Below are 141,326 nucleotides of genomic sequence, written 5' to 3' on the forward strand. Positions count from 1 at the left end.
CATTGGACAGGGACAGCTAGGCTTCATCAGGCCAGGTGGACATTGGACAGGGACAACTAGGCCTCATCAGGCCAGGTGGACATTGGACAGGGACAGCTAGGCCTCATCAGGCCAGGTGGACATTGGACAGGGACAGCTAGGCTTCATCAGGCCAGGTTGTCCTGAGACATGATCCTAGGGCTCAAGTCCTACTGGAGTGGGTGAGTGAGGGAGATGGGAGTGAGTCAGATTGAATGCCAGAGGCCCCGGAGAATTAAAGGGACCATGCACATTATATTTGTATCTTAGATCCTACAGAACACCAGATAGATTTGGAGGAATTAAACCAGAGTGGACAGACTGACCCTAGTCCCTTGGCACAGAGAATACTGCAGCATAGATGCTGAGGACTGTAGATCACCAAAGGGACATCAACAGACCACTAATGAACTAGCCTGCACTAGTCGTTAACAGACCCTTAATTCTCATCCTCATTATGTCGGACTTTGGCGTGGGACAGAATACAAGCTGTTACAGGTTATGGGTGTCAGGAGAAGGGGAGGCCCTCTTCACTGTTGAGTGTCAACATAATTTCAAAAGAAACACAGTTAGGGTTTGGCTGAGCAATCCCAGAGCTGGAGTCAGAACACAGGGGCCTGGAGCCTAGTGGCTGGAGAGTGCTGAGTTTGCTGCTGGCTGCCCCTCTGTTGTGCATTAGCACGTTAGCATTTTATCGGGCATGGCTTCAGGGGTCTAAGTATCACCCAACTGATAACTTACCCTCTCCAAACCTGGCAGAAGCAAACCCTACAGATGAGAGAACAGAAAAAAGCAGCCACTACAGAGTTCTGACTGCAAAACTTTGCTTTTCTTCATTGATTGATACTGTACTCAATTGACTGTCATACATCAAAACCCAGGTCTGATGAGAAATAGCTGGTGGGACATGAGCAGATCAAAACACTACTACATGGGGCCTAGTATAGCTTTATGGGTAATTATTACCAAAAAAACTGATATCTTTCAAAGTCTAATAGTTCTGAGATATTCAATACATATTTCAATTCTTTATTTAGCTGAATCTGCTTAGTAGCAAGCAAACAAATCAAGAAAATAGATAAAAACTATTTGGAGGAAATTACAACAGCCTAAGTCATTATGCTAACCAATTCCTTAAGGACATTACATTTACTTAAAGGGGGACAGACATGGCTTTTGTCCCTAGACCAAGGCCTTATCAAGTTTGATAATATTACATTAATTATGATTTGTTGTTGTCTGTAACTAATATCTTTCTATTAATTGTGAATTGTGCAGACTGAGGTGGATAGATATTGTTTTTTCATCAGAACAAATATCATTTTAAGTTTATTTTCCTTTCCAGAGAATGCACTCCCAACGCAACAGTTCTAATGTCCATAAAATCTAATTGGAACAGATCAAAATGGTTGTGGCATTGGTTAATTGTTGATGAGAGAGATGAAGAAGAGGATGGCAACCAGTCAATTCCACTGACCTTAATGAAATGCACTTCCCACAGCATGGTTTATTCATTCATCACACACGACAGCACACCATTAAAGATATTCAGCAGACAACCTCAAAAAGTCTTCAGAGATTCCAATATTTCTAAGTCAACATTTGCACAGAATCTCCCTGAAGTGGACAATTGTCTGCAACCAGCCACTTTCATTATTTTGAACTCTCTCACAAAATGTTTTACTCAGTTCTCAATGCAGATGAAGAAAAGCTTGACACTGCCCATCATAAAGCTATCCATGCACACCCTTTGAGGTTGCCACAGATTGTGTGCAAGGGACTGACATCATTACAGCCAGCTTTTTAATTCAATGTATCAGGAGACTGACTGAAACTCTTACCACTTTCTTTATCAGGTTCAATAGAAAGCTTGTCAAAAACCTGAACTGAGCAGCTGAAAGGTGTTTTATGAATAGAAAAAACATACTAGATTTTTTCTTGGATCTTAAAAATCCACAGCTATTCACATATATACAGTGGATATAAAAAGTCTACACAGCCCTGTCGAAATGCCAGGTTTTTGTGATGTAAAAGAATGAGATAAAGATAAATCATGTCAGAACATTTTCCACTTTTAATGTGACCTATAATGTGAACAATTCAATTGAAAAACAAACTGATATCTTTGAGGGGGAAAAATGAAAAATAAAAACCTTACAATAACCTGGTTGCATAAGTGTGCACACCCTCTTATAACTGTGGATGTGGCTATGTTCAGAATTAACCAATCACGTTCAAAGTAATGTTAAATAGAAGTCATTACACACCTGCCATCATTTAAAGTGACTGTGATTAATCACAAGTTCAGCTGTTCTAGTAGGATTTTCCTGAATATTTCTTAGTTGCATCTCATGCAGCCATGGTCCGCCTGGAGCTTTCAAAGCATCGGAGTGATCTCATTGTTGGACTGCAGGAATTTGTGGCAAGTACTGGCTGTGTGCTAAATGTGACAAAAATCTCCCGTATTCTTCATATGAATGGGATATGGGGTAGGGTGGCAAGACGGAAGTCATTTCTTACAAAGAAAAACATCCAAGCCCAGCTGAAATTTTGAAAAACAAACATCCAAATCCCCCAAAAGCACATGGGAAAATGTGTTATAGTCTGATGAAACCAAGGTTTAACCTTTTGGCCATAATTCCAAAAGGTATGTTTGGCACAAAAACAACACTGCACATCACCCACAGAACACCATACCCACAGTGAAGCATGGTGGTGGCAGCATCATGCTTTGGGGCTGTTTTTCTTCAGCTGGAACTGGGGCTTTAGTCAAGGTGGAGGGAATTATGAACAGTTCCAAATACCAGGCAATTTTGGCACAAAACATTCAGGCATCCATTAGAAAGCTGAAGATGAAGTTCACCTTTCAGCACGACAATGACCCAAAGCACACATCCAAATCCACAAAAGCATGGCTTCGCCAGAAGAAGATTAACGTTTTAGAATGGCCCAGCCAGAGCCCAGACCTGAATGCAACTGAACATCTGTGGGGTGATCTGAAGAGGGCTGTGCACAGGAGATGTCATCGCAATCTGACAGATTTGGAGCGCTTTTGCAAAGAAGAGTGGACAAATATTGCCACTTCAAGATGTGCCATGCTAATAGACGCTTACCCAAAAAGACTGAGTGCTGTAATAAAATCAAAAGGTGCTTCAACAAAGTACTAGTTTAAGGGTGTGCACACTTATGCAACCAGGTTATTGTTTTTTGTTTTTTTCTCAAAGATTTCAGTTTGTTTTTCAATTGAATTGTTCACGTTATAGGTTACATTAAAGGTGGAAACAGTTCTGACATGATTCATCTTTGTCTCGTTCTTTTAAATCACAAGAACCTGGCATTTTAACAGGGGTGTGTAGACTTTTTATATCCACTGTATACCAAGACTTGGTACATCCCACATTCTTTACCAAAAACATGTGTGTTTTCCTTCATTACTCCTAACTTGCATATATTCTTACTACAATTCTAAACAACTACACTTCTCTGTTCCTGACATTCATCCACTTACCACTGAGTCATTTGTGTCAGCTTGTAATAATGATTATGTGTGTTCATACAGTAGATATGTTCTATATTTTGCAGATGACCCATTTGTGTAATTTGTTTCCCCACACTTTTATTAACAACCTACTTGTTTACATTTTGTTTTGCAAGAGATGTATTCTCTTTCATCATAAACTATTACGGCTGATAGAGAGGTTGGCTATCTGACTGTGGTAGGTCTCTTATAATATAATTTCAGCTTGATTTTTAGAGAAAACATACATTCACTCAAATTATGGCTTAATGATTCATAATGTTTCATTCGAAATAAAAGATAAAATTTCTGTCTAATTTTATAACACTATTAAAAAAAAAAAATCCAAACAGTATATTCAAATACATTACTATTTTTAAAAGACTTGCCCTATCAAATAAAAGTAATCTACATTTTTGTTATGTCTTGAAAATAAAGTGCGGTGTTTGAACCCAGGTCCTCTGGCTGGGCCCAATCACGAACATACAGAAAAGGGCCCGCCCTAATCTTACCCCGAATTCAGACCGCAGACAGCATAGACAATATCTGCATTAGCCTCACAGCGTAGCGTAGCGTAGCGTAGCGTAGCGGGGAGCACAACGGGCCATGGTGCAAAAATTACAATACGGTATATACGCATGTACTGTAACGCTGATCCTAGCGTAGTTTAACCTCACAGCCGACAGCTGAGTGTGATAACCACATAGAACACCACAATAAAATCAAACGAAAATACATATTTATGAGAGAGGCCAAGGCCCTGATAGCTACACCGATGCTCACACACACAATACATACTGTACATAATGAATTGTCTCAGTCACTGTACAAAACAGACACCCCTCCCCTGGTCAACTAGGTATTGGTGGCCTAGACCGAGTTTAATATTATCCCCTGTAGGTCTGACCTTTCTGTAACTGGGAGGACGAGCAAGAGAATATGTTTGGCGAGATAGAAACACTGTTAATGTAAATATTTGAATATTTCTAGGCTTCTGTGCATTGGCATTATCATTATTTGTCCAAACATAACACCTATAAACCATTTTCACAGGAAAAATAACTCAGTCATTAGTTATAAAAGTAACAGGCATTTATTTCAAGAATCATTTCTTTATAGCCATGATTGTCAATATAAAAGTCTACATGTAATTGTTGTGGAAAGATATGCATAACATACATGCATGTTTATATATAAAAACTTTACTTATAGTAAAAAGAAAAACTACATCTGGGTGGGTGGATGGATGATGGATAGGATCACAGAAGCTTACTGTTGTAATTCAACACAATGTAATTGAATAATAAGGATAGAGATACCCAACCAATTTCATTCAGTACCCAACCAACCCATTCAGTACCATATTTACACCTCAAAGAACTGATTTAGCTCACAATCCCAACATTATCCAGGGAATCAAACTCCTAGTCATCCACTAATTTACGAGGACACAACGCTACAATATTTGCCTGATTTCCCTAGCCTCGTCCCAGACCTGATTGTGTGAGGGGTTGACCCGTCAGCACAAACAGATATGAGACCAGGCATGGGTTCCCCACCCAGGATTTACACTCCGGAAACAAGCTCAGGGCCTACCGGCTCATCCAGGCCCAGGCTTTACTAGAAGTTATGTGGCCGTGTCTTCATCTCCACACTCTTAAAGGAGTAGCGCTCTCCGCTGCGGCTGTCCGTCAGGATGTACCAGGTACCCCAGTAAATGCCGTTAGTCAGCCCGCTGTAGCGTCCACGGTAGTAATGTCCATTTAGGTTGGCTGCTAGACAAGCGTCAAACCACCAGCCCGCACCGTAGTACTGCGCACAGTTCCCCGAGTTGTAGCGGTCGTGGTCCCGGTCATTGGTGCTGAAGGCTCGGCCGTCATGGTTGTAGCGTTTACTGTAGCTTAGGGCGTTGCCCGCGTCGCCAGAGTACTCGCGTGCCGTCAGACGGTACCTGGGGTGGAGTTATATCATTAACGCCACGAGGAGTGAGTGGTGATGTTGTTGTAGCTTTGCTTTTGGTATGACTGATCTCCATTACCTCTGCGCCTCTGCTGCCACTCTGAAGGTGTTGTAGGTGGCCTGGCGTGTCTGTTGGTGCCAGTCCTCCAGTTGGATACGCAGCTGGTGTTGACCACTGTTGGTGATGGCATGCAGCGCTGCGTTCCCCAGCCAGTGTTCACCCTGTGGAGAACCAAAACCCTCACGGTACTCCTGCCACGTCCGGTTGAAGTCCACCGAGCCATCTCGCCGACGCTGGAACACAGTCCACCCCCCACCTGCCGTCTCCATGTCACACTCCGCCTGAGTGGTGACGGAGGAAAGTTAAACATCTCTGTCTCCATGTCACACTCCCTCTGGGTGGTGACGGAGGAAAGTTAAACATCTCTGTCTCCATGTCACACTCCCTCTGGGTGGTGACGGAGGAAAGTTAAACATCTCTGTCTCCATGTCACACTCCCTCTGGGTGGTGACGGAGGAAAGTTAAACATCTCTGTCTCCATGTCACACTCCCTCTGGGTGGTGATGGAGGAAAGTTAAACATCTCTTGGAAATTAATTATTTACAGAATAATGACATTTGTCTGACCATTTACAGAATAAGGATGTTTGTCTGACTGTTTACAGAATAATAATGTTTGTCTGACAATTTACTGAGTAATGATGTTTGTCTGACTATTTACAGAATAATGAGGTTTGTCTGACTATTTACAGAATAATTACATTTGTCTGGCCATTGCCAGCAGTAAGGAGGATAAAAGGATGCGACAACTCTTTTCATGGCTTTCTTTGTCTGTTCCACCGCACATACCACATGGTACATTCAGGTTGTGTTTGTGTGTGTGTGTGTTAGGAGGTACATACTGTTCAGGTCTGCGGGTTGTGTGTGTGTGTGTGTGTTAGGAGGTACCTACTGTTCAGGTCTGCGGGTTGTGTGTGTGTGTGTTAGGAGGTACATACTGTTCAGGTCTGCGGGTTGTGTGTGTGTGTGTTAGGAGGTACATACTGTTCAGGTCTGCAGGTTGTGTGTGTGTGTGTGTGTGTGTGTGTGTGAGTTAGGAGGTACATACTGTTCAGGTCTGCGGGTTGTGTGTGTGTGTGTTAGGAGGTACATACTGTTCAGGTCTGCGGGTTGTGTGTGTGTGTGTTAGGAGGTACATACTGTTCAGGTCTGCGGGTTGTGTGTGTGTGTGTTAGGAGGTACCTACTGTTCAGGTCTGCGGGTTGTGTGTGTGTGTGTTAGGAGGTACCTACTGTTCAGGTCTGCGGGTTGTGTGTGTGTGTGTTAGGAGGTACATACTGTTCAGGTCTGCGGGTTGTGTGTGTGTGTGTTAGGAGGTACATACTGTTCAGGTCTGCAGGTTGTGTGTGTGTGTGTGTGTGTGTGTGTGTGTTAGGAGGTACCTACTGTTCAGGTCTGCTGGTTGTGTGTGTGTGTGTGTGTGTGTGTGTTAGGAGGTACCTACTGTTCAGGTCTGCTGGTTGTGTGTGTGTGTGTGTGTGTGTGTGTGTGTGAGTTAGGAGGTACCTCCAGTTCTGGTCTATGTGGGTCAGGCTGGATGGTGTAGATTCCATTCTCTTTGATCCCCAGACGATAGATCTCAGCACAGTCCTGAGGGTGCAGCCTCCCCGAGGGGGCCACTGCAACACACACACACACACTTTTACATCTGTATGTTCTCTACGCACAAGCACAATGTACACACTACTCTCACCTGTTGGGGGGTGTTGTGTGATGCTTCTCAATAGCAGTAGCAGGTCTTTTTCTCTCTCTCTCCCAACCGCTGCCCCCTCTAAACACAATACAAAGAAGAACTGTTGTGACTGAGGACCCACCGATCTGCTGTCGTAGTTATGGGAGACTTCTAGAAAGAGTTGTTCACCAGGTTAACATGTAAGATAACAGTGAGTTATTTATCTGCCCACTCATCCCACACAAGGCCTTGCATTCCTGTGCACTCAACTCTGACTGACACAGAGCAGGCCTCACTAGGGCTTGTTGTGTGTGTGTGGGTGTCTGTGTGTGGGTGTCTGTGTGTGGGTGTCTGTGTGTGTGTGTGTGTGTCTGTGTGTGTGTGTGTGTGTGTGTAAGAAAGAGGAGAGAAACTCATTGTATAGTGATAGATGAAGAGAATGAACAGGAGGATGCCCTGTAACAGAGCCAATGAAGTAAGGTTTAAAGGTAATGCCACCCAATCATGAAGTCTGCAAATAATTTAAATACTTAGCTTCCATATTTTCTATCCCAAAAATCAGTATATAGTTGCTCAGGGAATGATAACATTTTTTATTCCCTAATTGCTAAATCTCAGTTTCAGGCGCAATCAATTGTACTATAAAATAATCAAATGCGTGTGTATTTTTTGTATCTGTTGGTTCTATGTTCTCCTGCTCCTCATCATTGACTTTGCTAATAATGTGGGACATAAACGTAGTGTTTGTTCCTCACCCAGTCGCCTGGCCATGGCCCTGAGGGTCGGTCTGTGACAGCGGAGGTCACACTCTGTCATCACAGCAGCCATCAGAGCCAGAATGGCCCCCAGTGTATCCCCTCCATGGCCTTCCTGGGTCCCCGGCTCCCGGAGGGAACGCATACAGTGCTGCAACTGGGCCAGACGTTCCGACACGTCCCCGGCCTTCGGAGACAACAAACCGTGTTACAGTCAGGACGTGTGCACGCAGGCCAATGCTGACAGCCTTATTAGAAACACATATCGGCGTTCATATCACACGTGTGTGCGCGGCAGTCACATCTCTGTCACCCACACACAAACACACAATAACGTATCCTCATTTCCAGCCATCAAACACAAACCAACATTAGGGCATGCAAAGACTCAGTCACTCAGTCACACTTCTAGCCCTTGGAACCATGTCAGAACACCTGCCATAGCATGAGCTCAGCAGAGACATATGATGAGGAGGACTATTATAAACCAACGCCAAATTCTCCTCCCACTTTTAACATTATCCCTGGAAAGCATCTGTCAGGTGGTGTCTGGAGGAGAGTGCACGTAGTCCCCAGAATAGGGTGCACGTAGTCCCCAGAATAGGGACCTGTTTTCCTCTCTCCACTTACAATACCCTAGAGTAGGGACCTGTGGCCCCCTCTCCACTTACCATACCCTAGAGTAGGGACCTGTGGCCCCCTCTCAAAATATATAGCACTGACACTAATGTTAAGACACCAGAGACTATATATAACATGGCACTACGCTAGAGAGTTGATCTCGATTTAGTTTCAATAGGCTGTGACGTTATGTCCATAGTCACTGTTTCAGTTGCCTAAACTCTAGACAAACCAGACAAACCACGAGGCACGTGGCATGCAGACCCGGACATTTTGGACAGAATCTAACCACCCCTACAGAACAAACATTGTCCAGGCCTTCCTCTCTGTCACTCAGCTCAGAATGATCATTGTTTTGTGTGTACAATACCTGAGTCAGTCATATCAATACCTCACTCATTCTTCTGGGAAAAGCACAGGAAATGACCTCCGATTGACCTGGTTATGTCACTCACCTCCGGCTGGACCTGTCTGATTTTTTGTCTGTGTTCCACTTTCAGTGGGGGGTCAGAGGCAGCCAGGGGCGCGACCGCCACCCTGCAACCGAACGTCCCAGGGCGCCCCTCACACCACCCTAACCCTGTCCCGGTCCTCGTAGGTGGAGCGGCCACCAGACTGTCCTTGCAGGGACGCTGGGTGCATGCCGGGGGTGCGTCTGGTGGGGTCAACACAGCTCCCAGACACAGGGACAGCAGTGGGAGCATGCCGAGAGAGCAGAGTAGAATCATGGGAAGACTTCTAAAATAACATGAAAAGCCAGCAGAATTCAGGGACGAATCCAATCTGTCAGTCACCTCAGTTTTTTGTTGTTACTCCAAACACTGGGTTTAACCTATAAAGGTATTCCGTCTTGCCAGCCTCTTGGGTTTGAGCGTCAAAATGTCTTTAATGTCTCTCGTCCTCTTTTTTTTCTTTTTTCTTTTCCTTGATGGGTCTGCTTCAGTCCAATGGTCTCTGCTCCACTTCACAACCTTCTTCTATTTCTGTGAGCACTTCTTTGGATTTTTCTGTGTCTTTTAAATCTAATGATCCTCTAGTCCCAATCTCTGTACCTGTCTTTTTCTATCTGTGTTTTTATCGCTATACCACTTTCATCCTCACCACTTCCCTGTCACTCTCCCTCTCTCTCTCTCTCTCTCTCTCTCCCTCTCTCCCTCTCTCTCTCCCTCTCACTCCCTCTCTCTCTCTCTCTCTCTCTCTTTCTCTCTCACTCTCTATCACTGAGGTTCCTTTGGCTCAGATTCCTAGATAACTGTGCCTCTCTTTGCTGTCTGACACGCACTAATACACCCACCCCCTGATTCACAAACACACACACTGACGAACACACACCCAAACACACAGCCACACACAATCTATTCATCTCTTTGACCATCCTCTCTCTCTCTCTCTCTCTTTCTCTCTCTCTCTTCTATCCTCTCATACTCTCTTTTCATCATGTCTTTTACACAATATTTATGGACCCATAAAAGAGGGAAGTCTTAGAGGAGCTTGTTCTAGGGTCCCATCTTTATCTCGAATTAACAGACCAGCTAAGGTCTTCCCTCCTCATGTATCTCCCTCACACAGAAATGTTCAAGCACAGGTTCATCCACTACCTCACCTACTACTTTTATCTCCTACTTTTCTCTTTCTTCTTTCTCTCCTTTTCTCCTCTCCTCCCTCTTCTCATCTCCCTCTGTCTTTCATTTTGTCCTATCCCTTTCTCTTTCCTTTTCTCTCTTTCTTTCTCCATTGTCTCCTTATCTTTATTGGTCTTCGTCTCACTCTCTCTCTGACAGTCAGTGCCTGCCTGTAACTCAGGTCAGCATGTTTATTTGTCACTATTTTTTTCTCCAAGAGGCCATGTTTTTTTTAAGTCTATCGATCATTCACCCTGTCAGTTTGTTTATTGGAGGATGTGTTTCCCAACTTAGTTTCTACCAGGTCATAAAGACTAAACATTCAATGAAGGAGAACAGTCTGGAATTCCTCCATGAATTCTATCGCCCATGCTCACTCATTAGGGATCTGCCAAATGCACACCACACTAACAGAATACACACCCACAGACTGCCTACAGACAAGGGGCAAAGACATTTCCAGTGATCTGACCCCCAATCTTCTTTGGCCTTTCCCCTTTCACTGTCAGACTGTTGGCATAGTTCAGCCACGTCCTCCCAGTATGTGTTCATTTGGTCAGGACTGGTGAACAGTCAATCACTCCTGTCCCAATGTACCTTCTTGGAATGCATGCCATGCATGGAGGACTGAATGGCTTCTTGGTAAGATATGATAGGACAGGACAGCACTTCAATGAGGATATAATATAGAGCTGGGCAGCAGCAAAAAAATTAATAATGGGAGTTTTATTAAAAATCAATGATATATTATTTTGCTGTTGAGATTTAATATACCACTGAATCTAACAAGATGAGATGAAATGATGAATCTAACAAAGCAACTTGGTACAGAGACAACAGGGCAGCTCTTCAACACTGGTGATGATGATCCTCCTGATAAGATATTAATGATAAGTAGATCTCTTCACTCAACAGGCCTTAAAGAAATTCTGTAAAGGATTTTATTTTTGGTCTGCACAAGGATGTAAACTCATCATGAGCAATAGTCAGTAGTCAGAGCCTCTAGCAGAAATGAAGGAAGACTGCCCTCTAGTGGTGATCTTATTCCCATTCACAAGTACAGAATTGGAATAATAATCCGTAACACCACTAAACTGCATATTTTTGTTTAACAGATTTTGGGACTACAACTGTGGGGTATGTTTGAAGCCAGTCTGGTTTGGATAACATAATACATTTTTCCAATATTTCATTACGAATTGAGAGTCACTCTATGCATGTATGCTTTAATGCAATTTTCAATACGTTATACACAATATAAAGCTGTTGTCACAATATCAGCTGGATTTATTCAGGACTGTATAAATCCATGATGTATGCCATGCTCCCTGCAGATTTTACACAACATAGAGATGCATAACACAGTGGGGTTAGGATAAGACCAAACTCGACAAGGTGATAGCATTAGGTCATACATTTAGACCTGGCATACCTGCCATCTGGAATCCCATAATGTTCTTTGTGTGGTTTTGTCAGGCTTCAGAACTGGCCACGGGTGCATCTGAGCATCTCTAAATGTCCTGAATGTCGGCTGTTTTTATTGATTTGGCTAAAGTCTTTATCATTATATCCTCATCAATAGTCTCATATGACTGTCTAGCCTGGTTTGAAAACGATTTTACTAACTGAACATAGTGAAATCTGAGTACCTGACCCATTAAGATCCTCAACCTGAATGTGAGTTAGAACATTTTGGCACCTACAAATATCTTGGTATATGACTTGACCATTCAATCTAATTTATTATCCATATATTGCAAAATTGGTTTATTGTTCCACAATGAATCATCCTTCACTCACACTCCCCTGTGACCATCCTAATACCTGCAAATCCTCAACTATGGCAACCTGGTTGATAGATAGGCACCTTACTCCTTTAAAAAGATATGAATCAACTTAAATAAAAAATATCATACAATTGTTTTGTATTACATCATGGTATGATTGTGCATTGATGAGTTACACTGTTTTAGCAAATCATTTTAGATTGTTCACACATTATCCGCCTTTAAGTGATGGTGGAGGGCACTGTTTGTGCATGATCACGTTACAGCAATATCACCGTGACGCAAGAGGAGTTGTTTTGGAAGAAGCCATAGAGACTTCTGTTCTGCCAGCGATAATAAGTAACACCAGGCAAAGATCTCCCTTCAAAACAAAAGTCCTACAATTATGTCAGTTAAAATAATTAGGAAAATAAATGTGTTGTAAGAAAGCATTGGGACTGTTTTGTTTGAATATAGTTTTGTGAAGGAAGTTGCAGAGCTGTTGGCTCTTCTGTAACCTAACATTTTCTTGATATTTTTTGGTCCTAAATGATGTGGTATAGTGAATTGGTCAATTATACACTTTTAAATTATTTTTGTGACTTTACCCGAAGTTAAAATACATTAAAGATGTAAGTTAAGATACATTATTACTATATATTGTATTTAATTTGATTACAACATTAACACTAGTGAAACAGCATAATGTATAATGTTAGTAATAATAATTATAATAATAAATTTTAGAAAACATGTTAAAATCCTGTTGTACTGTCCCAATGTTTTCATTCATATTTTTTCAATATTTAAGATACATTTATTTTGTTTATACAAATACATGGCCCATAATAGACCACTCTGATTAAACTGAATACTAGTGCAACTGTGGTAATATCTTTACCTTATTTGTATTTATACTTTACTTAGAGAGGGGATATCTTATGGAGGCAGAAGTCTCATTTTCAAGTGAACCATGCAATACAGGCACCAGGTGAGAAAAATGTATCGCTTCCCTAGTTCAACCAATTTAAAAGTTATAAGTAGTTGAATGTACATAAGAGTCAAAAGTGGAACTTTTTGGACAACATGGCCCCTGTTATGTCTGCTCAGTTACCAAACATTTCTTTCCATATTAGAAACGTCATACCAATAGTCAAGAATGGTGGTGGTGTGATGTTTTGAGGATTTTCTGCTGTCCCAGGACTAGTACAACTTGCCATCATTGAAGGGTCCATTTATTTTGCTTTGTACCAGAGAATTCTAGAGGGAATTTCATGCCATCCATCTGTGAGCTGAGGCTGAAGCAAACTGAATAAGCAAGACTACTTCTGAATGGTTGAAGAAAAAGAAAGATGTTGTTTATTTTCCCATCAGATGACATGCACATTCTTTTAGGCCTACTATGTTTCATTACAGACTAGGTTATAGTTTGAATCGTACCACGCACCAACATGGCAATGTTTATTATAAAAACGTTCCATTCTTTATTTTGAGTTGACTAGCCGCCAGCTTTCCACAGTAAGCTACACTTGGTTGCATTGCCATGGAGTAATTTGTTTTGCATGGACAGTTTTGCACCGGGCCAGCAGGGTTTGTTTAGTATTTTTTTTTGGCCTAGGGTCCCACCAGGGTCAACAAAGCATACAAAACAAATTCCACAAGTACTTTAATACAGGCTATACATATTACTAGAGCTTATATTTTATATTTCTATTTCAAATATGGCATATTTGTGGCAGCAATTTAGATAATGCATTTATCAACTGTTGCTAGCTAGCTTGCTCAATTCATAACAGGGAGAAGGAAGAAAAGCCTGTGTGCTTTATACCTGTATTTCAATCGCATTACCAAACAGCAAACTCGGGTTAATTACACCAAATGTCCCAAGAAATGTACCTAAAAGTAATACAAAGTATTCAGGACTGGACTTTTATTCTGAATGATTTGCCAGTTTTAGGGCAAGGAAATAGTTATTCATGCTTGCTTCACAACGATGTGAAAGAAGGAAGGGAAAATTAGTCGCGAAAAGAATCCAGGGCAGAAGACACAAACCAACAAAATCGGAACTGAAACTATAGCTAGATATTTATTTACATTAGTGTGAATATTAAGAAAATACTATTCTGATAACTAAATATAAGAGAGAGATACGCATCACACAAGCTAAAGCCGCCAACTTGATACATGAACATTTTAGCTAGCCAGCCCGGTGTTGTGCATTAGTACAGGCATTATTAGCTAGTAGCTGGCTAACATTACCAATTTTGACTGTTCTTCAAATCCAGCCAGTAGAGGCTGTTCTGAGACAATACAGCAGGTTGAAAACAGCGGGTTGGTGTGTTGGAAGTTGAAGGTAAGTTCTACCTAGCTAATGACTGCGCTGTAAAACGTAATTGCATACGCAAAGCTTTTGTTCATGTGTAATGTTAACGAACGACGGGGGGATGCGAGAAATGGTTGACTGTCAGTGGTGCGGCCTCTTGCAGTCAGACGAATTGAGTAATACAGGTCCGGACCGTGTACAAAATCTAACCGTGGGCCTCCTGTCCTGGCAGACCCAACGCAGTGAGCATTGTGACAGTATGACATTTAATTTCTAAGCTTCCATGTTTTTGAAGATCGTAATATTTAGTGGAACATGTTTATTATTCGTTTTTTTACTATTGTTTTTTTTTATATATATATAAACTGATCGAAGCATTTTGTCTTCCTTCGCGCAATTTTTGTTAGATATGGTGTCCAAGTAAGTCCTGTAAAACAAACATATTTTCGGTACTCAGCTTGGGGAAATACTTCACCCATGTGATCTGACTTCTAGAATGCAGTGTCATGGGTTGCAGATTAGGCGAGGACTGGTTGTTCACTAATCCTACAGTAGGGTTCTCATACATCCCGTATAATGAATTATGCTTCCCTATATTGAGACAACTAGGCATTTTTATTGAACATGTATGGTTCCCGTGACTTTGCTCAGTGCATGACACATGCCAGGGTTGTGGGTTCGATTCCCACGTGGGGCAGTCCAAAAAATAGAGTACACTCACAAATGAAACTCGCTTTGGTGTTTGCTGAAATTACTAAAATAGCAATACAAAAGTGTATGGGCACAGTACAGTGCATTCCGGATGTTCATTTTGTCAGTATATTGTAAAGATAATACTCTGTGCCCATTCCCCTAGTTTGAGCATTCCCCTGGTCAGAGTGTCAGTGGATCACACTCACAGCATCTCAAGCTGTGGGATTTATGTTAGGAGAGACCCAGGTGCTGCTGTCAACTCAGTAGCTTAGAGGGTGTTAACTGTTTGACATGTTTGGAAATAAGTAAATTTAATCTGGGTTATGGACAACCCATTGGGACCGTGTTTACATTTTGACTGAGCGTGCCACTGTATATGTGAACGTTGGTACGAAGTGTTATTTGCCTTTGTTGAGTACTGTTTTAAACATAGTTATTTTAACGTTATGATAGGATAGGGACTATGTGAGGACGCCAGATGTAGTAATGGTGTACCGGCTAGCTAGAAAGCTACTTCCTGTGTCATAGGTGACTACTTCTCTTACCGTAAACTAACGTTAACATAACCGTGAGAACACAATGTTCAACAAATAGGGGTCTGTGGCCTAGTTAGATAGCTTTAGACATCCCTCATTCTTTGCCTTGCTAACATGTGACCTCAACCCAATTGGATACCCTGACCAATCGGAAAGACAGTGTTCAGAGTCCAGCAGTACAGACAGAGAAACAGAAATGGGACGGAGGATTTGCGTCCTCCTTATTTGCATGATGTTCTGTTACCCATGTCTCGTTCTGCCATTAGGAGAATAATGCTCATTATATGAATCATTAATCACCCCCGTCAGATGATTGTAGGAATGTATTCTTTACACTATGGAGAGCCTTTATAAACACTGGAACTTGACTACTTGACCTCTAGCCTCTCTGTGGGTTTGAGGTAAAAGCTCAGTAGTCTTCTCTGTAGTCATGTGACCGTGGGGTTGACATGCCCAGTGGTCCATCCTAAAGGGCTCTTCTCCATGCTCTGGAGGCAACACGTTGTTCCTGTTTGAATGTTTCGAAAGGAAAATCCTTCCTTCTTTCCTTGGTAAATAAAGGTAATATGTGTTGGATAGACAATGAGTTCTTCAAAAGAAGAAAGCAAGGGATTATCTAGGTGTCCACTACCTAGAGATGGGACAGTAAACTAAAAGTGATCAACACAATGCAGATATTTTTCATCACTATAAGTATCTCATACTACAAACATTAACAGTTTTTTTTTTTCTCCAGGTATTTTATGTATTCTTGTACAGGAAAGTGATGATAGTTAAAGGAGACAGTTTTGGTTGAAAGAGCAGAAGGTTGGATTCAACCGGAGATTCTGTTAGTCCAGTTTCTGCTAAAGTAGAAAGTGGTAGTTTAAATTATTTTTAAAATACTTATTCTATTGCTTATGATTCAAGTAATTTATAAAAATGTTTAAAAAATAATAATTATCGTCCGTGCCTGTTATACTAATGGATAGCAGGGTTCTTGTGCCAAGATGAGAACCAGTGTGTTTGGTCAACCGATATCTATGCAGTAAATTAGACTGTGTGTAAATATAGTCCCCATTGATCATGGACATATCGATGTTGAATTCATCAGTAAAACGAGCAGACAGACAATGCTAATTGACTTTGCAGACATGAAGGGCCACTGACCCAGTTTCTGGGCTTTGACCCCAAACAGCCACACCCAACTGCAAACAGAGAAGGTGACCAAAGGGGTCGAAAGGTGATAGGAGGAGAAAGTAGCTGCAGGGTGGTAGTACAGTACACTAGCTAATGTAGGGTTTGTGTATTCAATGACTATGTATTATATTGACTAGCAATTTAATACCAAATGAAATGTCTTCCCGCTCAGCAGTAGTATTCACAACAAATGATGCAACTTCCCGCTCATATTCCATATTTATGGAGGCAGTACTTGCATTTAACATTATTTACACTGAAAGATCTCCATACCAAACATGGATAGCGAGAGGAAGAGGCTTGTTGCGTTTGCCCTGCTGCTTCACCATAGAGGATTGTGCCGGCAGCACCGTTCCTTTTGGGCTCACCCTATCCTCCAGTCCCGAGCCACCCATGGGGACTACCACAGGCTTGTACAGGAGCTCCGCCTTGACGACGCCTGGTTCCAGGGTTATTTTCATCTTACCAAGGCCGAGTTTGACCAAGCACTGGCTTGAGTGGGACCTTGGATTGTGAGGCAGGACACCCTGTTCTGTCAAGTAATTGGTCCAGTTGAATGTCTCGCCATTTGCGCTGGATATCCGGACACTGCAGTTCTGGATTTTTCCTCCATGTTGGTTGTTGAATAGTGAGGTAGGCTGTGGTAGGAACTTTTCACAGTGACACCGTGGAGAGAAGAACACCCCCTTTCTGATTGGCTATCGTCCAAAGCACACTAGTAAAATTTGTCTCAAATTTGCATATTATAGAGGAGAGCTCTATTTCCCTACAGCTCTCATGCCAGGTCCGTGCTGCCCGGGACCCCACACTGCCTCGTGCACACGTCACGTGACTCCATTGAATGTTCATTGGAGGCAACATTTTGGTAGCCGAGTTGTTTTTAAAACGCCTAGGGGACACGTGAGAAAGCCCTACAGGTGGGAACCCCACATCCCGTGGTCATGGTTTTCTGTATAGCAGTGCTTTGGTTGTCCCGCGCGTGTCTCCCTTAGACTCACAAGTGGTTGGCACACCCATTACATCATTGGTGCTGCCCCTCAGCTCAGCACTCCCATGCCCCCTCCCTCTGTGCGTATGTGCCCCGTGGTAGGTGTGTAGATTTTGGGCCCCACACTACTTGAGTTTCTGTGAAGATCCGGTCTGAAATAAGTGAATGCAGGTGTAGATGGGTATTTTATAGCATGGCAGATGGGGCTTCTGGCTGCTACACATTTATGGAGCCTTATCCTTATTATCAACTTTATTAAGGTTACATTCATATCCCAAGGGTATTACATGCAGTATGCATTTGGAAATACCCACAGGATGGTACTGTCAAGACTGTTGAAAGTATTGAATAATTTTAAAATGTTATTTTTAAAGCAACCAGCTACAAAAAAATGCTAATTATTATATAAAGAGTATTGGGATAAGATGTTACTCTGAATATAGAATACTTCCCAAAATAGTTCATGTTATGTAGTAGATTTCCTTAATGTCAAAGTGAAAAAAAATCTACAAATTGCTAAATTTTGTACAAATATAAAACAGAAAATAACTAATAAGTATTCACTCCCTTTGCTCTGTCACACCTGAATGAGCTGTGGTGCTATTAATTGTTTTAGAATTTATGTAATTAGTTGAATGGATCCATCTGTGTGCAATCAAGTCTCTGGGAGGTCCCGCAGTTGGTTATTACAATTTCTAGTAAAAACTACATTATAAAGACAAAGGAACATTTCAAGCTTTCCAGAATAAGGTTCTTCAAAAGCACCCACCAGGGATGGAGTATAAGAACATTTCCAAGACATTGAATATCCCCCAGAGCACAGTAAAGTAGTAATGGGAGAAACTTAAGCTTTTAAAAATTTTGAGCCAGTAGAAACAATTGCATCGAAAAATAATTCACTGTTTCGAAATGTTCAAAACACTGCACACTGGCGACATCTACTGGTGAAATTTGTAATGCAAGCGGGAGACACCCAGAAAAGAAAAGAAAAACACGTAGTAGTGTAGTGGGTGGCATAAGCAGCCGGTAAAAAATTATGTTGTATTTGTGCACTTTCATAAATAAGGGGACATTTATAGTCCATTGTTAATAAATGGTGAGAATATGACACAACTGTTAATCTGTTCAGAACAAGCCATCATCAAAAAGGAGTATTCCCACGAGAAGGACGCTAGTCAGGGAGACCTGCCAGAGGCCTATGGGAACTCTAAAGGAGTTACAGTCTTCCTTGGCTGAACTGGGAGACACTGTGCACACTGGAACAACAACCCAGTGCTTTACCAGAGTGGCTTTTATGGGAAAATGCCAAAAGGAAAACTCACTTCAAGTCTTGGCTTCAGTTTCCCAGAAGGCATGTGGGAGACTAAGACAGAGTGGAAGAAGATACTATGGTCTGATGAGACAAATAGAGCTTTTTGTCCTTAACACCAAACACTGTTTGGCTCTGTCTAACCCAGCACCTCATCCTGAGAACACCCTCCCCTACTGTTAAGAATGGTGGTTTTAGCACCATGCTATGCAGATGCTTTTCTATGTCAGGGCCTGGAAAGCTTGTGAAGGTAGAGGACAAAATGTATGCAGCAAAGTACAGAAATATTGGAAGAAAACCTGCCGAAGACTGCAAGAGACTTGGGATTTGGTAGAAGATTCATTTTGCAGCAGGACAGTGACCCAAAGCATACAGCCAAAGCCACACTGGACTGGCTTCAAATCCAACGTGACTGAGCTTGAGCAATTTTGGAAAGTTTTTAGATCTGTCATGTACCAACGGTTTACGTGAGATACCAAGCAGCATTCTACTAGGTGACTTGGACCAATCCTGTTGGTTTTGGTGTCTGTGGGCCATAGACTTGCTGGTCATTTTCAAATTTGCTTTGTTTAGACTAACCGATATCTTGATGGAAATAGGCAAGAAAATGTTGTTTTCTATTATAAACACATGCTGGATTTGAGGTTGTCCCTCTCAAGTCATCCATTGTTTCAGGACAATATTGTTGTTTTTTCTATTGCCCATTGTCCCAGTCAGTGCCTGATAAGATTGTGCTGTGTCCATTCCCATGACTGCATCAGGTATGATGGCTTTCTAATAGATTTCTCCTATATGACTCAGTTCAGAGTGTGCACTCAAGTTGGAATTTATGTACAAATCCAATTCCAAAAAAGTCGGGACACTGTACAGTTGTGATTAAAAACAGAATGCAATGATGTGGAAGTTTCAAATTTCAATATTTTATTCAGAATACAACATAAATGACATATTAAATGTTTAAACTGAGAAAATATATCACTTTAAGGGAAAAATAAGCTGATTTTAAATTTCATGGCATCAACACATCTCAAAAAAGTTGGGACAAGGCCATGTTTACCACTGTGTGGCATCCCCTCTTCTTTTTATAACAGACTGCAAACGTCTGGGGACTGAGGAGACAAGTTGCTCAAGTTTATGAATAGGAATGTTGTCCCATTCTTGTCTAATACAGGCTTCTAGTTGCTCAACTGTCTTAGGTCTTCTTTGTCACATCTTCCTCTTTATGATGCGCCAAATGTTTTCTATGGGTGAAAGATCTGGACTGCAGGCTGGCCATTTCAGTACCCGGATCCTTCTTCTATGCAGCCATGACATTGTAATTGATGCAGTATGTGGTCTGGCATTGTCATGTTGGAAAATGCCAGGTCTTCCCTGAAAGAGACGACGTCTGGATGGATATGTTGTTCTAGAACTTGGATATAGCAGTCAGCATTGATGTTGCCTTTCCAGATGTGTAGGCTGCCCATGCCACACGCACTCATGCAACCCCATACCATCAGAGATGCAGGCATCTGAACTGAGCGCTGATAACAACTTTGGTTGTCCTTGTCCTCTTTAGTCCGGATGACATGGCGTCCCAGTTTTCCAAAATGAACTTCAAATTTTGATTTGTCTGACCACAGAACACTTTTCCACTTTGCCACAGTCCATTTTAAATGATCCTTGGCCCAGAGAAAACGCCTGCGCTTCTGGATCCTGTTTAGATACGGCTTCTTTTTTGACCTATAGAGTTTTAGCCGGCACCGGCAAATGGCACGGTGGATTGTGTTCACCGACAATGTTTTCTGGAAGTATTCCTGAGCCCATGTTGTGATTTCCATTACAGTATCGTTCCTGTATGTGATGCAGTGCTGTCTGAGGGCCCGAAGATCACAGGCATCCAGTATGGTTTTCCGGCCTTGACCCTGAATCTTTGGATGATATTATGCATTGTAGATGATAACTTCAAACTCTTTGCCATTCTTCTCTGAGAAACTCCTTTCTGATATTGCTCCACTATTTTTCCCCGCAGCATTGGGGGATTTGGTGATCCTCTGCCCATCTTGACTTCTGAGAGACACTGCCACTCTGAGAGGCTCTTTTTATACCCAATCATGTTGCCAATTGACATAATAAGTTTTAAATTGGTCCTCCAGCTGTTCCTTATCTTTACATTTAACTTTTCCTGCCTCTTATTGCTACCTGTCCCAACTTTTTTGGAATGTATAGCTCTCATGAAATCCAAAATGAGCCAATATTTGGCATGACATTACAAAATGTCTCACTTTCAACATTCGATATATAATCTATGTTCTATTGTGAATTAAATATAAGTATATGAGATTTGTAAACTATTCCATTCCTTTTTTACTCACAATTTGTACAGTGTCCCAACTTTTTTGGAATCTGGTTTGTAATTGAAATTGAAGGGATATCTTAATCAATTCTTAAAATTGGGGTTTGGAAACGGCCATCCTGGAAGTGATTTTTTTGCTTGGATCGTTCTCTTGTCTTTGAAAGGAAAAAAGATCTAGTCATCAGGCTCATTGTGTGTGTGTGTGTGTGTGTGTGTGTGTGTGTGTGTGTGTGTGTGTGTGTGTGTGTTTGTGTGTTTGTGTGTAAAAGAATGAATGATGTCTTCCTCGTGACTCAGCCAGCAGCTTAGAGAACATATGACTGTTATGAATTGAGCTCCAGTTTGACTGGTCCAGCAGAACTGCACTAACTATACAATGAGTACTAAATCACACACATTATAGGACTTTATTGACAATCATTGTAAAAGGTGATAACAATGATGTGACAGACAATAGTTTTGACTTTTGAACTTGAAGTGTCTCCCAGTACAAAGCCGATTCAGAGTAATTCCCCTATTTGTCTTTGCTGTGTCATTTCTTAATGTTATACACAATGTTAATGTTATTTTATTACATGAAGAGAGGAATGTATTCCATTAAACGGGGGGTGGTAAAACATTTGTTCATTGTTTTGGGGGGCAAGAAATATAAATGATCCTACAATAAATCCTGTCAAATAATTTTTTCCCATTATTTAAGATGGCTTAGTTAAGAAGACCTGGCCAAAGGCGTGTATACAAACGGGTGACAAATTAAAGGAACAACCAATAAACAGTGTCTCCGTAAGGTGTTGGGTCACCACAAGCTGCCAGAACAGCTTCAGTGCACCTTGGCATAGATTCTGTGAGTCACTGTAACTCTACTGAAGGAATGGAACACCATTCATCTAAAAGATATTCCCTCATTTGATGATGGTGGTGGAGAGCGCTGTCGTGTCGGGCCAGTATCTCCCATTGGTGTTCAGTTGAGTTGAGATCTGGTGACTGTGAAGGTCATAGCATATGATTCCCATCATTTCCATCCTCATGAAACCATTTGGGCGAACCCTTGTGGATGGGATCATTGTCATTCTGGAAGAGGCCCAATTATAGACCCTTTTCAAAGTCACTTAGATCCTTTTCTCTTTCCATCTTGAGGAAAAGGTCCAGAAGACATTGGCCTGGTCAGAGTTTGTATGCACGCTACAGAGCATGATAGGATATTCATTGCTTAAATGTGCCATCTATTTCAGCGGTATGGAAGCATCCGTGTTCCTCCACTCATTTATTCAGGTTTTTCCTTTTATTTGCCACCTGTCTGTGTATTGCAAGAGGACATTTCTCCCCAAATTATTATGTACCTTCCATCATCCCTGACTAGCTTTTGTTTTGGTGATGCTTAGCTGGCCTCTATCCATTATCATTTCCACCAGTGTTTGGTTGAAGTTAGTTAGTGGAGAAATGATAAAGTAAAAGTCCTAGGCCTACTAATACAATGGTTTAATGTGAATGGAGTAGACAATGAGTGCACACTGGAACGTTTTGTATGTGTGGTTTCTCCTCAGACACCACAGAATGACGTCCAGGAAGAAAGTGCTCCTGAAAGTGATCATCCTTGGGGATTCCGGGTAAGTCACAGTGTATTTGTGTTGTCTTCCTGTTTGACCACGGTGTCTTTGTTGGTTGTCCTCACACATCTGTTTGTCTTCAGTTGATTTATGGCAGTGGGCTTTTCATTTCACTTTCCATCTTCTCTTTCACTGTGTAATCTAGATAAGCCATGAGTGTGCAGACATTATCTGTCTATCTATCAATAAATCATCTACATTAGTATCATTTCAACCCATTTGATTTTGTCGGACCGCTTAAGCAGAGCCAGCCAAGAACAGCGAATGTCTCGTAGTGGTTAGAGACGTGGATTTCCATGCGGGGGTCCAGTGTTCAAGCCACGCCTCTGACAGAACAGAGCATACATTAGGATTTGTTCAGGATAGACAAAAACCTTGCTGGCTTCAAGCTTCAGTAGCTCTGTTTCATAATAAGCCTAAAATAAAACTGTTTGCGGTGGATCGGTGCATACTTTTTGGGGTGATATATCACAGCCCCTTATGCAGTAAAAGAGGATGGGTTTCCACGATTCTCTCGCCTTTTCAAATGACGAAAATGTAAGTTATCGTCACCTATATTGCTAGTTACTGTGTTAATGTCATTCACGAATGAAAGAAAAAAACGAACGTTGTTGTGCCATGAAAGAAAATAGCTTTGGCAGTGTAAAGTTCAACTGTAGTCTCGCTAGCAATTGCTCTATTCTTATGATTATTCCAAATCTGTTTAAATATCAGGCTGTGAATTGGTGTGCCAGACTCCAGGTAGAATACAAGTCTGCATAAATAGCAGGCTGTGAATTGGTGTGCCAGACTCCAGGTAGAATACAAATCTGCATAAATAGCAGGCTGTGAATTGGTGTGCCAGACTCCAGGTAGAATACAAATCTGCATAAATAGCAGGCTGTGAATTGGTGTGCCAGACTCCAGGTAGAATACAAGTCTGCATAAATAGCAGGCTGTGAATTGGTGTGCCAGACTCCAGGTAGAATACAAGTCTGTATAAATATCAGACTGTGAATTGGTGTGCCAGACTCCAGGTAGAATACAAGTCTGCATAAATAAGCCTGTGCCTTAGTTCCCTTGACCATCACAGGCCTGCAGAGCAGTGTTCTTCCTCTAATATACAGCTCCGGAAAAAATGAAGAGAACACTGCGCCTTTTTCTTTCCTTTCCAAAAAAGTTGAAAAGGAAAGTTTTGAGTGAGGAACAGAAGCGTTCCAATTTTAATTTAACCCTTCTGTTTCTCACTTAAAACCATCCTTTTCAACTTTTTTGGAAAGGAAAGAAAAAGGTGCAGTGGTCTCTTCATTTCTTCCGGAGCTTTATTTAATCATATACATTGTCTTCTTTATTCATCACACTGTACTGTGTATGCTTGTATACCTACGTTTGTATAATTGAAGCGGCCAAATGCACAGCTGTGCCTGTCAAAGGTTGTCCCACATTCAAAGGTGAGATCTTACCCGTCTTTTGCCAACCAGCCTTCTTCACTGCACATTCCAGCCCTGTATAAGGGACTGTAGGAGGAGGTACTGTCTGCACAATTAAACATGTTGCACAAGCAATCAGCAAACACCATGATTTCCCTTGAATCCTTAATGATTCCACTTCCACAATGTTGTGTCGATTGATTTGTTCCTCCCGGTCTTGACCTCCAGTGACCTCCCCGGACCACAACGCCACGGCCAGCGCCCTTGTTATATATAAACATACCTAAGATCATCTATACTTACACACCCTGATGTCATTCATACACACCCACATTCATATGTACATACATGCATATCTGCATACTCTCACACACACAACCCTCACCTATAACTGAGCATCCTGTTACCCAACCCAAAAGCGACCTGGAGTCCCATATCCACATTTACATAGAGTGAATGCTTACCCAAAAGTGACCCCCAACACCCAACTTAACTCCCTTTTGACTCCATCTCTCTAAATTCCAGAGATATAACCATCTTTCCAGTACACTACAATTTTTTCATCTCACCTTACAATATATCTCTCTGTCTTGCTATGATGCTTTACTCAATATTGGAACCTTTCCAGTGGTACAATCTCTTCTGATGTAGCCTTACAGATTAACGTTTTACACAAGAGAATAACCATATTTTCCATTGATTGACCGTCAAATCACCAGTCAATATTGTCTATATGTTCATCTCAGTAGAGATACCGTGACCCAACAACCAATTCTGGTTGTTGGGTCACGGAAAGTACCAGATCAGATGGTGTTCTAATTTTATACACTTGTGACAGTCTGCACAGAGCAGTCTGTTCAATTCCCCATGTACTGAGCCTTTTATTTCTAAGGTAATCTTTTACTTATCTGTCTCCCCTTCAATTCCTCAGAGTTGGGAAGACCTCCCTGATGAATCAGTATGTGAACAGGAAGTTTAGTAACCAGTACAAAGCCACCATCGGCGCTGACTTCCTGACCAAGGAGGTGATGGTGGATGATCGGCTCGTCACAATGCAGGTACAGCAACATTGCCTTATTGCATTATTTGATCAACAAGCGATGGTAAAGTACTACTGATTTCAACTTCAAGTTGCAACCAAACATGTCTGATTACATGGCACTGTGAGTGTGATTAGATCTTAGATCAGAGGAAAAACTTTAACCCACTGGCCTTCTGTCACCGTTTCTCTGCTTTCTTTCCTGCCACCATCCTCACGGTCAGATCTGGGACACAGCGGGCCAGGAGAGGTTCCAGTCTCTGGGCGTGGCCTTCTATCGTGGGGCTGACTGCTGTGTGCTGGTGTTTGACGTGACCGCCCCAAACACCTTCAAGACCCTAGACAGCTGGAGGGACGAGTTCCTCATCCAGGCCAGCCCCCGAGACCCCGAGAACTTCCCCTTTGTGGTGCTAGGCAACAAGATTGACCTTGAGAACAGACAGGTGGGTGACTGAGATGATAATAGGTGTTACCCCTAATGATGCTGGAACCAGCTGTACTTGGTTAAAGGTCATTTTACCAGTTCTATTACTACAATCGCTGGCCCTAATGCTACTGTTGCTATGTGATCACCGATGGAGTTGTAGTGAGGGGTGTGAGAGAGGTTCGAAAGGTTTACCACGTAGAAGGTTACCTGGGGACAGATAGGGATGCCAAGTCTGGTTGCTTAAACTCATGTGTGTGTAATTATCAGTAGCCCTACGATCTTGAGTATGAAGATGAACAAGGAATGCTGTCGTAATCTGTATTGAAGTAATAACATTTATTCCAATACATTATTACAGTTACAATACAAGACTTTGGGTAAATAGCAAGCTACAACACAATGTGTTGGGAGGTCTCTTAATCGATGACAAACTCCTAAATATGACTACAACACAACATGTTGGGAAGTCGTTATACCGATGGCACACTCAAAATATTTTGGAGACATGACTATTTATCCTAAAATCAGACATCTAAAACACTCCATCAAATAGTAATTAGCATTACTTCACCATGGCAAACACAATGAACACAAAGGACTGGAACTGTCCCACTTAATCAATACAAAATTATCGAATGGAAGAGGGGTTGCTGCCAGTTGTTGTCAGACATGCAACAAGGACAAACATTTTTAATGTTCTTGTAGAGTTTGATCCATAACCCGTGCAGTACAATAAAGCATATCAGACTATTCTGCCCTTCATGGGGAAATCCAAACACTACAGATAAATGTCCACAATATCATACATTTAGTTACATTCCTGTTTGCTCAGAGTTTCACACCTCTCCAGGTGAGCTCAGGAGGGTGGGGCTGATGGCCCACACCTGGTGTTCCAGATCTTTGGAGAAGCAAATGTTACCCAGGACACTGATTAACATCACCAAGGGTCTGTTGGAGACTTGGTGGAGCCAGACGCTCCTCTTCGTCTATTACACTTCCACTCTTCCTCAACCGACATTTCTTATTACACTACAGAGTTTCCAACCACAGGATTCAATGTTTCCCACTAGCCAGGTATTATCTAATTTCAATTTCAATTTATTAATGGATAGCCTCTTGAGATGCAGCATCTCATTTTCAAGAGGGTCCAAGTACCAGAACATAGATCCACAGCACTAAAAAACAACAAAAAAAATTTAAAAAAACAACAACAACTAATATACACCTTACATCACTACCTTAGGCCTCAAAGCTTTGACATGTTATGACAGTTTCAAAAAAGTACAAGCAATTCATTGAACAATGAGTGGCACATAAAAAGGACAAAGATTGGATTCACGAGAGGTAAATCAATTATCCAGTTATATACCTATGTACATATATACATATCAACATACACTTACATATACATATATACACACACACACACACACACACACACACACACACACACACATACGTATATACATACATAATAGAAAGTCAGGCTTTAATAACATGCACACACCTTAGTTAGATATTGGAATATAGATAACTTGAATCTATGAAAAGAAGAGAGAGACCTCAAGGAAAGAGGAAGGTTATTCCAATCACTGGTTGCTTTATAATGAAAGGATTTACGACCAATGACTGAAAAGATTCCTGGTACAGTAAAGGCAAGAGCTTGCATATCTCTAAGAAGATACAGCGAACTACTTGGAACCAAAAGTTCTCTCAGGTAAGGAGGACAATCAAAGTAGGCACACTTAAAAACAAAAAGAAACCAATGAAAGTCTCTTCTTGCATTCAACTGAAGCCAATTCAATGATGCATACATTACACAGTGATGTGTTTTAAAAGGACACCTCAAAACAAATCTACATAGAGAATTAAAAACAACATTAAGCGGCTTAAGAGCAGCATCATTGGTGTTCATATAAATAATATCAGCGTAATCCATAATCGGCAAAATCAACTGAGAAATTAATCTTTTCCTGACTTTCAATGTAAAACAATTGACAGATCTATAAAGTGTACTGAGACACCCGTATATTCTCTTTATGATATAGTCAATGTGAGGTTTAAAAGTAAGCTCAGAATCCAACAACAGCCCAAGGTATTTAAATTTTGTAGAATTCATCATAGAAGACCCATTAGCAAAATACAGTTGTAAATTAAGAGCACATGGTCTTCTGTGCCTCGTCCCAAACAGCATACAACACGATTTTTCAGTATTCAGCAGTAGGTTGTTTCTGTGAAGCCATTTTTGAATCATATTAAAGTCAACTTGTAACCTATTCTGGATCTGGTGAATATCGGGGTCAGCAGTGTAAATCACTGTATCATCAGCATAGAGATGTATCTTACTCATGGTGCAAATGTGTGATAAATCGTTAATAAAGATCGAAAACAAAAGTGGTCCTAGAGTGGAACCTTGAGGAACACCCTTATCAACCAGTAAGTAATCAGACAGTGAACCTTTAAACGAAACACACTGCCGTCTGTTATGAAGGTAGGAGTTGAACCAAAATAAAGCACTTTGATTCAAACCAATTCCATAAAGCTTATCAAGGAGAATGTAGTGATCCACCATGTCAAAGGCCTTGGTAAAATCAATAAAAATAGCACCAGTTAACTGTCCCTTGTCACAGGCAGAGAAAGTATCATTGGTGAACTTTAATAAAGCTGTAGTGGTTGAAAAATTAGGCCTAAAGCCAGATTGAAATGGTGATAAGATATTATTCTGAGTAATGAATTTCGATAATTGATTAAAAATAATATTCTCAAATATTTTGGCAGTGGAACAGATAATTGAGAGAGGACGATAATTATTCATAATAGAAGCATCACCAGTTTTCAATAAAGGAATAACTTTCGCGCATTTCCATGTAGCAGGGACAGTAAACGTGTTTAAAGACAGATTAAAAAGATCAGCAAGTGGAAATATCAGTATAGTAGCTGCAAGTTTAATATACCTAGCCTCAAGCCCATCCGGACCAGCACTACTATATTCCTTCAGATCAGCTATAGCATTAAACACGTCAATGGGCACTAATGTCTCACTATAATCAGAATCTTCTCCTACATCTCATGTGTTGTTTGTGAATGTCTTCCGTCCATACCCAGGTGACAACCAAGCGTGCTCAGGCATGGTGCCAGAGTAAGAACAACATCCCCTACTTTGAGACCAGTGCAAAGGAGGCCATCAACGTAGAGCAGGCTTTCCAGACTATTGCACGCAATGCCCTCAAGCAGGTGGGTGAAGCCAGGGTGGTCATGGCAGCTTAACTCAGTATTGGTTTTCATCTATATTTAATCTATCATTTTTTCCTTTCCTAAACTATGAATTGTCACTTTATTTCCGATATCTGTAGAATGCTTTTTTTGGTCTTCCTTCCTTTAGAGTCCTTGGATAACCTTACCACTGATCTATCGGTAGTGGGGTTTTAGACACAAATATTTGTCAGCAACTTTAATGGTTTGCTGGTGGAGGCCAATGATGTGTTTACTGTGTCCTTGTAAGGACAATGTCTTTGAATATGTTTATTTAAAAATGTTCTTCCAAATATTTCTCAATATTACCGTAGAAAAAGTTGATGTCACTGTACTTTACTGAAAATATGAAATGTTAATGTGCCATTAGTAATTTGTCAGGGGTTTGAATAATTTTTAAGACCTATATCACTTGCAAAAGAAAAAAGTTTATGCGATCACGAAAAACTGTAAGAACTACAAAAACACATTGGTCCTTTCTGTCTTTTCATTCTCTCTTGTTATCAGGAGACCGAGGTGGAGCTGTATAATGAATTCCCGGAACCCATCAAGCTGGACAGGAACGACAGAGCCAAACCTTCAGCAGAGGCCTGCAGCTGCTGAGGAGCAACATGGACTATCTTCTGTCTGGCTTTCTGGAACAACCCCTTTCTCTCTAGAAACCTGCTTCCCCCTAGGGAAAGGACTGCCCCTCTGGTCTCTGCACCCATGTCACATCCCTTCCCCACCAGAGTTTCCAGTTCCATATGTGTACTGAACATAAGGGGTGTATAGATTTGCACAGGCACCTCTGACACACATCCCACACACATCTTAATGAAGCCAATGCCCAAAGATCATGTGAGAGAAGAATTGATACACCCCAGTAGGCCCCATTTTCCCTGGAGTGAATCCACAACCTGGCCCACCCTTTCTGTCTGTCATGTCCCCTTTGCCTCTCACATTGGGGGGACCAGATGGAGCGCCATGTCCTAAATGTGCAGTGGGGAACTGTAGAAGTGATGGCTGATGCTTCTTGACAAGATAATGTGATGTTATCATTTTGTCATTATCCTGAGACATCTTATCCTCTGTACTTCCTGTTCTTCAGAAGTGTTTTGTTTTGACTTGAAGTTCTATATTGCCTACATAACTGTTGTCAAATAATCAGCTGTGCTAGAAGTTTTTGTTGTTGTTCATATTGGCAGTAGATGTAATGTCTTATGCCAATATGAAACTTATAATTGTTGTTTTTGCACTTTGTTTTACATATGTTTTTTGGCCTTTAATTGTAATAAATTCTGATTTGGGCAACGTCAGCTAGACCGACAAGCCACAAACAACTAAACTGCTCCCACCATCATTTTCTACTACTTCCGGGGAATTATGTCGACACTATAAAATCAAAAGACCGAAGGCTGATAATGTCCTCTCTGTAGGAAGTGGTTGAGCAGCCTCATGTTATAGGGGAAATGTTCATAAGTAGACATTTACATTACATTTTAGTCATTGAACAGATGCTCTTATCCAGGACGACTTAAAATGCAATCATCATAACTAGGTGAAGAGCTGACCACACAAAACCAATGAACATAGATCCTTACATATTATTTGCTACTTAATACTACTACAATTACTGCTACTGATGTATTCCTTTCATTTGTCAACCATCTTGTGTCAACACTGCCATCTCTGTCCCTATTTACATAGGTCTACCGTCTCTCTCCTGTTAACTCAGGTTGGCAGGAATTTAAAGTGCATTGTGTACTAACATTGTGTGGAGATATAATAGCAGGGACAGAAAAGCTGAGCTGGATGTTGTATCAATCACAAAGAACCCGTTCAAGGATTTGCCCTGGTATTAAGCCTACTCTTCTTTATTAATCAGAGCTTTGCCAATGAAGTTGTTGAAAGTGAGTATTCGGATTTCAGAAGTAATGATAATAAAAAGTTTATTGAGTAAGCATTGTTTATTGTGGTATTGTACTTATTGACGTATTTTTAAGTGTGAGTGCATTCCATAGGTGTTGAGCATTGTGCCATGGTGTTACATGGAGCTGGGGTTTTCAACCTGGGATCCCCAGGGTCCCTGGACATTTTAGAGAAGGGAGAATATTTTTTTTCTTTCTTTTTTATCTTAACTAGTGGTTTTGTTGCAGGTCTTTCCTACAGAATGTGATTTGGTTATATGATAATTATTTCTCTGTCCATGTGATAATCATGTTTTTCTTATCTGGTCATTTATGATCAGGCTGAGTGATGCAGCTGCTTTCATTTGGTTCTCACTGTTGTCATTTTCTATGTACTCTCACTGCCCCAAAAAGAGGTGGGGGAGATTAGCATTGAAGTTGGACTAAGTTAACCATAGCATCAATCAAATTTCCAGTAATTCATATGTTGTTCATTCATATCTAGCCAGGTTACAAGGGCTGTTTCTAGCTAAAATCAGTAGACAATTTGTATGTGGAGCTTTAATTATCTTGCGAAAGCCCCATTGGAGGGAAACCTAGTGCACTCTCCAAGATAGCAAACATTTTGACTGAAATTCAGCTTTCAGCATCACATAATCACAATGCCAAAACTACAGTGGAGTGGCTAAGAAATTACAGATAAAATGTCCACATACATGGCCCAGTCAGAACCACAACCTAAATCCAATTAAACATGTGCAGTGTAACTTGAAGACTGCTGTCTATGTTCCCTATTAAACTTGACAGAGCTTGAAAGGTTTTACAAAGATAGCTGTCACATATTGCCAAAACATTGCCGGCCAACCAAGAGCTACACCCTCGGTCAGAGTTGGTGAGTAACGGATTACAAGTATTACAAAAAAAACAGTAACTGTAATCCGTTACATTACTAACAAATATTGTAATCGGATTTCAGATATCAAACCAGGACCTTCAGCATGCACTGGGACGGTTTGCAGCCGAGTGTGAAGCGGTGGGGATGAGAATCAGTACCTCCAAATCTGAGGCCATGGTCCTCAGTCGGAAAAGGGTTGCTTGCCCACTTCAGGTTGGTGGAGAGTGCCTGCCTCAAGTGGAGGAGTTTAAGTATCTAGGGGTCTTGTTCACGAGTGAGGGAAGGATGGAACGGGAGATTGACAGACGGAGCGGTGATGCTTCTGCAGTAATGCGGTCGATGTATCGGTCTGTCGTGGTGAAGAAAGAGCTGAGCCACAAGGCAAAGCTCTCAAATTACCCGGTCTATCTACGTTCCTACTCTCACCTATGCTCATGACCGAAAGGACAAGATCCCGGATACAGGCGGCCGAAATGAGCTTTCTCCACCGGGTGGCTGGGCGATCCCTTAGAGATAGGGTGAAAAGCTTGGTCACCCGGGAGGAGCTCAAAGTAGAGCCGCTGCTCCTCCACATTGAGAGGGGTCAGCTGAGGTGGCTTGGGCATCTGTTTTGGATGCCTCTGGAACGCCTTCCTGGGAAGGTGTTCCGGGCCCGACCCACCGGGAGGAGACCCCAGGGAAGACCTAGGACACGCTGGAGGGACTATGTCTCCCGGCTGGCCTGGGAACGCCTCGGTGTCCCCCCGGAAGAGCTGGAGGAAGTGTCTAAGGAGAGGGAAGTCTGGGCATCTCTGCTTAGACTGCTGCCCCCGCGACCCGGCCCCTGATAAGCAGAAGAAAATGATGATGGATTTCAGATACCTTTAAAAATATTATTACTTTCGGATTACTTCAATTGAAAAAGAAGAGGTTCGCGAAATAATTGACACGTTGTATGTTTTCAGTTTATTATTTAATGTTATAAAAAAAACGTTATTTGAACCAAAATATTAATTGCGCGCCAAATATGTGTGTGTAATCACCATGCGCACAAAGGTGGACGCGCATTACCAGTTTACTGACCGTGACGGAGCAAGGGCTAGTTTACATTTCTCCGGTTTTGGTTAGTTGGATGGCTGGTAAAAACAGAGTATATCTTCGATAATATTAGTCGAGTCATATAAATTGTTATTTAGTTATCTACTCGACGCATAATTCTCAGAACAATGATAGGCAATATGCCTATCTGTTGTTATATATTTTTCAAGTTTTAAGGTTTATTTCTCAAATGCATCGAACAACACAGCCAGGACGAGTTGCACCGAATAACTTTTACAGGAATTGTTTAATAGATTAGGCAATTATTTGTTAGATAGCTGTAATGGCGCTGCCTTCAAGATCAAACATTATATGGAATTTTCCACGACATTTGAGGAGAAAAGGTGTGTTGGGAAGCACTCTGCCAAAGGGTAATTTGACGCGGCCACATCAACTCCGTCCATACAGGTGTGATTCTGCTTGCTTTGCATCTATGAAAATTGTGTTCATTGGTTATTATTGGCTGCTGACGTCATTTACTTTAAACTAAGAGGGCAGATTTATAATCACAGTTTATTTCTTTCATTTGCGTTTTGAAAGTCCAAAACTGGTGGCCATAATAATCACAGGTTATACGTTCGCGTGGGTAAATCTTATTTATAAGCGGGTGTTCATTCGCGTACGGGTGTTTCTGCAACATTTTGACAATGTTGTGGAGCAAATCGTCGAACTACTGCAGATTAAGTTTATGCGCGAAAAGCAACGGATATCTTATTTTTTATATACAAAAATGTCAATACCCTTTTCGAGTAATTGCCATTTATTTTTCAACATTATTTTGAAGCAATTAAAAACATGAATATAACACAAATAACATTAAGCATAATTAGATGTTGGGTTATGTTCTGATTCTGGAAGATCGAGGTTTATTAGATTAATTGGAATGACTGAATATCTGACAGACATTTAGCCTGTAATGCAGAGATGTAGCCCAATCACATTGAAGTAAAAAGCAATGGTTTAGAAACCCATTTCCAAAGGCACAACGCATAAGGTAAAATGCAAATTCCGTTTTGGCCAGCTGTAAACTAACATTGATTAAACCCGGTGTCCAGTTGGTTATAGGCATTTCCAATGCCTCTTAATATGTAATATAAGTAATCTAAAAGTAATTAAAAGTAATCTAATGGCGTTACTGAAAAAGTTACGTTACTAATTACAAATGTGGACAGGTAACTTGTAACTGATTACATTTAAAACCTACCCAACCCTGTCCCCGGCCAACCGAGAGGAGCAAAGTCACCACACCCAATAGCTACGCCTTAATGCGACTGGAGATGTAGAACTCTTGCGTGGGTCTGGTTATTATATATTAGCAGGGGATGGTGGGCAGTGCCTGACCAGCGCACCTATGGATGCGAATGGGGGGCGGGAGGAGACAGTGTAGTTGGCAGAAGCCCGTGCATTGTGAGTTATCTGACCCGTGTACCATGCTGTGTGTGTATTGGGTATTTTGCTGTATATACAGCAGTAGCCTGTGGTATGCTTTGCTGTTTTAAGGGCGAATAGCCTGGGTGTTTGCTGTGTGAGCCTGTAACAACGTGGTTGTGGGGTTGTTCACGATTGTGGCTGAAACCGAGTGCCCCGGGAGTTATTCAAAAAAGGGTTACCGTACAATATGTTGGCCTTTTAGAATCCAATAATTTGAATGTATTCAGTGATTAACTTTTTTAGTGTGCTAAACTGTACATTCTGTCAGCGTTTCCTGGGGATCAATCTGAAACCGGGTGTAAGTGATCCTAAGTGGAAAAACCCTAATTTAAAATTGACTGGAATCACTTTCACAACGTTACAAATATAAAGTGATGTACAGTTTCTCTAGGCACAAAGTTATTTTCTGAACCCACTGAAATCGTAACGAGGACTGTAACGGATCGGTCTGTTTGTTCGTTTACGTGTCACTGGTGACTTCTCCAGCCTTACTATGCATTAATTTTTGACAAACTTGGGGAGTCGTGTCCGTGTCTCCCAACCCTTTTTAGTTACTGTATCATCAACAGAATTTTGCTCTGCTCGGATAACCCCTGAAGTAGCCTTCCCCTCATGTTAATTTCACTAGAATGCTATTAGTGTTTAAGTACCCCCTGTGGAGATGCCAATTAGTAACCCTGGTTGGGAACCACTATTTTAGGCTAATGGTTCATTTCTGTTCGGCATTTTCAAAAATACGTTTATTGGCACAAGCATAACGTCCATTAACCCGCGTGCTTGTACATTTTGGGGTTGTTTGCTTGCACATGTTATTCGATTATGTTTGTTAGGAATAGGAATTACAAAACCTAAATTGCGTGGATTAATAGCATCCGGATTGCGCGTGGTGATGGTGTAGACCTCGATTTGTGAATAGGCTGCCACGCGAGGGCGTTTGCTGTGTTAGTTTAGATTATTGAAACGTTTGGTATTGCAGTGGTATTTCATTTATCATTGATAGCCGTGATCAATTTATATTTGGCATACTCTACACTGTTAGTTTACAAGTCGTATTTTGTCAAATAATAAAACACTGTTAAGTACTTTGATCCTGAAGTGGGTGCCCCCCTCCTTTTTGGTGCTTCGAGTGTGGGGTGGCCTCTAATCATTAACGGTTTTCTTGGATATTTCGACATAGACCGATGTAACCACAAAAAGGCGAATAATGCGTAACTATGGCTTCAAAAAAGTCGCTAATTCGAAAACGCTGTCATACCAATTTACGATAAAATCGCCCGCAAACAAAAGTCAGAAAGCACATCTTCTAACACGCCGTTTCCGCTTTCTGTGTTGTTGTTCCCAATCACGTCCGCTTATTGGTTATATAGGGTTGCCCACATACTACACACCCCCAGACTTGATGATAATCACAGCTCCAAAACTTCACACTGGCTTCATTTTGATGTCCTAACACTATGGTGAAAAGCGAAGTAGAGACGACTGCTACGTTGGCAAATAGGTCTAGTCCAGCCAAAAAGAAGAAAAACAAGAAGAAGAAGAATAAGCCTGGCAAGTACAGTGTGCTTGTAATAGACGCCGTCAAAACATTGAATGAGAGAAACGGCTCGTCCTTGGTAAAAATCTACAATGAAGCCAAGAAGGCGAGCTGGTTCGACGAGCAGAACGGGCGTACCTACCTTCGGTATTCCATCCGAGCACTGGTGCTTAACAACACGTTGATCCAAGTAAAGGGTATGGGAGCGAACGGTTCGTTCAAGCTCAATAAAGATAAGTTTACGAAAGGGACACAGAAAAAGACTCTGTCCACGCCAGGCAAAATCACTAAGAAAACTGTTAAATCACCGACTAAGAAGAAGCCAACCGTAGCAAAGCCTAAGGCGAAGAGTAGCCCTTTAAAGGCTCCTGCAAAGAAGACAGCTACGAAGAAGACCACGTCTAAACCGAAGAATCTGGGTGCCAAGAAGGTGAGCACTGCACCGAAGAGCAAGACGCCGAGGACACAGAGGACCACCAAGACACAGAGGAAGAAGTAGCTCGCTATTGTATAATTTTGGAGATGTTTAAAAAAAACTTTTAGTTTATTATAGGTTTAGTTTAATTGTGTAATCAACGGCTTATAGGCCACACATTTGTTTAGCAGAATGACAGGGGTGTATTCATTTCGCCAAACAATCGTTCATTCATCCAAACAAAGCAACATTTTTGAAAGATTCCTAATTGACAAATTCAGTTAGTTAATTCCCATCACATTTCTTTGACAAAACGTGCAACTAAAATGAATACACCCCGGGCAAAATGTCATCGCTACTTTGCCTGAAAGATTCCCTGCTTCAAATTTACGAACGTTTTTCGCCCTACTAATTTTCCCGTAATAGTTAATGCAGATTGTATCCTTTCATTCTTTTAATTTGCTGACTACATTGCATATTTGTCATTCAAATGAACTGATCTGATGGTTTAAAATCACATATTCAATACAGTCTCACACAGACTAACTCATCTCATTATATAATACTCACCATCCATTGCATATAAAAGTCAACTACATGGATTTGATGTATTCTTCTGTATCAGTAGCAGTACCTTTATACCAGGGAAAGCTCTGGGTATGTGCCAAATAAAGGCATGTTTTATTCTGTAAATTACTTTTTCACAATGTTTGCATTGTATGGCTCAAACATTACCATGTTTATTGGAAGCAGGGAAAATGAGTTTCCCATTAGTAATTACTAGTTTGAGGGTGGTTTGGATATATTATTTCCCATCACATTTGGTAAATTCATTGCCTGAACATGTTTCCATGGCTATATTATGGACACTCAGTCACCTGAGAACATTTTCTCTACAGGCCAAAATGTTTAATAACTGTATGTTTAAATGTACTTTACTGCTTGTCCATTCCTGTTTGAGTGGATATTTTTTCTCGGGTATACACCCTACTTATAAGTTTATTCAACATTTTGCATTTGTTGATGTTGTATTTTGAGCCGTATGTACAAAATAAAATATTCTACATTAAATCCTTAACTTTTTCTGGGTTTTACTCTAAAATGACAGGAATGCTTTGTTGATTAGATTAAGATGGTTGTTCTATTACCAAGTGGGACATTAATGGCATAATACAAGACATTCTCACATACTGCAATGACCTGGGAGCAATTTAGGATTAACTGCTTTGTTTAGGGACAAAACAATACATTTTCAATCTCGTTGGCTAAGGAATTTGCACCAAACATTAAATCAGTTTAGGAGAGAAAGAAGATAATCATCGCAAACCGCACCCCAAGCTGCTTATTTACTTTTAAAATACTATTGGTCGTAAATATTTTAGTAAGCTGTCACAGCTCCAATAAGGAAGTAAACGTAGGTGAAAACATTTATTTTCCTACATGTTGAGGTTGCGAAAAAAAAGCACGTAAAGTCAACCAAAAGCACCCACTGAGACTCAGGAACCTGATTTCCCCCCTATATGCAATATAGTGGAGAGATCCTTTTACCTTATAAGGAAGTAAACACGAGCCAGACACGTTTAAAATAATGAGACACATTTACCACCAGTCATTTTGAAAGTTTCGAAATTGACTATAGTACTGTTCTTACATATAAAGTGAAAGCACCAAAAATAATTCCACATTTGCTTTTGTAATATGTTGTTATTTTTAGGGTATCATCAACGGCTTCTCATCTTTTTAAATTGAAAAAACTATGCCATAATAATGAAAACCCTCAATAGAACGATAAAACAAAACCAAAAATGCAATGTGGTATTCAATGTTCCATTGAATATATATGCTAGAACAGTATTAATTCAATTAATGCGAGCTCCCCTACAAAGTTTTGTATATGGCATGTTCCAGTGAGCGCAGAGGGTCACGGAAGAGAGCCATGGCAAGTGTACTACTTCCGTCATCTCAGCCCCTGCGGATACAGAGAAATGGTAAGAGGTTATTATAGTTTTCATTATGAAAATAAAGTCACTTCGACATTATTTCAAGAGAAATCATATGATGAGCAGTTTGTTGAACCTGCCATTATTGGTGATTTTCTAGAAGCTTGCGTTAACGGTTGTCATTATCGCTAAATATGGTTTGGTACCTTGCTAGCTAGTTCAGCAAGCTAACGTGAAATAGCATCCCCACCCAAAATGGGAAATCATTTTTGTTTTTTTAACCTGGTGTACACTGTTAGTTCGCTAGTTTGGGCACCAGTGCCAAATAATGCAAACTAAACTATCCTTTCGAATACATATAGCTAGAGTTATAACACGTATAGGTATAAACATATCGAGTAACTGTTAGCTATCTACAGTAAATGTCTGTCTTGGATTGTGGAGCAGTGAACTCACATTTCTACTTAGACGTAATTTAACCAGGCAAGCTGGTAAATACAAAATGGATAACATGAAGGATGTGTAATATTAACTAGTCCAGAAGTAATCTAGCAGGAAAATGAATTGCAAAGTTTCCGAATAATTTCTTAGATGCGTTTATCAATATTAATAATTTTTGAGAGTTGCACATTTCATTGAGAGTTGCACATTTCATTATATAATCATCAATAAAACATTTTAAGCATTGAAATCCTTGTACCTACATCTTGAGTAATATTCCCATTTACACCAGCATACAAGTTTATGCTTTACAGCATTTGTAGAGGAGGACCTTACCTTATAGGGGATGTAGTGCAGGTCCTAATTCGGGCATTTTGGGGCTATTTGCTTGAGCCATCAAACTCCTGCAACTTATCCAGAAAGCCACAGCCAATTAGTGTTCAACCTTCCCAAGTTCTCCCTTAACACCCTGCTCTACAACACCACTGGATTCCAGTTGAAGCTTGCAGCCAGTGGTTGCCTAGACAGCAACAAAGAGGACTGATCCTCCCTCCAATATTCAGACTATAAATTTTCACCAGATCTCTTCATTCGGCAACCAGATCTTTACCAGATCTCTTCATGCAAGACAACAGCAGAATAACCCTGGGGTGCTTTATTTATATACAAACATGTTTTGCTATCAAATAAAACAATGTTAAATTAGGCAGCCAGTCTGCCAAGCTTTTGACACATCGACTTAGTTCTTAAATTACACTGAACTGCTGTTGTTTAAGTAGCTAGTGTGAATCATAGAAGTAGGATGTTGAACTAACCTGGATTTAGCAATACTATTTCAGTTTTCATTTCAAAACAGATTTACATGGTGTGCAGCCAGAGAAAGTGTTAGTTAAAGGCAGTGCTAACTGGCATCTTGCATTTGTTTTTCTGCTTTTCAGTAGTGCACCACACAAGGTTTCTATAGGTTGACCACTGAACTAAAATTGAATATTTAAATATAAAGAAAAGTATACTCAGAGAAACAATGGTATGATAAACAGGGAGATTAATAGTGCAATTGTTATGACCCCCATAAACGTTTTCAGTGTGTAAAGTAAGAATAATTGAAGAGTCCAAGGCTTTAAATTAGGTATACTGGTTTTCAGACAATGTCTCTAACATATTGAGGGTCTTCTGTCAATTGTTATTTTGACTTCACTCTAATATTTATATTATTTTGTGTTTGCGTTTCCCTAGTTTTGAACTTTTTGGTAGTTTGAGGCCTATTTGGACTGTCTCTGACTTGTTTTGGTGAGTTTCTGTAATGGTGAAAGGAGTTTAGCCATTAGAAACCCGAGCATCGTATCAGCACTGCTGTTGTGTGTATTGTCAGCACTGCCATGACCCATTACTATGGATGATACGGTATCTAGCTGCAGGCCCAGGCCTGCATCACTCAGCACATTTGCTGTTTGCCGGTGAACATAGGTGGTTATGAATGTAGGGGAATGGCCGTTTTCTCTCATATTTGTGGTTTGGGGTGAGGTGGTTTGGGGTGAGATGGTATTTGGTGGGTGGAGCCACTTCATTGCAGTGGCTGGAGGCAAAAACTGGTAGGGATATTTGGGTAAGTTATTTGGAGATATTCCCTGTTTGTTGTCATAGTGGTTTTCTTTCTCCCCCAGACAGCGACTCTCCGCCCGTACCTGAACGCTGTGCGTGCCACCCTGCAGGCCGCCCTCTGTCTGGAGAACTTCTCCTCCCAGGTGGTGGAGCGCCACAACAAGCCAGAGGTGGAGGTCCGGTGAGTCTCTCTGTCTTAAGGTTGCAAACGGAGGCTTTAGATTCTGCAAAATCTGTGTGCCATGAATCTACTGAAGGTTTGGTGACGTAAGGATTGTGTGTCATTCATCACAAAGCCATTAGTAGAGTTTTGGGGTTTTTCTGATTCATACATGTGGATAATTATCTCTGGCACATGGAAAATAAATAATCCAAGAAGATGATACTGTAAATATCGTGTTGGTGTTGTAAGAAAAGTCTTATTATTTGACCATATATTAAGTGAAAACCATTGGTGTTTAGTGCACACTGATGTCTTTGCCCTTAATTAAGGTTTTTCTGTATTTAGCAATACAGGGGAAAAAAACCTATACAGTGATTGGCCTTTCATTAGTTTGTAGCTCCATTCATTATGTCCCTATGTTAGACCCAAACAAATGACTGTAACACCGGCTGTGAAAGTCACAGCATGTAGATGATTCTGTGAGCTATTTATAAATATGTCATGACTTCTCATGAATTAAACATTTAGTCTCTGAGGTATAATGTCGGTATGTCTTTGTTATAAATTCCAGATGAGACTTGGAGAACTCTACTTAACATTTAAACTGGCAGGTGGATTAAAATAGATTTTTTAACCAGTGAAAATATGTATTCCCAATTTCACCATGAAACATGATATGGTGTGTATTCTTTTTTTGGAATGTTTTTATTTAATTTTTTTAAGTAATCTGGTATTTCACTACGTTCACTTGACCTGTCCTTTAACTTAAATATCACAGATGTGACAATTTTACATTTCTTTTCTGTGGCACGATCACTTCCCTTTGTCTCTTGTTAACTAGAATCTAACTAGTGTAATCTGATATCATTTCTAGGTGCTATAAATTGCTACTTGCATTTTGGCATACTTTACTTTTAGATTTGAATGTAGAGAGCCCTGCACTGTGACATGAACATTCTAACCACCAATGCCAAAATCAACCTATTTCGGTGTTAATATTAGGCTACATATTAACCAACAAGAATTATAATTCTTAACCTGGCTTGGGCAGCATGAACCTCTATCAGAAGGATATTTGTATCCATAGTTCTCCTCATTGTTGCTTGCCAAGTTTAATTGCTCAATCCTTGCACTACCAAAGTCACATGCTATTCTTATCTGACTTGAGGTTTCCTGATTATGGGGGGAATTGGATGTCACTGCAGTACAAACTGTACTTTTACATACAAAAGTATACAAACTATTCAAAAGTATATAAATAACTATTCTGGTAACTTGTTGCCTAGGTATGTCCTGCATGTCCAGGGTGCATATATACATACATACAGCTCTGGAAATAATTGAGACCACTTGTTCTCCCCACTGTATATATTGCAGCGTGTGTTTAAACCTGACCTACTGTTCTTTCTCCCAAAGTCTCTCTCAATTTTTCACCACTTTCCTGCTCTATAAAGCGTAAAACCGGTCACTTGGGTAAATGCCACTGTGGGTCAGCATGTGGTTTTGAAAACTCTTTACTCCTCAGGAGCAGTAAAGAGTTGCTGCTGCAGCCGGTCATCATCAGTCGTAATGACAAGGAGAAGGTTCTGATCGAGGGCTCCATCAACTCCGTCCGAGTCAGCATCGCCGTCAAGCAGGTCATTGACACTACCTTTTGTGTATACTTTATGACACGTTCTGTCTCGGTACAACGGAAGGATTTGGGTGACTAAGTGGTTTATTTAAGCAGGAATGTCCGAGGGGTGCGTGGCCAGTATACCACAGCTAACAGCTGTTCTTTGGTGCCATATATACATAGACCACAAACCCCCAAGATGTTTTATTGCTCTTATAAACCGGTTACCAACCCAATTAAAGCAGTAAAAAGGAATGTTAGAGTTGCAATGTGCCCAGTCTGACTGCTGCGTAATTGGTCCCTGTAGGCAGATGAGATTGAGAAGATCCTGTGCCATAAGTTCATGCGCTTCATGATGATGAGAGCAGAGAACTTCTTCATCCTGAGACGGAAACCAGTGGAGGTGAGACAGAAGAGGGGCCAGTGGTACAACCAACATTAAGTGTTTTGTCAGTTTCTCACACTCCATTCTGAACAAATCTCAACATAGACACTATACTGAAAGTAGTGGCGGCACTAAGACCATAACGGTGTGAGCTCTAACTCCTGACTCTCTTTTCTCCACAGGGCTATGACATCAGTTTCCTCATCACCAACTTCCACACAGAGCAGATGTACAAGCACAAGCTGGTGGACTTTGTCATCCACTTCATGGAGGAGATTGACAAGGAGATCAGCGAGATGAAGCTGTCTGTCAACGCCAGGGCCCGTATTGTTGCAGAGGAGTTCCTCAAAAATGTGAGTATATTGGTCTCTGTCTGTGTTCACCGCCTAGTAAGAATTTAATTGACATTCATGTTCTTTACGCACGCAGTTCTAAGAAAATTCCCAACCATTCCTTATGCTGATCACGTCCGTCACCATGGTTTCTTGGAGGGTGTGCATTACAGGACTGAGAGGAGGGGCTGAAGTGTGACCAGGCAATCGCAATGGAAAACAGTAAAGACACATCAGACTAGTGGGGTGTGGCCCTTCATCAATGAGGTATCCCTGTGCTCAGAAATATTGATGTTTGTACATAGTGAATATTCACAGCCTCGTTTCATTTCTGCCTTCAGAACAAAGTGTTAAATCAGGGCGGGTCCTTAAAATGAAACCCTAATCAATATTGATGAGCACAGGGAAACTAATAGATTTCTGATAACTTAAACGGTTTGTTTTTATATAAATATTATATGCACATTTCTTTTTTGCTAAGTTTTTGTTACGACATACCTTTGACCCTGAGGAAAATAATTGGTGCACATGTACACAGAGCAGACCCTATCATTGATGGAAATGATTGTGATAAGTGCTAGCAGTAATAATAAATCCCTTTATCCTTTGTTTGTATGGTGTTATTCTACTATACTACTAGGTTACACCATGTATTTCTTTGACCTATAGAAGATACTTCATAATCAGAAAGATTACATTATTGCATCTAATCAAACTATTTACATAGTACAAAAAGTGGGCACATTTGTGGACTTTATTGGAAACTTGTCAGTACATTGCATCAAACACTGATCTGATTTTCTCAATGGGTTGTGTTATAGCAGGGTTCCCAAACTTTTTTGCTAACTGTACCATATACTGAATTAATTAATCCAGACTATTTAAATTCTGTAGTTTCTGGATATATCCCACAGTCAGTTTGCATAGGAAAGGTTTACATCTAAGTTGATCTGGCCTTATACAGAAAATACTAATTTGGTGAAGTGTTTGATGGTCACAGTATTTACATGATACTTAAATCTTTTAAAACAACACTAAGACAAAAAGAGACCAAACATAAGATTTATTCTATCTGGACGATGTTGCTATTTACAGTGACACGAAAGACAAGTTAAAACAACACATTGTAAAATGTAACTATATAACAATTTAATGACATTCACAGCTTTGAAAGTTGATTATAGTGCTCATTAACAGACTACCTGTACACAGGCTTTAGAACTTAGTTTGTGTCATACCATAGATGCCAATGCTAGATCCTATTACTGAACTAGAGCAGCTCTATCCATAACTTAGACTTTGAACAACAGAACCAAATACCTTCCAGGTGTGTGTGTGTATATATATATATATATATCCAGGTAAATGGGAAATATGGTATCAGTTCAGATTTAAACAATAGACAAAACAAGATATTGGATGGACACAAGAAATACCATTTTGTATTGGGTTTCTAACCTGTCTACACAGGCAGACCGATTCTGATCTTTGGCAAAATAGGTAATTGGATTGGTAAAAAACAAACAGATTAGTGGATAGTAAGTTCAGTATTGGGCTACCTGTAAGCCATACTGTTAGACGATTTCAGAAATGCTCAACTCTACAATTGGATTAAAAGCCTTACTGTACTATATTTAAAACAGGTTTCACATCAGATGTTCCCTACCTTGTTCATTTACACTTGCACACACCCAACACCCCAATTGTGGGGCAAATCGCCAGTGAACTGGATTCCAGTTGTCTACATTATCAATGATCTAAAGTGTCATGTGAGTAAACCAATGATATATACACACATACATTATAACAATCTATGTCCAACAAACAATCCATGTGAAAAGGAATTTGGGTTGATTGTGGATAGAGTAGAGGAAGTGCTGTCATTTGTCTTAGGCACTGTCATCACTGGTGAGCGGGGACTGTTAACAAGGCTTCCTCTGGCATCCGTGATGGGTCTACGTTCTGCACAATGGACAGGAAGTGGGGACAGTCAACACTAGGACGTTTAACTGAACTGTCAGGATACTTATGTCTGGGATACTTACATCAGGCTTGTCCCTGTGGGTGTTCACAGCTTCCACATTCAAACAGACAGACTCTACTTTACAACCTACAGGGAGAGAGGAGAGCAAGAGAAATGTTCTTAGACCACTAGAGGGCAGCCGAAGTACAGACTATGTAAGCAATTTTTTCTTCAATTCACCCAATGTCTTGATATGTAATTAGTAGTTGCAGGAATTCCCATTTGGCCCAGGAGAGTTTAAGATCAGGACATGTCCTCTTGAGAAATACCTGCTGAGTTGTTCTGCTACTTTCCCCACTGCTTATTCAACCAAGCAGTCAATATCACAGCCACACGTCCCACTTGCATTATAGCATGCTACTGAAACCTCTATGCTGTGTAACTAATACACTTGTGATGTAGTTGTACTCACCATAAGCCACAGGAGTAAGCTTCAGTACTGTGTGCAAAGGGCACTTCAGGTAAGGCAACTCTTCTGAAAAACAAAACAGAATAATGTTGTCAAAGTAAATTGACCTGAGTTGCATTCGAGCTAAAGCACCACACACTCTCCTATATATTGATGAACTGTATGAATATATGGGGGGTATGTGGAGATAAATACAGTACCTGCGCTCTTATCCAGAAAGTAAGCAAGCAGGCATCTCATGACAGCCTGGTGACAGATGACCAGGACATTTTCCTGCCTCTCCAGCTCCATGATGACTGGCTCCAACCGCTGCACCAGGTCCTCATAGGACTGAAGGCACAACCAGAGGTTTGCTAACATCTCTCACACATGCACGCATGCGCACTGCGATGCCTGAGTGTTTCTGCTGCCATGAACTCACCTCTCCTTTTGGGTAGCGGTAGCGATATTTATCCTGGTCTCTCAGTGCAAACTCCAGAGGGAAGTGTCCCTGGATTTCCTCATACATCATTTCCTCACACACACCCTGAGAGAGGGAGAACAAATGAAATAAGGACCCCAAAAAATAGGAACATCCAAAATGTTTCTACGCACACAGAAAAACAAGCAGCTTTGTTTAACAGTGGTTTGGGAGACAATGTTTTAGGCCAAAATACAAACAGACATTTGCATGCACAAACCCATACATACAGCATCTATCTCGTTGAGAGCCTTCCACTGCTCGTAAGGTACAGCAATGGCCTCAGCTGTCTGGATAGTTCTCTTCATCTGGCTGGTCCACACCTTTAGATCTGTAATGTTCTGTCCCTGGATGAACTTCCCCAGACACTTCGCAAACTAACCAAGTGGCAGGAAGGAAAACAAATGTAATTATGTCAATCATAATTGTACATCAATTATGATCAGACAGACAGACAGACAGACAGACAGACCTCCTTGCCCCTGCTTGACAGGCCGGAGTCCCCCCCGATGCGTCCCTTGACATTGAGGTCACTCTCTCCATGGCGACAGAGGTAGATGGCGCGTGGTGTGATGTGGATGTTCATCAGGTAGTAGACAATACGGCTCTGGATGTGGTCCAGGACCCGGTTCACCAGGTACCTCCTGCCTACGTCCATGATCTTGATGTAGGACAGGTCCCTGGGTAGCAGCAGGATGAGTGACCATCATCAGCTAGCAGTAAAACTGGATACCCAACTTCAAATAATTTACATCAACTTTGAAATAATGTACATTCTCTATACCGTAAATTATTTTGACCTTTTTTAAGCCGGTTCTGAACTGACTAGATTAAGCTTTACAACACAGTTTGCACTCTGAAAGACTGGTGGCGGCTAGTGCTGTCTATCACCATTTTGGAGTTTCCAGTTTTGCGAAAAAAGCACTACGGAATAAATAATGAAAAGTTTAACCACAAACACATTCACATGCATTTGTTCGGTATCCTAACACAGCATATTCTGAAACAGTCTCTTAGTCTGTGTGTTGTACGTGTGTGTACCTGTCTAGAATCTCATCCAGTGGCTGGTAAGAATTCTCATAGCACTTGATCCTCTTCATGAAGTCCTCCATGGCCTCCTCTGTGTTACAGTCTATGTAGTCAGGACTACCCAGCTTCACTTGCTGCAAGGACAGAATATGGACAGGAAAAGGAAATAAAGACAGAACTGTGGTTTTATAGAACAGTGGCACATGCACAATTCCGGAGTGCAGAGCTGTGACTCACCACTATGTTTTCTGCAATAACGTCAGGGTCTTCACACACAGATTCCACAAAGAACACCTGGGATGTTCAAAATGAACACTCAACATTGTAGTACAACAGAGAGGTGAGTCTTTATGTTGAGAGCTTTACTTCTTTCTTTTCAATCAAAAAAATTGTCCTGAAAGCTAAAATGAGGCTTCAAATATATATATTTTTTGCTATCAAATATTTTGTAAGAGCACAAAAAAAACGTAAAAACATTTTAAAAGAAAACTGCACTTTAGGTTCGCTATGAACCACACTTCATTTTGACTAGATTGCCCCCCTTTTGCTTGCAGTTCTTTTTTTGGTTGCTTTGAAACTTTTTTAAATTGAAACACTAGTTCTTTCTTTGCACTTTTGACCCCATGGTTGTGGGTGGGCTTTAGTGGGAGGTGTGGATGATGCTTCATCACTGGTCAGCCATTTTTGTGTTCGGCTACAACCAATACTGTTCAGCCTTTCTTTCCAACACAAAGGAAGTCATAGCAGACAGCTACAGTATGAAGGACTGTGTGATGATGGCATCCCAGGTAAGCAGCGCTGGGTGTTCTTTCAACAACTTCTAGATAGCTAGTAGCTAGCTCCAACGATTTAGTGTCGGTTCATAACATTCTACTATATTACGTACATACAGTTGAATGATAAATTATTTTTTCTTTTTTTTCTCAAGCTAACCAAAAGCATTAAGCTACAAACGCCTGTTCGTGCCTGTTCTCAGCTGAACTCATCTAACATTCAACTAATAAGCAGGCAATGTTCAATTTGTTTTTAAGTCAATATATAATCATATTTCATGACAGTGTAACAGTTAAAAATTGTATACAGAAAAATATTACTTTATTTCCATCAGCTAATGATACATAGGCCTACTTTAAAAACACACACTTGCACTCATTGTTACTATATAAATAAGTCTTCTAAGGAATGTATGTTATATAGAATAACATAATGAACCGAAACTGATTCATAGGAGCTTAATTACAAGCTATGTAGAAATTGGACGGAAGAAAGCTGTGCTGCTTACCTGAGATGCTCGTAGGTACAAGTTCATAGGTAGTTGTACACTATGACTTCCTTTGCATCAGAAGGAAAGGCAGAAGTGTATTGGTTGTAGTCAAACTGACAGAAAAAATGGCTGACCAATGGAGGAGCATCATCCACACCTCCCACTAAAGACCGCCCACAGCTGTGGGGTCAAAAGCACAAATGAAGGACTAATGTTTCAAACAAAAAAATAAAGTTTCAAAAGCAAAGGGAGTAGTCTTGTCAAAATGGAGGGTGATTGATATCAAAATTACAATTTGTTTTTTGTTCTCCAAATATTTTTTGGGAATAAAATGCATACAGTTTTGCGCTCTATTACAAAATATTTGATTGCTAACATTTAAATTTTTTATTTTGATGCCTAGTTTTTGCTTTCAGAAAAAGTATTTTTGATTGAAATGAAAAGTTTTGCTCTTGACAAAAAGTCAAATATACCACCATAAAAAACACCTTGGAAAACTGATAAAATGTATCAACGTTATACTTGTTCATATTCATTCTATGAAAAAATATATGGGTTCCATACCTTAAAGCCGTTCTGATCTGCAAACCTGGTGATGGTCCCTCTCCTCTCCCTGGTGGTGTTAGTGGCGTCAAACACCTGGGCCAATGAAGGACAAACTCCAGTCAGCCACAACATCCTCTTTACATTCAGGTTAATGAGTCCCAGGAGAACCAGGAAAAACATGAATTGTGATTCTAGCCCAAACAAGTTTAGGAGACGCAAGATGAATAGTGGCAAAAGCATACACACGCCACTACTTACACATTTAGCATAGCAAATCAAATTAATTACATTCATTAAACGGAGTACATACAGTATGTTCAGTAAATCGAAGTGTCATAAGGTAATATGCATAGTGTGACTATTCATTCACATCCTAATTGCCACACTGATCGTGAGCCACTCCAGGTCCCTGTGGGTTGGAATTTGATCTACTCACCGCCACCTGACCTCCCTCCACACTCAGGTACTGGCGCACATCATTCAGCGCTGTCAGGGCACATTGCCTATGGGTGGTGGACACAAAAACACAATCATAACAGGAAACTGACACTGTAGGTACAGACCTATAAGGATGTGTACCCGGTGACCTTGGCCTGTCATGACAGATAGGAGTATCGAATGAGTGTGAGGCCTAAGTTGACCTGAGCAGCTCATTCCAACAGCCCTTTTCCAGCCTCACCTCCTGATTTTCAGCCCCTCTTCATTGCTTGGATTAAAAAACTCAAAGGACTTGTAGATCTTCACACACTCTCTCCGGTACTGACCCACGTTGAACTCTAAATACAGATATTCTATAAGTCATCAAAAGTAGGTGTACTGGGTAAAGTTGTATTTCCTGTGAGAGAAGGCTTGAGCTGGTACCTTTGGTTGGCACGCCGATCCAGTTGAGGTAGCGGGTCAGCTTCTTAGAGATGTAGGTCTTACCCCTGGCTGGTAGGCCCACTGTCACAATGAGGGTGGGACAGTTGGTCATACATACTGAGACGAGACAGAGAGGGAGAGGGAAGGGGGGGGTTTACTGACTGTCCCTATTGTACACACAAACGCTGTGAATGTCAGAGCATGGTAAAGTCTGTTTTTGTATCAGTACTGCCCTTTAAGATTCAACTAAACATTCAAAAATGATTCAAAATAACCCGGAAATTAGCCTTGACTGTTATAACCCACAATGGGAGCAATTCAACGGTTGGCTCATGCAATACATTACTCAAACAGTTCTGTGAAGAATTATGTTTAGTGTAAAAATGTCACTATAGTCCAAAAGGATAATCCATTTTCTTATGGCCCCATCCCTGAAGTAATATCACCCAACGTACAAGTCACAGTTCAATTCCAGTTGGTAAAAGGGATAGGATCTCTCTTCCCACATAGTGTCTTTTTCACATATTTATTGCACTGCCAGGAGTTCTAAACTTTGCACTAAACACACTTGACTCAGTTAAGCCTATCATAAACATTATCCTATCAATATTTAACTTGCTAAATTGATTGTTTCAGACTGTTGAAAGGGATTGCCATTGAGCAAAATGACCTAGCATAATTTCACATGATGTTTAGTGGCTAAACAAGCATGATGCTCTCAAGCAAATAGTCTAGATCCGCTAGATATTAATATTTGCCAAAAGAAAGCCAATGCAAACATCAAGTGAAAATAAAGGACTGAGTACCTGAGTTTTTATTTTAACCCAAATCAGAATACTAATATTTTACTACACAGCACATCTGTGATCAGAGTTTTTAGATCTACTTTTGAAACAACAATAAAAAGTTAAACCTTCCCCCAGAGGTGATGCAGATTGTTAAGGACCGGTTCTCTTATGATGAGGGAGGTAACTTCTGTGCAAAAAAGGTAAAAAATAAAAAAGAGGCAGAGAAAATAACAAAATGATCATTTGTAAATAGATATAATCTACTCATTATAAAGCACCTGTCTACCTTTAAATGTTGCGGGCCATATCATGCATATAAAATAATATTATGAAATGAGTGGTGAGTACATACTAACACAGTACACATGGATACAGTTGATGTATCGTAGACAGGGCCCCCCCGTTTGGCAAGAATAGGTAGCCGCTAATGGCGGCACTTGAATTTGAGGTGGCATTTTGACAACTGGCTGCCTCCCTCCAGTGTGACAGTTGGCTGCCACCCTCCGCTGCCCCTGATTGGCTGCATTTATTTTGTCTTGCTTAGGGCAGAAAGTCCAGGGCTGGACCTGGATGTGGACATTTATAAATGTAAGTAAAAACAAAGATCAATGGTGCTGAACCGATGAGTGGAGAGTAGTGCAGCTATTTTTTAAATGTTGCTATGCTTTAGGCAAATCTACAATATTGTAATAAAGTGACACGTGAGTTAACTCAATAATTATTTTTTTAAAGATTTATTGTTGGTGTTGTTTGTATGTATTAATGTATTGCTGTTCTGTATTGGACATGCCAACCATCTTCCTGACATCTCGGTCCTTCGTCAAGTTCTTAACATTTGATCCTGATTGTGTAAATCTGTCTAGGATAGAGAACATTTTTATAGATTGTGGCGGGATTGACAACCAAATTATATCAGACAACTAGAGATAAACCTAGACCCAAGTGAAAGATTCAACTCAAGATCAAAAGGTGACACAGCATAAGACACTGACCAACTGTTCCAACTACCACTGGCCTAGTTTGATAAAGTAATACAGAGGCCCTCTTAAAAAAAAAGGGAAAGTAGGATTACAGTATTCCAAACTCTGGCTATCCCATAATTGGAGGACTGAATTAGTGAAATGACACAAAGCATAGCATGGTTCTTTGTTCTCCATTCTATTTTCTTTTTCATTACTGTATCAAACAAGCCAAACAATTAGGAAAACTAGGGCAGGAGACAAGTCAACCCTAAAATACTACAGATCCCAAACAGCGGCTGACTGAATAGTTATTGACTCAGCAAAAAGTAGATAGAGGTCCATAGTAGGGATGCACCAATCAGAAAATCCTTGGCTGATACCCATAACCAATATTCATATACCACATTCGGCCAATGCTGATACCAGTGCTATTTGTCATTTCTGGACTGGTGTACCCTGGCATAAATTAAACTAAATGTTGCTCCTCATGAAGCTTATTTCAACAAATGGAAATTCAAATCGTACTAAAATTATCTTTCTACATCAGATTACTATATTCGATTTCTAAATCAGACTATACATTTAAATAACAAAAGGCTCTCCAAAATAAGTTTGATAACAAATGGAAAATGTTATATGATAGTATATTATAAATACACCTTCCCTTTCTGTAAATTGTACATAAAATGTGCGTATACCTGCCACCACTCGCTAGTTCAATAGAATCTTACGGTCCTTAAGACATTTGACGTTGTTGCTAGTAGTTGCCGTTTAAACTCAAACTAATATTGAAAACCACAACTTGTGCGAACAAACCCATGAAAAAACCAAGGTGGCTTATTATATTTTGGGGTGCCAAAGTGTCTTTCACTGGAAATGATCCTTTTACTGATCCACTATGGTACCGCACATGCTGTTTTGTCGTGTGCTCTCGCTCTTTCACCAATTGAAGACCACGCACACTCTGAAGATGTTGTCATGGCTGGGCTGCATAGTGTGCTGGATTCATTGGCTGGCTCTGAACATGAGGACAGTGTGTTATGTGTTTCTCAAGTTGCACATGAAGATAACAGCACCAGGAGCTCTATAACCTTAAGAACAGTGTTGTAACTCAATAAAGGATCCACACTGCTCAAAAAAATTAAGGGAACACTTAAAATCACACATTGGGTAATTCGAACACATCAAAATCTTTACTGTACATTGTGTAATTCGTTGAGAACAAAATGATGAAACACAGGTCAATGAAAACCAAAATCCGGTCCTGCTGCAGGGTTGATGCCCTTTTCGGCCCTGTCTAGCTCTCCTCATGTAACAACCTGTCTCCTGGTTACTCCACCATGCTATAGAGACTGTACTGGGAGAGTACTCACCCATCCAGTGCACCTGATGTCACTTTCATTTGCACCAAAACAGGTGACATTGACTCACAATCGCTTATGCTTCCTAACTGGACATATTGATTTCCCTGAAGTGTAACGGACTTGGTGTTACACTGTGATGATTACTTGTTCCCTTAATTCATTGGAGTAGTGCACATACCAACAAAATGCTGTTTGTGTCTAACAAAAAGTTAATGTCACGATTTTTTTTCTTTTCTTGCTGTGACGCCAACGGTTTTGCAATGCCACTGAACGCAGCGGAAATCGTTCTGAAATATCTGGCCAATTTCAAGCAATCATCCGACAATGTTGCATTGCCACACACACTTATGGCCTTTAACGATAAAATATGAGCCATTACTCATTTTGGGTAGGTTGTATGAACTGTTGTACAATCACTTTTATGCGCAAGTTAACCATGACATTCAAAGTCTGAAAACTACTACTCACATACCGTATGACTTAGCACACAATTGTCGGGGAGCCTTGAGTCAACAGCGCCACTTTCACATCCAGTGGCCAGAAATCGCGAACTGCATCTTTAAGAAAATTATCGTCATTAATTGGGCAGGGCTGATGGGGACCCCAACCCATTGCAGAGTATGTTATTGTTGGAGTAAATCGTTATGTTTTCACACCAAAGGTTGGTTTTGTACATTCAACAAGTTTGCGGTCAGTTATTATGTAGCGCAACAATAACCATGGCTTTTGTTCATACGTTTACCAGTCCCTTCTGAATGCCGCTGAAGCAAAACGCATTTAGACGACAGAAAACAAGCGATATAATTTCACCATATCATTAATTGAAATGATCTTGTTGGCATGGTTGCGTTGCTCGATAGTGCGGTCATCGTTTTCATCCTCGATACCATTTCGACATAGAAAATTAATAATTGAAACAGTTGCATTAATACCAATTTAATATTGCCATACAACGAAAAACTCGTCTCAAAGTGGAATCTTCGACTACATCGAAATGATGCAACGTTGCACCCTTGTAGAAAATGTTGAGTGCGCAGAACCATGTAAATCTGCTCAACGCCGCAGTGTCAAAGCACTTGCCAGTGGCGCGTACAGAATTCCATCAGGTAAAGGATATTTAAATTTACATAAATTAGGCTCCGCTGTGTTAGTCCATGTCTATCTAATAATCCTCCATTGCGCCCACTGTGCGCTTTTGGCACAAGCCGGTCCTCGCAACTTACCCCTTCTTTGTGAAATGTGCTGGTCAGGCAACCCATTTTTACATGGCATCCAAATTTTCTTCAGCGGATTCTGAGTAAGTACGCGTGGTGATGTTGCCATTATAACGTCTTCGTTGGAAGTCATCCTTGTAGTAACAGCATGTCCCGTTAATAAAGTCTACTTGACCGCTGCTCGAAGTACGAGATGCGAGGGAATGGATGTCATATCTGCTGAGGAACATCAAACGTTATCATTACCGTAATGTCACTAAGGTCAGCGCATCAATAGTATGAAATGGGACCTCACAGCGTTTCGAGTGAGCAGCATTGATTTGAACACTCTTAGGCCAGAATTTGTAAACATTCTATTTGTTCCGTGTCAGATTTCATTTGTTGAATATTAATCTTATATGCCATGTCTACTCATTGTCATGCCAAACATGTTTTTCTTTACAAGGGCAGCACTGGAGGGGAAAAGAGCACACTGGTCTGGTAATAGGATGGTACATTTAGTAATTTAACCTAATCTAATCAGGCAAGTCGCTTAAGACTTATTTACAATGAGAGACTAAAACGTTAAAAAAAAAAAAAGTTGTATATGTCCCCCCAAACAATATTCAGAGGGTAGGGCTCGGAAATAATCCCTTACAAAACAGGCTTAAATACGTTATAATGATCAAAGTGTATAATATAAAATCTTAACACTCGCAGAGTTTGATAAAATACTACACGTTTGTTTTAACATGCTTTAAACTGGGTTCTTTTTTTCAGCGATCCGATCCAGGTAATAACAATATGGACAGCGCATGCTACAATGTAACAATGCAAGTGGTCATGTACCGTAATAGAGTAGAACAGTGCTCACACAAAAGTGCATACGGCAGCATATTATGCAAAAATGACTGGCGTACTTTACAAGGGAAGCGGAAAGATAACTCCCGAGTTGTAGAGAAAAACAAGTCCACCACCGTTCACATGCAACGCACATGGGCAGAGAATGTTGATGTAAATTTAACCAATCCCTGGTGGCAAGGCGAAATGTATCGTCCAATGGTAAGGCCGACACAGAAGTCGGAGGGTGTGTTTAGTGCATGGGATGTAACGATAAACACAGTGGTCGAAGAGTGGAGAGTGCGTGTGAGTACAATTCATATATGTTGAGTAATTCGAACTAACTGCTCAGTACTGTTTTTCAACACAGCTCCTTTATAGTAGTAACCGGTCAGCTTATTCCATTCGTCGTTGTAAATATGGGTGATTATGCGTCTCCCTACAGTCATTTGAGGCAACGATTATTAAATTACAATAATAATACGCTTATTGTACCACAACATTTGCTTGGGCTTCTTAATTGTAGCTAATGGACTCGAACTGCTTTTAAACAGTTGTTTTTTAATGGGCGAGTCATAAAAGTTCTAGCAGAAGCGATTGTCGGTAAACTGTAATGCGAATGCGAGCAGCATATTGAAACGTGTAGCTGCATTTTGAATGCAGAGGAATCATCGCTCCATGTTGTGGCATCTTTTCCGGAAAACTACAGACTTAATAAGAACACTAGGAGGGGCTGTCGACCCACGAATTCCCCCATAGCATCACTGAAACATGAGTGATTCCCTACTGGCCCAGGTTTTGTATGGAATAAATTGGGTTAATACAATAAAAAAACAAACAAATGAGACCTAAATGATGCCTTGCTCATGAATAATAATTTATTCGAAAATGTATTTATTCTACAGACCTATATCAAATCTAGCCTTTATAGGTAAAATCATGGAAAATGTGTTTTTCAAACAAATAGGCACATTCTTAAACTCAAATGGTTACTTTGACAGGATTTCGGACCCACCATAGCACTGAAACTGCCTATATTAAAGTTTTAAACAACATTCGTCTAAACACTGATTCTGGTATAATGTAAATCCTAGTATTATTGGACCTTAGTGTAGCATTTGACCACGATACTGCTAGACTGGAAAACTGGGCTGCTCTTAATGACACAGTCCTAAATTTGTTAAATTCTTATTTACAAGACTGGGAATGCTGTCTCCATAAGCAACTATGTATGAGAGAGAAAACACATGACATGGAGTTCCACAAGGCTCTCTCCTGGGGTCTCTTATTCAATATTTGTATGTTATTGTTAGCCCAAATCAGGCAAAGCAACAAACATAATTATGCAGATGACACCCACATTTATATAGCTCTCATCTAGTGACTATGGTCCTATAGACTCACCCCGCCAGTGCCTTGAAACTCAAATAATTGAGTTTTATCAAAATAAAGATAAAACTCAAATAATTGTCTTACTATATGAGGTCCAGAGCCTGCTGGTTTTCGGTTCTACCTCATCAATAACTGCGCATCCAAAATCAGTCCCTAATTAGGGGGTGGGGTAATGGGAAAAAGGAGTGGAACTGGCTTCCAGGTCCAGATTACAAATCTGCAGTTCTAGATGCAATTTGTATATATAAGTCGGAATTAACCAAAAGAAAGACTTCCAGGGAAAAATCTTTTACTTCACAAGGCTGTCAACATCCAGCCCCTACTTCCATTAAGCTGGTTTGCAAAGACAAACCATCCCAGTAAAAGGCCATTGTTGCTCAACTAATAAATTGTTGATTTGTTGGCCATTTTAAAAGGAAAAGGACTGAGGTCTTTATTTCAGATCCAATCTCATTCCTTAACACCCTGTCTGGTTTTTGGTGTTACCAACTAGAGTGCTCTGTGCAAATTTCCACAGTTCTCAGTAACGACTGACATTTCAATTATTTATTTATTAAAACATACATTTACATTAATCATTCTCATCAATTAATTAGGTATTGGCAAAAGCCACATGCCAAAAAACAATAGGCTACGCATTGTCTACTCCCTCCCAATAAATTATCCAGCTGGCATATTTTTCCATGTTCTATCCAAATCACAGGAAATCACCATGGCAATATTGAATTTGTATGAAGAACAAAAATGTGCTCAATCTAACTCTGAGCTCCTACCCTTCTATTGTGTTCCTTTGCCCACCTGCTACAGCTCGGTCCTAAGACAACATAGTCCTTAGTCAGACAATAATGTGTAAAACAAAAGCATTAGAGTGGCCATGAGGGAGAACATTTATCCAGTCATCCAACCTTTTTGTGGATAACATGAATATCACAAATATTCCCTTTTGTCAAGGTGCAGCCTGTGAGGCGCTGAATAAAGTCAACAAGACAATTACTCCAGGAACAAGTGGATGAGATGATAACTGAGTACTTTAATGGGCATGGATGCAAACAATCCAACAGTAAGCCCATACGCTTTGGCTGTAACATTTTAAGTCTTGCATCCTCATCTAGAGCAGCCACAATCAACTTGTTAAAACTTGACCAATTAAAGTACTTGGCTTGGTAGAGGAAAATTTCTCCTGCAGTAAGCCCCCTCTCCTGGATGTACGTTTTGTCAGGAAAACCTATGCACCATATGAAGTCATGCCAAAAAGCTATAGACACACACACACACACACACACACACACACACACACACACACACACACACACACACACACACACACACACACACACACACACACACACACACACACACACACACACACACACACACACACACACACACACACACACACACACACACACACACACACACACAGTTTGGGGTCACTTAGAAATGTCTTTGTTTTCAAATAAAAAAGATCCATTAAAATAAAAGTTAATCAGAAATACAATGTAGACACTGTTAATGTTGTAAATGAGTATCATAGCTGGAAATGGCAGATTTTTCTAAATAGACGTACAGAAGCTTATTATCAGTCCTGTGTTCCAATGGCACGTTGTGTTTGCCAATCCAAGCGTATCATTTTAGAAGGCTAATTGATCATTGGAAAATCCTTTTGCAATCATGTTAGCATAGCTGAAAACTGCTGTGCTGATTAAAGAAATAATAAAACTCTCCTTCTTTAGACGAGTTGAGTACCTGGATCATCTGCAATTGTTGTGTGCGATTACAGGCTCAAAATGTCCATGAACAAACTTTCCTTTGAAACTTGTTCAATCTATTCCTATTCTGAGATATGAGGGCTATTCCATGCAAGAAATTTCCAAGAAACTGAAGATCTCATTTAACACTGTGTACTACTCCTTTCAAAGAACAGAGCAAATGGTCTCTAACCAGAATGCTAGGCCCCGGTGCACAACTGAGCAAGAGGACAAATACATTAGTGTCTAGTTTGAGAAACAGACACCTCACAGGTCCTCAACTGGCATTCATTAAATAGTACCCACAAAACACCAGTTTCATTGGCAATAGTGACTCTGGGATGCTGGCCTTCTAGGCAGAGTTGCCAAGAGAAAGCCATACCTCAGCTTAAGATGGGCAGAAGAACACAGACACTGGACAAAGGAAGATTGGAAAAGTGATTAATCACAAAGAACATTTGAGACAAAGTCCAAATGAAAAGATGCTGGAGGAGGATTCTTTAACGAAAGCATAGTTTGAAGAACATAATTATTTCAATTAAAAATCATTATTTCTAATCTTGTCAATTACTATATTTCCTATAAATTTTTCTATATTTCCTATTCAAACTCATTTTATGAGTAGATTGATGGATCTCAAAAATATTTTATACATAACTTGGCTGAGTTCTCTAAAAGATTCGAGAGTCATCAATCCAATGTAAGGCAAATAATGTACAAATGGAGAGCATTTAACATGTCAGCAATTCAGCCTAAAGTGGACGCCCATCCAAAATATCCCAAAGACTCACAAGAAAATAGAAACAATAATAATAAAAAAAGAGACCTGTGACTATTGTGACCCCTTGTGGCTTGTGCTTGTTAGCTGGATATCAGCATATACTTCCTGGTTGATGTGCATCAGAAGACATGTCTAACTCTTTCACTCTCTTGACCTTCACAAAATATGTTTAGTTCTAGTCAAAAGATAGGTCACACTTAGTCATTCAAGGGTATTTCTTTATTTTTACTGTTTTCCACATTGTAGAATCTATTAAATAAATGTGGAATAATTTAGTAACCAAAAATGTGTTGAACAAATCACAGTGCTCCTTTAGAATCTTTAAAGAAGCCAACCTTGGCCTTGATGACAGCTATGCACACTCTTCATTGTATCATCAGACTTTATGACCTAGTCATCTGGAATGCTTTCCCAACAGTCTTGAAGGAGTTCCCACATCCCAGAGTTGGTTGCTTTTCCTTCACTTTGCAGTCCAACCTATTTCCAACCATCACAAATGAGTTGAGGTCAGCTGATTGTGGAGGTCAGGTCATCTGATGCAGCACCATCAGTCTCATTCTTGGTCATATAGCCCTTACACAGCCTGGATGTGTGTTTTGGTTCATTGATCTGTTGAAAAACAAATGATACTACCACATAGCACAAACCAGATGGGATAGCTATCACTGCAGAATGTTGTGGTACACGTTGGTTGAGTTTGCCTTGAAGTAAATCACAGACAGTGTCACCAGCAAAGCACTCCCACACCATCACACCTCCTCCACCTTGCTTCATGGTGGGAATCACACATGCAGAGGTCATCCATTCACCCACTCTGCATCTCACAAAGACAGTAGTTAGAACAAAAAAAAACTCCAAGTTGGACTCATCAGACCTAAGGACCGATAGCCAATGGTCTAATGCCGATTTCTCATTTTTCTTGGTTCAAGCAAGTCTTTTCTTATTGGTGTCCTTCACTAGTGGTCCCTTTGCAGAAATTCAACTGAAAAGGCACGCAATCTCCTCTGAACAGGTGATGTTGAGATGTGTCCCTTACTTGAACTCTGTGAAGCATTTATTTGGGCTGCAATCTGAGGTGCAGTTAATTGCTGATTCCTGAGGCTGGTAACTCTAATGAACATAACCTCTGCGACAGAGGTGACTCTAGATCTATTTGTCCTTTGGCTGTCCTAAGGAAAGCCAGTTTCATCAAAGTGCTTGATGTTTTTTGCGACTGCACTTGAAGAAACTTTCTTGACCTTTTCTGGATTGGCTGACTTCATGTGTTAAAATATTGATGGCCTGTCATTTTTCTTTGGTTATTTCAGCTTGTCTTGCAATAATATGGACTGCTACAGTACAGACATAAGGGCTTTCTGTGCACCAACCCTACCTTGACACAACACAATGATTGGCTCAAACGCATGAAGGACAGAAATTGCACAAATTTCCTTTTAACAAGGAACACCTATCAATTGAAATGCATTCCAGGTGACTAACACATGAAGCTGATTGAGAGAATGCAGTGTGTGCAAAGCTTTCGTCAAGGAAACATGTGGCAACCCAAACAATCTACAATATGAAATGTATTTTGATCTTTTTACACTTTTTTTGGTACTACTTGAATCCATATGTAGAGGATTACGTTACTTTTGGGAATCAGGAGGGAAATACTAATATTAACAATGTGTGATGATCAAGGAGTGTACTTATTAAGGAGCTGAGTGGCCATCATTCACACAGAAATGCACCCAACCGAGAGTAATCAGCCAAAGCCCAGATATTCCAGCAACCCCAGAAAAAAGTATTTCATGCTCCTTGTGAAATATCAATAAAAAGACTTATTTGGCTCCTCACAACAACCACCACCACCCGCCTTATCAACTGTCCTTAAAATATGCAGTCCATGATGTTTGGGCACCATTTGTAAAAGCAGTACTTTTTGCCAAATTTCTTTCTCATGGTGGAGTCATTCACAGGGACCTAAACTGAGGCTAGAGAAGCCTGCAAGTCCTTCAATGTTGTTCTATGGTTCATTGAAATTTTGTGGATGATTATCCACCAGGGGTGTCAAACTGGTTCCACGGTGGGCAGAGTGTCTGCAGATATTTGTTTTTTCCTATAAACTGGTTCGTACATTTTACATATTAAGCAGACAGTGTGACATAGCAACATTCCCATTTGAGCTAACTGCTATGTTCAGGGACAAAATGAAACCGTTTGCCTTGCTGGCTAGGGATTCAACCTGGCAGCCATTTTGTAACTGGTTAGGTTCCACAACCAATAGGCCAACTGCTGCCTCCTGATAACAATCTTAGTATAATAATTGGATTTGTTTGGCTAATTCTGAAGTATGGGTGGAATTGCTTTAACCTGGGAAGAGTTACTTAAACATCAGCCTATTTGGCAGCATTGCCTTTCAGGCACATTTTAGAGCACTTTATTACTTTCTGCCATTTTTCTTTCTCAGACTCCCTCTATATATGGCTATAACCTACAAATAGATCTGACCAAATTCAATGTGGAAAACATGAAACAACACAGACATTTTGACATAGGGCAAATACCATTTCATTGCATTGCATTGTATATCTTAATGTTTATTAGCCTCTTAGCTTTCAATTCAAACCAATTTGATGAGGGTCTATGAACTTCCTATATTGGTTGTCATGGGTCTTTTTGCATGAAAATAGCCATAGGCTATTTAAGGAGCCAATGCATGCTTTGCTGGATGGAAAAGAGAAGGCTGTGCCCAATGACAAACACAAGAACATGGATTCATGAACAAGCGGTTTAACACGTACGCAGGCATACACACTACACAGTAGCGTACACTGATAAATCCATCCCTGGAGCCTTTAATGGGATTCTGAGAGGGTGGGGTTGAACTTTCACACAGATCGAGAGAAATCAGTGAGGCAACATACAGGAAGGCAGAGAGAGGAAGCTAGAGTAAGAGACAACGGAGAGTGAGACGATATCATAGAGAGAGATGATAACGTAGACCGAGAGAGGGTAGCGTTAAGGGAGGCAGGCAGCATAGAAGGGAGGCAGGCAGCATAGAAGGGAGGCAGGCAGCATAGAAGGGAGGCAGGCAGCATAGAAGGGAGGCAGGCAGCATAGAAGGGAGGCAGGCAGCATAGAAGGGAGGCAGGCAGCATAGAGGGGAGGCAGGCAGCATAGAGGGGAGGCAGGCAGCATAGAGGGGAGGCAGGCAGCATAGAGGGGAGGCAGGCAGCATAGAGGGGAGGCAGGCAGCATAGAATGGAGGCAGGCAGCATAGAATGGAGGCAGGCAGCATAGAATGGAGGCAGGCAGCATAGAGGGAGGCAGGCAGCATAGAGGGAGGGAGGCAGCATAGAGGGAGGGAGGCAGGCAGGCAGCATAGAGGGAGGGAGGCAGGCAGGCAGCATAGAGGGAGGGAGGCAGGCAGGCAGCATAGAGGGAGGGAGGCAGGCAGGCAGCATAGAGGGAGGGAGGCAGGCAGCCTAGAGAGACAGAGAGGCAGCCTAGAGAGACAGAGAGGCAGCCTAGAGAGACAGAGAGGCAGCCTAGAGAAAGATAGAGACAGCAGAGAGAGAAAATTGTGTAGAGGGAAGCAGCCTAGAGGGAGGCAGAAGGAGGGGTCTTGCATAATTGTGCATTGTTGAAATGACTGAGTCATGAGATAAAATATGGAGATAAGCATTACATTGTCAAATGAGTATGCCTCTTTTGTAACTGGTGGAAACTATTCAGCATTGTTTGTGCACCCCCAGCCAAGCCTACGAAGTCAGTTTGAAATAGAAAGGTAGGCTATATTGAGGGTCAAGTTCATGTTGCACCATTGAGACATTCAAGTATCAGCCATGAAATGTCACCACTGAAATGACTGCATCTCACAAAAGGACAATGGTTTGTGTTGACACGTGGTTAAATATGATAACAATACCAGCATTCCATGATTGTGACACGTATTAAAACAACAGTACACCAACATGACATCTTCAATAACTGACACATGATATTCCATAAGCCCCATTTCTGCAGTCCAGTAGCCAGATAGATGCCCATTCAAAAACTCAGTTAATTCAGGACACTGATTGAGGAAAAACAAACCTAACATGCAACACGTGAATATGATATGCAATTTAGATTTTTTTTCTAAGAAATACGTTCTCAAATTGCATTATTACTGCATAACATTAGCATGAATATAAATATTTATCCAACAGCATAAGAGCAGTTAACACTGACTTAACAGTAAAAACGTTTAGCAGGCAGCTATCCACCAATCAATGTCAACGGACAGTTAAAATTCCACACTAGTCGAAAGTATTTGGAAAAGCTAAACTTGTTATCAATTTAATGAATTAATGCAAAGAAAAAACGGACCCACTGCCTTAAAAAGACGTATTGGACATCGCTTTATACTTATTTCAAGAAGCAATTTGGCTCGGTTGTTGAAGACGTAGTCTACGTGACAAGCTTGTTTACTTCCTCCGCCGTGCGCGCTAGCTAGCCAACGCACTGAAGGGTACTGCACAAACCTTGTTCTAACTCCCATATCGCATCCAGCATGAAATGACAAGCGCAACGACAAAATCAGCAATTATACACCTACCTGCCCTATCTCGTGGGCAGCAAGAACCCCTCATTGTCCAGGTTTAAATGACTGTCTCGTTTCCAGCGTGGTTCTGCGACGGCAATGAAACGGCAACTTGATGGCAATGACGTTTTGGAGAGGCTCGCGAGTCCTGTCCAACAGGGTGGAGAGAATTTCAGCAGGGCGCGCACACGCAGCAGCAGATGCTTTTACAGCGGTGGTTAAGGAGTTTTGAACATACGCACAAGGTTATCGGAGTGAGACACCAACTAAATTGTTTTTCTGACTGCCCGTTAAAAATATACTGGTGGTCCTGTTTTTGAGTTCAGATTAATTAAAATATAACAAACTATGTGGTAAATACATTAGGGGTCGCCGCAAAAGTTTAGCGTCATGTGGCAATGCCTGTTCGGTATTATTTTATCATCCCTCTTTACACTGTTCTTCATAAATATGTCGTACATTGTCCCCAATACGACCAATACGATATGTATTATCTTAGAGTTTAGTAATGCTACTTGTTTCCAGTATCTTTTCTGCACCTTCTAGTGGATTAAGGTTTTCAATTAAATAGCACGGTATTAATTTAGAAAGGAGGAGGATATTTGAAACAGTGATCCATTTTCAATCTACTCAAAAAAGCTTGCTTTCACTCTGCATAACCAGTGTTTTTTGGGGGGTGTGTTTGGGTATGCCTCTCTTAGTAGCCTTAAATAAAATTATGATTTTGTTGAAGTGTTGAAAGCTTTGAAATAATAGTTTCAGTTCTCCTTTTATATTGGTTTTATTTCCAGATAAAATATCTATACACTTTTAAAAATGATTGTCCTGGAGTTGGTTTAACTATGAATAAATATGTAAATTGTGATATAACCAATTAACTTACCAGGTTATATTTCCCATATTCTGCATTCTCTATGGTTTCAGAATACAATCTTTGTTTTGTAAATTAATAATTGCAAGGTGGTTAAACTTTTCTGGGATGCGTACACAAAGCACATCATCTTTGCTGTCTGTCTATTTGACATATATACCACACAGGAAATTAAAGTTTGTTCTTTATTAGCCACAAAAACATGCCGAAATTGTAAGGTTGATATTCACATTTGTCAACCGTGCATTGCTACAGTTATTGCTATTTATTGTCGTAATCATCAATCATTTGTTAGGGTGGAAAGAGGATTTTATTTTACAAAGAGCTTAATTGGGCATTGCAATCTTAAACCATACATTTTTAATTGCCTAGTCATTTCATGACATCATTCAAAAGTAGACACCAAATTCAGAACTGCCTCAGAATTACAAAGTGTATAAGCAGGGTGATGTTTTTGTCCTCAGGTGGAACCAGTCAGACACAGCCCACTTCAAAAAGGTTTGATCTGTGATTTGTTGATGTTGTTTCCTACGAAGGAGAAGACAGACGTAATGAGGTGAAGAACAGGACTAACCTGACACAACCCAACCCTAATCTGAGCTGACATCACAGACTGTTGAGGAGATGACTGGTGGAGAGATACAGTACTTTTATGAGGTGGGACGGCAGTGGCTCATCTGAAATTTTCCCCTCAGGACAGTCAGGCCCAGGTCTGTATTTATAGCAGAGGGCGAGCACACCTATTGCACAGGTGTACACACCATCAAAACACACCAACATAGATTAATTACATTGGAAATTGTAAACTATTCTAAAATCTTTCCAGTGCAACTTACTGTGCCCTTAAGTGTTAGGACAGTAAAGTCAACATGCCATTTGTGCTCTAGATTCAAGGCATATGAAGTTAAAAGGGTGAATATGAGGCAAAAGTACAGCATGTCATCTTTTACTAAGAAAGAATAACAGCACTGTAAGAGATCTAACCCCCCCATTCTATTTGAGCATAAGTATTGGGACATTTGGCTCACAGGTGTTTCTAATTGATCAGGTGTCTCCTGTTGCATTGATTGTTCACACATGAAAGAGCTGGGAATGTGTAGTCTCAGTTCTGTCCTTTGCTTTTGCCTTTGCAGTCAGCGTGTTGTGTCAATAAGCATAATCTAACATGAATACAAGGAAGGTGTCTATGAAGGACAAGCAAGTGGTTTGGATGCTAGAAGATAGGAGGAACACAGTTAGAACCATATTACAAAAGTTGGGCATAGCCAAATCAACAGTTTGGAAATAAATGAATGTCTGGTGGCTTCAGCAATTGGCAATGACCAGGTTGGCCAAAAAAAACAACAGCAGTTGATAACAGACAAATTACCAAAGCTGTGAAAAACAACCCTAAAATAAATATTAGTGAAATCCTCAACCACCTCCAGAATGCTGGGGAGAAAGTGTCCCAATCTACTGTTTGGCGGCAGAATTACAAAGGCTGCACTGCAAGATGCAAACCTCTGATCTGTGCCACAAACAGAAAGGCCAGATTTGAAATCTGCCAGTACAGTTTTGGAACAGAGTTTTATAGACAAAAGAGACACCATTATCAAAGAGACAGGAAGGCAAAATGTGGAGAAAAATAGGAACTGCAGATGACACAAAGTATACTGTACCACCTCATCTACAGTGAATATAAAAAGTCTTCACACCCCTGTTAAAATGCCAGATTCTTGTGATGGAAAAGAACGAGACAAATATAAATCATGTCAGAACTTTTTCCAACTTTAATGTGACTTATAATGGGAAAAATTCAATTGAAAATAAAATAAATCATATAAATCTCACAATAACCTGTGTGCACACCCTTAAACTAATACTTTGTTGAAGCACCTTTTGATTTTATTACAGCACTCAGTCTTTTTGGGTAGGAGTCTATTAGCATGGCACATTTTGACGTGGCAATATTTGCCCACTCTTCTTTGCAAAAGCACTCCAAATCCGTCAAATTGCGAGGACATCTCCTGTACACAGCCCTCTTCAGATTACCCCTTAGATGTTCAATTGGATTCAGGTCTGGGCTCTGGCTGGGCCATCCCAAAACGTTAATCTTTTTCTGGTAAAGCCATGCTTTTGTGGATTTGGATGTGTGCTTTGGGTCGTTGTCGTTCTGAAAGGTGAACTTCATCTTCAGCTTTCTAACGGATGCCTGAATGTTTTGTGCCAAAATTACCTGGTATTTGGAACTGTTCATAATTCCCTCCACCCTGACTAAGGCCCCGGTTCCAGCTTAATAAAAACAGCCCCAAAGCATGATGGTGCCACCACCATGCTTGACTGTGGGTATGGTGTTCTTTGGGTGATGTGCAGTGTTGTTTTTGTGCCAAACATACCTTTTGGAATTATTGCCAAAAAGTTTAACCTTGGTTTCATCAGACCGTAACACATTTTCCCACGTGCTTTTGGGAGACTGGATGTTTGTTTTTGCAAACTTCATCCGGGCTTGGATGTTTTTTTTGTAAGAAAAGGCTTCCGTCTTGCCTCCCTACCCCATAGCCTGTTCATACGAATAATACGGGAGATTTTTGTCACATGTAGCACACAGCCAGTACTTGCCAGAAATTCCTGCAGTTCTTTTAATGTTGCTGTAGGCCTCTTGGAAGCCTCCCTGACCAGTTTACTTCTCATCTTTTCATCAATTTTGGAGGGACGTCCAGTTCTTGGTAATGTCTCTGTTGTGCCATATTTTCTCCACTTGATGATGACTGTCTTCAATGTGTCCACGGTATATCTAATGCTTTGGAAATTATTTTGTACCCTTCTCCTGACTGATATCTTTTAAGAGTGAGATCCCTCTGATGCTTTGGAAGCTCTCTGCGGACCATGGCTTTTGCTCTGACATGCAACTAAGAAAATCCTACTAGAACAACTTTATTTGTGATTAATCAGAGTCACTTTATATGATAGCAGGTGTGTAATGACTTCTATTTAACATGAGTTTGAATGTGATTGGTTAATTCTAAACACCGACAGTTATAGGAGGGTGTGCACACTTATGTAACCAGGTTATTGTAAGGTTTTTATTTTTCATTTTTCCCCCTCGAATATTTCAGTTTGTTTTTCAATTGAATTGTTTACATTATAGGTCACATTAAAAGTTGAAAAAGTTCTGACATGATTTATCTTTGTCTCATTCTTTTACATCACAAAAACCATATACATCTTATAATCATATTTTTATGCCTTGAGTGAACAGCAAACATAGCAATACTGACATTACTGTCCCAATACTTATGGAGGGTACTGTACATTATTGATTGCATGCATTTAGTACTTATTTAAATACTGTAGAACAATTTCTTAAACTTTGATTGACTTGAGGTTCACCTACCATACTGAAGCTAGAGCTCTTACTTAGCCTCTCATGGAATGCCTCTGCAGGAGGTGGAGGAGCAGGCACAGAGGGAGGTGCAGGAACCCAGGATGGGAGAGGGCTCTTGGAGACATCTCGGGAGCTGGCACTGCGGGTTAGAGGGGATGGGAGAGGAGGGAGGGGCCCTTTTCTAAGGGCCAGGGAGATAGAGGTCCTTGTAGATCTATTGGGCAAGGTCTTAGAGGCAGCTCCTTTGACAGATAGAAAACAAAGTATATGTATTTTGTCTTCTTCAACCCGGGTTAAAGAGACAGACAGGCTTGTGGTCTTAAGTGCAAATAATCAGTTTACAGTGTGTCCAGTCGTTCCATGGACAAAATGGAGAAGCTGATTTTGTTGGTAACTGAGTTCCCAGAACTAGAAGGCATTTGCCTGGTGCGAAATTACCACTCAGATAGGACTGCAAATGTGGGATCCTACCTCTGTTTTTCATGTCCCTGGTGACAGCCTCCAGGCCCCACAAATCATCGATGATGTTGCACATGACCTTAGAGTTGTGTCTGTCCGTCATATCCCCCTCATTTAGCCCTGTATCCATGATCCACTTCCTCAGACCTGGGTCCAGTTCACATGACTGTTCACATTAGAGGGTGATGTTATATATAGTACCATTCAAAGGTTTAGACACACCTACTGGATATTTATGTAAAGCACTTTGAATGACCATTGTGTATGAAATGTGCTATATAAATAAAATTGCCTTGCCTTGCCTTGCCTTGCCTTGCCTTACTCATTCAATGGTATTTTCTTTAATTTTACTATTTTCCACATTGTAGAATAATTGTAAAGACATCAAAACTAGGAAATAACACATGTGGAATCATGTTGGAAAAGCATTCCAGGTGACTACCAAAAGAAGCTGGTTGAAAGAATGCAAAGATTGTGCAAAGCTGTCATCAAGGCTAAGGGTGGCTACTTTGAAGAATCTACAACATGAAATGCGTTTTGATCACTTGTTTGGTTACGACATGATTCCATGTGTTATTTCATTTTGATGTCTTTACTATTATTCTACAATGTGGAAAATAGTAAAACTAAATAAATAACCTTGAATTAGTAGGTGTGTCCCAACTTTTGACTGGTAATGTACATGCAAAAGCATTCTTGAGTGTGATATAACAAGAGATATATGATATTACAATAAGATGTATTGTTCCTTAATGATCATAATAAGCTGCTCTATCTTTCCAATTTAATGTATTATTATTAGTAATAGTAGTAACTATTGTCAATGTACTGTGAACATTTCCATCACGCTACTAGTTGACCAAGAATAGTTTTCAGGGACTTAATAATTTTATGTTAATTTATTTTCATTTTCTGAGATGTTGCTACTTTGGAGGAAGAACATGTTACTGTTTTGGAGAGAAGAGGTTAGAGCAGCTGTTGGTTATGCATGTTTTAAAACAACGGGTTCTGTGCTCACACTGAGGCTTTGCCCTTGGTCCACCTTCCAGCCCTTCCTGTGGAGCACAGACAAAATTAAATCAGTCAGAAAGACATTTATCTTTTTCTCCCATTCTAATAATACACAATAAATGAATCACAAATGTTCAGATTCTGTCTCAGCTCCAGCATGCAGTGTACAAGCCATATTCCTTACTCTGACACATATGAAGATGGAGTGCTGATCCCAGATCTGCTCTGCTCCTGTTCACGGACACAGTCAGAGGAGTCTACTCGGTCACTATGGTTCAGCTGCCCACTACTTAAGTCTGAGAGACAGCCATGGGGGTCAGAAGCAACAAGAGAGACAGTGAAAGATACGATGACTGGCCTGCCTGAAGCTGACATAATTCCAATGTAAATGTGATCAGATGTTAGGGCTTGGTTAGGTTACTAGGTTTAGGGAAGGGATCATGGATGTCTGCTTCTCTTGTACCCACAAGGATGGAAAAACAAATGATTGTGTGTGTGTGTTGCTCTCCAAACCTGAGGATTGTTTGATCAGAGTTTCCACAGATGTAGAGAACCTCTGTGCTTCTGCCTCATCTGTAAAGTTTAGGCCTGCCTGGCCGTCCTGTACAAACACAAACACTGTGTGAGACCTTTAAGACGCAGAACAGCGCAGAGAAAAATATATGCATTCGTTTCTGGACATTTTGCCATAGGGTGTAGATAAGATTTAGCAGTTTCTTGTATGAGTTGGAGGTGCAAAAGCTTGTGACACGTATTCTTGGAGCCCATCCTGCAACAACCATTAACCCATTCAGTGGCAGTGAAGTTAATAGGACCTTAAAAGCTGCTCTACTTGCAGTTTTGCTGCTCTGGCCATTGCGTTGAAACAGAATGATAGAGTTCTGCTTGAAGAAATTGTCTCTTTGGATTTGGGCAGGACACTTACATCGGCAGGAAAGGTGTGGAAGTAGGGGCGGGGTGCAGAATATTGAAACTGAACATACAGCTCCTGTTCCCATAGCAGTTTAGCTCTCTGGGTATAGAGGTGGGTTTAACAGAGATAAAGAGATTAGAGAGTGATTACAAGAGAATTAAGTGTACGCCAAAAAGCATTTGAGTCAACAGTAAACACATCTATACATCGTTTAACACACAGGTTATTGTTTAACGAAATTGCCCCTGGATATTGGTTAAGCCTGAAGACAACTGTCGTAGCCAAAGACAACTGTTTTTAAGGAACACTGAGAGTAAGAGAAAGACAGGGAGGTAACTCCTCTGAAGTTCTTGGTGACTGTTTCAGCGGGCATAATGACTGGTGTGGTGGTGGTTGTTCCTCTCACCTTCACACAGTAGAGCCGCAGGAAGTAGGAGTGTTGTGAGCAGTCTTTGACCAGACACACCACTCCACAGCCCACATTCCTCCAGCCCTGATGTCCAGGTACAGACAAATACACCTGGGCAACTGCTGAGGCAACCGTCTGAATGACACACACAGACACACACACACACATGGTCAGTGAGAGGTTACGGAGTAAGCACACAATCTAACTTCAGTGGTTAGACATCTAAGACAAGTGCCCCTCTATTCCCTGGTTATTGAGGTCAAAGTTGTTGCTACTAGGTTGTGGTGTACATAATACAGTGGATGGCATTTGCATGGACCAAAACCAAATGATCCTCTCTGCCCTCACAAACAGCCCTTTCACCGGCAGGACTTCATGTGTGATGACTTGGACTGATAACCGGGCGGTGACTTCACTTTGAAAGGTGATCACCGTCTACATACTATATTATAGTTGGCAATTGGAAGTAAATCCTAAAAACCTTTGAATTGATGTCTCTTAATGCAAAAATGTGTTGTAACAGTGAGACTAGGTGTGAATGTGTCTCTAGTGTCTCTGAGGAGTTAGACTGACCTTACACTGGGCTCCCAGGAGAGTGAAGAGCAAGGCATTCTCACGGACTGTCAAGAGGTGGCTGAAAACTGGACTCCCGTTTTGCGAACAGTATGTCATCTTCTCTCTTTCCTCTCTCCGTCTTTAATAATTTTGATCAGCAATTCGCTGACAGTTTTTGTGTATGAGCCTCACTGTGGTCTGAGATCCAAGCTGTCCAAACACATTCAGTGCACCAACATATTTACACATATCATGCAGTACCTTCAGTTAGTACTTCCTCATGCAAATGTGTGTATGTGTAACCATGATGGTCGACAGATTTGACAGCATGTCTCAGAGAACAACATATTCACATGAGTCAGTTATCCCACCATGAAGAGAAATGTGCATTAGGATAAACTGACCCAAGGTTCTGGACGCTGAGACACGATGCATGATAACCCCATAAATGTGACACAAACTTCTTTAAAAACAATCATTTATTTCTTTAAAATACTATCAGTAAGCAAAAAAACAAGTACATTGATTACATCTACAAAACAAAAGCCATGATTTCCTAGATCAGGCTGTGGTCCAACTGGGTTTGAGTCTGTTATGTGCTGATGATAGAAGTTAAAGAGACAGATCAAAGCCTGTAATAACTAGATCTTTCTGACCACCCTGACTGGTAATGAGTTACTCCTTGCCATGTGACCTGAACAACAGGAACAACCCAATACAGAGTGGAACTCCAGTCAAGAACTACTGGCCCTCATTATTTTTGATTATACAATGGTCATAATACAAACCTCATCTACTGCTACTCCTTTCACCCATCCGCTCACTGACTGTTACAAAACATTGCTCCGCCTACTCCTTCACCTGCTCCGCCCCCGCCCCCGCCCCCGCCTCCGTTTCCTTCTTCACCTGTCACCTTTCCCTCGGCCGCCCCCGCAGCAGATCTCTTGCGTCTCTTGTTGAGCAGCGGGTTGTTGGACGTGTCCAGGTCTTTGATCTTTACCTGGTAATAGTCCACACGCATGGTGGCTAGAGCACAGGTCACGTCCTCCTGCAAGCCACACAGTACAGATGTAGTCTGATAAATGTAGTGTTTTTGCACCACCCTGTGGATTCTTAGTGCTATTGCTGAAATGAACAAGCTATGCAGTATTGTTTTTTTCACATCAGCCTGTCAACATACAGTTGATTTTTAAAACTAACCCAAGATAGCACATGCACTACTGTTTTCCGTGGGAGGCTGGTAGAGCCCAGTGGGCAGACCCTAGTAAGAAGGTGGGCAGAGCCGAGCCCAAGCTTTACTACTGGGGCTTTCTAGCTTCTATTAACATGTGTCTGTGAGGGAATTTCTATTCTGTGAAGTGTGCAGGTGCAATACTCTTTATAGCTCAGTTCCATCTGGCTCCATAAACTCTGGACTTCATCTCCTCGTAGGGAGTAGGAATAACCACAGGATGCTTCAGATTTCTAAACCTGGTAAAACCTCTGGCTCCTTGTTCTATCTAGAGTGTCAAGTGTTTCCCATCTCTCACCTTTACATTGTCCCACATATCTATGTCCTCTCTCAGAACACGGGAAGTGTGCAGAGGAGTTGCAGGGACCATCATTGACTGCTGTAATATCAAGACATATACACAGTATAAAGGACAGTCTTATATTATTCACACTGTTCAGACAGTGTCCTCAGACATTTAGCAGTAATCCTCACATTGATCCAAGGGTGGTTCTTGAACTGTCCAATGGTCATCCTCTCGTTAGGGTCTGTCTTTAGCAGCTGGTTGATCAACTCTTTGGCTGAAGAGGTTGCAGTTCATAGGGCATAGGTCAACAAGCATTTGAAATACGGCACGGCAAACAGTTAGGCTACACAATTTATTGGTCAAAGGACCTACAAATTAAAACTGCAGGCAAATCCATACAAAATACTTAGAAGTTGACGAATCATAGTTTACATATAGTAGAACAACGACAGACATTCAAACAAACTGAACACAAAATAATAAAGTTGCCCTTCCTCCATTCATTAAGTCCCACCTTCCTCCGATACCTCACACCACTCAGTGGCCGGGAACTTGTACTGGCCCATCCTGATTCTTTGCTTCATGCCTGGAGAGATGGCCAGGCCCGTGTTAGAGTAGAATGGAGGGTAGCCACACAGCCTGTGGACACAGCACACACACCAGCAGGGCTAGAAAGACAGCTAGAGCTGCTGTATTCCAACTGGGCCCTCAATGAACAGTCATCCCTACTACTTGGAGGGTGAAAGCAAGTGGAGTATCATGAGATACACAGCGTGATAAAAGAGAATGAAAATAGAACAAGGAAGCGGTGGACCATGAGGAGCCAATAGCAAGAGGAGAGGAAATCCTGCAAGTTAGAGAAGCAAGCGTGAGAGTGAGGTCCAGGAGGAAACAGTGGGGACAGACCCTAACCCCAAACTAAAATAGACAGCCCCTAAGCCCGTCAGCCTCAGCCCCTGAATGATGTTTTACATTGACACATCCGAGTGTACTAGCAAGTGCACTGTCCCATGCAAAGGAGAGTGATGTTTGGACTTTGCTAACCTCTCTACGAAGTTTATTAACATGCTACACACCTTAATGAGGAGTCTGACCAATGCAGTTCCACACAGACACAAGAACGTAGTCATGTTAATTAAATACGAGACTTTGCGATCCCCGTTGTTAGATAACAGTGTGTGCCATGTGATAACAGTATGCATTGAATTTTGGAAAATATCAAGTTGTTCACTATTCTTGTCAAGTTAAATCAATAGCGGTCAACCAGTTTTGATGGGGATTTCTCAAAGTGGCTTGGGTGAGTTCTTAGGGGTAGTCTACTTCATGAGTGCAGTCAGAGAGAGAGAATAAAAAACAATTTATACTTCCACTTTAATGTTGGTGCATGGTCACTATATGAGCATGGATAACGCAGATTTGTTTTGTTTTAGGGGGTTTGTGCTTCCATAGGGCGGATTTCAGCAGTTTGCTCACATTATTAATTTTCTATTTATTTTATGTTGCTTAAGTTTGTTTACAGTGATTGGTTAAAAGTTTGCACAACTCTCTTTGTCCCAAAGTAATATTCCACTCTCATTATTTTCTAAAGAAACTAACCAGCCAAGGAGTGATTGGAGTAATTGTTTTCATTATAGGTACTGTGTAGCTTTTAGCTTGCCATCTACAGAAATCTCTTTCTAATTGAATCTGTTGAATGTAGTGTAGCAATCCTGTTATACCTGTTGTTGTTTTGGATGTTAATAGGTAACGTAGGGAACTAGTTTTGAGAACCGTGGAGTTTCGACTAATTAGTTTGACAATGCTAAAGTAAACAGACACCACATCTCTACACACGTATAACGAGCACTCACACCCACTGTTTAAATAGTGTAGTGGTTAAAGACACAGTCTGTCACATAGTAAACCGCAGATCGAATCCAGGCAGAGCAACAACATTTGTCCCTTCTTATCACGGGCCGGCAGAACTAGGCTTGCCTGGTCAGTTTTTTCTTGTTTTATAAGCGAAGGCTTAGAGGTATGCAGGCATGTTTGACTGCATGAAACAAATGATTCAATGTGCCATTCGACCCGAGGTCTACTGGGGCTCTAAGTAGCCTGTGACCTGACTCTTACACACAGATACACAAATAGGACACATACAAAGAAGGTACTCACAAGATGTACATGATCACGCCCAGAGACCACATGTCACATGACTTGTCATACTTCTCTGGACCAAGCACTTCAGGGGCTGGTGGACAGACAGTCAGACGGACGCAGAGACAGGGACAATATACAGGGAAAAACATCAGCCACCATAAAACATTATAGCCTAAACACCATTCACATCTAGCAAGCATAATCTGCCTCTTCGGGTGTCACACTCAACAAACACCAACATAGTAGGGGGTGTAACAGACCCAACACTCACCAACATAGTAGGGTGTGCAACAGACCCAACACTCACCAACATAGTAGGATGTGCAACAGACCCAACACTCACCAACATAGTAGGGGGTGTAACAGACCCAACACTCACCAACATAGTAGGGGGTGTAACAGACCAAACACTCACCAACATAGTAGGGGGTGTAACAGACCCAACACTCACCAACATAGTAGGGGGTGTAACAGACCAAACACTCATTACATAGTAGGGTGTGCAACAGACCCAACTCTCACCAACATAGTAGGGTGTGCAACAGACCCAACACTCACCAACATAGTAGGATGTGCAACAGACCCAACACTCACCAACATAGTAGGGGGTGTAACAGACCCAACACTCACCAACATAGTAGACCAAACACTCATTACATAGTAGGGGGTGTAACAGACCCAACACTCACCAACATAGCAGGGGGTGTAACAGACCAAACACTCATGACATAGTAGGGTGTGCAACAGACCCAAAACTCACCAACATAGTAGGGGGTGTAACAGACCCAACACTCACCAACATAGTAGGGCGTGCAACAGACCCAACACTCACCAACATAGTAGGGGGTGTAACAGACCCAACACTCACCAACATAGTAGGGTGTGTAACAGACCCAACAGTCACCAACTTAGTAGGGTGTGTAACAGACCTAACACTCACCAACATAGTAGGGGGTGTAACAGACCCAACACTCACCAACATAGTAGGGTTTGCAACAGACCCAACACTCACCAACATAGTAGGGGGTGTAACAGACCAAACACTCACCAACATAGTAGGGTTTCCAACAGACCCAACACTCACCGACATAGTAGGGGGTGTAACAGACCCAACACTCACCAACATAGTAGGGGGTGTAACAGACCCAACACTCACCAACATAGTAGGGTGTGTAACAGACCCAACACTCACCAACATAGTAGGGGGTGTAACAGACCCAACACTCACCAACATAGTAGGGGGTGTAACAGACCCAACACTCACCAACATAGTAGGGGGTGTAACAGACCCAACACTCACCAACATAGTAGGGGGTGTAACAGACCCAACACTCACCAACATATTAGGGTGTGCAACAGACCCAACACTCACCAACATAGTAGGGGGTGTAACAGACCCAACACTCACCAACATAGTAGGGGATGTAACAGACCAAACACTCATTACATAGTAGGGTGTGCAACAGACCCAACTCTCACCAACATAGTAGGGTGTGTAACAGACCCAACACTCACCAACATAGTAGGGTGTGTAACAGACCTAACACTCACCAACATAGTAGGGGGTGTAACAGACCCAACACTCACCAACATAGTAGGGTTTGCAACAGACCCAACACTCACCAACATAGTTGGGGGTGTAACAGACCAAACACTCATGACATAGTAGGGTGTGCAACAGACCCAACACTCACCAACATAGTAGGGTTTGCAACAGACCCAACACTCACCAACATAGTAGGGTGTGTAACAGACCAAACACTCACCAACATAGTAGGGGGTGTAACAGACCCAACACTCACCAACATAGTAGGGTTTGTAACAGACCAAACACTCACCAACATAGTAGGGGGTGTAACAGACCAAACACTCACCAACATAGTAGGGGGTGTAACAGACCCAACACTCACCAACATAGTAGGGTGTATAACAGGGTGTCCGGAGGGAGTTGTGGAGGGTTGTCTCCTTGGCAAAGCCAAAATCAGTTAATTTCAACACAGCATTGCTCTCCTTGGTGGTGTAGAGCAGATTCTCAGGCTATTGTGAATTGTGTGTGTCCAAGAAGGTGTAAAAAAAACAAGAAAGCAATAAACCAGTCATGGCAATATACAGTATGTCTGTTGGCAAGGATAATGTGTAAGAGACGCAGGTCTGAGGGTGATGTTGACGAGTCCCACCTTGACATCTCTGTGAGCTATGTTCATGTGGTGGAGGTACTCGATGGCTGTCCCGATATCCCTCATGATGTCTGAAGCCTCTGATTAAAAGCCATCAGATATACTGTCAATCTCATTAACAAATAGTACACAGCTATAGGGCCACCATTAACCACGGTGTAAATTACACACATCAAATAAAACTACATGTATAAAACTTTTCAGTCGTTCTCACAAAGTGTATCGATACCTGGCTTCAATCCATAGAGCGAGCATGCAAAACTAAAGTTCTCTATCATAACTCACCTTTTTCTGTGAAAGCCTGGTCCCCTCTGGCCTCAATGCGACTGAACAGTTCTCCTCCTTCCATACTGAGACAAGAACCATGACCAGACACAGATCAGAGCCTCTCCACAACTAAACGAATGCACTAAACAAGGCTATTGTCCCGTAGTAACTTCTGTCAAAAACATGGTCAGCAAGTTGTACACTGCATTTGCGACTTTCATTAGGGCCAGGAGTTTTTCAGACCACGTAAACTGACCAGGAGAAACCCTTTAAAGACGTTACTAATGACTGTTCATTAGTAACAGTTTTGAAGTATAGTCTAAAGATTGAAAGAAAGCATACACAGAAGTATTTTCTTCCACAGAGTTCTTCCCTCACCATTCCATGATGATCAGCAGGCATCTCTTCCCTTGGTACAAGTTCTCATACAGGCTGAGGATGCGAACGATATATGGACCCCCTGACACTCTCCAATGTAACTCCACCTCCTGGCGTGCCCTGGGAGTATCATAAAGAATCTACCCCACAGACCAGGAAGGGGAGGAGAGAAACAGAAAGGAAGAGGAGGACGGGCAGGTTAATAAGGTGCTTGGATTAGATGGTTGTGAGCGAGGGGGCATGTACATCTGTACATGTCCATGTTTAACCACTATGAGGTCTTGGATGATATGATAGTGGGCAGAAAACCTGCTTCAGTCAGGTTAAAAGCCCTGAAATCAATCATAGTCCCACTGTACATGACTATCTGTCTCTCTTACTCAAACACACAGACATACATTCTTAAGTGGTGGTTTGATCATCCAAAATACATCCAGGCAATTCATTCATGTTCATTTGCTTGTCAGGAAGATTCCCTGGAGGGCTTTTTAAATGAATACTGCATTTTGAGTTTATTCAAAATGTACCGGCGGTAACAACACACCTAACTTGGTAAGCCCAGAACTAAATGATTGAATACTTTAGGCTAGCAGACGCTCAATAAAGTTTGGAGTCTATACCTGCTAAGAGATGAGTTACCATAGGATGGGACAGGAATGGACAGCACCACTCTCTTTACATGTTACAGGCAAGTCTATGGGCCAATTATCCCGTCCCTTTCCAAAATGTGAAAGATACTAACAGCTGTGAAATCATGATTTGTCCAAGACACTAGAACTAATGGTGCTCAATATCTCATGTATCATGTCAGATCAAGGGTGCAATTGATGTTGATGTGGTCTGTCATCCAGAGATTAAACATGACATCATAATTATGCATTGGAAATGGGTGGGAGGGACCCCATATCTCCAAACACTGCAGCCAGAGGAACAAACCTTTTCTCTGTCTGCATGGAGGGAAAGGCAGGAGAGGTCAGAGTGAGAGTAGACTGTTGATGCTCAGCCTAAACAATGCTCACAACCACCAACACTGACACAACTAAACACTCTGTAAGCATTTATAATGAGCCAGGTCTTCTGTCCATTTCGGACATACGACCTGACCAAAATAAATCCTCAAAGATGGAACACGGAATCGGACAGAGCATGTCATTGTCCATACAACATGACAATGACCACTGGTAGTAATGAGCCCTCTGAGTAAGACACGTTCCCAGACAGCACATCACTGTCTACCCAGACTAATCCACTGTGTCTGTGCAGGACAAATCCAGTGGCTCCTCTCCAAATCCAGCTCACAGAGAGAGTTAAATGTGCCCAAATCTATTGGTGTTATCACTGCTTAAGTGGACCTCTTTAATAAGAGTAACAGGCAGCAGCCAAACAGACAGTAAAGTTGACTACTGTACACGCTTCCTCTTATTTGTTGATTCAGTGAATACAACAGAGGAAGTAGGATGAAGTCATGTATGGATTTGAGAACTGAGAATACAGGTAGACTAGTGAATAAAAAATTAATATTCTCTCCCATACCCTCCCCATGGCAACGACATTATCAATGGCATTTTATTTACACAAGTAGATAAGGAAATACATCAAGCAAAGACCTGAAATACGTTATACCGTTTGGGTCTGGTTCTCTCACTCACTCACATACACACACGCTACCTTGAGCGCACATTTATTCCCCGTGTCCTTGCAGTAGCATTCCAGCACTTTTCCGTTGACGCCCAGTCCTAGGACTTGAGTTGTTACTTTGTAGTCATCTTTAACTGAATTGCGTTTGAACTCCGGTTTGGAATGAGCAACCAGTTGGTAGACTGTGGGACCGCAAAGGGTCTCGCTGCCGCCAGGCGTCCCCTGGATCTGAGGTTCGGATTGGCTCGCCGACGGCCTCTCTTCTATGTTACCATTATGTTGCATAATGTGTTTCGTTTCCTTCAAATCCCCCTCCGTCCTCACGTTACCAGCGAGTAGAGGTAGTTGAGTTTTTATGAGGAAGCTTGTAATCTCTTTCAGTCAAATGTCCGGCTGCAGCTTCTCTATCGCTATATATCCACAGCTCTGATTCCTTCTACGAGACGAAAATCGATTATTTTCTTGTTATTACTAGATTATGACGCAAAAACTATTCCATGTAGGTTTATTTCTTTCAGTGAAGAGGTCTGCTAAGTCAGAATATTAGAACACTGACGGAATAATAACGTATTATTCCTATACAAAATAACAATATGAAGCAATTTAAATCTCACTCTAAATGCCATTCTAATTTGTGGTATCGTTTACAGTCGATTAGGCCTTAGCTAAAAAGGCCCATGTATAAAATTAATAAACGGGACACATAAATGTGAACTAGTACCGTGTGGTGTCCAGGTCATATAAGTTGACTAAAACGCGCCGGTTGTTTCCAGAAAATTAACTGGTCAAATAAAACTAGGATAACAGTCCTGTCCAGTACCTATATTATCCGCTATTCCTCTCCCCTGTAACCTCCTCTGAGTCTGGGGCTAGACCAACTCTCCAAGCCTTACGTCAGCAATGCGCAGCTCAAGTTCATTCACACTGTACTTACCTTAAAGGAACCGTTACAAATAAAAACACGAAAGGCAGCGCTATATCTGCATTAAAATAAAATAACCTTATGTTGAATGAAAGAAGTGTAATATTTCAAACTAAATAAGACAAAAAACCCAGTCAGTCTGGGACAGTCTTTATTACATGCACAAACGACAATCTCAATTGAGCATAGCGAATTGAATAGGAAACCTACAGTACATTCATCAGTCAATTTCAACAGCAAACCACATCATTATCTGCCCCATGTAAGTACAGCTTTGTATAGAGCTGGAGTGGACAGCTCTATAGGATGTAGGTCTTGTGTCCCTCTATGTCTCCTGAGGTGGAATAACCTCTGTTGTTGATGGGCCATGTACAGGGGCTAGGGGCTGGGGAGTGAACGATATGCTCAAAGAGGACCCCCTCAGGGGACAGGCCCATTCTTGGTAGGTAGAGTCTCACATGGTTGTCCTGACCAGGCCAGAAGGCGTTAGGGTCAGCTCTACGACTGGATGGCCCCCCCATGTTGCTGTGAAAAAACAAACAGCACATATCTATGACACATGCAAAACAATACACGTTGTTACATATAAGGTGGAAGCACAGGTGAGGAAGGTGCTGCTGGACCCTGTAGTCTGGACACTTTGGAGGTTCGTCTGGTAAAATAAAACAATAGACCGGCGCCATTGAAGGCTGCAGCTGTGATGGGACAGAGGATGGAGTGGCCACAGATGGAGATGGGACAGATAGAAATTCTTTGAAACCGTTATGTACGCAAACATAGAGTAGTCTATTTCAACTATATTAAACATGCATCCAAGAGGAACAGATGTCTTGCAGAGGAGGAAAGAAGGTAAAGGGGATTCTCATCATTATTATTATAGTAGCTCCCATATCAATGTGGCTGCCCTCCACAATAACATTGATGCCACTTCCTACATACCTGGTCATCTGGGCATACTCCTCTCCGGTAAGCCAATGTTTGGTCTTCTGTTTGACCTCTGCACAACCTGTAGAACGGGTCATAATTTTGGTCCCCTGATGCACAGAGCTTCTGGATGTGTACCTTATCCTGGGGGCGAAGGCAGAAAACAATACCGGTCACTATTTCAGTTTGACTATCCAATTTGAATTTCTCCCCAATTTCCTACCACACAATTTGCAGTTTGCACAATTAGCAACTCTCAACAGGTTGAAGATCAGGACGAGTCCATTACATGCCGTGCCGAGCCATGCTGCTCCGCCTCACACTGCTTGCTAAACCAGGTAGTCAGTTAGGCCAGTGCATCGCAGAATGTTCCCTTGACTATCGACCTTAGTAGACAGATGCTCAACTGGCCACAGTGAGTTGCAACAGTGTGATGGGACCAGAAAGTCAGTTAGTCAATTTGGGCCGCCTGTATTAGGCTCCCTGGCTTCAGAGATTACAGTCAGTTACTAGTATATACTCTTATCGCCCATCTCATCATCCTTACTTTCTAATAGATGTGTACTCTGTGACGGTCCCTGTTTGTTGTCTACCTTCAAAGTATGGGTCAATGTACTGTGTAAAACCATTCTGGTTCTGATACCGTATAATACAACCACATCTATTCTCCGCCTTACTAGACTGTTAGTGTTTGGTCAGTAGTGGTGAAGGAAACCCACGTCTGCTGGCAGACTTTTTGTGGAGTTGCCTCTTCCTCCAGGCCATGATCCCCTTCCTGCCCCTGGGGTGTACTGCAGCTGTAGCCAATCCACTCTCTCAAACGGCTACCACAGCCTGGCATAGGTTTGGACCCTGCCTGCCTTAGAACAAGACACTGCGGACCCTCTAGGACATGATCCCCTGGATGCAGCAGAACTGAGGTGTAGGATACATACATACGTACCGAAACACAAACACACAAATACACACGAAACCAAGGTGCTTGCTCAATAATGAAAGGTACTTGTGTGACATAAGGTCATGTAATTAAAACAACACTTCACCAAATATCATATGGCACTGTTAGTGTGCATTACCCAGAGGGATGTATGTGAGCTCTTCAAGATGTTTGCTTAGGTGTGCAATGTAATGTGTTTGTATACAGTGCAATTATTTACATTATGTGTGTGTGTGTGTGGCATGGATCTGTGTGCCTGTGTTTTCTTTGGGTCTCACCTCTCTCCAGTGTAGCCTGGTTGACATTGACCCCTTTGTTGTGACACTTGTCCAGCGAGTCCAGGTACTCCCCCAGACACTGTCTCCTGAACCTGTCTACCAAATGGGCTGTGTCTCCTCCCAGAGAGGATGGGTTTGAGTGGGCATCCTGGATGGGGTTTCCTGTGCACACCGTCCTCATGATGGCCAGCACCTCCTCATCCTGAATCACCCCCTGCTAACAAGGTTGATTTCCGGTCATAATAGCTCCAAAGGAAAGGCAGAGTTGCAGAAAGAACCTTGATGCTCCTTCCTGCCTGTCCGGTTTGACTGATTCTGCCCTCACCTTCATCCTGTTGCGACGGTGCTGCTGTATTAGGGCCTGCTCCTGCTCATCCTCCACAGAGAGGGGAATTTGCAGACAATTTGAGCTGGGGAGGGGCAGGACACCACACTTCCCCAACCCTGACTTAGGACCACAGCTCCACACTGGCCTCCGCGCTGAGAGGAGGGAGTGAGGGTAGAGGAGGAAATAGTTCTAAGGTCTTTTTAGCCCTGCCTTTGTAGCTATTCAGTCACATCGTAACCTAACACAATTCTACACAGCCTTCTTTGGGGCATGGATTGAGAGGATAATGTTTCCACGTTTACTAACCTACAGGGCTCAGGGCCCACTGCCTTCTGCCCCTCACTCTCTCTATGTCCCTGCCCCCCCCTGTGTCCACCCCCAGGGGGGAGCCTTGCTCTCCTTTCTCCGGCAGGTTCCTGTGGTCCCAGCTGAACCTCTCCTCCATCCTGATGTCTTCTGCCAGGTCATTCACATCCACTGTTTTTCCCTCAATGCCCCTAAGGCTGGACACTGAGTTTTCTAGTTGCTCTTGCACCACAGGGATGCCATCCTGATGTGGATGCATCAATATCAATAAACGGACACACAGGACATAACTTACCCAAGTCAGATGGCCATGTCATGTTATCGATAAGATCACTACCTTATCACAGCTTGGAGGTCATTCCAACTCACATTTCCTGTGTCACGTTCATCAAGTTCTGGTGATTGGAGTGTGGGTGTACCTCTTTACCTACTTTACCTCGGGCAGCAGGGACCGGACTCCAACAGCACTCATACGCGGTATATTAGTCTGCCTAGAAGGACGAGTCACACTGTCACGTACACTAGCCTGGAGAAAGGACAGAGGAAGATAGCAAGACAACATTAAACAAATTGTCCACCACAAATTATGCACATGGACCAAACCATGTGATTTGGTAAATTGTGTATTGCGTGTTTTTGTTGGACTCATATCCTTGAACCAACCCACTCTCTTCCTTTTGCGTACATATAACACAGGTTCACACAATGTCGTGCTATGCATATACGCCAAAGTCCTTTTTTGCATGCAGTTGAGAAGCGATCTCCTCCCATTAATAATAATGGTGGTCAATAAAATGTTTCATTGGCACGCACCAACTGAAACCTATTTGACGTCATCATCATCGAGGCACGGATTTCCCGAAGTGACTAATCGTTTAAAAGCCGTAGCGTAAAAGGGTAAAGGTAAAACTTTAATATCGCATTTATTCACCATTGTTCTTAATTGGAGGAGATCGCGTCTGAACTGCATGCAAAAAAGTACTTTGGCGTATGCATAGCACGAAATTGTGAAGTGTGAACCCGTGTTATATGTACGCAAAGGGAAGAGAGTGGGTTGCCTTGAACATACAGCTCCAGAAAAAATTAAGAGACCACAACAGCTTTTTCTTTCCTTTCCAAAAAAGTTGAACAGGAAGGTTTTGAGTGAGGAACAGAAGCGTTCTATTTGCAGTGGTCTCATTTTAACCCTTCTGTTCCTCACTCAAAACCTTCCTTTTTGACCCCACCGAGTAGGATGTGCATTTAACTTGACTTGTTAATGAGTATATGTGCAGCATATCATCCCTTATGTTTTAGTTCCACAAAATTTGGAATTGTGGTAAATTCATAGAGGGAAAAAATTGGTTCCTTGTGAGTATCAGAACTTATGTACCAAATTTCATGACTCCTGGCCTAGCGGTAAGGGAGAGGCCTTCCAAAGTTAGCATTGGTATACCACCACAAACAGGCATTCTCTATAGCATCCATTCTCCAAAGCATAATTCACCCAAATGTTTTCAATATCTTCTTGTCAAACAATAGGTAACACAATGAGGTTAAGAGCCTGGGTAGCCTCATTGACACTGATATTGTATTTACCTTACAATCCTGGAGAGGTATCAAAGAATAATCCGGGATACGTGAGGGGATTTTCTGAGTTATTTTCCCTCTTTCAACAACCAACATCTCCAGCTCGGTAACGGTCGGCTTGGTGTTAACCCACCTCGACAAATCTCCGAGACTATCGAACTGCCGACGAAAGGACCTCCTTTGGTTAACCCAGTCTTGATGCTTAGCGTCATAACTTTCCAGCAGCAGGTCTTTCTTTGAGGGACTACTGCCTTTGTCCCCTGCTTTAGATTCCATGAAAACCTCCTTAATTGAACATTGTAGATTGTTTCCGGGAACTTGATTTGTGGACTTTGGCATGCACACGGGCCGTTTGGGCATGGGTGGTGCGATGAAAACCCTGTTCCTTGTTTTAGCAGGACCAAACACTCTGCTTGCCATTTTATAGAAACGTGTCTGCAATAAATCTCTCTTTTTAATCCGCGCCAACTGTTCTTCTATTTCTAAACTATCCATTTTGAGGGTTAGATAATTAGGCTGGACCGAAACGGGTTTAGAATGTTGTTTCTCAAAATTGCTGGGCTATTGCAATGGAAAACATTCCTAATTTTGATAAATTATCATGGCTATCGACTCTTGGTGACCGGCGCAGGTTCTGGACCTAATCGTGCGTGTTTTTCTCATGGTAACCATGGTACTTTCTGTACGCGGGGTGCTATCAACCAGTGCAGTTTGTAGCAGTGCGGACAGGTCGGTTGGTTAGCAACAAAACCAAACCGTGCGCAACAATGGGGCAAAACAGATGGGTATAAGCATGTACAGCTCTGGAAAAAATAAAAAGACCACAGCAAAATCTTTAGTTTCTCTGGTCTTACAATACATAGGTATGTGTTTGTTTTACTCCCAAAATTACTCCCAAATTCCAAATAAAAATATTGTCATTTAGAGTACTTCTTTGTAGAAAATAACAACTCACCAAAAAACTATGCATTGCTTTCAGGCCTCAAATAATGCATCGAACACGAATTCATATTCATTTTTCAACAAAATACAAATGTTTTAATTTAGGAAGAGTTTAGAAATCAATATTTGGTGGAATAACGCTTTCATGTGTCTTGGCATGCCTCCACCAGTCTGTCACATTACTATTGGGTGACTTGACGCCACTCCTGGAACAAAAATTCAACTCGGCTTTGTTTGATGGCTTGTGATCATCCATCTTCCTCTAGAGGTTTTCAATGGGGTTCAGGTCTGGAGATTGGGCTGGCCATGACAGGGTCTTGATCTGGTAGTCCTCCATCCACACATGGATTATTACCGATGCTCCACCAAATTTCACAGTGAGTGCGAGACACCGAGTCTCTGTCTAACCAATAGACGACCAGGTGTTGGGTAAAGCAGAACATTTGTCTCGTCAGAGATTACCTTACTCCATTCCTCTACGGTCCAATCCTTATGATCTTTTGCAAACTTCAGCCTGGCTCTTCTTTGCTTCTCATTGATGAGGGGCTTTTTTCTAGCTTTGCACGACTTCTGCCCTGCCCCTAGGAGCCTGTTTCGAACCGTCCTCGCCGTGCACTTCACCCCGGCTGCTGTTTGCCATTATTTTTGTAGGTCACTTAATGTCATCCTACGGTTGTTGAGTGACATTCAAATGAGTTGACGGTCATCTTGGTGTTTTCGCCCTCTGCCAGTCTGAAGCTTTGTTGTCCCCAATATCTGTTGCTTGACCTTGTTCATTTGTTTGTGAACCGCCGTCTTTGAAATTTTCAGGATGGAAGCAACCTGACGCTCACTGTGTCCCTCTGCCAGTAAAGCCAGAATTTAACCCTTCTTTTCCTCACTCAAAGCATTTCTTTTCAACAATTTTGATGTTGACTATTCATGCTGAATAGTTATTTTTTATTCAAATTACCTCTGAGGTACTACTTGCACTGTTTTTGCCATCCTGCTGGTCTTATTGCATGAGGATAGTAATGACCACAGCAGTGGTTTTCATACTTTTCCTCGTTAAATTAGATTTGGTTCAGGTAATCACATAATCAGTACCTCTCAAGTAAAATGAGGTGTGCCTGTGTAGGAATTTTACAGACACTGGAATGGAATGGCTGCCATACATGTAGAGATGCTGATTTAAGAAAAATTTGGATTTGTCTCTTAATTTTTTCCAGAGCTGTATATAAAGCAATCTTCTAACAAGTAGCCTACCCAACTAATCTACTCTGTCATGCTGGAAATGGTAGATTCCAGGCTTCCATACTAGGGTACATTTTCCTCGTTTGTCTGTCCCCATGCTAGAAGCCTGTAAATGCGTGTGGTCGATCGTTGAACTCGTACAGGTAGGGCCTAATGCTGAAAGGTTATGGCACGTTTTTATTTATATTTAAAAAACAATTGTCTTACAGCATGCAGTGGTGTAAAATGGAACTTGCATTCTTTTTTATTTTCTTATTACATGTTCATATTGTCTATGATGTAGGTAAAAGGAATGTTTGCCAGTGTGCACAGTTCTGCAATGAACCAAACCACTGCGGAGGACCCTGGGAGGATTTTCTTCTCTCCATAGACCTATAGGCCAACAGGGTTCGAAATGAGGGATGCTGGGGTTTCCGAGACCCTCCATAAGTCTATAGGGACCTGGGAGGCTTTATACCTCCTATAGACCTATATCGGTCTTCAGGGAAGCTTTATACTTTGCAGCAATAAGTTATTTATTTTCGACAACAGACACAACATGACAGTTCATAGGTTTTTCCTAGATTTCATTATCATGAACAAAGTGGCTGTTCCCAATATCATGTGTTAACATTAAATTAAATTAAATGGCTTGGCTTTCTTTGTCATATGTTGTAGGATTAAGGAATACTGGACAGATACAATTTGACCTGTTTTTAGCCACTTGCTAACAACATTTTAAAAGTGGCATTTTTCATATGTAACACAGTGGGGCATGATGTAATTTTCAGGAGTGAATATCTGGTAGGCTATTTTAAGTTATTGTTTAAATTCCAAACATGAGATTTCAGAAGATTAAACAGTGGAAAAGATAGGGATAAGATAGCAAAATAGTCTTCAGAATTATTTATTATTATATTTTAGGGGATATTTTTTTTCAAGCATCATAGGTCATTTCAAACCCTGGCCTATTGCAACCTTATGGGTTAGTAGTCATGCTCAACCACTAGCATTTGTATTTTCAATGTTTAGAGAAAATATCGTTTAGGGAATCACTGACAGTTGGTTCCCACTCTTGTCTGAATGGGTGCCTGACAATGGCTTGCAGCGTTATCAAGAACCACACCCCCTAGCCACATGGTATTTGTTTGTGTACAATCACACTGATGGGGTGTCTATGGGTGTTTATCATGAGATCCCATAACAGGCTCAGTGACAGCTTATTAAACTGCGACAGCAAGCCATTTAACTGCGCAACACTAACTAGACTGACCGATCGCAATTCTTGTAACACACAATTTATAACTGCTCCTACCAGACTCATAGCCTACTATTCATGAATTCTCAGACTGATATGTCTATTTTTTACTGTACTAATAGCATAAAAATAAGCAAAGATGGCCAGTTGACTTCTACAGTTAGTGTTTAAAGTTTGTTTCAAATAATATTTTTCAACAAAATTAATCAGAGTGACTGACACATTTTAACTGTCTCGCCGGTCCGTCTTTCAATTTACAATGACTCTTAATCTCCTTATACTCGCTTTAGACACAGCATTATCCTTCCAACCCTAAACCACCCTGGACTATACCTGTCTTGTTCTGTAAGGGGAAGACGAGGACACATGTCATGTTATTCTTTAGAGGCAGGTTTCTACACAATGCCCCTTTAGAAATCTCCACCTAAACCTGTAAATACTGTAGCCTAATCGTTTTACTGTATGCAACTTTATATTTATTCACATTATAATTTTTTGTCCGCATTTACATCATTTTTTTACTTTAGTATTTCTATTGCTGTGTGCAAACCATCAAGTAATCCTTTCCTTTAATTGTCCATTGTCCGTTTATCCTGTTACAATTACAAAAATATAACTTGAAACTAGGAGGACAGGCTCTGGAGTGGCTAAGGATATAATTTGCTTGGCTCCAGTGTTGGGTTTTTCCCCCTGTTGCAACATGTAGTTCAACCTGTTGGTTCAAGGTTGAATCAAATGTCAGTTTTGAATGTACTTGGTTCTACCTGTACTTCGTTATTGTTTGTTTTAAATGTACTGCATGTTGTTTTGTCTTTGTCCTGCACTTGTATCTTCTTGCATTTGAATCATTATTACATGTGGACCCCAGTAAGAAAAACTACTGCATATGACTAATATGGATCATATTAAAATCCTATATTGTATACTTATTATTATTCATTTTTTCAAGAGAATCATTTAAAATGATGAATTAATGTACTTTTTTAAAATTTGTTTTTTATTTAGAAATTTTAGAGAAATGGGCATCCAACCGAAAGTAAATTAAATGTGTTTGGTCTTACAAGTAAATAGTACATACTCAGTAAATGATAAGACATCTACAACCCTGTTTCCAAAAAAGTTGGGAAGTTGCGTAAAATGCAAATAAAAACAGAATGCAATGATGTACAAATTATTTATCCCTGTATTTCACTGAAAATAGTACAAATGTTGAAACTGAGAAATATTATTGTTTTTGGGAAAATACATGCCCATTTTGAATTTGATGTCAGCAACACATTATAAAAAAAGTTGGGAGAGAGGCATGCTCAACAGTTGGGAGTCTCCTTTATATTTTATAGTTTCATAATGCACCAAATGTTTTCAATGGGTGACAGGTCTGAACTGCATACCGGCCAGTTTAGCACCGGGACTCTTTTACTATAGGTTTAGTATACACCAGGTTTAGTTTATTAGCATTACACAACTTTTTCAGTGTTTTGTTGCCTCTTTCCCAACTTATTTGAAACCTGTTACTGTCATCAAATTCAAAGTGGGACTATATTTTTCAAGACACCATAAAATGTCTCAGTTTCAACATTTGATATGTTGTCTTTGGGCTATTTTGTATAGAATTAACTTTTAAATGATTTGCACATCATTGCATTCTGTTTTCATTAACATTTTACGCAGCGTCCCAACTTTTTTGGAAACAGGGTTGTATATCCAAGAACATTAGTTTTCCATTGATGACATGCAATTTTGGATATAGAGGAGATCACATACAGTATATATTGAAAGGGATAATTTAAGTTGTGCTGTTATTTCAGGAAAAACACAGTAAATGGTAATTTGGATTAACACAGTAAGTCAACTGTAAATAGTGTTTTGCATGCTTCTTTCTGTGACAGCTGATTGACATAAACGGACTGTGTTGTGTCTAGCCCTGCAGGGCCCTATCCAACACATGTTCATCCTGGACAGGGAAGGGCATGGTGACTCGTAGCTGCCTCTGCTCTTTCATTGTCCTTTGGATTGTCTCATAGGCATTGGAGTTCCCCGACCAGCATCGACGAGCCACCTGCAAGTAAAAATAAGAAACCACTATTAATTGGAGCTGTGACATTATAGGATTGATATTAATGCACCCTATCCCATAGTAATATTTCTAAGAACAGTATCTAACAAAACCTTCCAACGAAACCATCTAACAACAGTAGCCCATAATCATCCCTTTCTTACCCCATTAGAGACATCCCAGTTGAGCATCAGACTTGCTCTTTTTGCTGCCTCCTCTGACCCATCCAGAAGCAGACCAAACCCCCCATTTATCACCTCACCCCTGGAAAGAGAATAAAGAAAGACAGTTCAGTCTAACTAATTCAAATGCAAGAAAAGGGAACATCACAGTGCTTTAAAACTTTTGCTGTGATCACATATGATGGGATTTTTTTTTTTATTTCAAAACAACCAATGAACAACATCTGATGCACAACATGTCATTATAACAGTACCAAATTTTTTTTGTGCTCGCCCTCCTCAATCACTCCTTCCTGTCACATGTTGAAAGGCTGAGATTCGATTCTTACCAGCCAACCCCTCCGCCATTGTGAAGGGACACCCAGGTGGCCCCTCTAAAAGCATCACCGACAAAGTTCTGGACCGCCATGTCTGTCAGGAGCCAAGACCGACACACAGTCACAAGGTAGTACTTCAGCAGTCATTCACTGAACACACATACATGTACCAGCTAATATACTGCACTAACAATGTCTGTTCAAACAGTGCTATAGTGTACCTGCACAGAAGGCAGAACCGTCATACACGTTGGAGGTCTCCCTGAAGGGACTGTCGGTTCCACTAACGTCATGGTGGTCTCTGCTGATGACCACAGGAGCCTGGTCAGAAAATACGCTCGCTCTAATCACATCATCACTCGTATGGGTCAACCCACTGGAGATTCCTAGCCAATCATACAGCCTCAAATGACCAAACACAAACAAGCCTCATTGAATACTGATTTTTCTCTTACTGAAACTCTTCCATCAGCAATAGCTTTATTTATAGCCAGGGCAATACACACACGTCCTTTCTGGTCTGAGTAGAGGATTCTGGCTTGGGAGCCCACGACCTACACAAGGAGTGCAACCAGAAAAGTCTTATTCATTAATATAATGTGTTATTTACCAGTTAGCGATTGTGTCCTGTATGTGTCTTATGAATTAGTACCATGCTGTGTTTTCCAGCCTCACGAATCCAGCGGATGTTGTCATTGTACTGCTGTTGCACACGCTCAGTCACGTTGGCACTGATCTCCTCCAGGACGGTGGCGGCGATGTCATCAGTGAGTGCCAGGTCACGGGAGTCACCAGAGGTGCAGACCCAGCGGAACGGTCCAAAACCCAGAGAGAAGATGTCTCTGCAGAGGGGAGGGCCTTTTACCTCATCTTATGACCAGATAACCTTCCCTAGTCTTGCAGAGATTTCTCTGTTTGAGCTATTGCCTGTCACTTACCCCATGATGTGCTGGACGTACGATGGATAGCGGAACTCAGTGGCTCCACCTCCCTCCTTCTGTACCGCAGCTCCTGAAGACAGTGAGATGAACACAAACCGAGAGGTTGTCAAAGGGGAAAAGGCCTTGTTTTCTTGTCTGTTGTTGTGAACCTCCCTCCTGCTATCAGACCTTGTGTCTGTTACACAGTGTGGAGGTTGAACTGTAGGACTCACCTGCCCTCTGGGCTTCCAGGAGGAAGGCGTTGCCATAGTCCCAGAAGAACATCCCTGCCTCAGACAGCTTGTTGATGGCAGCTACCTGTCTACAGAGGCTGAGACAGGGGAGGGCCAGACAAGGGTCAGAGAGCAACCCCCTGAACCTGAACAACAACCAGGGTTCTCCAACTAAATCAGGGTTTTTACGAATGAAAAATGAGCTAAATCTTTTGTGTGGTGCATGACTGGAATGGAACAGAAGCCGATATACGCAGTAGCTCTGGAGGACTGGTGTTGGAGGACGCCCCTGAACTAGACACACTGGTAAAGCATGAAGCCATACAGAAGTTCTGACCTCTCATGGACCATGGTTTTGAAGTGTGCTGGGTCTGTGGCCATGAGCTGGTTGGCCTGTTGGAAGCTGAGCTGGACCGGGTAGTATCCCCCGCTGAAGGGGTTATGGAGGGAGGTCTGGTCTGAGCCCAGGTCCACCAGAAGCTCATCTGTCATCTCATACTCCTTAAGCAGACGCTCCCTGGCAGAGAGGAATACACAAAGATATGTCAAATTCACTGCGGTTTAAAAGTGACTGAGGTTCCCTGCATAGTCAACTACTGTCAATGGAACAACTAAGTCCAGGCCTTGGTTGACATCCCACACTCACCATAGGTCCACAACATTGCCGTGGTAACCCAAGCTGAGGGGGGTCTTGGATCTCTTGGCCTCTCTGTGGAAGTCAGAGGGACACTCACATAACATACAGGCAGGGGTAGTCATGCCGACGTGACGTGTGTTTGCGTGTGCTTGTCCTCATCCATTATTACCTAATGCGTCGGATGCAATGTTCTATGTCACTGGTGACCTCCATTAACCAGCCCTGCTCATGTCGCTTTCTAAGGGGAGTCGCATCCACCTGCACAGGATACATTCAACACAGAAGCACATTAACACCCAAACACCAACGAAATATCACATACAGGTGCCTTATAAATATGAATATGATTGTAAGAGTGGTATTGACCACTAGCAAAGGGAACACTCTGACCTCGGCAATGACCCCAACACATCCAGCGATTACAGCGGCCTTGGCCTGCGCCCCGCTCATGCCCCCCAGCCCGGATGTCACCAACACCCTGCCCCTCAGGTCATCTGACCCCAGGTACCTCCTCCCTGCATTCAGCACTGTCAGCTACAAAGGGAGGGAGTGGGAGCGGAGACAGAAACACTAAGACAAACATATGACTTGAAGGAGAATAGTGGCCTCTACTGCTGACAGTGAGAACTAACCATGGTGCCATGTACTATTCCCTGAGGCCCAATGTAGCAATAACTACCAGCAGTCATCTGTCCATACCTGGGGGGAAAAGCAAAAAACACAGACGTATTTTAATCCTAAATTATTACTAAAACATACTATATATAAATAATATCTAGGTTACCTACATTGATACGCCCAAAGCAAACATCTTCTCATACTGCTCTCTGGATGAATAGTTTGGAATGACCTGAAAGAACGGGCAGGGTAGACAGACACAGAAAAAGGCAGAGGGAAGAAGGGAGATGATCTAAAATCAAAGAGGCCAACCTACATGATAACACTGAAGAGAAGGTGGAGAAAGGGAGAGAGGGAGCTCTGGATACCATGCCGTTGGTGATAATGGCGCGGGGGGACGAGGGCAGGCTGGGGAACAGGCCTGCTGGATGACCGCTATACATGACCAGAGTCTGCTCCTCTGTCATCTCACTCAGGTAGTACATCACCAGACGGAACTACACACACAAACACACACAAAGACACAGTGGCCTTGGAAAGTATTCAGGCCTCCTGCACTTTTTCTATTTTTATGTGTTAAATATTCAACAAATGCATTATAGAGCAAAAACTAAGCCATGAAGTCCAAGTAACACTCGGACCTCAGATTAAAATTGCTTCGAGGCATAGATACATAAAAATAATAAATAAATGTTATCGATTTTAAATTCAGTTTAAAACACAACAAAATGTAAAGAAAGTGAAAGGTTATTCCCAGGCACTGTATATATCATATGAGTAATGTCTCTATACAGTGCAATTAAAAGTTCACATACACATTACTACACACAGATATCTACATAATGCCATCATGATCATGTAATTTGTGCTTACCTGAGCCCAGTTGCTGAACACCTGTCCATTTCCCCCATAAGTAACCAGCTCCTGGGGAAACTGGAGAGCCGGGAGAGGAATGATGATGAGCCAGCCGTAGGCCGTGAGAATTTGGAGGACTATTACAGTGCTACGTTCAGAAAAAGTGAGCTGACTTCACTGTACTGTATGTCAGACTGGTGGTTACCTGAGCTACAGCAGGGTCCAGGTTGTTCATGATCATGAGCATGATGGAGGCAGCTTGAGGTGTACGACACGGATACTGATCTATAGGGTAGGCCCTGAAAACAAACACAGAGCGCACGATCACGGTGGTGGACCGTCTCCGGGCAACAAGAACCACTGAGGAATACTGTAGGTAGGGAGATGAAAGATTATGTGTCCTCTGTGATTTTACGCACCTCATGTGTACGGGTGGGCAGAAGCGATACATGTAGATATGTCCATACTGCCTGAGCTCCTGGGCAAACTCAGAAGCCAGGTGGTTATGGTGGGTGGGGGGGAAGTAGCGCAGGGAATTCCTCAGAGCCAACTAGACAGGACACAGGGTGAAAGGGGGGTTGAGGCATGGAGTGCTATGGTTTTAAAAATACACTGACATTGACCCTCTTTTTCTTTTGCATACTCTCTTCCGAACTTTCTCTTCCCTGGACCCCTCTCTAGTGGTCACTCTTATCTCTCATAATCATTGACGCTGACCTTTGCTTAGCAAACAGGAGACAAACTGCCAGAAAATGCTGTGTTTTGGGGGGCAAGAGGGGGTGAACTAAATTGTTTTTCACACTTAAGCGCGATTGACCCCAAAATAGATTGAATGAAATAAATCACACACACTGTGGATTGTTATGTTCTGTGATATTTCCAAACCAGCTCACAAGCTGTAGTCTTTACTCATTCCCCAGACCCATTTAAACATTCACCCTCATTGAGTAACATTGGGAATGATGTGACTCATTAACCGCCAATGTTTGTTACATTCAAAGTCCCTCTGCCTCTGTATCATGAAAGCATTTTAACATGGCCGAAAAGCAGACTACAACAACGATGAGGGGATATAGCTGCATAATCATGTTGTGAAGATGTACACATTTGGTTTAGTTTACTACTAAAATACCACAATAAAAGCATTCTGGATTTACTGAAATATAAACAGAAGCAAAAGTTCCTAAATGTCTGAAGGCAATTCCCTGAGCGTGGAGTGAATCTTGGTTGGCCCGGTCTGCGTTTGCAGATGTGCCAGTATGTGTGTACTTACCCTCTCCTCTTCTGGAGTGAGGATGGGCGTCCTGACGGGTGCATGCGGCATACTTGGGTCCCGGCCCCGGTTGGGAGGCATGGGGTCCAGGGGCAGACCGCTACACAGATCCTTTAGGTTCAACATTCTGTCCACAGTGTCCTGTTATACCACAGGACTTCAGATGGATCAGGGAAGAGACAAACCCAGGAAGACACCTGTCTGGTATCACAGTGTATATGTGGGATGCCAGCTCTACAGCTCAATACTATCCACGATTTTTCAGCCTGAAGGGCCAGCATTCAGTGGGACAGCAACATGCGTAAGGTTAGGATGAAGGTCCACCTCCTTCCGCTACTCCCATTGGTTGTTTGGGCACTTTTCCCTTCTCATCCACCAATTGCAAGGCAGAGCCAGAGAAGCGCATGTGGTAATAATTGATCTACAAGTTAACATGATGTGGCACACGCTGAGGGTTATGTCCCAAATGGAATACTATTCTCAAAGGAGCGATCCATAAGGGCTCCAGTCAAATGTAGTGCACTACCTGGGGAGTAGGATTCCATTTGGGACATGTTTGCACTGGCCTCCTAGCTAAAGCATGTAACTCAGTTCCACACTCACATACACATCTCAGAACCTTTGGCCAGGTCCATATTACCCCATGAAAACATCCCTTCATCAGGAAAATACCACCTATAATGATGACTGCACTGACAACACAAAATGTGTTTCAGAATTATTCATGGTTGGATGATTTACCGAAAGATTCATGGTAGCTGTTTTCATTTACAAATAATCAGAACTAGCAGGGTGGCTTTCTCTAGAATTTGTTTAGTCAAGTTTTAGATATTTAGCAAATTGGGGTATAAAACCATGATTCATCTGCAAAAATGTATTACCATTGCAACGAAAAATAAATACCTTTTTTAAGTTACTGTTAAATCTCCATTCAGCTTTTAACAAATATTTGACTGTATGTCTCAAACGCCCTCTTTACCCCAATTGTTCTTCTCATTAGGAAAAGGCTTTATAATAATTGTTTAAATAACAGAAAAAATATCTTCAGTCTTTTACATCAGAGAATGAATGCTGATAAATATAAGAAATGAATAACATAATAAATACAAGCTTGAGCTTCAATTTAACTTTCAACTACATTAAGGTGTTTTTACTGCTGAAGGTGAGTAAGACGTCCAGCAAGATAGGGTTGGCAAAGGCTTTCAAACTGCATTCAGACCATGTCCTATGCCATCTGGCTTTGTGTAGTGTGCCTCAGCTTGGGTCTGGCTTCTGCTGGCTTTATCCATCACTGTTTATGCATCCAGTAAGTCCTGAGTGGAGATATATTTTCCTAAGTTGGTGTTCCTGCCCATTCTGTCCTTTCTATTTTGGCTTTAGAAAGGGGGTCTGAAATCCAGAGATAACAGAGCCTTTGTGGATCTCCATACTGCAGATTTACAAGTTTTGGGTCAAACTTGACAGGGTAATCAATGGTCCCTAAACAGAATTGCTAGATGAAGTTTGTGCTATAGCTAACTTTATCTTGTACATGTCTTAGGGTGCAGTGCTGGCACTATGGAAGAGCATACCGACATACGTGGGCACAGCATCACCTTTAGTTGACCCTGTTACAGGCCCTGGATCAGGACAAGTTGATCAACCTGGACACACTGATTTCCCCAAACAGGGTTGGCTAAGCAATAGATTAAACGCAAGCTTGGCCTGAAGAGACACAAAGAATATTCAACCCAAAACTATCAGAAATGGACTTTGACCAAAGCTTCAACACTAATATTGAATGACAAATTAGTCCTAACATGTTCAAAACCAAAATATTAATTTTATTAAAATAGCTTGTAAATTGTAAATGCACTTGGAAATACATGTAAAAACATGTCTCAGTAATTAAATGATAATACACTTCATTATAATTTCAATATTCACTGCAGACCAAACTTTAAAAATAATATAAAATCAGTGTAGTCACTCTGAGAACGAGTCTCTTCAAATAACATATTTATTAAAACATAACGCATTTCCGGGATGGAGATGTAGGCTAAAGACACTGATTCTCAGGCTACTGGAGTGCCATCTCAGTCAGTAAAACTATTTTAATGAGACATGAATGTCAAGTAGATCAGTTAAATGCAAGTCTCATGTCTCTGAAGTCCAATAGCAGCAGCAACCAATAGGCCAAAGCAGAGGCCATAAATGAACTATTAAATACCAAGAATATCCGACATTTAATAGATTCTAATGTGTTTTCTTTACAATTACAGCTTTTTCTAGGTATCAAGCGACAATAGATATAGCTGATTACAACAAAATAATCCATAAAAGATAGTTAATTCCTTACATTTTCAACTGGATGTGTTGTTAATACAGCATCAGCATAATATGAATAGAAGCACTATCCTTCCATAGATAACCATGAAGTGAGTGGTTTTAATGATATGGGGCAAATCAACACACGGGACAAAGCACAGCATTTTTGGGGACCCATTTTGGCTCAACAGCACTATTTTCACTGACAGTGGCTAAAAATCACAGAAAGCAAGTATAATTAAGAAAAGAAAAGAAATTACAGTTTTAAAATACAAAAATCACAGTACATGGTCTTGTTTTGTTCCCAAAGGAGAAAAAGATCAGAAAATCATCCATTCAGAACTCCATGGCTCTCATAGGTTATGACAAGAACTCAGTCTGGGTTACAGTTAAATAAAACAGCGTTTGCTTCCATAACTCCACAGAAACAGCTAGTTGTGACTCATTCTCAATATTAAACAGAGCTCTCTGAGGCGGTTGTTGGTGGGGGGGTGTCAGCAGGGATGGAAGATGAAGGGACGGGGCTAGAGGCTTGGTCATGGCGCTCCATTTCAGAGAGCTCTCCCCGGGTCTCCTTCTCATCCTCCTCGGGGTAGAGTTCTGGATATCTCTGCATACACTCCTGCATGCCCCTGAACTGCTCCAGACATTCTGATCCCTTCACCTCCTCCTTGCTGTAATGGAAACAGGAAAAGGCCTCCTTAAAGGACGCCCCACAGGGGCCGCTAGCCATCCCTCCTAAACATGGGCAATTCCAGTTGATCTCCCCATTTGGCAGAATCAGACCTATGAGGAAAAGGAAAAAAGGTCATTACCAGAAAGGAGAACAAATACATGTTATTAGGTCTAATGGAGGTCAGCACGTCTGGCCAATTTACCAACCATTATAACCATGTGAGACAGTGGGACATTAAGCTCGGACGTCAGATCAATCCGCTTTGTATTTGAATTGATGTGTGTCTTATTTAACCTCACCTCGTTCTTCGTACGGGTCATCAGGATCTTCCTCCACCAATTCAGCGTTACTTGGTGTTTGGTGTTCCTCCTTGGTCACAAAGATAACACGGTCCTTGCCTACAATAGAGAAAAGAGGCAGAGGCATGGCAGTTCAAATTTCCACACAATCCTGCCTTCAGTTCCTCACTGTGGCGCTAGACTGTGACGTTCACGTTTACTCCTCTTGTAATAACCAACACACTGGCAAAAATGTGTTCCACCAGTTTCCAGCCTTTAGTCTCCCTCCCCAGGGCGGCTGCTCATCCAGTTTTTATAGTGGCTTGTCCTCCCAGGTCCACCAATGACTGTGGTGAAGGTCGTTTTAGTTTGGACATTGGAAAGACATTTGGCTCTTCAAGTCTCATTAACTTTTGAACAAAGTATTCAATTAACCCAATATTGTTGTCATTGTGATTACAGAAGTGTACACGATGTTGCACAGTCCATTTTTACCTATACTTTAACCAAGCTTAAAAATGTCTAGCCAAGGAGGACCAAGTGGTGCGTATCGAAGATGAAACCGATATACAAGATCTCAGGGATGGTGAGATCTTGTATATGGATGGATTCCCAATATACCCTGCCCGGGTTCGACCCAGATAGACCCTGTTGCATCATGGGATTTTAGTCCACTTCAGCTCAAACATATTCTCAAAGTGATTTCCACATTATATCAAAATTCAGATTTGATGGTTGTGAACAATGGATGGTACAGATAATAAGGTAGCGTTCTAAATTATCTATACTATATTCAACTAAACTTTATTACACTGTACTGAGCTATTACTATGCTATACATTACTGCACCCGTAATGTACTTGCAATGCCCAAACTTGGAAAACACAGAATTCAGTGATTGGTACAGATTTCGCCCAGTCTGGACTAACCCAATTTGGAGGTGGAGCTCAACAGAAGTACAAATCTAGTACCAAAAATGTCATAACCATGGAAAACTCAGTTTTACCACATGGGTGTATAAAGATTATGACCCTTTCAGTCAATATATTTTCAGATATTACCAGGTTTTTCTGTTGGATTGTTACGTAGGAAAATCCCCCGGTCAAACGTCACCCCTCCCTTGGTCAAGTATCCGCTCTCGCCTTGTCAAACATCACCCATTTAAGATTCAGTCTTCCCTTGGTCAATCGTCATTCTTACCCTGGTCAATCATCAGCCCTCCCCCTGTCAATCATCAGCACTCCCCCTGTCAATCATCAATCCTACTGTTGTCAATCGTCAGCTCTCCTCCAGTCAAACATCAGCAATCCCCTTAGTGAAGTATCAGTCAAAAGTATATGGAACTATTATCACATGGACTCAATACAGAAGAAGTGCTAGCTATTATGTTTTTGCGCTTTTATAATCACAAAATGTCACCTTTACTGAAATACTGTTGTGTACTTGCTTAGCTAGATTCAGTGGCATAGTCAATTCTTTAGTAGAACGGCTTAACTGAAAATAATGAATCTAGCTAAGCAAGTATACAACAGTATTTCAATAAAGGTGACATTTTGTGATTATGAAAGCTAAAAAACACAATGTTCAAATTGATCTTACCTTAGACAAGCTAGCAGTCCATGTGATAATAGTTCCAGTTTTTCTGCTCGTTTTATTCGCTGGGAAAAATCGTATACTTTAAACTGATGCTTTACAAAGGGGATTGCTGATGTTTGACTGGAGGAGGGCTGACGATTGACAAGGGGAGTGCTGATCATTGACAAGGGGAGGACTGACGATTGATTAAGGGACGGCTGACGATATACCAGGGGATGGCTGAAGCATAAACTGGTGATGTTTGACAAGGGGAGAGCGGATACTTGACCAAGGGAGGGGTGACGTTTGACCGGGGGAGGGCGGATGACCAAGGAAGAGGAAGAACAGAGTTTCTGGGGAGGAATGATAATGTTCCTAATATGGATGCTGTATGATTGTATCGAATGTCTCGTTTCCAATAACGGACTTTCAGGAACTTTTAGTCCAACGTAGCCTGACTGACATACTTGAACAATAGTAATGCAACCAGGTTCCACAACCCCTGCCGTATGAGAACAGCACGTGGACATGGTCCTCATTGACTACACACTGACCGGGAAAACGAAAACAGTCGCGTATTGAGGTTCCGGTCTCTGGACTAGTTAAAAGGACTCCTTTAACATGGGCTTTGCCAATGCTGTAACAGACGCAGCTACAGCAGAGATAAATACAACTGACACCTCTATCAATCTCTATGCACGTAACAGATACATACCTTCCTCCTTGACAGAGGACATTTCGCCGGTGTGGTATACACAGCCCTGTAGTACCCTTCGAGGTGTCACGGATTTCCTGATTGATGTTATACAACAAATTAAAATAACATACAGTACATTTGATCTTTAGTCACATCTAGGTATCCGAATAACGACCAGTAACTGCATCCTCATCTTTCACTTAACCCTTAAACGGTTTCCCGTCGGCGCATCATGACGTAAGCACGAAGGACCCCTTTTTGGGTGCCCGGTTTGTTTCCTGACAGTTTGTTGTATGAACTCTGAAACAAATAAGTGTCCTTAATTGGCGTTTCGATACACAACCGTAAATGTACTTATTTCACTTTTATATGTGTACTTACATGTCTTGGACAGTCCTTCTGACACAACCAGACTATCCTTGAAGTGTGTTGCAATGCAAATGTCAGTATAATCTCAGAAAAAAAACAACACTAACTTTCCCCAAAATGAGTTTTTATTGAGAATGATCTTTTTCCCAGAATACATTTGTTCGGAACAGCATTTTCTTTTTTTTTTTTTACATATTCAAAAAAACAGTTATTTTACACTGTAGAATAGATCGATGCATGGCTATATACAGAAAACCAAAATCCATGACATCTGGAAGTGTTTAATACAGTCATGCTCAAAGCAGACAATAAAAAAACACAAACAAAAACTTTGCTCACCCAATGTACCCCAACAAAGTGGGTAACAGGTATCAACGTGGCAAAAGTAAGATTACCTCTCCCTAAACACACCCAACCTCCATCCAGCCAGTTTCAACAGAGGACCTTCGGCTGTGGGTGGTTCACTTCAGAACTCTTGCAATGCACACTCACAAAATAAAAGGTAAACATTTGTTTTTGACATAGCTGGACCACATTCTTAGAGTCCTACACTCTTTCACCTGTTTAAAACCCATGTCACATGTCTGACAGAAACATGGTTATATTCTGAATCGTTCTGAGTCTGGTCCAAACCTTCCCTTGCCATCAAATCAACACCACAGATAAAGCTTGTACCAAAAGGCCAAGCTGAGAGGGTATACTATATACACTTGCCTATATCCTCACAGATGATGGAACTTGAGCAGAAAACCATAATTTTCCTATGTAGACTAGGTATGGAAAAAGGTCTAGTAGGAAAGGGACTGCCCTCATCCCAGTACAGTATACATGTTTGCATACTACATAGCTCTTGTCTCAGCGTGGAAAGGGACCCCCCCCCCAACCCTCTCCACCCTGATAGGACAAACATGCCCAGGCAAAATGTTACAATTGAAAGAGGGGTTGAGCAATGTGGTATGTCTAAAAGGGGGAGCTGGCCTCAGGCTGTGAATGTCAGGATGTAGTCAGTCCCACCACTGCTTCATGAACCAGTTTGGGCTGAACCTCCTGTGGACCATGTCAGGGGGAGATGCCAGAAAGCATCCAGAGAATACATTTCATTGTGCAGATAAAAAAATTTTTATTTAAATGGACATCAAATTATGTGAATAATAATAATAATAATAATGTTTAGTGAGACTGATCTGGGGGTATATATCCATGTGCATTCAGAGGGTGGTTTTGTCATAAGGTTTGGCAGCCAGTTGTTTGTCTAGAAGAGCAGGGCTCCCATGCTTCCCACCTCACTTTGCTCCTTCACAAAGATCTCAAAATACTGATAGATGATTGTGACGGCCAGCAGGATACCCGTTCCCGAGCCGATAGCACCCAGGAAGTCCGCCATCACGGAAAGGCCGCCAATACAGAGACCACCAAAGGCAGCCGCTGTGGGGATGTACCTAGAACACAGAGGCAAGAGTACAGCTCAATACACACTCAGGGAGCTGTGGGGATGTACCTAGAACAGAGGCAAGAGTACAGCTCAATACACACTCAGGGAGCTGTGGGGATGTACCTAGAACAGAGGCAAGAGTACAGCTCAATACACACTCAGGGAGCTGTGGGGATGTACCCAGAACAGAGGCAAGAGTACAGCTCAATACACACTCAGGGAGCTGTGGGGATGTACCCAGAACAGAGGCAAGAGTACAGCTCAATACACACTCAGGGAGCTGTGGGGATGTACCCAGAACATAGGCAAGAGTACAGCTCAATACACACTCAGGGAGCTGTGGGGATGTACCCAGAACAGAGGCAAGAGTACAGCTCAATACACACTCAGGGAGCTGTGGGGATGTACCCAGAACAGAGGCAAGAGTACAGCTCAATACAGACTCAGGCCTGAAGCGTTTTATTAAACCGTGGTAAATCTACAATGATATGGATTTTTATAGCTAAACGTTCAAGAGAAGGCTAAAACACACACAGGTTTGTATGGCTATCCTCATGGGGACCAGAAAATATAAATTGCATGCTCCCTTGCCCTAATCTTAACCCTAAACCTAACCCTAACCTCAATAAAGTAAAATGTATTCCAAAACTTTACCTTGATGTAATGCCTAACCTTAACCAACAACACCTGGACCTTTAAGAAACCCCAATTCTAACTCTAAAATGAATTGTAAGTTTGACCCAAAACCCTGGGCCGGAAATTGACTTTTGCCTGATGGAGACTGTCAAAAGGTCCCAATGAGTCAAATTATTTCTGGTTTTACTATACTCATGGGAACATTTGGTCCCCATGAGTATAAGTAGACATAAAACGCACACGCGCGCGCACACACACAATATTCCAAATGCTAAAAAACAGCATTTACAATTTGTTTTTATGTACTGCCAGATAAGAGACATAGTTCTGGTTTAGAATTGAGAGAAATGCGCAAGCATCAACTTGACCAGTCCCTAATAGGTTTCTACCTGATGCTTCTTCACAGGTTGCATTTGCTAGCCGAAAATATATTCAGCTTCCAAAAACGAATATTGGGAGCATTAATAGATGTATGTTCCAGACACATCCACCAATGCTGCTGGCTCAGGCTTACATAAAGGACAGGTGACTGTGTAGATTACCAAATACCTTGTTCAAGCATAAAGATGGTCAACTGTTAAGGTGTTTTAATATATTTTTTTTAATTAGTGTTGGTACTAATCTGTGTACCAGAATTACCTGGTACTTATTTTGGCATTTTCCTCTTCCCTTCCAATGAAAGCATAGTATCCCATTAACTTAATACACTGCTATTTAAAAAGAAACAAATGTCTGATTGACTACATTTGAGTAAAACAAAATATACCTGTTGAGTTCATGAACCATAGAGGTCTCTCTGTGTCCCCTCATCACCATCTGCTGCTCCTTTAGCTGTTTAGCCACCTGGGAGACCAAGCACATGATTAACATTACAGAGATCTCGATCTAAAGTACTTGTTCGTTCCAAATTAAACCAAATTAGTTCATGAATACATAACACAATGCTTCTCAACGTCAGGTCTTGGGACACAAAGTACAGCTTGTATTCATTCTAACACTAAGGGATTGACCTAGACCTGGGACACCAGGTGAATGTAATTAAATACCAGGTAGAACAGAAAACAAGCAGTACTCTGGGTAACCAGACTGACAGTTAAGAACCCACGTCAAACAAATGGACTTACATCTTTAGCAGATGAGCCGGACACCTCAATCCATGTCTTTGAGAAGAAGGCACAGGAGCCCAGCATGAAGCAGATGTAGATGGCAGCGTGGATGGGGTCGTCTAGGACCGAACCAAACGACTCCGGGGGAGAGAAGTAGTAACAGAGCCCACCCACAGGGTAGGCACGGGCCGGACCGCCTGAAGAAGTGTCCTGAAAACACACAAAGAAATCAGTCTTTACTGCTGGATATGACTCATCTCAGGTTAGTCTGCTGTCCCACCTGTGTCAGTCTTCAGTATCTATACAAAAAGAACCTATGTCCTGGGGGCTAGGGTCACTCTTTCCTGGTGTAATTTATCCAGTCTTATCTTTCCTGTTGGATCTTAAGTTTTCCCCTCCAAAAGACACTCACCCACCCCTAGGAACATGCCACAGGACCACCTGGCCTGGCGACTCCCATTTATCCCTGCCCAAAGTCCACCTGGTTGAGCTGTTAATCTAGATTCTACATGATAACTCCTGCTGTTGCGGCTCACAACTGATCGTGTAGCTATTTTTGAGAACTTCATAGCATTCACCAATATAAAGAAAAGAAAACATGGTGTCCCATATCATGTTTGTGGCAATATGTAACCCATGTCATCCAAACCACTCACTTTTAAATTGTCTGTTCAAAGAGAGCGATAAAAAAAAACATCAAGTTGAAATATCTTGAAAGTCTTCTTTCATTGGAGTTAGACAAGGTGTTTGTACTTACAGACCAGGTGCCCAATAGATTAACCAGGAAGTTCCCACTGAAGCGCGTGGACAGCATCTGAGAGATGACGTACAGGTTGGAGACGAGGGCTGACTGGAGGATGATGGGAATGTTGGAGGTGTAGAAGAGCTTGATGGGATAAGTGTTGTACTGGCCACGGTAACGGGCAGACTTGATTGGCAGGTCAACCCTGAAGCCCTGGACAGAGACAGGAGAAAAAGAGAGCATGTTGATTCCCTTCATTCATTTAGCGGCTGCCACTCCCGAAAACTACAGAAACAATATGGAAAATGTGTAGTGACAATAATGCAAGTGTATATTTTTAAACTGCCAATTGTTGAAAACGGCATATTTTCTAACAAGTGACTTAGCTTGTACATGTACATAATTTTGTAGCTTTCGAGGGGGGTACTGCTCTTGCTTTAGGCCAGACAATAAAGACAGTTACTAACCTGGAAGTATATGACTACACCAAAGACGAAGACGGTGGCAAGGAGGTTCATGAGATTGGGCAGGTTCTGGCGGTAGAAAGCCTCTCGCAGGGCACGAACCTTATCAGTCCGTGTGGCCAAGAGGTGGAAGAGAGCAATGATGGCTCCTTCAAATTCTGTGCCTGAATACATGGAAAAAAACAGTCAAGACTTCAGCGTCATTTCTACTGACCATTTTAGCTAACTTTGGTACCTGGGAGTTTCATGGCTCTCTGGATCAGCTCTGGACAATCAGACTTGTGCAGCCTGTCAATACACAGCCTAGGAGCCATGGTCTGATGTGAAATTACCACTTGCATAAATCGATGTATGTTTACATCTGATTAATTGGTAAATTCAGGATTTCAGACTAACATTTTCCCCTGGTGGCCAATTACTCTGATCTTTGTCTTTAACATGTGTAAACCCAAAAGGTCTGCTGTCCTTATTCCAAATCTGGTTTCTTACCTCTGCCAGTGTTGACTGTGGTGGGGCTGAAGGCCTTCCAGACGATGGTCTCACAGATGTTGGTGGCAATAAACAAGGAGATACCAGAGCCCAGACCATAGCCCTTCTGCAGCAACTCATCTAGTAGCAGCACAATCAGACCTGCCACAAACAGCTGTAGGGAGAGAAAACTGCGTTAGAGAGACTCCCACTGGAACCCAGTCAGACTTCCTCATTATATACCCTTTCTTCATACAGTCATTGAAGTCATCTGACAGTTGGATGGGTTACTGAATAGGATGTGAGCATATCCACCACCCAATCACTTCACTATAGACATTTTTTATAAGACTAACACCCTGATCAGAAGGGAGATTAAAAAGAACAATGCTAACAATATCAAAGATGGTACTTTGATATTCACCAGCCCACTTAGCTCTCCTAAAAATACCCAGATGACAGAACCTGCACCTAGTCTGCTTTGCTCGTTCTCTGAAGGAGGAATGCAATCAGGGTGTGAGAAGGAGGGCTCACCTGGATGATGATAAGCAGACAGATTCCAGCACCCATATCGGAGGGGTCTCCGTACATGCCAGTCATGACATACACAATGGCCTGACCAATGGTGATGATCATACCAAACACTGCAGGGAATAACAAGGTGTTAACAATGATACACATAATAAATAGATTCAGCTCCTAAAGTGCTTTTGAATAGAAAAACAAGTGCTTGCATAAAAAATATTATACATAGCGAGGGTAGAAAACATATGGTTTCATTCACAGTAGTGCTTAATCCTGGAAGGAAGTCAACAAAACTGAAATTAGAAATAATTGGGGTTTGTGGTATTACATTTCTGTGCTCCATTGAAGAGTGCCCGGTCTTTGGGGGTGTCCCCCACCTCAATGATCTTAGCCCCAGCCAGGAGCTGCATGATGAGGCCAGATGTGACAATGGGAGATATTCCTAGCTCCATCAGGGTGCCTGAGTGGACAAGATAGACCCAAGGGACGTTAACAGGAGACCAGAGCCTTAGGGAGGCTCAACAATTTTAAAGCAGAGCATTTTCCCATTCAGATGAAGTAATCACTCCTATTTATCAAATTGGCATTAGAGACTTGCATAGAGTGTGAGGCTCTTCTTACCAACGCCAATATTTTCTCTGAACATATTGACCCAGAATGCAATTCAGCATTTGACCAATGATACAGGATTTTAGTTGAAAACCCACCTCTGTTGGAGGCCAGAATAACTCTCATCCAATAGAAGGGATCTGCAGAGTCTGATGACATGATGCCAAACAGGGGAATCTGGAGGACAGAGGTGACAGATCCAGGTGTGTCATCATATATCATTCATTTAACATGTTAGAAAAGAGTGAGTGAACGTGAAGGCAGATAGTTACCTGGCAGCACACAAGGAAAATAAAGAGAGTGATGGCTGTCCATAGTACCTTCTCCCTGAATTGAATCTGTTGAACACAATTACAGTGAAACATCAATGCAACAGTGAATGTAAGAACAACATAACATGAACACGTTTATAAAGGTGTAAGTAAAAGTTACGTAAACCCTTTACCTTTCTTTCAGGTTTCTGTATTTCTGGTAATACCGCACAGAACGGCTTTATTACCTCTAGGAATTTGACTGAAAACAGATAAAAGGAGGTACGTTATATACCAAGCACATCATAATAAACATACATCAACCCCAAAAAATATCTTATTATAGAAGGACGTGGCATAGTGGTACACGTAATGCAAAATCTCTCTTTTGGAGTTGGGCGAATTCAGTATGAAACAATACCTTACGATTCAAAAGCGTTTATCCAATTACAACATAATGAATACCAGCAAATGGTTTTCAGTAAGAATTCAATGAAAATGAAAGCTATGTGGCAAATACTGTTTGAGTGAGTGTTAGCTATGCGTCGTCATCACTATTCTGGCTGTCTGCTTGCCTTCTACTGCATGCTAAATAACTTGTAGCGTTTGCTAAAGTTATCGAGCTCTGATATACCAATTACAATGTAACCGTAACACTGGTTGATATATAAGGTAATTCATGTAGATAACTGGATATTAAGTAGTTGACAAAAAACCTTAACCAACTACAGTAGTTAGCTAGCCAGGGTAATTACTGTGTTAGCAAATAGCTAACGTGAGCATGCTACCACTGACAGACAGCGGATATGTTAGCTAGAGCGTTACACACTTAAGAAATAAATATAATTTTTTGTAACTAGTTTGTTACTGCGACCGGAATGTTTACAATCACAGACAGCTCATCGCTAGCAACTTAAATGTTAACTACATGTAACCTAATTTAAACTAATAACGTTAGCTAACTAAGCTAGTCTAGCTGGCAGTAGATACAATGAAAATGGCCTTCATAGCTAATAGATCCATTCATACATTTATTTTTTAAATTGCTTGCATCTGATTCATCAAACCTTCCCTGCTTAAATAAATAGTAATGTAGTTAGTATTCTATACGTTATTGTGGTGGATACTTACTACCCATGATTATTTCCCAAGCCTTAGCTACGATCTTTGAGTGTGCGGCCCCCTGTATGTCAATGAGTCTCTTCGGTCTTCTTACTACGGATGGAAAGCTCTAGCTACTCCCAGGAAAGAAGGCACTTTAGAGACACGTCACCACTACCCAAGCTCTTCGTCTTCAACCTTCTCTGTGGTCGTGTTCGCAAAAATCAAAAGGTCTGCCGACTGACTGTGTTACTAAACACAGCATCATAAATAGTGACTCTGTATATAAAAACAGACTCTTACAGAAAAATAATAAACAAACTGTAAAAGAAACGACACTAATAGATCAGTCAGTAATGCAACGTTTGCCCATTTAACTTTGTGGTTCTGATTCTCTCGAACACAGCCTATGTTCACGTCCCCTTGATTAGATTTCACAAGCATTAACCAATGGTTGCATGGTATATCATCAAGGACGTCACGATTATATGTTGCATAGAAGCATAAAACCCGCAAAAAACCCAGAGGCGCAAAATAGACCGATATTCGTGACGCTTCAGACCCATTCAGACCGTAGTTCAGTGGCTTGCACATACGAAGTGGAAATACATCGTCTGTAGTTGCTACTTTAATTGAAATCCTAAAACATATTGCAATTTTTTACAACCACGTAAAAATACACACTAACGCTTTTTTGTCAAAAACAAGCTTATATCGAAATATTGATTAGCTGGCCTGCAAATGCATGATTCGACGCGATAATGATCGGTTAGACTCGATTGTCTTTTTCTTTCTGATTAGGTAGTTATCGTCAGTGGAGATATCTACTGGAGAATCATTTGCTGCTTATCTTTACAATAACTTAACTTTGGTTTGGGTCTCTTGGAGTCAAATAAGATTTTCCCAATGAGGACTTGAATGACAATTTGCAAACGCCATCCCAAATTTATGTTAATATTCTCGTATTTTTTTCAGACACTTAATTTAACATGTAAATATGTGTTGAAATAGCTATTAAACTATCACTCTTACTACGTCATAGCGATTTACTGATACCAGAGCTACTTTGGCGGGTGCCTTTTGTCTTCAGTACATAAACCAAGATAATTTTAATTGTTATTTAAAGATGTGTATATTATGGTTTAATCTTTATACATTACGAATGTTATTAAAACGTGCAAATGAGCCAAATAACGCCTACAAATAATTATGTAACATAGGGCAATGAACATTTCAAAAACAGACTATTAATGTTCTCTCAAGGATGCATTTGTTTCCATAAACCTTGTCTCATCGACATCAGAAATGTTTTATGTCACCAGCAGGTGTCCCACTCAAAATCGTAAAGGTAGTGCTGTCAAATTGCATTAAATATATCCAACAGGGGGCAGATTAAATCTGTAATAATTCTGTGCATCAGGAGTAGGCACATTGTTGTGAAATATGAAGACTGGTACTGAAAAACATTAAAATATCCCAAGCAGGTTTTTGAGGATTTCTTAGAATTACGATGTTCAAATGTGACAGGATTTTTCAGCCAGAGAATGGCCTTGTTATTGGAAAAGCTTCTAGCTCACAAATATGTATCAGGGTGTGGTTTATCTGGTATAATGCAATATATTGATAACAACATGCTTATGTATTGACCATAGTGTTTCCATGTATATGTTGGGACCTGTCTCACTGTATAAGAAAAAGCAAGCCACCATATGTATATAATGCATGTAAACACACACACAGTTCAAAACAGACAGTTTTTTCAGTTTGGTTACATAATAGCCTTCAGGATTGAGAATAGCCACCAGGAGACACTGTCTCCTTTTTTATTCCAACATCTCTCCCTCTCTCTCTCTCTCTCTGTCTCTCTCTCCCTCTCTCTTTTTTTTTAGACAGGGGAACATTGTGTCCCTGCCCAGCTGACCTCATGCCCCCAAGGGTTAAGAAAACATAGGAGATCAAAAACACCTCGCCATGCTCTATCTGTCCCATTCTCTATCCCGCTAGCTAGTATTACTACTAATGAAAATCAACACATTCCTAACTATAGAGGACACTGCCTTTTCTTCCCTATCTATCTTCCAATAACTACCATGACAAACAGACCTACTGACAAAAACAAACTCACAGAGATAAAATTACAATGCCATCATCTGGAAATTAAAAAGTTTTTCCTTTGATTCTATTTGCTGAATGAATGGATTTGAAATAAAATAATATATGTTTTAAGTACAGATTCCCAGGTATGATTTTAGGGTGTCTGTGTACATTTAAAAAAATGTATAAAATGACCCCGTACTTCAGGTCATTGAAAGTATTTTGATAGATAAATTAAGCACTTGTGTATTATTTGGTCTCATTTTGCACCAAACTTAATGCTTTGAGTTTAGGCAACTCATTGACAACACCAGATGCTAGGTATTTTCTCTTGTAATGCTCTGCCAAGCCAGCACTGCAGCCATCTTCAGTTGTTAGATTTGAGGTATTTTTATTTAAAATATAATCTTTGACAAATATTAATGTATGTTCATTGGATTTAAATCATGAGAACTTAACAGTTTTTGGCCCCAAAAATATCCCTAGTTGGTATGGCAATATGCCTTCTGCATTGAATTTGGAGGCATTTTCTTGTAATTTAGTAGACAAGATGTTTCTGTACACTACTATACTACACTATTAGCAGTTGTCATAATTGAAGACAAGGGGTCAGTTCCCAGTGGCAGCCATACATGTCCAAGCCATAACACTGCCTTCACCAATGAGGTGTTATGCTGAGACTTTTTTTTAGGGATTGTGTATGCTATTACTGCAGATACATTATGTAAATTTTTTATATTACAATGCAAAATGTCTTACTTAATGCCTATGTTTTTGCTACTTGCAGTGTTTTTCCTGTCTGAGAGGGAATGTGGCTACTGCTAGTTCTTACTGTATTGACTACAGAGCTACATTAGCTAGCTAGCTACATGGCTTTATTAGTATCGCAAAAGGTCATTGTAATGTAATATAGCGGTGTGACAATTTGGCTAAACCTGCTTTTTTAAAGTAATCTTGCAACAAAATAGCTAGATAGCTACATTTCTTTGCCTGTTGATTAGCTAATGTTTGCTAGGTTTTAGCTGACAAGCCGCCCTTGTCTCCTCAGAGTGCGTGGTTTCATTGGAAATAAACCTGTTGTGTTCATCGTAATCCTGCGCCTGTCTCCAACTCATTATACTCACTGTGAAATACAATTTAACAGTAAAGACATTTTTGAGAAATGTCCTTTTCCTAGCATTGGGATTTGTTGTATGAACATCATTTATGACTTCACCTGATTTGTATATGAAGTAATGGGACTATATTCCATAGAAAAACTGATTGCTCAGGGGTATTCAGCTCTTACTCAATCAGCTCTTACTCTGGAGTGTGCTGGTTTTCTATTCTACCTCATCAATAATTGCACCCACAAGGTGTCCCAGGTCTAAACAAGTCTCTGAAAAGAGGGTTGCAATTAAAAAATGTGCTGGAACTGGCTTCAAAGGCCAGAGTTGAATACCCCTGTATAGGTAATGGCCCAACAGGGTAATGTGTTTATCCAGTTAAGTTGACTGGCACTGGTGTAATTTTGAGTGAGATACATTGCAGGGAGATTTAATTTGATGCGGAGCTGTTGCCCTCTCTATGTGAAACTGGGGCAGGAAACAGGCGCAGGGAGAATTGAGGACACAATGATTGATAGGTGGCTGTCCCAAACCATACAATTTAAATATAGTTCAATCAATTCAATTCAAGTTTTAGACTGATATAATGAACATTGAACAATTTACTGAGAAAAAGTTATATTATTTCTCTAAAATCAAAGCTTTTAAAAACACATTCATGAAATTGTTCAATGGTTTTCTCTTCATTGTAAATGCATCCCTCTTGTTTCAGTGGTGAAACATCTAGGGGATGGTAAGAAATACAGGAACACATTTAACTTCATGTTAATATGTCGACTCGACATATTGGAAGACGTGTGGTTAAAGTTTGGGGAATATACAAACCAAATGTGAGAATGGTGTTGTTACTATAGGCTCAGGAATAGGACAGCCCACACAGACGTGCAGGTCACATTGTGCCTCCTAAACAGACCGGAGTGATGCTTCTGGGCCCTCCTGCTCTACATCTGACAAGATGATATCACAATGCCTGTTACATATGTACAGTCTATTAGTTGACCCTCACTCACTCACTTCAGTCACAGTCTGGTCACGCAACCTCTGTAGTCAGGCCAGTGGCAAAGAACTGTTACGTCCACGCACATCTCTGTTTGCCTTAACTTCACATTTAGTATTGCCATTTGTACTACATTTGCCTTCATTGCTCATCTACACATTCCACTGGTAATATACATATACTTAATACCTGTAAATAAAGGTGTACATAGGTAATGGTAGTAGTGGACAGATAAGCGAAAAAGTAGTAGAAACAGTAGCATGAAAGGCAAAGCAATTTTTTCATGTTTGTGTAGTCACTTGGTTTTATGTAAAGGTAGTGTGATCCTAAACAGGTACACAGAGTGTCCTGTCCCCATTCTGCTGCTGCTTGGGTTTTTGGTAACTGAACACAAAAATCAGTACCTGTGGCTCAGATTTGCTTGGATGAGTGTATGGTTGTCGATAGGGTGGGTGTGTGTCATCGGGACTCTTGTCATAAAAGTAATACTTTCGTTTACTTTCATGTCCAGCCCTTATTTAGCTGCACGGTTGCCCTACCATTTACTCATAAAAACAACAAGGCCTACAAGTTAGACAGAAAACTATTTGACAAAGGGTTGCATTACTTTTATTTTTTTTACAATTTCATAACAAAAGGTCAGCCAAGCAAAAACCTGTTAAAAATGAATAAGAACTTTGAAGTTGTGGGCAAAATATTATCCAATTGAGTTTATTACAATATTATAGGTGCCCATCTTTTGTGTTACATAGCTGAACAGACTACATGGATGTTCATAGATTAATCCTAATAGTTTCTAGCTCAAATAATTTGGACTATACAGATATTTTTCTTAGAGGAACCACCCTCAGAACCCTCAGGGTTCCATCCTTGTTTCACAAATGCCAATCAAAACTTGCCAGTAATAAAGACTTCAAATCATACATGGTATATACAGTGTCTTGTAAAACGCCCCAGTTTAGGACCAAATTAATAGATTAAATTACGGTTCAAAACAGGAGGAGTTATTAGACTTGAGGTGTCTGGCCTATGTACAGCACTGCTCAGAATTTGCTATAGAGCTATTGTTGGGCTACCTAAGCTTTATAAAGGAGATATGTGGTTCCATACAAGTAGAATGTTGTGTCCATCCCTAGATCACCCTTTAAGCTTTGAACCCCTCATTGCTTTAGAACAGAGAAAAAACACTTATCTCCTACCTTCAGTCTTATATAAGCGTTAACCACAGCCACGGCTCTTAGCCATGTATCACACCCCCTTATGCCTTGCTTAGAAATTACAGCCTTCAGCTAATCAACATCCTGGACACAAACTACCCATTATCATTTTGAATACAACATTTCCTTGTAAATCTATGACTGCAGTAAAGGGCATAATACAAGAGTAGTAGTAGTATTGAACTTGTCCAGGGACAGAGAACAGAGTGTACATAGACACAGAGTGATTCATAGACGGCCATATCACAGTTAATCATCAGGGCTAGTTGGACCCATTAGCAGAGGTTGTGACGTAGTATTATTAGCAATCTGATAGGGATCCTTGATAAGGTGGCGTTGCATAACAGACTGATATCATTCTAAAGGTAATAAGCACACGTTCAGACACTTGCCTACGATCTCCAAAAGCACACCTTTCGTTGTCTTTTAGCTAAAACTCTTTTTTTTCCTACAATGACAACAACACCAACCCTGATTGAAGCAGAACTGTCCTGTACATGGTGCTGTCTTTATGGTGATACTCTGTTTCAGGTGTGGACAGCCTTTGGACTCTGTATTACATTCTTACCAGTGTTTAAGGTCACTCTGCGGAATGTCCTGTTCTGACAGCTCATATAAAAGACATTTATGGTTTAGGACCAGCAAATTATGACTGGACTTGAAGCTTAAGCCAAAACATTCATATCACTCAAGCCAGGTCATAATGGCTGGCCTAATAAAACAACTATCCTCATGTAGATGTAGATATTTCTAGCCAACTAAGACTGTATAAGACAAAATTGTGAGCAAGAGGCAGTCTAACTGACAGGACAAGTGTTGCTCTTGTGTGTCACTGCGGGTGGTGGACGGAGATAACACAGCAGTTCCTGGTCTAAATTAGACATCTGTCCGAATTCCCTAGAATGTCAATACATTCCCACGAGGGACAATTCTGAGAGCTATTACTGTCAAGCTGGCTAGCGGTTTGCTAATGCGTTGGGGATGGTGGACAAACTCTGAGGATTGCATGTGCAAGTTTAAACAAGTCATAACTTTTCAAAAGCTTAACCCTTCAAGATGTAATTTGTAATATTTCCACCATACAAATGCATATAATATTTACAAATGTGTTATTCTCGCTGTACTCACACCCACATATAATGTTTTATTTTCCTCCAGACTTTTTGTGGTGTTAGTCTCAAAGAAATTCGGAAAAAGCTCTGGAGACAACTTAAATATAGGCATAACTTCAAAGCAATGAAGGAATACAAACTGAAATAGACCTAAAAAGGTATGGCTGTTGGCCATATTTCTCCACAATGTAAGCTCTCTATAAGGAAAAAGGTGGTGTTTATGGTCTTTTCGTGTATCTCTTCTGCTTGTTGCCTTCCCACAACAATGGTTCCTTAGGTGCAGCATTCCCTATCAAACCATTTCTTATAAGACTTCTCACAATCAGTGCTTGTACTTAGCAAGCATTTCTATGAAATTCTGTTAATCAGATACAGCTCCAGAAAAAATTAAGAGACCACTGCACCTTTTTCTTTCCTTTCCAAAAAAGTCCAAAAGGAAGGTTTTGAGTGAGGAACAGAAGGGTTAAAATTAAGAGACCACTGCAAATTGAATTTGGAAAGAAAAAGGTGCAGTGGTCTCTGAATTTTTCCCAGAGCTCTATGAACAGTTGTTTTTGGTCTTTGGGTCCAATGCATTTTCTGTCCCCTCTCCTTGAAAATAGCTAAAAGGTTTTGTGAACTTTCTTCAAAATGTTGAAACATGCTCTCACTTCTACGCTAATCCACGTCTTTCCTCTGATATTCATTATTCTAGCTTGCCAGTCATGCGTGATAACTTTGTGCTGTAGCTAGCTGGCACAATGGCAACGATTGCTTTACTAATCCCATAATATATTGCGAATTCAACCCAAAATACACTTCTTATATTCTTATTTTGGGTCTTTTGGGTCACTTCTTATATTCGGTTCTGATTGCAAGTCTACTTGAAATGAATCATGCTAGGGTTTTCCAGCATGACAATGACCAAAAACACACATATTCCCTTATATAATGAATAAAGTAAAGTATATTCCACATGTTGGAAAAACATAATATACCATTACCTGTATTGTTTATCTTAATCAAGTGTCCCAATTATTTGGGATGTGACCATATGATTTATGTTGACAGACAACTGGTTTGTTTAACGTGATATAAACCTTTGGTGTCAGTCAAGAAATATGTGAGAAAGGGAAATGCTTTCAAGCATAATGATTGATAGAAATCCTCATTGAGAGATACACTTGACCTCTCACTATGACTCAGGAAAGCATGCATAATAATAAATGATGATGAACTTCACAGGAATGAATGTGAAAGTGCATTATGAGCTTCATGCTCCTTTAAAAAAGAATCAGAGGCTGCGGTAACAAAAATGATATTGCTTGTATACAATAGTCTCATAATTTTACTTAGGGTTTCCTACCCACACTGTTTTTGTGAGCTGTTGACAATGCCCAGGTAATAAGACCAAACTGGTCACAGCTTCAGTACTGTGCAATAGTTTTAGGCCACATGACAACATTGTTTAAAGCTATTTATCTGGGCAATAAGTGTGTATTTGCTCATTAAAACACTATATAAATTAAAAGTACAAACAGACATCAATACACTAAAAGTAAAAAGAATTGTGTCCTTGTTTGGTCTAGTGGTCTGGACTAGTGCCTGCTACACACGTACACTGCAGTCTGAGTTTGAATCTGGACAACTGCTCTTTCACCAAAACTCTCCCCTCTATCTTTCCACACTTTCTTGTCACAATAAGGCATAGAAATTCCTAAGAAAAAAGCAACAAAACTTTCTTGGTAGGTAATTGATATTCTGTGCAATAGCAAGATACCTTATAATAAATCAATTACCTTTTGGACAACATAAGGACTTTGTCCTCTTTTCTATTGTTCATTATAATGTTGTATAATGTTTAAAAGCAAGCAAACACTAACTGTTCAAATACAATTGTTGAAAATATGATGGAAACACATCAAGCATTACATTTTATTCAGTTCACAAAAATGTATGCAGAACAGTACATTATATGTTATGTATGTTATCACTCAGTTTGGTCAAATTACTTCAAAACTTTTTGTTCATATTTTTGGGAATATTTGAAAATCTCCTGCCAGTTGGAGTCAGGCATAATGGCAACGAGAACAACCACGAAGAGTGAGAAAGTGAAACACATTTAAATGGTACAGATTACACACTTTAAATCTATATTTGTGTTAGTCATTAAAAAAGCCAGCTCATTTAATGAGCAAGGATTGCTGATTTAAAGAATATATTTTTATACAGCTCCGGAAAAAATTAAGAGACCTATACAACGTAACTATACAGACTCTTAATATCACGATGGTCAATTTAAATGCCAGAAAATGTAAATCATACTGTTTCACTCTAGTAAAATTTGTTATAAGAACAGATTACCTTAATTTTCAGCAATATCAGAAAGGATTTTCTCAGAGAAAAATTGCAAAGAGTTTGAAGTTATCATCATCTACAGTGCATAATATCATCCAAAGATTCAGAAAATCTGGAACAATCTCTGTGCGTAAGGGTCAAGGCCGGAAAACCATACTGGATGCCTGTGATCTTCGGGCCCTCAGACGGCACTGCATCACATACAGGAATTATACTCACATCACATACAGGAAATCACAACATGGGCTCAGGAATACTTCCAGAAAACATTGTCGGTGAACACAATCCACCATGCCATTCGCCGTTGCCGGCTAAAATTCTATAGGTCAAAAAGAAGCCGTATCTAAACAGGATCCAGAAGCGCAGTCGTTTTCTCTGGGCCAAGGATTATTTAAAATGGACTGTGGCAAAGTGGAAAAGTGTTCTGTGGTCAGACGAATCAAAATTTGAAGTTCATTTTGGAAACTAAAGAAGACAAGGACAACCCAAGTTGTTATCAGCACTCAGTTCAGAAGCCTGTATCTCTAATGGTTTGGGGTTGCATGAGTGCGTGTGGCATGGGCAGCCTAAACATCTGGAAAGGCACCATCAATGTTGACTGTTATATCCAAGTTCTAGAACAACATATGCTCCCATCCAGAAGTCATGTCTTTCAGGGAAGACCTTGCATTTTCCAACATGACAATGCCAGACCACATACTGCATCAATTACAATGTCATGGATGCATAGAAGAAGGATCCGGGTACTGAAATGGCCAGCCTGCAGTCCAGATCTTTCATAGAAAACATTTGGCGCATCATAAAGAGGAAGGATGCGGCAAAGAAGACCTAAGACAGTTGAGCAACTAGAAGCCTGTATTAGACAAGAATGGGACAACATTCCTGTTCATAAACTTGAGCAACTTGTCTCCTCAGTCCCCAGACGTTTGCAGTCTGTTATAAAAAGAAGAGGGGATGCCACACAGTGGTAAACATGGCCTTGTCCCAACTTTTTTGAGATGTGTTGATGCCATTAAATTTAAAATCAACTTATTTTTCCCTTAAAGTTATACACTTTCTCAGTTTAAACATTTGATATGTCATCTATGTTGTATTCTGAATAAAATATTGAAATTTGAAAGTTCCACAGCATTGCATTCTGTTTTTATTCACAATTGTACAGTGTCCCAACTTTTTTGGAATTGGGTTTGTATTTTCACTGGTTGCAGAATGTATGAAGATATAGCTTAACAAAATGAGCTTGTTGTGAAAGTCTTTTTTGTTTTATCAGTATAAAACTGGTGTTGGTATTAGTCCAGCACATTGTATGGTACAGGGATGAGTTGACTGTTCTATGCTTGGTAGTGAAGTTGAATGAAAGTATTTACAGCAAGTAGACTTGTTTGTTGTTGATGGACAGCAAGATGGATTGTTTTTAAAATGTTCTGCAATGCAATGTTTTTTACTTAAAATTGTTACGTAAGAGGCATCGTGGACAATTTGATTAAAACCTTTGCTGGAAGTTTTTTTCTGGAAATATGCCATACATATTAATGGATGACGCATTATGTTTCTTCCCCCTTCCAATCTCTTGACTTTGAGTCCTACTCTTTGCGGATATGAATGCACATCTTAGTACGTCATAATTGCAGACCTAGTAGCAGCGCATCATGCCTGACAGAGTAAGGCCCACAAAGTGTCTGTGTGTGTGTGGATTATCTGACTGCAAGCCCTGAATGAGTCACTCAGCAGAAACTGGCCAGGACCAGACCATGGTGGACGTAGGAGTAGGGAAGGGTCATGTTCCCCCGGCGCTGTGTGCCCTCTACAGTCTAGGTCTCCATCAGCCCAGTAAACATCAACCACCAGAGTCCACAGACGTCATCCCCCTATCTAGACCTCAACCTTCTCTCTCTCAAACTCCATGTGTTACATTCAGTAGACCTTCAACGTGATCTTTGGGATGGGGGGTGGGGGGATGTATTGTTGGTATGTTAAAAGCACATTGTCTAGGAAAAAAGGGTTACATGAAACCAGGAGTTAATTAAATTGGGCAGGAGCCAGCATGAGCTGAGCTTTTGCAAAAAAGTTCGAAATGAGACTTAAAGGGAGCAGACCTCCTGTGCTTCCACTGGCCAGTAATTTTAACATTTTAGATACAATTGGAAAGTACAAAGTAGGGCTCCCCCACTTCCCAAAACCCAGTTTAACCTCTGCATATTGCATAACCTATTAGAGGACCTCATCGAATCCGAAAGACCTGTTTTATTTCCAAGCAACCCCAACAAATAGTTTTAACTTGTCTGGCAGTTAGTTAATGCTTCACATGCAGTTGTTATATGCATGTTATAGATTGCCTGATGTCAAACGTGCTGTTGCTAACAGTTTAGCTTCCTCCACTGAGTTCACCTGGCCCCATACTGGGCCAAACTTGCAGTCCTCTGCTTCACAAAACGTGTTCACACTCCTTGACAACATTCCATTGAGCTATGGAAAAGGTACCAATTGCGTAGTCCCACTGGCAAAATTTCAGGCTAGCTGTGGAGTGAGCTTATGGTGCGTTCTTTATTTTTTCAATCAGCACTTCTACACTCACAAAACAGCGAGCAAACTTGGCCATTGCAATCCGGGTCACAGCACTAGTGAATGTGACGTCAAACGTTCTGTTGCTATTACTTTAGCTTTCTCCACTGATAGCAGGCCACTTTGGCATCAGATACTCTCGACCTCCTTGAATTCCACACCCTGGTATGGTTTAGAGGGCAGAGAAACAACTGACACAACTGACACATACTTACCAACAGGTGCAGCAAACTGTGTTATTTATTAGTGTTCTTTTATTGGAACTGGGATTCACTATGGCTTTCACCTGTCAGGCTGTTTCCTTATATTTAGAAACCAGTTAGTCCTTAGTCATGGCAAACACAGGTGTGGTATAACTGAATTGAATGGAACCTCCCCATTCAGCCACCAAAATAAAACAGAATATAAAACTGACTAGAACTTGCCCAAACAAGTACTTCAATAGGCCACACATGGGCAGACTCAAAGGGAAAATCCACTGCTAGACACAATTTGTTGTTTTTTCAGTCTCCTTACATAATTCTAAGTGATTGGAGATGTTTCAGACATGATAATGCTCCATACCAGAATTTTTGTTGCGACTGCAATATTCAACCAGAAAATCATTGATTTATTGTGACTTCTGTCTGGAGTTATGTTTTTGATTGTTCTTTATACAGGTGGTGGATATATATGGTTGTACCTGTTCATTAATTGCCATTCAATTGTTCTGGATTTGTCAACACTACAGCTTAAAGGGAGCCTTGATCCCACCCTCGTGAGTGAGTGTCACGGAAGGCAACTAAGACTACACTTTGATTCATTTTCCATTAATTAATTACTCAACTTTTGTTTTGTTTTGGTGGCATGGACTTTGTTTTTGTTGCAGTTTTGACAGCTCTTGGTTTGCCATGCCCACTCCGCTTGATCCACATCTGCCTTCAACTAACGCAGCTAATGAGACTGCTGCAATGATTGGCCAAGCAGCGAATAAAAGGATATTTGAAATCCTAGCGATGGAAGAGGGGGAGAACGAACGACAGAGGGAACGGGCCAACCCAAACCAGAGAAAACCACTACCTGCGGGGTACAGCCAGTAGATCACACAAATAGCGATTTGTTGGACATCAGGCGAGTACCTGTTTTATGCGCTCTGTCAAATCAAGTCTTGTAAAAGGCCGATCTGGGGTGCTCTCTCTTCCTCTCTTCTCTCCCCCGTCAAGAGAGACTGGCGACGCAAGACGGAAGACTGCGACTTCAGAAAGCGAGCCCAGCTTTGTACTCTGCTAGTTTGTGCCCACCCTTAAAGAGACAGTACCGACGTCTACAGCTCTGCCTCTTTGACCCTGGAATCCCGGATGTCCGTTTTAAGAATGTTTTAACTATTGTGGATACAGACTTTGTTCACCATTTTTTGAGTAACTTTTTATATATTTATTAATAAATTGTTCTGCGTGAATTATTGGTCTGTGTGTGTGGCAAAATCCAGAATAGAACCAGATTTAGTTCTCTAGTCTAGTGTAACCCTAGGTGGTGACATAAGCTTTTCAAAACTGGGGCAGAGATACTTTTTACAGATTTTCTGAAGGTCGCTAGCTAGTCAATGTGAGATGGCAAATCAATGCCTGTTTCTGACCACTCCTTACAAGAAGTGCTGGATAATAATATCATATCACCAGACATCCGTATATAAGTAAATACAGCAGCAGTAAAATGTCCCCTAATGGGTGGATTTTAATCTCTACTACACATGCTTTCCCACTTTCCACTGATTGATGCTGGCCTAGCTGAGTAATTAGCTACACTAGCTCAAATCTTTGGTTAATAGATAGGCATGCAGACAGGGTTTGTGTTTGGGGACACATTATCTGTCTTGTTCTTTGCTCTGTATTGTATCGAGAGACAACTAAAACTAAAATCACGTTTGAGCAACCCCAGCACATAACTACTGGAAGAACATAACTAAGCTTTGGATTGTTTTCATATTTTAAGCACCATTCAAACGCACCATATTACATAGCTTAGTACAAGCAAGAGCCCAATAATAGTCATGGACTTGCAAGAATTGCAATATTTTATACCATGTTTTTTCAGAATTCTTGCAGGACAAGCCATACTCCTAGCCCGTTTGTGGAGGAAAGGATTAGTATACACCAATTTAAAGGGGACAGCCAGATGAACACTAATAATCGCCCTTTATCGATCAGACAAATACAACCGTAGATATAGTCTGATCCGTCCGGGGTTGCCATAACCAAATGGTTGAAGCTACAAACTCATGCATACCCTGGTTATCAGGATATGTTTGATTTTGAGGTAAGATGCCCACATGCCATGCTATCACAAAATATTAAATATGTTCTACATGCATAAGAATCCCTGGAACAAGGAGCTGGTTTTGGTTTTACTCCAGGACGCCCACAAGCAGATCTACATTGTTAAAGGTATGTATGGTACAATAGTGGAGGTTAAAAATAGATGTTTCTTCTTTTTTTTTAAATCTAGAAATATTTTCTTTTGCGGATTTTGGATACAAAATAAGCTATGCCTAACAAACTTAAAAAACTTTCCAGATATTTCAGAAAACATGCTATATGTGGTAGAATTCCCTTGTAAACAGAAGAACTCTAAAGGCACTTTCATAATAATTGCTAATACTTTTTCATTATTTGTTTGGGACAGCTACATAGATCCTACAACAACATATAAATCTGCAACATAATCTGAACATAATCAGAAATCCAACTCAATAACTAATACATGTTAAATAAACATGTTAATACATGTTTACGTGTTAAACTTCCAGTAATCTGAATAAAATAAAATGTTTAAGTATTTTAAAATGCTGGGGCGGTTTGATTTATCACCTCATGGTCAATGTGGAAGTAGTCCTGTCTGTTAGGAAGCCTGTAATTTGGCAGCATGTGTGGTGAATGTCAATCAGCTGATTGTTGTTGTTGCTGTTGTCAGCCAACAGCTGACTGTAGCCTATGTTGGAAATACAGTTTCAGAAAGAATCAGTGATAGAAGAAAGTATGTGTACTAGAATTCTCCCCTCATATTGTATAATCCGTCACTTCATCTAATTTGCCTACGCCATAATTGGTTGCATTTAAGACTGTTTGTTTTTCATTGATTTCTGTGACCCTGGCATACAAACTGAGTATAGCTGATAAAAGGAAAATCTATATAAATAGGATATGGAAGCCCATTATTGAAGGAAACAAAGGTTATTTTTGAAGGGCAAAGACAGTTTTTAATTCTATGAAGTTGTCAGAATGTTTCTTGCTAGCTGGCTGGTTTCACAGGCCTCAGTAGTTAAGCCATGCCTGTGGTGTGAGGCAGCCTCCCTTACATACTTTCCACATTATCCTACCGAGCTCAGCATTTTCCAATCCCGGAAAGCGGATTTGGCCAAGCAACAAAGGCTCAACTGCCACTAGGAAATAACGGCTTCTAATATGAAGGCCAGGGGGGATCAGGTAACACCAAGAGATTTCTCTGGGAGATTGCCATAGCAACTACTTGCATCAGCCAACCTCACACCACTGCTTCCACTAGCCTACAGCTTTGCACAAATGCCAGCTGTTTCTCTCTTGTAGTTTTGCAGGATTGAGCAGAATTATCTGACCGAGTAAGGGGGGCCCCTAATCCAAGGAAAATAATTGTGCTACATCACGCGTGGCAGTCACAGATATCTCAGCTGGGCACATAATGGACTAACAACAACTGCATAATAGGATAAACTCTGTGTGACGCATGTTAAGAGTCCAGTCCTTATTTTCCCTGTGCATACTCAAACCATAAAACGTGTCGATTGACAGGCAAAGGGCGGTGTATTATGGTGAGGTGATTGGTTGAATGACACCTGTGCAGAACGTTCCAGCACTGGTTTATGCAAATGAACTTAGTCAAGTATGGTGTACTGGGGGTCTTTTCATTCACTAGTTCTGTTAACTCATTCCCTGCATCTGCCTACTAAAATGTTACAAGGTTATCGATTAAAAGAAACATAGTTGCGAATGCGACTGTCCTTCAACATCAGTCAAATTGCTATTCATTAAATGGTAATAAATATTGGTAGTTGTTCAGTACAATTTATGAAGGAAATTGACTTCATTGCAAGGACAGCTGCCCCTCCCTACACACAGGCCGTGCCCTCCTGGCTGCCCCTCCCTACACACAGGCTGTGCCCTCCTGGCTGCCCCTCCCTACACACAGGCTGTGCCCTCCTGGCTGTCCCTCCCCTACATGAAGTCAGCCCCGTCAAGCTTTGACACCAGAGTACATCTTCTGATGATGTCTAATATCAAACAATAATATTTGAAATTTCAAATGATATCTTTAATAGGACATCTGTCATTCCCTCACAAAACTGAAATGAAACTGACTGCAGTGAACATCTCTATGAATGTCAAATGTACTACAAGTACGCCATATAACTGTCAAACTTGCATTAACTGTAAGTTGCTAAGAATAAGATCGCCTTTAAATGGGCAGCCTCTTCTGCTGTATGATACCCTAGTCCTTCCTCCGCTAGTGAAGGCTGTGGACGGAAGGAACAATGTCTTTTACCAACGGACACATTCCTCGACCACTCATCGTTTCTAAGTGCCGGCAGAGAGAAGCCAGAGAACTGAAAAGGTTATCTGATCATTTTCATTTCCTGTCTTTCCACCCTCTTATTTTCGCCACCCCCGCCCCATTTCACCTTTCTCACTCAATGACAGACAGAAAAGTACCACAAAGAAATTTATTTTTCATCCAACATACTGTTGACACAGGTATACAAGAGGGATCTTGCAAAAAAACGGTATTCACTAATGTGACTAGCAGAACAAAACATTTAGAACAGTAATATGGAATGTTGTCCTCATTTTCTGCATTTTGTTTCAATTTTTTTTGGTTTTCTTTATTTTTAAGAAATATTTTAAATAAATAAAGTCTCTATATAGTCTTTATATTTATTGTCCTTATCAATGTATTCCCTTCTTCAGTCACAATTTCAGGAATGAAGAGGAGCAAATCAGACATTAACAAAGAAAGTGACAAAGTAATGTTATCCCCTTATAAACCCCCACTGTAAAGGTCTTTGATTCAGGGACTAAACAGAAGTATGGCTGTCAAAAGGCAGAAATCCCTTCTCTTCACCTTTCATGCTTCCTTGTTGTTGTTGTAAATCCAGACACGTTTATTTTTGTAGTAAAACCCAAGTCTGTCGGTTTGTTTTTTGCTGGGGTTGGCAGATTCACCTGGAAAAATGCAAAATGTCCACCATGGGAGACTGAGGAAGTGTCACTTGCTGCAGAGCTGCCTGCTAAAAAGGCGACCTCCCCAGCCCTGTTAAGTCTTTACAGAGGCAACCCCCACTCGTGTGACCTGTGCTGTTGGGGGAACGGCAGTACAAACTGCCTGCACATCTTGAAACCACACAGTTCAATAGCACTAAGTCCCACTCCTAAAACTACACTAGCTTTACATCCCTCTCTCTGAGAGACCATACAGTCAAGAAAACAGTCTACAACATAAGAACAGAGGCGGATAGGAGAATATGCTACAGGAGTCCCTTAGCCTGTTAGACCAGAGTTTCAGGCACCACCTCTCACATAAAAACAAGAAAGAAACTGGAGGGACAGGAGGAGCCCTCACAGAGACAGAAGAACCGTCACAGAGACGGTGAGTGCACAAGCAGTCCTGTCCCATGCTGGGGGGGGGGCAAAACCAACCAGAATGTGCCCCGTCCCCCGGCCCAGAAGCACCCTGGTTCCACCCATTCAGTAGGTCAGGGTCATCCCCCCCCAGCCACGCTTTGGCCATTCGTGCCAGGCGGAGGGCAGAGCAGGGCTTCAGCTACAGTGCTGTTATTCCCAGGTTAAATGAACGTTTCCCAGTCTGGAATCTCAGTCGGCGCTGTTCTCCTCCAGCTCGGAGATTATGGTAATTAGGTTCTGCAGGCCAAAGATGTAGCCGCTGTCCTGACCCTCGTGTACCACGCTGTCCTCTCCGTAATGGCGGCACGTCGTGTGGGCAAAATCTATCATCCTCACATCCACTCCTGGGCCGCTGGCCTCCCCCGCCCCCCTGAGGGAGGAGCGCCCGTCGCTGCCCTTACCGCCGCCGGACGCCGAGCCCCGGGGGAACCCAAGCGCCCCCTCTTCCTCGTCCTCCTCCTCGTCGGAGGGCTCGTCGTCGTCGCCTTCCTCTCCTCCGCGGTGGCGAGGTCGGGTGGGGGCGCGCGGGGGCTGCCCGTCGTAGATGATGAGGAGGGAGGAGGAGTAGAAGCGGTAGGACTCACAGGACTCCAGGGTTTCCTGCATCTCCCGGAGACGCCGAAGCACTGGGGACAAGAGTTCGCGCCGCAGACGCTGGCCGTCGTGGAAGAACTGGAACAGGGCCTCCTTGAACCCGGGCAGGCTCAGCTTACGCCCCTGGTACTTGTTCATGAACATCAGCTGCCCTGAGTCCGACTGGTACACTTGCATGCCACACAGGCGGACCCCAATGGACGCCGACGTGCTCTGCTGGCATTTGCGGATCTGGTTGGCCTTCTTCTCCTCCGAAGCGTCGTCGCCGTGCTGCCGCGTGCCCATCTTCAGGTCCAGCACGCACGGCAACTTGTGACGCCACGTCAGGTTCTCCAACAGGATGAATTTGTACTGGTTGCGGTGTTTGGAGTTCTCCTTCATCCTCTGCAGGTGCTGCTGGTGGCATTTCAGACTCCAGGGGTTGTGTTTGATCGGCTTCTGTTCCAGGCTGTAGCGGAGGACCTCGGCCTGCTGCTGCACGTCAGCGCCGTTATAGCTGCACGCACAAGACACAGAACAGACCTCAAATATCAGCCTCTGGACGGACATAACCGCGCCATGTTGGTGGTGGTATATAAACAGAGTGTGTCGCCGTATGTGAATGGATGACAGTAAATGAGCTCACCTTTTGCTCTTGTTCTCCTTAGGGCTCTGTCTGACACGGTCTTTGCTGTAGTTGTCGTTCTCCAGCAGCAGGGACGATGACTTTTTGTTTCCCCATTTGATCATCTTGCTCTTGGGCTCGCAGTCAGCTGAGGGGTCCTTGTTCTCAAGGTTCTCCGGTTCATTGTGAAGGGGATAGGCGATGAGGCACAGGTTGCCCTCTTCGTCTTCCTCAAAGCTAACTGACACCACACCTGAGAGCGAGAGAGGGACAGATGGAGGGAGGGGTGGAGGGAGAGGCATAAGATGGTGATTAGTACCTGGCTTTGAGTGGGTTCTTTAATAATGCTATGATAAAGCCAATGCCTCCCATTAACTGGGTAGGCATAGGCAGGTCTTACCAAATGGGTCCTGCATCCAGTCAAATACACTCTGTAAAGAGATGCAAACACAAACAAACAAAAACAGAAACAAACACGGGCATTCCCACAGAGAAGAGCACAGCAGATAAGGGGCAGGGAAGCAGGAGAGAGTGCAATGAGTGGTGACAACACCACATCTGTTTGCAAGTACTTTGAATGTGTATGTGAGAATGGAGTCAGGAAGCAGAGATAAACAAACACCACATGAGGCTTGAATGTGTGACACTAAGTCCAACCTTTATTAAGCAACTACCAAACACACCCACAATCACACACTGATACATATACAATTATGTTTCAAGAAACCCCAAAAATGAATTAGATTAGAAAAACAACCATGTCAACAACACACAACAACAACAGCGAAGCATTGAACAACAGAGACATATTGTATTACAGAGATGTAACCGCTCCTTCAAGTCAAGCACTGACCAGTTCATGTTTTACGGGTCCTTGCAGGTGTGACTTGCCTTTTTACTATGTATTCCAAACACACACACAAAAGGGAGTGAACAGAGGTGGTTCTCTGGAACACTCTAGAAAATGACTAACAGTGTTTCTTAACCCCGGGATGATTTATGATGCGTTCACCAAACATACATGTACATCGAAATTCAATAAAGCACCCAGAAGGACCTGTGTAATGATTTAGGCAGACTACAGAAGGGGTGGGGGATACTGAGACAGGAAGAACACCCCGCAGCTGAAGGAGATGACAAAGAAAAATCCAGAAAGATGGTCGGGGTGAATATACAGCATTCCATTGGATATAAACTTCACAGAAAGATAGAACAACTACCAACTTTTATTAAATATTTGTACAAAGAAACATCCCTTTGGTTTACATTGGAGGATTACAGACTCCTTCACAGTGGTCTGTGTGTAAGTACGAGATGATGCTGAGTTTACCATAGATATGAAGGACACTGAGACCCAGCACATTTGTCGGCAGCTCCAGCCCTAAGTGATGTCATACGCAGTGACATCACAACCCCACAGCCATCAACCCTCTCCTGGCCTGTTCTAACTGTCAGACCAGTACTTACATCGGGCATTCCAAGAAGACGGAGTGACTGCCTGTGACTCATGAGCTTTGTGTGGGCTTGAAAGTGGCTCTACATGGACTAGGGCCTCAAATACGCTTGTAACCTTCTGAGTGACCAATAGAATGTGTGTTTGTGTTTAGTGTGGAATATTCTGTGACACTGTCCTCTTCTTCCTCCATCATCCTCTCCTAACCAAATCCCACTGATCTTTTTATAGACCCACGATGCACTGCTGCGGAGTCAGATACCATGTTGGCTCCATAACGGGGTGGGAGTGATGGAACAGAACGTGTGGCAGGAGGCCCTAAGTGTGGCATCATGGTAAAAGAAAAACAATACTGAATATGACATCCCACCCAATGCGTTTGTTTATTTGGTTTCCGTGACATGCTTATGTCCAGTTAGATACTGTCATCTCTCTGACTCAGCTTTCTGTCTTGAATGATTTGTGTTTGGAAACTGGTATTTACTTTGATCGTGATTTGTCTTGAACTCTGCTATTAAGGTGGTAGAATCGACTAGAATGGAACAGACTAGAACTTGATGTAAGTCTCCCATCTATGTTAGTAAATTATTGGACACTGTTGCATATGTTTGTAAATGAGTAAATAGGTCACAGCTATCAGATGGGGTATAAAGATCCTGTTTTTATTATTTAATAATGTAACGGAATTAGGTTAAATCGAATTGACATTGTTTATTTTGCAAAGACCAATATTTTATATCTTATTGTTTGATGCAACCAGCTCCCCCAAAACAAAAGCAAACACCGATGTTTGTGGGAACACGTTCTGTTCTATTTCCTGTCTGCAGCAAAGTGCGATCTAATTGCACGGTTGATAAACTGAACAAACTGTTCTGAAACAGACAGGTGTGACAAGTGACAACATGGATCCGTGTGTATACTTGATTTTTTTGGAGGGTGGTAGCATCAAACAGATGTAATTCATACTTTCTTTTGGGGACTTCTCAGTGATGCAAACACTCGGTGCTCCATCAGAATTGTCTACCGATAACAGTTAGTCCAATGCAGTTAATAACCTAACACTGTATGTTAATACCCTAACACTGTATGTGACTGGTTAAATAACGGTACTGTATACGTTAACAGCTTTGCAGGATATGATGCATCATGCAACCTTCTGTTACCCACCCCCACCTAAGCCCCAGCATAAAAAGAATCCTTTTGTTGCGGCACTGCCTTCTCCAGTGACCTGGAGTAATCCTAAATGATGTCAATGACAAAAAACAAACCCAGCCGAACATGTCAGTAGAGCGAATATGAAAAAGAGAGCGATGGAAAGGTAGAAAGATAGAACACGGGATAAGAAAAACACTAGGCTGTAGCAGTAGCGCAAAAAAATAAAAACATTCACCCAGCGTTATAAATGTTACGGCGATGACAACAGGGTTACATAGTAGGTTTTTGGACTGGTAGGGGTATAAGCTTACCTCTGTACTGGGGGGTGAACTTCCTCATCTCGGGGGGCAGGCTCTTGTAGAATTGGTGTTCTCTGGGAATGAGGGGCTTGCAAATGGTCTGGTCTCCAAAACGTAGCACACAAGAGTGCCCCCCCACCTGGTGCACAAAAGGTTCAAGCATCACCCCTTTCCCGGGGTAGGGGGTAGTCCCGTCTGCCTGCATGAGGGCTTCTAGAGCAGGACTCATTCTCACTCCGCATCGGACAGCTAAGCTGGAGGGGCCCACGATTAAGCTGCTTGGGCTCCTTATCCTCTGGCTGTCTCTCTTTGTTTCACAGGGGGCGCTGTTGGACAGCAATGACCACAGCAGGAAAAACAAAGGGCACAACAGGAAGCAGAAGAGAAAAATCCTTTAGTTCCCTTTGTATTTCTTTTCCAAAAACTGAGAATTGTTGTCCAGAATAACGTTAGGGTAATCCCCCTGTGTGTATAGTGCTATTAAATCGTTGTTTTAGACAACTCCGGAACTGTAGGTTCTGTGTTAGAGCGAGCGTGGGTTGTCTCACGTCCCTCTCCGTCGCAGATACTGAAGTGACGTCTGTACTGTGCTTAGAGCGAGAAAAGTCCCAATTAGCTCCTCCTCCTTCCTAGCTTTAACCTATCAGAGCTCTTCAGCTGTTGTTGGCTGGGAACTAAGCACAGAACAGGAACAAGCAAACAAAGAGGAAGGAGAGAGAGCGAAAGGGGGAGGGGAGGGATAAAGAAAGAGGTGGGGAGAGATAGAAACCAGACAAGTAGAGACACAACATATCTACAGTATATAAATAGGGCGTTTAATACATGTATGTTAATATCTGTTTAATCGGTAAAGGCTTACACAAAACTATTCCGTAAATTATATGAATCTGTGAAAGGATGAAAATCGAAGGAAAAGGCAATTGATTTTCTTATCTGTTTCCCTTTCCTTTCACCTGTTTGGCTTGTTATTCTTATCTGGTGATACAGAGCATAGAGAGGGAAAGGGGAATAGAAACTGACAGAAGGAAGGTGTTCCGAAACTGATAATGAGAAGGGCTTTGCGTTGTTGTCTAAAATTGGGATTGTAGGACCGCTAGTCAACAAGAATTCCCACTCTCATGAAAGAAAACCTTAGACAAGCAGTACAAGTAGCCACAACCCCAAACAAACACAATAAAAAAGTAGCAGTAGCCGCATATAGAAGGTATATTTAAACAATGTGCTCTTTATGCTAACAACTGACCTGCAACAGCAAATACAACTTCATCTAACTACCTTTTTCCACAAATACACAACCACACAACTAGAAGCTTTATAGACTACTATAAAAACACCTTAACACACACACCTGTCCTATACAGATCAAATTAGAGAGATATTGTTGGATAGAGACAATGAAAGGGTTACATAAATTACAATTCATAGTCCAAATGGGTAATCTGGTGACTGTTGACCCTATGAGCATTGAGGCTTGCTGGGATGAGACAGTTCAGTGCGGGGGCTATGCCAATGGTGGCTTAGAGGGGTAGACTGGGGCCACTCACACATTCAAACACTTATCTCCAATGTCCCATCTCCCAGCTGGGATTGGAGCTGGGAATAAGGGATCCCACAGCTCTAGCCTGTATCTCTGTACTAATGCAGAGATAGTGAGCCATGGATGGGGATACAGGGATGTATTCAAGCCCAGGATATCACCTCCTGTATGGCTTTGACCTGTGAGGGGATTCTATTGAGGGAGACGTAGGCTGATGGCATAGGCAGGGGTTAGGCAATTCTAGTCCTGGAATGCCGAAACGCTAATGACACTCACATTGCTTCCCAGGTCTGAATGGAAGGAGAGTTGCCTGCCAGTGGCGTAGGCATTCTGGGTGATGTTGTGTTCTTCCAGTGGATGTGTTTCATTGTTTGGGTGTACATGGTTTTCTAATTGTCTGGAACATATTTCACTAAAATGTCCTGGCATTACATGTTAACATGAAACATGGTCTGACTTGCTTTTAGGGTTCTTGGTTAAGTTTCTAAATTACTAAAATGGGAAATGCTTAGGGTTCCGGGTTTAGGGTTAGAATAGAAGTTCAAGAAAATAAGCAAAGACACTTGAAGGATGACAAAAAAAATTTGTCCTGGAAAGTTATGGCGTGTGTGCTTGTGTGTTATTGAAAGTGTGTGTGTGTGTGTACTGTATACACAGGCTCCCAGTTACTTCAATTCTCCAATCCTATCACCAACAGTACAGTAGATCAGTGGCCTGATCCAGTTTTCTGGAAGACCAGCAGGCAAACGGACTAGGGGACAAACACAGACCTTAACCAAACATCAAGTGCACTGGACTATGTTGGCGTGTACTGGGAGTGTGTGTATGTGTGTGCTGTTGTGTGAGTGTGTGTGTTTGTGCAGCATTGTGTGCTTGTCCTGCAGGCCTGTCTAGGAGTAAAGCCAAACAGCTTTCTAGATACTGCCCTGTGTCTGCCACAGGTGGCCTGGATGTCTCGAGGTCAACATACTTTTTGTATCCCTGAGTGTCCCCTTGTCAACGACATTGACATTTTTCAATTCTATGTGATGTAATTTGTGGGTTTAAATGAAGTGCTTGAACAGGGAAATAGGTAAAGGGCTTGAGAATGATAATGTGGATTTCGGATAATGCTGATAACAATCTATCCTCTCCTTATACCATAAATGACTGTACACATATGCTTGAAATGTAATACATGTATTATGTAACCAAAGAAATTGGTGTGTGCATGACTGAATTGGTGAGTTTATGGCCTAGTCACCCATGCAGGCATGGCTGATAAATGAGTGACTGTTATGTCAGGTTGGCCCGAGGAACTCCCCTATCTCACGGGCCTCTGCTCTGGGACAATGGACCTGACTACACTACACTGCAGACTGAGCCCAGTTATGAAACACATTAAGAGCCAAGCAGGCTCTGGACACAAAGCAATGGTCTAACAGGGTCTAATGTTCTAACACGTTCTAACACGTTCTAACACGGTCTTACAGGCTCTAATGCGTCTAACCGGGTTTAACATAGTCTAACAGAGTCACATATTGTCTTACATGTTCTGACTTACATGTTTGAACAGAGTCACACAGATTCCAATATAATCTTATATGGTCCAAAACAGTTTAACACAATCAACAGGGTCTATTGTATTCTAGCGGTATAAAACAGTCTAACACGATTAACAGGGTCTAACGTAGTCTAGCGGTATAAAACAGTCTAACACGATTTACAGGGTCTATCGTAGTCTAGCGGTATAAAACAGTCTAACACGATTTATAGGATCTATCGTAGTCTAGCGGTATAAAACAGTCTAACATGATTAACAGGATCTATCGTAGTCTAGCGGTATAAAACAGTCTAACATGATTAACAGGATCTATCGTAGTCTAGCGGTATAAAACAGTCTAACATGATTAACAAGATCTATCGTAGTCTAGCGGTATAAAACAGTCTAACATGATTAACAGGGTCTATCGTAGTCTAGCGGTATAAAACAGTCTAACACGATTAACAGGGTCTATCGTAGTCTAACGATATAAAACAGTCTAACATGATTAACAGGATCTATCGTAGTCTAACGATATATAACAGTCTAACATGATTAACAGGGTCTATCATAGTCCAACAGTATAAAACAGGCTAACAGGGTTTAAAGGGAACATTCCTAATTTGCTGATTTGAGAAGAGATGTCATGTCTTAAAGATACCTATGAAAGGCAGTAAAAATTGATTAATAGAACATTTAAGACTGCAAGTTAATCTTGTGAATTACTCAATTATTCCGCTACTACTGCAAATATATTATGAACATTTGCATATGTTACAATGAAACAAGGTTATCTGATGCCCCATTTTCTAACAGGCTCTAACATAATCTAACATTGTCTAACAAGGTCTAACATAATCTAACATGTTCTAACAAGGTCTAACATAATCTAACATGTTCTAACAGGGTCTAACATAATCTAACATTGTCTAACAAGGTCTAACATAATCTAACATGTTCTAACAAGGTCTAACATAATCTAACATGTTCTAACAGGGTCTAACATAATCTAACATTGTCTAACAAGGTCTAACATAATCTAACATGTTCTAACAAGGTCTAACATAATCTAACATGTTCTAACAGGGTCTAACATAATCTAACATGTTCTAACAAGGTCTAACATAATCTAACATGTTCTAACAGGGTCTAACATAATCTAACATGTTCTAAGAGGGTCTAACATAATCAAACATTATCTAACATGTTCTAGCAGGGTCCAACATAATCTAACATGTTCTAACAGGATCTAACATGTTCTAAAAGGGTCTAACATAATCTAACATTTTCTAACAGGGTGTAACAGACTATAAATTTCAGTAGGCACAGAGAAGGGGTCTGGCCCTTCATAAACAGTCCCGACATCTGTTTGTAGATGATCTAACGTTTTTTGATATTGTGACTGTTTTTACGCTGAACGCATGTCATCATTGTAATCATATATTATGTTACATGTACAATTTTCTATTTCATTATTTTGTTTTTTGGCCTAGCTCTCATCATGTATGAATGTGTTGTGTATATGTGAATGTCTCTCTCTTGATCTGTGTGAGCCTGTCTGTGTTTCTGCCTGTTTAGGAGTTCCAGACGTAGCTGCATGATAGTACTTGGGGACAACACTGGAGGTCAATTTAACTAAACAACAGAATAATCTGGACACCTACAAGCAAGTATGTCATATTAGGTACTACTAATAGGGAAGAATGGATGAGATGGCAGAGGTATATACTGTCTACTTTGTCTTCAAGTCAACTCCATACTCTGCACCAAAAGTCCAACATATAAACACTGCATATAGACTGTGTGGAACATCCATTCTCCACAGCGGAAGCACACATTTCTGCGTTGGTTTCACATTTCTGAAGTGCTTATTCTCCTTCATTCACCTGAAGTGTACACTTGCATAATTAAATGCACACCTTTGGGGAGACAGGATACAGACACAGTGCCAGTGTTCTGGGCCCTGGATGGCATTTATTAACAGAAGGTGACAAAAGAAACATGAGCTAAAATGTAAAAAACCCATGGCGTGGTATACAGCATCCTTCTCTTCTGCTCCCTGTTTTACCCAGTGCTGCTTTCCTGGGACCCTATCCTCCTCCAATAAGGCCTGATTGGGGGCAGGTGTAGCTCGTCAGGGAGTGGCAGCCGAGCTGCATTCAAAAGCCCCATTTTGCAGCCCTGGGCCAGGAAGTTTTCCCTGAGGTTTTGGCCCAATACTAAAAGACAAATCCGATTTAGCCCTTAACCATTTACAGTGGATATAAAAAGTCTACACCCCGCTGTTAAAATGCCAGGTTCTTGTGATGTAAAAGAATGAGACAAAGATAAATCGAGTCAGAACCTTTTCCACCTTTAATGTGACCTATAACGTGAACAATTCAATTGAAAAACAAACTGAAAAAATTTAAATAAAATCTCACAATAACCTGGTTGCATAATTGTGCACACCCTTAAACTAATACTTTTGATTTTATTACAGCACTCAGTCTATTTGGGTAGGAGTCAATTAGCATGGCACATCTTGATGTGGCAATATTTTCTGTCAGATTGCAGGGACATCGCATGTGCACAGCCCTCTTCAGATCACCCCACAGATGTTCATTTGGATTAAAGTCTGGCTGGACCATTCCAAAATGTTAATCTTCTGGTGAAGCCATGCTTTTGTGGATTTGGATGTGTGCTTTGGGTCATTGTCGTCCTGAAAGGTGAACTTCATCTTCAGCTTTCTAACAGATGCCTGAAGCTTTTGTGGCAAATTTGGAATTGTTCATAATTCCCTCCACCCTGACTAAGGCCCCGGTTCCAGCTGAAGAAAAACAGCCCCAAAGCATGATGCTGCCACCACCATGCTTCACCGTGGGTATGGTGTTCTGTGGTTGATGTGCAGTGTTGTTTTTGCGCCAAACATACCTTTTGGATTCATGGCCAAGAAGTTCAACCTTGGTTTCATCAGACCATAACACATTTTCCCACATGCTTTTGGGAGACTTGATGTTTGTTTTTGCAAACTTCAGCCGGGCTTGGATGTTTTTTTCTTTGTAATAAAAGGCTTCCGTCTTGCCACCCTACCCCACAGCTCACCCTTCTCCTGACTGATATCTTTCAACAATGAGATCCCTCTGATGCTTTGGAAGATCTCTGCGGACCATGACTTTTGCTCTGAGATGCAATTAAGAAAATGTCCGGAAAATCCTACTAGAACAGCTGAACTTTATTTGTGATTAATCAGAGTCTTTAAACTTTAAACAATGGCAGGTGTGTAATGACTTCTATTTAACATGAGTTTGAATGTGATTGGTTTATTCTGAACACAGCCACATCTCCATTTATAAGAGGGTGTGCACACTTATGCAACCAGGTTATTGTAAGGTTTTTATTTTTCATTTTTCCCCTTGAAGATTTCAGTTTGTTTTTCAATTGAATTGTTCTCATTATAGGTCACATTAAAGGTAAAAAAAGTTCTGACATGATTTATCTTTATCTCATTTTTTTACATCACAAAAACCTGGCATTTTAACAGGGGTGTGTAGACTTTTTATATCCACTGTATATGCCTATTTTGATTGTTGAGGGCAACAGCAAATTTACAATGAATGCAACTGATAATTTGTGGCTGGGTGAGTGGTGATTGTGCAACAGTAAAAGTGATTGTTTTTGTTTTTGAAGCAAGCTGACTCCCTGGCATGAGCCATAGTGGTATTCCATTAAACTTGATTCATCACTTAGCAAGCCTTATCAAACCCGTACTTGAGCAAACTGCGTTTTTTGGCTCCAGGAAAAAAGTAGGAAGTGTAGCCTGATCAGACGCTATAGTAACCAATGCTCTGAACCAAAAATACTACCCACTAGGTTTAAGTGGATCTTAAGCAAATCCTGTGAAAGTGAATGAAGTCAGAGCTCATCCATAAATCAAATTCTATTCTGTCACCATGGCCTGTCTCTGCTGAAAATCCAGTTAACATCGAAGACTGCATTGTGTGCTGTGCATTACAAATTATTGAACTTTGAATTGAATCTTCTTCTATTGTTTTATTTCAATGATTCAGTTTTCCACCTATTGAATCATTTATCTGGCCTCAAACTGTATTTGTCCTGTGTGACTCGGCACCCTTACACAAATTTCATTGCGTTGCAATTTTGCTATAGTAATAATTCAGTATCACTGCTGCCAAAAAAACATATTGGAAGCCTTGTAAAAAAGGACTGACAATAATTAAATAAATTTACAAGTGACATGTCATGATTGAATTATCAATTAATTTGACATGCATTCATCATGAGTTGTACAATCTGTTTCATTATTTCATTCATGTTAACATTTTTGCGTAACGTGTTCCATTTTTACAGGTAATTCCCATAAATTGGAGAAGATAACCACATTTTAATTGTGCCAGTATCATACACGATAGACCATAGAAATGAAATATTCTTTAAATATCTTTAAAATGCATATTTTCATATTGGCAGGATTTATAGATGAGAATCTGAATGAATTACTATGAATTAGATCTCCATTTATATTTTCAATTAAATTATCCCATAGACTTCCGCATTTCCATATTATAGTTATGCCTTTGGTGACTAGAGATTAATCCTATTCCTAAAGATCTCCTAGAGCGTAGAGGTTAATCTTCTGCATGTGATCGTGTCTGTCTGCATGTGTTTGTGCATGTGAGTGCACATGGCCTGCAGTCATTCATGTGTGTGGGATCTATGTATAGGAAGTGACAAGAGGTATGAGTTAGTAGAGGTCAGGACATTTCACTTTTTCAGGGGTCCAGTCCTCCACCATAGACTATACAGACAGACACGTGAGGAGAACGTGTGTGTGAGCAAAGGACAAAAATGACAGGGATAGACAGCTCAGACCCACTACAACCAACACACACTCATATGAAAAAGTAAATTTCCCCCCTGTAAAGTAGTTTGTTTATATATTTTGACACGTGGATATTTGAGCTTTGTTCCAACCACATTTAACAAATCACACACAAAAAAGAAAATTTTAACCATTCATGCCATTAAATAGAAATGAAATTTCCGTATGCTGAAAACGTTTGTACATCCTCATCACATAAAAGTGGCCTGTGCAAGCAAGAAAGCCCTCGAACATTGCACAGTTGAAGCAGAACTCTAAAGTACAATGGACAAAAATTCCTCCAAATTCATGTAAGAGACTGATAGATAGTTACAAGAAATTGCTACATGAATGCTTGTGTTTTAGAGTCTGACAAATGTATTTGTTAGTTTATGAATCCAACTGCTCGACGTTCATTTTCGTTTGAACAAATATGCTGGTGACTCTGAACTAATGTCACAGCCGAAAACTACCAATATAAATGTGTTTTCTATACTATGTACCTTCAGAAAATGTAACTTTTTGTGACATTTGTATTTTACAGAAGCTTTACTCTAACCATACATTGCATTCCACCATCCTTATGCAACATGAATGCCTTAGGCTGGCAGATAAGGTAGAGGCAGTTAGACACTGTAAAAAAACAGCAAGTCTCTACCACAAACATGCATACAGCTATTTATAACAAAACTGATGATGTTTTGCTTTCTCGTGGGCGAGACAATCAACCTTGATTGTTGTTATTGTTGTTGTCATAGTGCTTCAGTAGACAGATTTCTATTCATGGTCAATGACATGTCATCAGACAGACTCCCATTGCTGGTAAATGCAATCACTAACTAAAAACAACAGTAATAGTCTGGTTATAACACATGAATCCTGTCCAATAAAACCCACACATGCTGTGGTAGTCACATACAAACACACACAGAATCGTATGGCAAAACAGAGATATTGGCACAAGGGCGTTGCTCCTTCTTGCACTAAAAAATATGCATGCCGGGAGACAAACGCACTCATGTTACTGATAATTATGACTTGTCATACCTAGGAGGGACAATGAGACATTGACCCCATGGTAGGCTCTTGTGCAGCTTTCTGTCCACACAGTCGTTGGCCTGAACGTCTGCTGACAGTAAACAACGGAGCACACGACTCCTACACACAGAGTGACCTAAAATGACTCCTCTGTTGTTGTTCCCTCTCCAGTGTTTTCTAGGAAACCTTTATTATGAAAGCTGATGAACACTTGGAGGAGGAGGAGTTGCCATATCATGATAGGACATCGGTTTAGATGATTTACATGCTGAAGTATTGCAATCAGACTGCCTGATATGTCTGTTTCAAAACCGATTCATATACAGGCCAGATAAAATTACATTTCATATTAAATAAAAAAATGAATGTTAGTGTGGTTTCACACCTCTAAAATGCTGTGACCGGCTCAGTGGCACAGTTGGTTTTGAAGAGGTGTCTTATTGCAGCAATGGCTAACAGCTGTTAGATGACATGGCCTATTTACACCTATAGTGGAAGCCTGTTCTAAAAGTTTCTCTTTAACACACACACACATCTGGCCTCACTCTTTTGTGTGTTCAGTCCCTATATGTTGTCTAGCACTAGCAGCACTTAAACACCAAATATTGGGTTCATCAGAACTTATCAAACAAGAAACCAGGCAAGCCTAGTTCAGCCGGCCCGCAATAGAAAGTGTTGATCATGGCTGCCCTCTCAAGATTCTAACCTAGGTCGCCCCCGTGAAAGGCTGTGTCTTTAACCACATCACCACAGAGCTGACCATCAGTATAGCATATAGACATTATATAATGTTGTCATGCATTAACTTCACGTCAAGTTATAGTATTAACCATGGTGTTAAACTGAGTAACGTTTCTTATGTAGTTTACCGCCACCACAAATAGTATCTATGAACTATATGACTTTTGCCACTGGCCGTTTTAAAAGCTTATTAGCCAGTGAAATGTCACTAGAGGCCATTACACATTGTGTTAAACTTAGTAACGTTTCTTATTAAGTTTACCTCTACCAGAAATAGCATCTATTAACTGTATGGCTTTTGCCACTGGCCATTTTAACAGCTTATTTGCCATTCATGAATGACATACATTAACAACTGTATCAATTTGGTGATAATAACTGACTTTTTCAAAATAACAGCCATAATTGAATTATCTAAGGCGATTTAGTTAACAATCTAGTCTGTCAATCTCATCTGTCATTTTATGTTTAATGTCTGTTCCAATGTTGTTCTTGTTTGTTCTTTTTTTACATACTAGATTGTTAACTAAATGGCCTTCTAAATGTCAATGATGGCTTTTCTTGTGATAATGAAAATCTGTGTTTCATGTGCTGCCAGCATAATATCCTGCTGCAAAAATAACGCTAATGAAGCCTCGTTTGGCCATCACTACAGTAAACAGTTTCATTTTAGGCTTCCTGTTGCTACAGAAGGTGGTAGCCAGCGAAGTTTTTGTCTATTCTGAACAAATCCTCTTTTGTTCAGAATAGAATAAAAGAGGATTTCCATTTTAACAGCTAATTAGCCATTTTAACACCAAATTAGCCATTTGTGAATTACATTGAGTATCTATCAACACAGGTGGCGATATATTTGTAACTTACTTTTTTGTGAAGTGAAAAGACAAGAGAATTGTGTAGGCAACGAAGTGTTTGTCTTTCCTGAATCCTAATATCCACCAGAACTTTTTCATTTTAGGCTTCCTATTACATAGCTACTTAAAGTTATAGCCGGCGATGTTTTGTTTGTCCTGAACCTCATCATGTGTATTGACTACTACAGGAGTGAAACACTGGACCTGTTGTTCTGTGGCCCGCGTCTCTAACCACTACGCTGTTTAACAAGGGATAGTCAGTCAGTCAAGGACAGACAGACGGACTGACCCAGTAAGAGAGTAATTCACTCTTGTAGGCTAGCTCCGCTTACGAGGACCGGCAAAAAGGGTGATTCTGATTCTTATTCTGCAACCTCAGTAGAACAACAGCAGCAATTTTTCAACAGCCATGAGAAAATTCCTGAAATGCATTGCTGAACTTGAAGTATACGGCCATACCTCCCCTAACACAAAAACACACACACATACACACAACTTACTTTAAAGGGCTGGCAATGTGCACACCCGTAGAAATATACTTACTTGTCATGCATGCGATCCAACTTAGAGGCGTCCCCCCATTCTGTAACATGTACTGTATAATTCATCATGCACGCACATCTCTCCAGCTCTGTAGATGGTATGCCGGCTCAGCTCATTTAGATAATCCCTGTTTCATGATGCCAAATTTCTGGTGTCCTATGAAACAATTCGAACACTGTCCTGGTTCAAACAATGGTGCTCGTTAAACCAAGCTTAAACTATGATCCTTACATATCAGAGAGAGAACGCACTCTTTTGTCATCTACCTTAATTGAGCTCAGAGGCGCCAAAGGAGTCGCTATATATACATTTGTATGTATGGAACTGGTCAGCTTTACTATCTGAGAAGTAGTTCTGTCCTGATAAACCCTCATAGGAAAAGTGTGTGGAGTATAAATATGGCAGGTGGGATACATTCTTTTGTTGACTGACATTTTACAGTAACACTGCTACTACAAAAGTTGTTTTTGGAACATAACACTCCGTGACAATGCTGTTAATGTACTAATGTCTGTGTCCCATACGGCACCCTATGTAATCTGTCCAAGAAAAGAATAGGGCTCCATTTGGGGACTTTCCTCAGTCATCCTTTATACTCCCCAGATCTATTGGTTGAATCTCATATCAGACTGACACAGATCTATTGGTTGAATCTCATATCAGACTGACACAGATCTATTGGTTGTATCTCATATCAGACTGACACAGATCTATTGGTGGAATCTCATATTAGTCTGACACACATTCAGGTCCCAAAGCCTATATATAACCCTCTGTCCACTGACACCCTTTCACACCACTATACCCTGCCAAGACCCCCAAGCACCCCCAACCAAAGGATGACTGCAGAGTACAACCTGTATCCTTATTGACGGGCCCCAAGCTTGGATGTGGGGCAGGGAGGCGGGGACAGGGTGAGTGTGTGTGTCTGTGTTTACACAATCAGGACCCCAGCTTAAGGAAGAGTGGACAGGTTCAGATTTGGTATAGTACAACCCGTAAACATACCTCAACCCCAACACACGTTACAAAAACATGTAATAGGGTCAAAGGTAATGAGGTTATCATGTTTCCCAGTTACATGGGGTCAGAGAAAGAAAACAGGGGGGGGGGCTGTCAGTAAGCGGCTAACTGTATATCATCCTAAAAGGGGGATTGCTCCACTCCACATCTCCGCCACCTCTCCCCTCCCTATCAACGTCTCCTATGTCCAGGGCCGGATCCAGGCTTAAGCGACACAAGCGGTCACTTAGGGCTCCTGACCGCTAGGGGAGAG

At 41.3% G+C, this 141,326-nt stretch overlaps 12 protein-coding genes and 1 long non-coding RNA gene across 26 annotated transcripts; 4 read left to right on the forward strand and 9 right to left on the reverse strand.

Annotated features, from left to right (window-relative positions):
- Positions 1 to 4,609: 4,609 nt before the first annotated feature.
- si:ch211-157b11.8 (fibrinogen-like protein 1) lies at positions 4,610 to 9,751 on the reverse strand. Its single transcript, XM_010881594.3, has 6 exons — positions 9,058 to 9,751; positions 7,982 to 8,168; positions 7,248 to 7,325; positions 7,061 to 7,173; positions 5,574 to 5,836; positions 4,610 to 5,486 (listed from the first exon to the last, which is right to left on the reverse strand). Exons 1-6 carry the CDS (start codon positions 9,328 to 9,330, stop codon positions 5,156 to 5,158), a joined length of 1,245 nt encoding a protein of 414 aa, XP_010879896.2. The 5' UTR covers positions 9,331 to 9,751; the 3' UTR covers positions 4,610 to 5,155.
- A 4,209-nt stretch (positions 9,752 to 13,960) lies between these two features.
- LOC105017191 (ras-related protein rab7) lies at positions 13,961 to 30,414 on the forward strand. Its single transcript, XM_010881593.3, has 6 exons — positions 13,961 to 14,343; positions 22,898 to 22,960; positions 25,301 to 25,427; positions 25,633 to 25,851; positions 28,941 to 29,069; positions 29,595 to 30,414. The coding sequence occupies exons 2-6, from the start codon at positions 22,908 to 22,910 to the stop codon at positions 29,688 to 29,690; spliced, it is 624 nt and encodes a 207-aa protein (XP_010879895.1). The 5' UTR covers positions 13,961 to 14,343; positions 22,898 to 22,907; the 3' UTR covers positions 29,691 to 30,414.
- Positions 30,415 to 35,755: 5,341 nt separating this feature from the next.
- Positions 35,756 to 37,399, forward strand: LOC105017189 (histone H1.10). Its single transcript, XM_010881592.3, has one exon. The coding sequence runs from the start codon at positions 35,834 to 35,836 to the stop codon at positions 36,410 to 36,412; it is 579 nt and encodes a 192-aa protein (XP_010879894.1). The 5' UTR covers positions 35,756 to 35,833; the 3' UTR covers positions 36,413 to 37,399.
- Positions 37,400 to 38,207: 808 nt separating this feature from the next.
- arpc4 (actin related protein 2/3 complex, subunit 4) lies at positions 38,208 to 43,413 on the forward strand. 2 transcript variants are annotated; one of them, NM_001303878.1, is given in 7 exon segments: positions 38,274 to 38,316; positions 40,374 to 40,492; positions 42,000 to 42,111; positions 42,397 to 42,492; positions 42,657 to 42,693; positions 42,696 to 42,827; positions 42,904 to 43,047. In NM_001303878.1, coding segments are annotated over 6 exon segments (426 nt in total). In that variant the 5' UTR covers positions 38,274 to 38,313; the 3' UTR covers positions 42,755 to 42,827; positions 42,904 to 43,047.
- Positions 43,414 to 43,542: 129 nt separating this feature from the next.
- Positions 43,543 to 63,220, reverse strand: pfkfb4b (6-phosphofructo-2-kinase/fructose-2,6-biphosphatase 4b). Of its 7 annotated transcripts, none has more exons than XM_010881589.3 (14): positions 63,049 to 63,220; positions 49,399 to 49,479; positions 49,217 to 49,313; positions 48,974 to 49,040; positions 48,556 to 48,630; positions 46,965 to 47,021; positions 46,740 to 46,861; positions 46,171 to 46,378; positions 45,929 to 46,075; positions 45,660 to 45,764; positions 45,439 to 45,568; positions 45,242 to 45,304; positions 44,852 to 44,916; positions 43,543 to 44,768 (listed from the first exon to the last, which is right to left on the reverse strand). In XM_010881589.3, the coding sequence occupies exons 1-14, from the start codon at positions 63,080 to 63,082 to the stop codon at positions 44,709 to 44,711; spliced, it is 1,311 nt and encodes a 436-aa protein (XP_010879891.1). In that variant the 5' UTR covers positions 63,083 to 63,220; the 3' UTR covers positions 43,543 to 44,708. The 7 variants fall into 7 exon arrangements, with proteins under 7 accessions (XP_010879891.1, XP_010879890.1, XP_010879888.1 ...); XM_010881588.3 differs by having other exon boundaries at positions 49,399 to 49,515; XM_010881586.4 differs by lacking the exon at positions 63,049 to 63,220 and adding an exon at positions 53,736 to 53,951.
- Positions 63,221 to 64,075: 855 nt separating this feature from the next.
- Positions 64,076 to 71,019, reverse strand: si:dkey-197j19.6 (neural Wiskott-Aldrich syndrome protein). 2 transcript variants are annotated; one of them, XM_010881582.3, is made up of 10 exons: positions 70,634 to 71,019; positions 70,058 to 70,195; positions 69,664 to 69,750; positions 69,252 to 69,339; positions 68,923 to 69,034; positions 68,746 to 68,782; positions 67,740 to 67,893; positions 67,278 to 67,510; positions 64,553 to 64,644; positions 64,076 to 64,432 (listed from the first exon to the last, which is right to left on the reverse strand). In XM_010881582.3, the coding sequence occupies exons 1-9, from the start codon at positions 70,730 to 70,732 to the stop codon at positions 64,555 to 64,557; spliced, it is 1,038 nt and encodes a 345-aa protein (XP_010879884.2). In that variant the 5' UTR covers positions 70,733 to 71,019; the 3' UTR covers positions 64,076 to 64,432; positions 64,553 to 64,554. The 2 variants fall into 2 exon arrangements, with proteins under 2 accessions (XP_010879884.2, XP_034143312.1); XM_034287421.1 differs by having other exon boundaries at positions 64,076 to 64,644.
- LOC117592926 lies at positions 70,075 to 70,673 on the forward strand. Its single transcript, XR_004574668.1, has 3 exons — positions 70,075 to 70,155; positions 70,415 to 70,484; positions 70,593 to 70,673. It is a non-coding gene; the product is annotated as an uncharacterized LOC117592926 (long non-coding RNA).
- A 103-nt stretch (positions 71,020 to 71,122) lies between the features above and the next one.
- On the reverse strand, positions 71,123 to 79,626 carry LOC105017185 (MAP kinase-activated protein kinase 2). The gene is made up of 10 exons (XM_029114143.2): positions 78,762 to 79,626; positions 77,094 to 77,233; positions 76,734 to 76,798; positions 76,449 to 76,528; positions 76,182 to 76,308; positions 74,287 to 74,362; positions 72,647 to 72,771; positions 72,321 to 72,406; positions 72,145 to 72,225; positions 71,123 to 71,663 (listed from the first exon to the last, which is right to left on the reverse strand). Exons 1-10 carry the CDS (start codon positions 79,014 to 79,016, stop codon positions 71,436 to 71,438), a joined length of 1,263 nt encoding a protein of 420 aa, XP_028969976.2. The 5' UTR covers positions 79,017 to 79,626; the 3' UTR covers positions 71,123 to 71,435.
- A 164-nt stretch (positions 79,627 to 79,790) lies between these two features.
- si:dkey-197j19.5 lies at positions 79,791 to 84,789 on the reverse strand. 6 transcript variants are annotated; one of them, XM_010881580.3, is made up of 8 exons: positions 84,005 to 84,789; positions 82,863 to 82,952; positions 82,427 to 82,670; positions 82,118 to 82,272; positions 81,793 to 82,006; positions 81,297 to 81,492; positions 80,593 to 80,721; positions 79,791 to 80,178 (listed from the first exon to the last, which is right to left on the reverse strand). In XM_010881580.3, exons 1-8 carry the CDS (start codon positions 84,488 to 84,490, stop codon positions 79,953 to 79,955), a joined length of 1,740 nt encoding a protein of 579 aa, XP_010879882.1. In that variant the 5' UTR covers positions 84,491 to 84,789; the 3' UTR covers positions 79,791 to 79,952. The 6 variants fall into 6 exon arrangements, with proteins under 6 accessions (XP_010879882.1, XP_010879883.1, XP_010879881.1 ...); XM_010881581.3 differs by having other exon boundaries at positions 81,297 to 81,477; positions 81,793 to 82,009; XM_010881579.4 differs by having other exon boundaries at positions 81,793 to 82,009; positions 84,005 to 84,788.
- Positions 84,790 to 88,630: 3,841 nt separating this feature from the next.
- Positions 88,631 to 94,792, reverse strand: uroc1 (urocanate hydratase 1). The gene is made up of 19 exons (XM_010881578.5): positions 94,499 to 94,792; positions 93,645 to 93,775; positions 93,431 to 93,524; positions 93,244 to 93,303; positions 92,739 to 92,867; positions 92,541 to 92,602; positions 92,385 to 92,451; positions 92,143 to 92,286; positions 91,922 to 92,010; positions 91,762 to 91,824; positions 91,453 to 91,632; positions 91,116 to 91,213; positions 90,901 to 90,973; positions 90,615 to 90,804; positions 90,418 to 90,516; positions 90,184 to 90,283; positions 89,975 to 90,056; positions 89,628 to 89,727; positions 88,631 to 89,466 (listed from the first exon to the last, which is right to left on the reverse strand). The coding sequence occupies exons 1-19, from the start codon at positions 94,622 to 94,624 to the stop codon at positions 89,326 to 89,328; spliced, it is 2,028 nt and encodes a 675-aa protein (XP_010879880.2). The 5' UTR covers positions 94,625 to 94,792; the 3' UTR covers positions 88,631 to 89,325.
- A 1,508-nt stretch (positions 94,793 to 96,300) lies between these two features.
- chchd4b (coiled-coil-helix-coiled-coil-helix domain containing 4b) lies at positions 96,301 to 100,291 on the reverse strand. The gene is made up of 3 exons (XM_010881577.2): positions 100,050 to 100,291; positions 97,781 to 97,879; positions 96,301 to 97,591 (listed from the first exon to the last, which is right to left on the reverse strand). The coding sequence occupies exons 1-3, from the start codon at positions 100,069 to 100,071 to the stop codon at positions 97,260 to 97,262; spliced, it is 453 nt and encodes a 150-aa protein (XP_010879879.1). The 5' UTR covers positions 100,072 to 100,291; the 3' UTR covers positions 96,301 to 97,259.
- A 212-nt stretch (positions 100,292 to 100,503) lies between these two features.
- Positions 100,504 to 108,125, reverse strand: sec61a1 (SEC61 translocon subunit alpha 1). The gene is made up of 12 exons (XM_010881576.4): positions 107,765 to 108,125; positions 106,828 to 106,895; positions 106,655 to 106,720; positions 106,481 to 106,559; positions 106,102 to 106,233; positions 105,783 to 105,892; positions 105,270 to 105,423; positions 104,784 to 104,944; positions 104,332 to 104,529; positions 103,593 to 103,784; positions 103,235 to 103,311; positions 100,504 to 101,839 (listed from the first exon to the last, which is right to left on the reverse strand). The coding sequence occupies exons 1-12, from the start codon at positions 107,769 to 107,771 to the stop codon at positions 101,653 to 101,655; spliced, it is 1,431 nt and encodes a 476-aa protein (XP_010879878.1). The 5' UTR covers positions 107,772 to 108,125; the 3' UTR covers positions 100,504 to 101,652.
- Positions 108,126 to 123,877: 15,752 nt separating this feature from the next.
- Positions 123,878 to 129,532, reverse strand: ip6k2b (inositol hexakisphosphate kinase 2b). Its single transcript, XM_010881575.4, has 3 exons — positions 128,967 to 129,532; positions 126,069 to 126,300; positions 123,878 to 125,939 (listed from the first exon to the last, which is right to left on the reverse strand). Exons 1-3 carry the CDS (start codon positions 129,181 to 129,183, stop codon positions 125,039 to 125,041), a joined length of 1,350 nt encoding a protein of 449 aa, XP_010879877.2. The 5' UTR covers positions 129,184 to 129,532; the 3' UTR covers positions 123,878 to 125,038.
- Positions 129,533 to 141,326: the final 11,794 nt, after the last annotated feature.

Source organism: Esox lucius, chromosome 17 (assembly GCF_011004845.1).
Source record: "Esox lucius isolate fEsoLuc1 chromosome 17, fEsoLuc1.pri, whole genome shotgun sequence".
NCBI lineage: Eukaryota > Metazoa > Chordata > Actinopteri > Esociformes > Esocidae > Esox > Esox lucius.

What these genes read in the sequence shown, in the direction of transcription:
- LOC105017191 (XM_010881593.3), top strand. Translation starts at nt 22,908, where the DNA reads ATGACGTCCAGGAAGAAAGTGCTCCTGAAAGTGATCATCCTTGGGGAT. An exon ending in ATCATCCTTGGGGATTCCGG is followed by an intron (nt 22,961 to 25,300) that starts GTAAGTCACAGT and finishes TCAATTCCTCAG; the next exon opens with AGTTGGGAAGACCTCCCTGA. An exon ending in TTGACCTTGAGAACAGACAG is followed by an intron (nt 25,852 to 28,940) that starts GTGGGTGACTGA and finishes GTCCATACCCAG; the next exon opens with GTGACAACCAAGCGTGCTCA.
- chchd4b (XM_010881577.2), bottom strand. Translation starts at nt 100,071, where the DNA reads ATGTCCTCTGTCAAGGAGGAAG. An exon ending in GTCCTCTGTCAAGGAGGAAG is followed by an intron (nt 97,880 to 100,049) that starts GTATGTATCTGT and finishes TCTCTATTGTAG; the next exon opens with GCAAGGACCGTGTTATCTTT. An exon ending in TGACCCGTACGAAGAACGAG is followed by an intron (nt 97,592 to 97,780) that starts GTGAGGTTAAAT and finishes TTTTCCTCATAG; the next exon opens with GTCTGATTCTGCCAAATGGG.
- pfkfb4b (XM_010881585.3), bottom strand. Translation starts at nt 53,859, where the DNA reads ATGACTTCCAACGAAGACGTTATAATGGCAACATCACCACGCGTACTT. An exon ending in CTGGATGAGATTCTAGACAG is followed by an intron (nt 46,379 to 46,739) that starts GTACACACACGT and finishes GCTGCTACCCAG; the next exon opens with GGACCTGTCCTACATCAAGA. An exon ending in GCTTACTCCTGTGGCTTATG is followed by an intron (nt 44,917 to 45,241) that starts GTGAGTACAACT and finishes CTCTCCCTGTAG; the next exon opens with GTTGTAAAGTAGAGTCTGTC.
- ip6k2b (XM_010881575.4), bottom strand. Translation starts at nt 129,183, where the DNA reads ATGAGTCCTGCTCTAGAAGCCCTCATGCAGGCAGACGGGACTACCCCC. An exon ending in GTTCACCCCCCAGTACAGAG is followed by an intron (nt 126,301 to 128,966) that starts GTAAGCTTATAC and finishes TCTCGCTCTCAG; the next exon opens with GTGTGGTGTCAGTTAGCTTT. An exon ending in AAGGAGAACAAGAGCAAAAG is followed by an intron (nt 125,940 to 126,068) that starts GTGAGCTCATTT and finishes TTGTGCGTGCAG; the next exon opens with CTATAACGGCGCTGACGTGC.
- si:ch211-157b11.8 (XM_010881594.3), bottom strand. Translation starts at nt 9,330, where the DNA reads ATGATTCTACTCTGCTCTCTCGGCATGCTCCCACTGCTGTCCCTGTGT. An exon ending in GGCCATGGCCAGGCGACTGG is followed by an intron (nt 7,326 to 7,981) that starts GTGAGGAACAAA and finishes TATTGTGTTTAG; the next exon opens with AGGGGGCAGCGGTTGGGAGA. An exon ending in CACATAGACCAGAACTGGAG is followed by an intron (nt 5,837 to 7,060) that starts GTACCTCCTAAC and finishes GTCACCACTCAG; the next exon opens with GCGGAGTGTGACATGGAGAC.
- sec61a1 (XM_010881576.4), bottom strand. An exon ending in TACAGAAACCTGAAAGAAAG is followed by an intron (nt 106,721 to 106,827) that starts GTAAAGGGTTTA and finishes TGTGTTCAACAG; the next exon opens with ATTCAATTCAGGGAGAAGGT. An exon ending in TTTTCCTTGTGTGCTGCCAG is followed by an intron (nt 106,560 to 106,654) that starts GTAACTATCTGC and finishes TCTGTCCTCCAG; the next exon opens with ATTCCCCTGTTTGGCATCAT.
- arpc4 (XM_010881591.3), top strand. An exon ending in AAGCCAGAGGTGGAGGTCCG is followed by an intron (nt 40,493 to 41,999) that starts GTGAGTCTCTCT and finishes TTTACTCCTCAG; the next exon opens with GAGCAGTAAAGAGTTGCTGC. An exon ending in TGAGACGGAAACCAGTGGAG is followed by an intron (nt 42,493 to 42,656) that starts GTGAGACAGAAG and finishes TTTTCTCCACAG; the next exon opens with GGCTATGACATCAGTTTCCT.
- LOC105017189 (XM_010881592.3), top strand. Translation starts at nt 35,834, where the DNA reads ATGGTGAAAAGCGAAGTAGAGACGACTGCTACGTTGGCAAATAGGTCT.
- uroc1 (XM_010881578.5), bottom strand. Translation starts at nt 94,624, where the DNA reads ATGTTGAACCTAAAGGATCTGTGTAGCGGTCTGCCCCTGGACCCCATG. An exon ending in GAATAGTACATGGCACCATG is followed by an intron (nt 92,287 to 92,384) that starts GTTAGTTCTCAC and finishes CTCCCTTTGTAG; the next exon opens with CTGACAGTGCTGAATGCAGG. An exon ending in ACTGGGATGTCTCTAATGGG is followed by an intron (nt 89,467 to 89,627) that starts GTAAGAAAGGGA and finishes TTTTACTTGCAG; the next exon opens with GTGGCTCGTCGATGCTGGTC.
- si:dkey-197j19.5 (XM_010881579.4), bottom strand. Translation starts at nt 84,490, where the DNA reads ATGGATAGTTTAGAAATAGAAGAACAGTTGGCGCGGATTAAAAAGAGA. An exon ending in GTGGGCCCTGAGCCCTGTAG is followed by an intron (nt 82,273 to 82,426) that starts GTTAGTAAACGT and finishes CCCTCCTCTCAG; the next exon opens with CGCGGAGGCCAGTGTGGAGC. An exon ending in CCAGGCTACACTGGAGAGAG is followed by an intron (nt 81,493 to 81,792) that starts GTGAGACCCAAA and finishes CCTACACCTCAG; the next exon opens with TTCTGCTGCATCCAGGGGAT.
- LOC105017185 (XM_029114143.2), bottom strand. Translation starts at nt 79,016, where the DNA reads ATGCAACATAATGGTAACATAGAAGAGAGGCCGTCGGCGAGCCAATCC. An exon ending in GGCGTGATCATGTACATCTT is followed by an intron (nt 72,772 to 74,286) that starts GTGAGTACCTTC and finishes CTGTGTCCACAG; the next exon opens with GCTGTGTGGCTACCCTCCAT. An exon ending in AGAACCACCCTTGGATCAAT is followed by an intron (nt 72,226 to 72,320) that starts GTGAGGATTACT and finishes TTGATATTACAG; the next exon opens with CAGTCAATGATGGTCCCTGC.
- si:dkey-197j19.6 (XM_010881582.3), bottom strand. Translation starts at nt 70,732, where the DNA reads ATGACATACTGTTCGCAAAACGGGAGTCCAGTTTTCAGCCACCTCTTG. An exon ending in TCCTGGGAGCCCAGTGTAAG is followed by an intron (nt 70,196 to 70,633) that starts GTCAGTCTAACT and finishes TGTGTCATTCAG; the next exon opens with ACGGTTGCCTCAGCAGTTGC. An exon ending in CCATCTTCATATGTGTCAGA is followed by an intron (nt 68,783 to 68,922) that starts GTAAGGAATATG and finishes TGTGCTCCACAG; the next exon opens with GAAGGGCTGGAAGGTGGACC.